This window comes from Crotalus tigris, unplaced genomic scaffold (assembly GCF_016545835.1).
Source record: "Crotalus tigris isolate CLP2741 ecotype Arizona unplaced genomic scaffold, ASM1654583v1 scf7180000019519.529667, whole genome shotgun sequence".
NCBI lineage: Eukaryota > Metazoa > Chordata > Lepidosauria > Squamata > Viperidae > Crotalus > Crotalus tigris.
Genome location: NW_024097577.1, coordinates 142,292 through 286,470, shown reverse-complemented (window position 1 = coordinate 286,470; position 144,179 = coordinate 142,292). Strand labels below are relative to the sequence as shown.

At 36.1% G+C, this 144,179-nt stretch overlaps 1 protein-coding gene and 1 long non-coding RNA gene across 8 annotated transcripts; both read right to left on the bottom strand.

Annotated features, from left to right (window-relative positions):
- Window positions 1–3,726: 3,726 nt before the first annotated feature.
- Window positions 3,727–8,614, bottom strand: LOC120316926. The gene is made up of 3 exons (XM_039363090.1): window positions 8,605–8,614; window positions 7,394–8,235; window positions 3,727–3,781 (listed from the first exon to the last, which is right to left on the bottom strand). The coding sequence occupies exons 1-3, from the start codon at window positions 8,612–8,614 to the stop codon at window positions 3,758–3,760; spliced, it is 876 nt and encodes a 291-aa protein (XP_039219024.1). The 3' UTR covers window positions 3,727–3,757.
- Window positions 8,615–33,077: 24,463 nt separating this feature from the next.
- On the bottom strand, window positions 33,078–139,827 carry LOC120316924. 7 transcript variants are annotated; one of them, XR_005559091.1, is made up of 10 exons: window positions 138,494–139,827; window positions 129,581–129,689; window positions 101,281–101,418; window positions 100,394–100,546; window positions 72,476–72,684; window positions 45,360–45,442; window positions 44,268–44,356; window positions 40,591–40,740; window positions 40,291–40,483; window positions 33,078–34,718 (listed from the first exon to the last, which is right to left on the bottom strand). It is a non-coding gene; the product is annotated as an uncharacterized LOC120316924 (long non-coding RNA). The 7 variants fall into 7 exon arrangements; XR_005559094.1 differs by lacking the exon at window positions 72,476–72,684 and adding an exon at window positions 42,859–42,948; XR_005559090.1 differs by lacking the exon at window positions 72,476–72,684 and adding an exon at window positions 121,865–121,941 and having other exon boundaries at window positions 138,494–139,822.
- Window positions 139,828–144,179: the final 4,352 nt, after the last annotated feature.

Genomic DNA, 144,179 nt, shown 5'->3' with positions numbered 1-144,179 from the left:
TTTTTTATTCAGCAGCTGGTTTTTAAATTATGTTGTTTATTGTTCCTAATAGCTGAAAGCCATCAATATGAGTATTTTTTTTTAATAAATGCTGGTTGATATATATTTTTCTTTAAATATGCAATACCATGTCATAATATTATTTAGACCTTACATTAATCTGGAATAACTTTTCCTCATTCCTGCAGGTATGTTTTACCAATGTCCATTTGGCAGTATAATTAGTGTTAATGCCAGTGTGATAGTAAATGCCACTAAAGTTTATTAAAGCAAATTATGGAAGGCAAAAGCAAGAGTTATATAAATGGTATTATATGTCATACATCAACATTATTTGGCATGAATGTTAATTGTCCAGGATTGATGTTGTTAGGTTTTTTAAAAGCAATGACACTGAAAATAAATTACAAACATTACTAATACTTTGAGGGAATGGGCAGTGCCCTATAATATAGAAAATATTTTTACATTTATGATTAGCACTATTAATTGTTACTGATGAAGTAACTTCCTTCTATATAATTTGCCTGTTTTCATAAACATCAATAAATATTCTGTCAGCAATTTTGATTTTTTTAAAAGATGCCTTTGAGGTTGCAAAAATCTTTTTGAAGTAAATGAACATTTTAGAAATTTAGGGTAAACAATATTTTTTTTTTAAAAAAAGGGCAATGTACAATTTTATAATCTACTAGGAGCTAAGTGTTTTTAACCATTCCTGTTATATAATGCAACTAATCAAACTCGATCAACAAGTCAATTGCTATTTTAGATGAATCTCTGTTAGCTGGAAATGGAACCTCTTAACATCCAATCGTTATATCCTAGCCATGGAAGAAACAGGACTTGGTGTCATTAAATTCATTGGTCTGAAGAAATTTAATGTACCTATATGTTGAATTGTAAGTATTGTTTGTTCCAGCCAACTAGGCATTAAAAAAAAACCAAAGTTCATTGGTTTGAAACTTTCTAGCTTATCTCTTTTGCATTATGCTAAAACATATCTAAGATATAGGATTCACATTGGTCTAACCACCCTTAAGAGTGTTTACAGATTCTGAGTAGGAGGTTGTAGGATCATATCCTTGTTAGTCTATTGTGCCAAAAAATCAAGAGTCTGGTAAGCAGGGTTTAAATTGGGAAGGAAGGAGAGAAGAAGGCAAGTTGGTTATGCAAATGCATGTTATATGTACCAGTACCACATAGTCACTCCTTCACTGAGACAATTTATCCAAATTCAGATATAACATTCCATTCACAAAGACAAATCTTTCAGAATCTTCCAGTTCTATTAACTTTTGAAAAATTCTTTTGTAGCATTGTTATTCTTTATATTTGGAGTACAGCTAGATGCCAAGGTTATTATTTTGTCTTCTTTCTATAATTTTAAAATTAAGATCTACCTTGTTTTATCTTTGAATTGATCCATTACTTTCCAAGATGTTGACTTAACATACAATATTACTCCATTTTCCATTTTAAGCAGATATAATAAGCAAAAAAGGACATTTTGATGCAATATGCCAACACTAAGCCTCACATTTCACAAGCCATCCAATAGGTAATTGTGAAGCTGGATCTCACCATCTTACCCCACTGTACAGCAACATCTGGCACCTTTTCCCAAAATCAAAGGAATATTTTTGTGGGCATCAGTTTGATTCAGGTAAAGAGATGGAAAAATATGATCATGCCCTGGTTGAAGAGACAAGCTGTGGAGTACTTTTGTTGATGTCCTTAGGAAGCTTGTATAGTGTTGGCAAAAGTGTGCAGTAAATTGTGGCAGAGTATGTTGAGAAGTGAATATAGGTAACAAAAGAGCTCATTTCAAGAATTATTTTCCACTTTCATTTACTGAAATATCTAACTAAAGTTTTGGAGGTTGAAGTATTATTGTTCATTCCACCTTCATGTATTCTGCATAAACTAAAGCACCCTATCCATTTTAACAGAATACGAATTTATTCCATACAGTTAATTTTAATGTTATGATATAGCTAATATCTAAAGCAGTGGTTCTCAACCTGTGGGTCGGGACCCCATTTGGGGTCGAACGACCATTTCACAGGGGTCGCCAAACAAGGCTGTCCGCCATTTTTTCCCCCTTTTCTTTGGCCACGCCCCTGGCACCCGGTGATTTATAAGTGGTTGGGGGTCACCACAACATGGGGAAGTGTATTATGGGGTCGCGGCATTAGAAAGGTTGAGAACCACTGATCTAAAGGAGTTTCCCCTCTCAATATTTTTATCTATATTTCAAAATACATCTCAAGCATTTTGACTTATATTATGGGCTATCAATAAAAATGTAACTCAATGAAATGCTTATTTAAAGTAATACATCATCCAGTTTATATTTTGGCAGTGCTTGATTCAAATAACAATGGTTATTAATAATGCAATCATTTTCACTGTGTTCAGAATACCCAAAAGATTGCAAGCAATTAAAGAATTTTCAATATGCATGTAGTGCTTTCTCTAAAATAAGATGATTTACTGAGGGTGCCATGACTTCAACTCAGTCATTAAATGAGTTGACTCTTGCAGAAACAGCTGTTGCTTTAATACTCACAACAGGCTTACTAGGAAGCAAGACCAAACACACTAAATTTGGATACTGAGCATTACATTCTCAAAAGAGATTGAACATGTCAACATCTCCAGAAATTTATTTCATCTGTTCATTTTTTACATGTCTATACTCTTAAAATAAACTTATGGACACCTTAAAATATACTTTATATCTACCTGTCATCACTAGAAGGATCCCAAAGCAGAAATACAAAGATAGTCCAACTTAATTCAATGTTTATATCTTGAATAAGGGTTGGAAAAATGGAAGTTCATTCACCAATAGATTAACCTGGGGAAATATCATTTTTTTGTTGTTTTTCAGCAGAATGGGATGAAATTATTGTTATGAAGTATGGTGTTATGAGAGTGATGTATGAGTTTCTGAGCATAATGCAAGAGGGTCTCAATGTGTCCCTTATGATAGAGATGATTATGAGGTCTGAGGAAATCAGCTTTCCTTTGCCACAAATAAATCAGTCATTGGGTTTTTCAGCTACTAAAACAACTCATAAAACATTGCACAACCACTCAGGGTGAAATACTAGGTGGCACTAAGGTAGAACTAAGGTAAAACTAAGGATGTTTTTCAATCGGGATCTTTCCATTTCCAAGACACTGTGAATGGGATGTGTAATGCTGACCTAATCACAATAATTACTGTCACTGAAACAAGACTCCACCTGCTTCCTATCCTCCCAATGGTAATAAGATAAATGACCCCCCTCCTGACCCCAAACCCATTTTTGGCACAACTGGCATTCTTAGCCCAATACAGCTGCAGTAAAGCAACTGAAAAATGAAGCTGCATGGAAGCTCCTGCCTGGAATGGAATAAGTTCAGATTTAGTAAATGGAAATTATCACCATAATATTGCCTGAGCTTTGGAAGATATGCATCATTAATAAAAATTCACACTACAAGTCTTTCTTCATAAGAAGAGTTTTAAAGGTACAAATGCACTGCTATTGTTCAAGAAAAAGCCAGTTTGGTGTTATTAAAGGTGGTTAAAAATATCAAGCTAGAAGGGGCGTTGTCTTACCTGAACGCCTTTTCTCAGCATGAAGATGTAGCATCCACCGATTGGGTAATCAAAGCCCTCCTGCTCAGATTTAGACTAAGACCAAACTTTAGCCATGCCTCCCTTGGGCTCTCCTTTCCCAGTTTTGTCGAGGCGAAGCATTCATTAGGTCCGACACAGTAGCTCCTCCTGAAAAAAATCTGCCTAGACTAAGTGTTAAGGGTGGGTGTGGATGCTACATCTTCATGCTGAGAAAAGGCGTTCAGGTAAGACAACGCCCCTTCTCCAGCATGATAGATGTAGCATCCACCGATTGGGACATACCAAAGCCACCCGTGTCCCTGTCGGGAGGGAAGTCTAGGCTTGTGGCTCATGGGTAGAGACTACCTGCTGCAGAACCCTTCTGCCGAAGGATGCGTCTGAGGCAGCGAATTTATCAAGCTTGTAATGCCTTATAAATGAAGAGGGGGAAGCCCAGGTGGCTGCCCTGCAAATTTCCTCAATCGAGGCCTGAGTGGACCAGGCCGCAGATGTAGCAGCGCTACGTGTAGAATGAGCAGTGATGTGAGGAGGAACAGGAAGAGACTGAGTCCTGTAAGCGTGAGAGATGCAGGCCCTAATCCATCTACCAATGGTCGAGGATGATACTTTCAGACCCATGGAAGAAGGTTGGAAAGACACAAACAAGGCCTCCGATCTATGAAATGCAGCGGTTCGCTTCACATAGTGATGCAAAGCCCTGCGTACATCTAATGTATGCCACAATCTTTCAAGACGGTGAGAAGGTCGCGGACAAAAGTCCGGAAGAATCAGATCTTGATACCTGTGGAAGCTAGTATTGACTTTCGGAATGAAAGAAGGGTCCAATTTTAGGATCACTCTGTCATCCAGAAAAACACAAAGATCCTCCCTGATCGAGAGTGCAGCAAGTTCCGAGATGCGTCTCGCTGAGGTGATGGCTATCAAAAAGGCTACTTTCAATGAAAGGAAGTGTAGTGAACAAGATCTGATGGGTTCAAATGGTGAACTGGTAAGAACCTGCAGAACCCTTGGCAGGTCCCATGTGGGATATCTGTGTACTACAGGGGGACCTGTATTAACGGCTCCCTTAAGGAAGGCCGTAACAGCTGGATGATGAGATAGCTGTACCTGATCCTCACAAATGAGGACCGTGGATAATGCTGCGATCTGCCTACGGATGGTATTGTGAGACAGTCCCCTGTTTAGTCCATCTAAAAGGTAGTCCAATAATATCGGAATGGTGGTAGCCAGTGGGTTGATCCTCCTGGTGTTACACCATGCACAGAAACGTTTCCACGTGGCATCGTAGATCCTGTTAGTGGAGGGACGTCTGGAGGCTTGAATTATAGCAATCACTCCAGTCGAATAGGACTGTCTAATTAAGCTCTCCCTTTCAAGTGCCAAGCGGCTAGTTGAAGCCACTGCGGGTCCGGATGTTGGAGCTGACCCTGACTGAGGGAGATGCGATCTGCTGGAATCTTCCAAGGTGGGGAGATCGATAGGTCCACGAGATCTACAAACCAAGGACACCTTGGCCAATGTGGGACTAGCAAGATTAATTCTGCCCCCTCTAATAGGAGTTTCCTGATGACAGCTGGAATCAGGGGAAGTGGAGGGAAGGCATACAGAAGTCCCTTGGGCCATCTGCTGTGTAGCGCATCCGTTCCCTCCGCCCCCTGTGACGGAAACCGCGTGAAATACCTGGGAAGCTGAGCATTTGCTGGCGAAGCAAACAGGTCTACCTGAGGCTGCCCGAACCTCTCCGATATTTCCCTGAAGAGGTTCGGTTCCAATCGCCACTCCGAGTGGTCTATCGTCGCCCTGCTTAGAGAATCTGCCTGACGATTCTCCTCCCCGGAAATGTGTTCTGCTCTGATGGATTTCAGATGGGATTCTGCCCACAGACCCAATGCTAGGGCCTCCTGCATGAGGGACCAAGATTTGGTCCCTCCCTGTCTGTTGATATGAGCCTTGGCTGCGACATTGTCCGTCATTACCAGGACATGATTCCCCTTCACTATGTTGGAGAACTGGCAAAGAGCCAGGTGTATTGCCCTGAGTTCTAGCCAATTTATATTGTGCGTGAGGTCGTGCTTGGACCATTGACCCTGAGCCATATGTGTCTGCCTGTGTGCTCCCCAACCGAACAGACTGGCGTCCGTGGTCAGGATAAGTCTGTGAGGCTCCTTGAAGAATGTCCCCTTGTGTATGGCTGGTGACCCCCACCATCTGAGTGACTGTAGAGTGTGGTACGGAACTCTCACCTTCCGTGTGGAGGCACTCATGTTCCGCTTCTGGAAGGGAAGCAGGAACCATTGTAGATGTCTGGAATGAAGACTGGCCCACGGCACTATTCCTAGGCAAGAAATCATCTTCCCCAACAGCTGTGACAACTGGACAAGGGGAACTACCTTCTCTCTCTGGATCCTGCAAACTAAGGATCTGATACCGTCCCTGCATTCCTGGGAGAGGTAGACCTTGCATAGGTCTGAATCTATCACCGCCCCTAGATGCAAGATCCGAGTGGTAGGGGTGGTGTGGCTCTTCTTGAAATTTACTGAGAAGCCGTGTCTCTGAAGTGTCTCTATTGTAGTCTGTAGATCTAGTTGAGCAGTGTGGAATGAACTGGACTGAATGATTATATCGTCCAGGTAACATTGTACTCTTACCGGTATTAATCTGAGATGTACCGCTAATACTGCCAGTATCTTTGTGAATACCCGTGGTGCCGAGGATAGACCAAAGGGAAGTGCCCTGTACTGATAATGTCTGTTTGCATGGCAGAAACGGAGGAATCTGCGGTGATGTGGTCTGATAGGAACATGAAGGTAGGCTTCTGTCAGGTCTATGGAGGAGAGGTAATCTCCCTTCCTGACACTTGCTAGAATGGACTTGAGGGACTGCATTTTGAACTTCCTGTAGATTAGGAAGCGGTTGAGTCCCTTTAGATCTAATATCGCTCTCCATCCCCCTGAGGGCTTGGGAACCACGAAGAGAATGGAGTAGAACCCTTTTCCTTTTTGTTCCGGAGGAACTGATTCTATGGCTCTTATTTCTAATAAGTGTGATATTGCTGTGTCCACTAGTTCAGCCTTGTGTGCGTGTCTTGAGGCGGGGCACTGAAGGAAACGGTCTGGTGGTATGGACTTTAGTTCTAGGGCTAAACCGAATCTTATGGTCTCTCTCACCCAGGTATCGTTTGTGGTGACCTCCCAAGTGTCGCTGAACAGGGTTAAGCGTCCGCCTATGGGAGGGTCCAATCTGGTGTCACTTAGACCTTCGGAATGGACGGCCTCCCGCCCCCCTGAAGGGACACTTGGTCTGGAACTGACCCCTGGCTCCTGAATTCTGGCGGTCCTGTTGGCGATCCTGTCTGGGGGAGAAGGATCGGGAACCTCTGGGCCAATCCCAGGACTGCCCTGATCGAAAGGGCTGCCTCCATCCCCAAGAACTTCCGGCCCTGAAGGACTGCCTGCAAAATTCTTGTTGAGGTCTCCTTTCCATCTTCTTGGATGGATGAGCTAAGGCTTTTCTCTTATCCTTGCCTTCAACCAGGTACGGCTCTAGGATTTGGCCAAATAAATTCTTGCCACTGTAGGTGTCTGTAGCAAGACGCCATCTTGACTTTAGGTCAGCCCTCCACTGTTTGAGCCACATGAATCTGCGGGACGCAACTGTGGCTGCAATAGATCTGGCCGAAAATTTGGTGGAGTTGAGGGAAGCATCTGACATGTATTCCGCCGCTGTTACTAGTTTACCTAGAGTATGATGTGCGCGTACCTGGTCTGGAGGAATTAATGCCTGTAGTTCCCGGAGCCACATGATAGAAGTTCTCGCGAAAAAGGACGAGGACGAAGACGCCCTGATGGCCCAGGCAGAGGCCTGGTGAGCCCTGCGGAGAGAAAACTCAAAACGTTTATCTTCCGCCTTGAGATGTTCGGCCATGTCTCCAGGAACAGTGGATGTGGAGAACAAAGATGTTAATGGAGCGTCCACTGTGGGAACCTCTAGAAGGGAAGAGAATGCAGAAGATACATTATACAATCTCTTTTCTGTGCTGTTAGGAGAGGGTAGGGTGGCCAGTGAGGTCCACTCTTTTTCCACCGTCTCGTGGAAAACAGCTGGACAAGGAACTTGTTTTTCCTCTACCACCTTTCTAACAAACAAAGGGTTTGACTCTTGTGCAGCCGAGGTAGATGCCTTGGGTTCCTGCTCCGAGACCAGGTTGGCTGTTGTGCAGGCTTTTAACAAAAGAGATTTGAATAGGTTTGGATCAAAAAGCCCCGATGTTGGGGTTGGATCCTGATTTACCTCCTCATCCTCAGACATAGGTCCTTCAGTTGTCACCAGGTCAACAGATTCAGTCTCCCCAAACTGAGATGAAGTCTCAGATATACCTGAACCCGCTGACTGGGGATGTCCAGTGCGGTCTGCGGGCAAGGGTGGAGAAGGTGAAACCTGTGAGGGACCAGCTGCTAAGGAAGAAGACATGAATTGATTGAAGGCCTGGTGCATAAAGCTCTGAAACTGTTGAGCCCATAAGGATCGCTCAGCTGAAGGCACACCAGCACCGGTGGTCTCAGGAGTATGCGTACTAATGTTAGCAGGAGAAATGGAAGGCCCTGGCAGAGGGGATATAGGGATATGTTGTCTAGGGGCAGATAGACTGACCTGTTCAGTTCCCCCTTGAGGAGACCCTGCCCTGGGGGCTTGATAAGACGGCACCAGTGAGGGCTCATAAGGTGAGCTGGCCAGAGAAGCAGGGGGAACCAATTCAGCTTCTCTGGACCTGAGCCTTTGTGCTTTGGAGAACTCTTGCTCCAGTGCCTGGTGTCTCCTCGAGGCCTCTCGCTCAGCAGTCTTGGAGGGTTCTTTGGTTGATAAATGCTTGGTTTTAGCTTTTTTCTTCCCCCCTGTATTTGAATCAGAGGATCTGCATTTTGCTTGAATGGGGGGAATATCAGAACCCTGCAAAGCCTGAGGAGACTCACCATCTGCCATTGTGCCCAGGCTTTCCAGGTAGGAGAAGCCCTGGGGTGGGGGTAACTACGCAGATCAAGTTGTCCGGGAGGGAAGCTTCCCACGCCCTAAGACAACCACAATGGCAAACAGCCAGAACAGCTGTCTAAAACTGTCTGCTGGGCCCTGCCGGCACAGCGCCGGGAGCTAAACAGAACAGGTCAGGAACCCCACAATTTAAGATAATAGGTGTTATTATTGTTATTATTATTTTTATTTTATTTTATCTTATTTTATTTTACTTTTGTAATCAATCTCTGAGAAGCAATGCGTCGAAAAAACAACAGCTAAACCCCCAAGAGGACCCAACGCAGTGAGTCACTAATGCTAGGCCTGAATTGGAGGCAAACAGCAACCTTAAAATGGCGACCACGCCCAGCACCAAATTCAAAATGGCGGCCGCAGGTCTTCTTTGTGCCTAAAAATGGCCTCTCCTCTTAGTCAGAGCTGTAAGACAGCTTCTCCAGCCTCGTCCTTGAAGTCCCCGTTCAGGCAGGCAAAAAGACGGAGGGAACCTTACACACACTTCCCCCCTTACAGCTATAAGGCACCACAAACTACTTGCGATTCTGCAGCCTGGGGGAGTCTCTGTGCGATCCTGGATAGAGCCTCGTGGCCACGAGGCAAGAGAGAAACTCTGGTAATCGGCTGAATTCTCCAGAAACGCTGGCAATAAAAATTGTTATCAAACACAAGGGAAGCCTCCCTCGGTGTGCTGAACAGATACTCTGAGCTGAAAACTGCCTCAGCTGCAAAGCTCCGACGATCCACGAGGCCAATTAGGCCCTCTGGAAAGCAACTCTCCAAGGTTGCTAATTCACTATCCTTTACTAAAAAAAACAAAAATTATGTAAAGAGTACACTACAGGAAGCTATATTAACAATCCTAATGCTACACTATTTAAACTAACAATTGCTGAGGAGCTAACAAAAATGTGTCCTCTCTGAGCATAGACTAAGACAAAACTGGGAAAGGAGAGCCCAAGGGAGGCGTGGCTAAAGTTTGGTCTTAGTCTAAATCTGAGCAGGAGGGCTTTGATTACCCAATCGGTGGATGCTACATCTATCATGCTGGAGAATTGTGGATTCCAATCTCCTGACTTAGGCATAAAGCAAGGCTGAGTGGCTTTGAGTATGTCTGGTCAAACAGCCTTGAATAGTGTTTTCTGAAAAATATATCATATACAGTACATGAGTGTGTGGATATGTGCATATGTTTTAGTCTCCAGGCTCTTAATCATCTTAGTCGCTCTTCTCTGTACTCTTTCTAGAGTCGTTTTTACATTGTGGCGATCAAAATTGAATGCAGTATTCCAAGTGTGGTCTTACCAAGGCATTATTAAGTGATATTAACATTTCATGTGATCTTAATACTATCCCTCTGTTAATGCAGCCTAGGACTGCTTCTTCCTATCCCTTAATTATAGATATTTCTATATCATGGATTATTCACAAAATCAACAATTTGGAATTGTCTTAAAGTGATGCTTAAATTTTAATTCCTTTTAAATTGTGAGAGGAAAATTGTTCACATGTGTAGGATTCAAAGAGAATATATATTTCAAATGGTAATCCAGTGAATAGTGAATAGATATGTTTAATTTAAAATTATTGCTCAGAAAGTATACTTCATCTCTAGATCAGGAAATCAAAAGATATTTTCTACATAGAAGAAAAGTGTGCATGTATGTAAGTAAACTTGTAAAATGATGAAATTAATCTCATACCATGATGTTGCAGAAGATTGAGAAATAAAATTAAAATCTCTGAAGAGATACATGACTGAGTTCTAATTTCAGAATTACCCAAATTGGATTTAAAAGGACGGAAAAGCCAATATTGTACAAGAAACAGGGATTAAAACCATAATGCTTAAAAGGAAAGGAAATCCATCATATCAAAAAGAAACAGGAGATGAGAAAATAGCCAGTAGTTAACTTGTATAGCACAAGAACTGGATCCAAACAGTTGCTTACACAGGTGCTGTATTAAATTCTCTCTATCTTAAATAACTTATTTTGAAACTGAGATGGCCTTTAGAGGGGAAAAAAAATACCCTGGACAAATCTCTTAATATGGAATATAATCTCAACTTCCTTTGTTTTCAGGAAAGTTTATGCAGAAATATTCTTTTTTCCCAACATGGCTCCTTCAGATGCCTTGAATAACAGTTCATATATATTTATTTAAAAGATTTATATGGCCACCCATCTTAAGCAACTCTGGGCAGTTTTCAAGAACCATAAAACCAATAAATAAAACAATCAAAGAAACAATAAAATAATAAAGAATCCCACACCATAATCATCCCCCTTGGAATACCCCATAGCAGTCTCAGCCTCTTTCCATGCCTTCTATGCATCCAGTCCCAGAGCCTCAGTAAAAAGCCAGATCTTAATGGCTTCTAAAAAAACTAGAGAGGTAATTGGCCATAGCCATTGACCATACTGATTCCCAGAAATGGGAAGAGCAATCCCATACATCTGAAAGGCATCACTGTACTAGAAGTGGTATAACAAATGAAAAGTTGCTCAATGGACTTCTTTTCTAGGGCTTTGACAAAGAACTGCCTTAGTACTATCAGTTCAGTAGCATTCAATTAGCATGAAATGATGTCCCAGATTCTATGGGAATTTCTCTTTTGCCTTGTATCATGTGTCCCTTTTGTGCACTCCAAGGTCTTTTTGCTTGTAATATCCTATGATTTGAATCTGGTAATTTATAAGATGCTAATGGATTGATGATTATTTTTATAAGCACTGAAATTGAATAAAGTGACCTACGGTTCTCTCTTGCAGTTCTATTATCCTTTTAATGTCAGTGTTGCTTTGGTCGCAATGAGTTGTATAATGACTGGTGCAGCATTCTCAGTTCTTTGATTGATCTACAAGGTGGTAACAATTTCTCATTTTCTGAGCAACAAATAGACAGCAGAATTTGAGAAAAAAAATAGCACAATAGAAAGGATTTCAAGGACATAAATGCTTAATTTGAAAGAGAAAAGTCTTAAATATAAATAATGTTTGTCAACTTGGCATTTAAATTTCTCTTTGCCAGTGCTCTGCTAGAAGGAAAGTATTTCTGTAGAATTAATGACAGGTCATTATTTTTAAAAAATTTTAAATGTCTCTTGAGCACTTCTAAGTAGCAAGTTAGGCTATACTTTCACAAAGTATCATTACACAGATGATAAATAATTGCGAATTGCTGAATTATTTTTTTTACTGAAATTACCTTTGCTTACCAAATTTGAACTTTGTTCACCACTGCAAAGACTGCAATGAAAATGCTGTTAAAAATAGCCCTTGCTTATACTATTGGACTTATAGCTGTATCTCATATTGAGGCATAAATTTACATTCCTAACTGAAGGTTAATCCTACCATTATACCTATGCCTTTTGTCATAGGGTTTCAGCTGAGATCCAATTACTTTGACTTCACTGTTTGTACAGCTCATTCTTTGTATTGTTTCACACTGTGGAAAAAATAATGCAGCTTTAAAGAGATGTTATGCTTGTTCCCCCATGCATTGTGAAGTATCAGTTTGGATTATTTTCAAAGTGCTGCCTAACTCTAATATCTATACTCATTTGCAATGAGAAGCATAAGCATTAATCTCTTTCAGTATTAAAATAAACAATCAAACAAAGTTTCTGGTATTTTTGGACATTTCAGAGAAAGATTAATAATAATTGGTTGCCATTTCCTTGGTGTTAGAAATGAAGTGCAGGAACATTAACTTACATGATCCAGACTTGTTTCCTAATTTGCTATACTTGGGTCTTAAATCCACAAGACTGAAAATATGAATATAAATAACATTGCATTTTAAAAATGTTTATATTCTTTGATTATGCATATCCCAGCATTTGTCATCGATCAAGAATGGTGAAGCTTACATCCATGGGGTTGATCAAAATAATTATGAGTCAGTAAATATTTGCAATGATATATTGTTAACTTGTGCTGTTTGTCTTGTCTTGTCTTTTTGTCTTTTCCTTTCCTTTTCCATTTGATGCAGTGACAAGGAAGAGATTGTTTTAGCTATTTGACTTTTAACTTAACATGGGAGAAGCACATGGAATTGATGAAGACTAAAGCAGAAATGTTTGTGGACATATCTGGACATATGAGCTAATAAACAAAAACTAGAGTCATAAATTTTATTGAGTCATGTGCATTATTTTTCTCTTAGAGATCCTTCAAATTCAAATTAATATTTTTGAATCATGGTTTATAGCATGATATATGAATATAGGCAGAGATAAAGAAAAGCAAGAAGGAAAAGAAAAGTCTCCACACACACAACTATGTATCTATTCTCCTTTCCATTATTTGAAATGTCTACTCCAGGGGTAGGCAACCTTGGCTCTTTTATGACTCGTGGACTTCAACTCCCAGAATTCCTGAGCCAGCCATGCTGAGGGAAAAGGGAGAGGTTTCCAAGCTGAGCCATGCTGGCTCAGGAATTCTGGGAGTTGGTCCACGAGTCATAAAAGAGCCAAGGTTGCCTGCCCCTGGTCTACCCACTAGATAAGATCTTGATGGCTCTAACATTTGCATTTCAGTTTTAGAAATAATCTTAACGTTTGGAACTTTCTTTGCTCTTGTTATATACACATGTAGTAAATGTACCATGTTGGGGAATAGATTGGACTTTTAGGTTATCCCAAGATCACATTACGTAGGCTGAATAGTTAGATGTAGCTTTGTCTTCATTGTCTGTTTTTACCAGATCAGGATTCTACAATTATATGCAGAGTTTACACTACAACTGCTTTTCATTATATGATGTTCAATGTATTCCAAAGATGCATCAGTGTCAAAATGATGAAAACCAATCACCTCCAAATCCAGCAGGAATCTTCTCCCCTAGGCCATTAAGTTGTCTACATAAATACTAAGCATCAAGTCATTTGCTTCTCCCATTGACAACAGTGGACCATAGAAAATTGAAGTTAAAGATTGTGATTAGTCTTCCGGATATTATAGGCACAAACATATATCCATTCAAGCATTCAATTTTTTAAGAAAATGCCAGCAATCAAATACTAAAAACATTTTAGTTAGAAATGTTCATATGGCTCAATTCTCCCACCATTATTGAGTGATGTAAATAAAAAACATTAGGAAATCATATTTAAGCCACAGTTACTTATTTATATGTGTTTATGTTTGTGTTAACATTGTAAAGAACTATGTAGACATAACAATAACAACAACAACAACCATCAGTGTGGCACTACCTTGATATGGTTCTGGCTTTGTGTGTTTTGAGGAAGATGAGAATTATGCCACAGGTTCAATCATACTGGACAGGTCTCATCAGAGGAGTTAGACAAAGAGTTTCTCTCCCATAAAAATATGGCAAAATGTAAATTTCAGAAAGTCATACTGGCTTGGATGTCCTGGTTAACAAAGTTCATGCTAGATGTTGGAGTTCCTGGATATTTGGTGAAAAATGGACAACAGGACTCAGGTTGAGCAACCAGGGCGAGCAACTGCAGAACTACTGGAAGTAAAGGTATTTATCTATCACAAATATAAAGTGATTGAAAATAAAGAACTAATGATCTGTTGTTACAGATCAAATCCAAAAAGAAGAGAATATTTGAAATGAATGTACCAGTTCTGAAAAGAACATCCAGAATCAGAAATAACAAAACAGAGGCTAGCAGATCAATATTGATTTATAATACAAAATAAAGTATTCACAGAAGCAGAATTGGAAGAATTGCAAAAGTTTACCCAAGGCAAAGAAATTAAAGCTTTGCCAGAAGTTACTCTGAATGTAGGGGCAAATCAGAGGAATTGGCAGTAGAAGAATCTAGCAGAGATATAAAACTGTTTTCATTTGGAAACCAGGCACCTCTGCCTCAGGAAAAACAAAGCCCTCTGTTTAAAGAAATAAAAGAATTGAAACAAAGAATAACTGAGCATCTAAAACAGCACAAGAACATAAGAATAAGGCTGACTGCATTGAAGCTTGTTCCAAAGAAACAGCTAATAAAAGCATTAAAAGATGCAAATACTGTAATATCAAGCATAAGCATCAACTCACTGCAAGAAACAAACCAACTAATGTTCAGCACAACTGCATTTATAACTGAATACCTGGGATGAAAAATCAATAGAGAAGGAACAAAACCAAACACAAAAATGGAAGATTAGACTGGAAAATAAGATCAGCAAGTTGAGATCAGATGCAAGCAAGTTAGAACAAATGAAAGAAAAGAAGCTGAAGAACAAGAAGACCAAAGAATATCTTACCAAGAAATACCACTTAGAAACAAGGAAGATCAAGGAAACACTAGAAATAATAAAGCAGCAAATAATAGCTATAACGAAGAAGATCAGCGGATACAAAGCTCGAATTGCAAATTATAGGCAGAATCTCCAATTTCAATCTAATCAGAAACATTTCTACCAATCTATTAATGGAGAAACTGCAGTGAATCAGTTAGTACCTAACAAGGAAGAAACAGTGCAGGTCTGGGTATAGATATGGGATAACCCAAAGAAATATAACAAGGATGCAGCTTGGTTAAAAGAGGTAGATCAGAATAAATAAGAAGTTGAAATGAAAAAAAAAATAGTAATAACAGCAGAAATGATAGAGAAAAGAGCAAGGAAGATCAAGAATTGATCAGCACCAGGTGTAGATGAACTGCAAGGTCTTTGGTTGAAACATCTAACTGGTCTATACCCACTGATTGCCAAGCAGCTTAACAACATACTACAAGGAGGTGAAATTGAAGAGTGGCTAACATCTGGGAAAACCTACCTGATAATGAAAGATCCTGCAAAAGGAGCAGCACCACTCAAATACAGGTCAATTATTTGCTTACCAACAACTTTTAAATTGCTAACTATGTGGTAGATGATGCAGTACAATAGCATCTCGTTGAAAACAATCTCTTTCCACCTGAGCAGAAAGAAAACTGTCCCAATAGCAGAGGAACAAAAGATCAACTCCTAATTGACAAAATGATGTTGCAGAAACTGCAAGAGAAGGAAGACCAATCTGAATGTAACATGAATTGACTACAAAAAGGCATTTGATTCTGTGCCACATGACTGGATAATCAAGTGCCTAGAAATAACAGGAGTCAGTAGAAACATCAGAAGCTTTGTACTAAGATCGATGGCACAATGGAAGACACAGTTGCAGGTCAATGGTGAGAGACTGGGAGAGGTTAATATGAAGAGAGGGATATATCAAGGAGATTCACTATCACCACTACAATCAACAGTACTGAATAACTCAGGCCATAACTATCAAACATCAAAAATATTTGCCAGACTATCGCTCCTCCTTTACATGAATGATCTAAAGTTATATCTGAAATAGAATCGCTGCTCAACACTGTCAGTATATATAGCCAAGATAGTGCAGTGGACTTTGGATTGGACAAATGTGCCATATTCACTATCAAACAAGGAAAAATAGTGAAAACTGAAAGAATCAAGATACCCCATGAAAATAACATTAAGAGTTTGGATGAAGATGGTTACTACAAATACCTGGGTATCCTTCAAGCTGACAATATCAAGCACACTGAAGTCAAGAAAAAGATTAGGGGTGAATATATTAAGACAGTGAAGATCTTAAAGTTCAAACAAGTCCAACTTGTTGCAACTACATCAGATGGTTGAAGAAGAAAAAAGGGCTTTGGAAGAATATCTGAAGGACAATGAAGAAGATGCACTGAAGTTAGTATGGCAGTAAGGCTTACTGACTACTGGAGAGACCAAATGGCCTACAAGAAAGATGAAATGAAGAATAGAATGGAGACATGGAAAGACAAATCACTACATGGCCAGTACATTAAAAAAAATAGCAGAGAAAGCATATAATAAAAAGATATGACAATGGCTAAGAGCAGGAAAGTTGAAGAAAGAGACCGAGAGATTAATTCTGTTCTGCACAAGACCAAGCCTTAAGGACAAATGCATACACAGCCAGAATTGAGAAGACAGTAACAGACAGTAAGTGCCACCTAGGCAAAGAAGCTGAGGAAACAGTGGACCACCTGGTAAGCTGCTGCAATAAGATTGCACAGGCTCACTACACGGAGTGGCATGATTAAATAGCAACAATGGTGCATTTTAAGATCTGTAAGAAATATCATTTGCCTGCAAGCAAAAACTGGTGGGACCATAAAACAATGAAAGTAATAGAAAATGAAGAAGTTAAACTGCTCTGGGACTTTTGAATTCAAACAGACAGGCATCTACCACAAAACACCTTGGATTTAACAATTGCTGATAAGAAAGACAAAATCTAGATAGTAGTAGTAGTAGTAGTAGTAGTAGTAGTAGTAGTAGTAGTAGTAATAATAATAATAAAGTTGGAAAGGACCTTGGAGGTCATCTAGTCCAACCCCCTGCTCAGGCAGGAAACCCTATAGCATTTCGAACAAATGCCTGTCCAGTCTCTTCTTAAAAACTTCCAGTGTTGGAGCATTCACCGCTTCTGGAGGCAGGTTGTTCCATTGGTTAATTGTCAGGAATTTTCTCCTTAGTTCTAGGTTGCTTCTCTCCTTGATTAGTTTCCATCTGTTGCTTCTTGTCCTGCCTTCAGGCGCTTTGGAAAATATCTTGGCTCCCTCTTCTTTGTGGCAGCCCGAGATAGTGGAACACTGCTATTATGTCCCCCTTTGTCCTTCTCTTCATTAAACTAGACATACCCAATTCCAGCAGCCATTCCTTATATGCTTTAGCCTCCAGTCCCCTAATCATCTTTGTTGCTCTTCTCTGCACTCTTTCTAGAGTCTCAACATCTCTTTTACATCGCAGTGACCAAAACTGGATGCAGTATTCCAAGTGTGGCCTTACCAAGGCATTGTAAAGTGGTATTAACACTTCACGTGATTTTGATTCTATCCCTCTGTTAATGCAGCCTAGCACTGTGTTGGCCTTTTTGGCAACTGCAGCACACTACTGGCTCATATTTAAGTGATTGTCCACTAGGACTCTAAGGTCCCTCTCACAGTTACTACTATTGAGCAAGGTACCCCCTATACCACAGGTCGGCAACCTGTGGCTCCACAGCTGCATGCTTCTCTTTGAGCTTTCCCCTGTGGCTCCCAAACTCCCCTGCCATTTGCAGAGAGAGGCACTTGCGCTTCCCTGCTACTCTCTCTGTCTCTTTCTGTCTCTGTCTCTGTCTCTGTCTCTGTCTCTCTCTCTCTCTCTCTCTCTCTCTCTCTCTCTCTCTGTGTGTGTGTGTGTGTGTGTGTGTGTAAAAGAGAGTAGAATCATGACAAATTGAAACGTTTTGGGGGTGGGTCTCCTCCCTTTGCTGGTCTCTGCAGGAAGCAGGAAGCAGAAGGGCAGGAGAGAGCTAGCTAGCCCAGCTATGCTGACTCAGGAATTCTGGGAGTTGAAGTCCATGAGTCATAAAAGAGCCAAAGTTGCCTACCCCTGAGCTTGTTGGAGAACAGCATGAAGCCAGCTTGCCAGGTGAGCAGAAAATCGGAGAGAGGGAGAGGGGGGAGAAAGAGAGAGAGGAAAGAAAGAGAGAGAGAAAGAAAGAGTGGGGGAAGCGGACTGGCAGACCAAAGGCAGAAAGAGAGAGAGGAAGAAACAGCTATGATCACACATTGCTCCTAGAGCCAAAAGCCGAAAACACCAACCTGAAGATGACGAATGGGACTTTATCGAAACATCACCAAGACACTTCCAATTTTACGGAGGAGAAAACCTGAATAACCAAAGGCCTACATACAAACACCCGCGAAAACCTCAGAAAACAAATATCGTACCTCTACAGGGAGGAAATCCACCATCTGACCAGGACCTATGAAAAACTTGAAGTCCAAAGAGCTTCCATTTTATGTGACCTTGCATTCCTATGCAACTGCCGGGATCAAAATTTAATCCCCACATGCTTCCAATTGAAATTCCACTCCATCTCTGCAGCCACCAAACGCATCCTGAAAAGGACAGAATTGGCTCTAATCAGAAATGAACTTCACACAAAAAGATTCCTCCTAGACCGAATCAACAAAGATCTCCTCACACTTCACCTCAAACTCAGCAACAAGATCCACCCTGCACTTTGGGACAAATCCAAACAACTCGCCATCTGGAGAGCCAAAACACAGACCACCCTCAAGATAGACATACACACCAACAAACTCCGAAGACTACAAGAACGCCAGAAACAAATCCCTCCTCCCTCACAGCCACACATGAAACAAACAGTGCATAACATCTCAGATAGGATCCTCACCAAAGCTGAAACCAATGTTCTTTCCAAAGGATTCAACTCTGCAGTCGCTCCTAAACACATCCCCACAGAAACCATTATATGTGGAGTTGAAACCAGCCTGACCAAAATCAACCCCGATGACACTAACAGAATCAGACTCGAAATCACCAGCATCCTCTGCACCAGGAAGCCACCCAAAAGCAACTTACTCGAAGAGGAACAGACAGCACTACTTAACCTGAAAGAAGACACCAGCATAATAATCTATCAGCAGACAAGGGCAACGCCACAGTGGTTATGAACACATCTGACTACCAAACCAAATTAACCAACCTACTCCAAGACTCCACATACAAACCCCTAAACACAGATCCCACCACCTACCTGGAAAAAACCACCAGATCCAAAATAAAAGCCTCCCCCATTAGCGAAGAGATCCAGCAAAGAATCATTCCCAGAGAGAAATCCCCAGATGTCCTAGGCTCTATGGTCTCCCCAAGATACACAAAGAAGGAACCCCACTTAGACCCATAGTCAGCTCCATAGGCTTACCTCTACAAAACCTAGCCAAATTTCTCGCCAAACAACTACAGCCCCATGCAGAATCCATCACCTCACACATAAAAAACTCATTCCAGTTCATAGAGATCATAAAGAAACAAAACTTACAACTCAACGACCTACTTGTGAGCTCCGATGTCATATCCTCTTCACCCAAGTGCCAATCAAAGAAGCCTTGACAGCTATCCAAAACAAATATAATCCCCCCCCAATCACATCCTAGATCTGACCAACCACTGCCTATCCAACACATACTTCATCCATAATGGACAAAAGTACAAACAAATAGAAGGAGCACCCATGGGATCAACCCTCTCACCTGTCATTGCAAACCTCTACATGGAATACTTTGAAACCCAAGCTCTAGAAAAATCTGATCACAAACCCAAACTCTGGCTCAGATACGTAGACAACACCTTCATAATCTGGCCACATGGGAAAGAAAAACTGGACAACTTCCTCACACACCTCAACAGCCTACATCCCAAAATACATTTCACCATGGAAACAGAAGCTAATAACCAACTTCCCTTCCTGGATGTCTTAGTCTACAAGAAATCCAATGGCTCCCTAGGACACACCATCTACCAGAAGAAAACACACACAAACCGCTATCTGCACACTCTCTCACATCACCACCCAGCACAGATCAACTCCGTAGCCAAGACACTCATCTCCAGAACAAAACACTTAGCTGATGAACAACACCTAAAACCCAAACTACACACTCTCACTAATGTACTAACATCCAATGGATTCCAAAGAAATAAAATTACCAACCTAATCCAAAAAGAAACCCCCACTAAAATCCAAGACAGAGAACAAGAAAATGGCAAAGCCTTCCTCCCATACATAAAAAGCACCACAGACAGAATCAGCAAGATCCTCCACAAATACAACATCAAGACAGCATTCTGCACAAACAGAAAAATATCCACCATCCTAAGAAACCCCAAAGACAAAATTGAGTTAGAAAATCAAGGAGTATATGAAATCCCATGCATCGCTTGTCCCACCACATACATCGGACAAACCAACAGAAGAATAAGTGCATGCATTGAAGAACACAAAAACTCAGTCAAAAAAGAGGAACCAACTTCTTCCCTGGTCCAACACCTTAAAGCCACAGGACATGAAATTGATTTTAAAAAGACCAGAACTATTGCCAAAACTGAACACTTTAATAACAGAATAATCAGAGACGCTATCGAGATAGAAAAATGCCCACACAGCATGAATAAACGAGATGATACCTCCCGCCTACCAGCCATTTGGAAACCCGCCCTTATTTACAAACAAGCCTCTAACACAAAGAATGACACCAGACCCACACTCATGAAAACCACACAGGATGTCACCACCACACATCCACGCAAAAAACAAACCCAAACCTATACCGATGATGAGGCACAACCACAAACCAGACCACAGCTGCATCATTAGCCACTTTAAACAATGAGGAGCAATGAGCGCCTCCACTTGTTTATTGGACTCGTGTCCTTCCTGGTTGGTCTCGGCTGCCAAGGAGGTGACACGAGGCTGGCTCCAGGTGTTGATCAACGCTTCGTTGAGGGAGGGGTCTTTCCCGCAATCCTTGAAGGAGGCGGTTGTGAGGCCCCTGGACCTACCCTGGACCCGGCTGACTTAAATAACTTCCGTCCAGTCTCCAATCTCCCCTTTGTGGGGAAGGTTGTAGAGAGAGTGGTGGTGCTCCAGCTCCGACGGTCTCTGGATGAAGTGGATTATCTAGACCCTTTTCAATCTGGCTTCAGGCCCGACTTCAGCACAGAAACTGCTTTGGTCGCCCTGATGGATGATCTCTGGCAGGCCCAAGACAGGGGTTATTCCTCTGTCTTGGTGCTACTTGACCTCTCAGCGGCTTTTGATACCATCGATCATGGTATCCTTTTGCGACAGCTTGAAGGGGTGGGAGGCACCGTTTTACGGTGGTTCTCCTCCTACCTCTCTGGCCGGTCGCAATCGGTATTGGTGGGAGGGCAGAGGTCAACCCCGAGGCCCCTTGAATGCGGTGTGCCACAGGGGTCGGTCCTGTCCCCCCTCCTATTTAACATTTATATGAAGCCGCTGGGTGAGATCATCAGACAGCACGGGGTGAGGTTTCATCAGTATGCTGATGATACCCAGTTATATATCTCCTCCCCTAGCTCTCTCAGTGAAGCGGCCGATGTGATGAGCCATTGCCTCGAAGCCATGAGGGTCTGGATGGGGGTTAACAGACTCAGGCTCAATCCTGACAAGACCGAGTGGCTTTGGATGTTGCCTCCCAAGGAGGCAACCATGTCGACTGTCCAGTGTTAACTCTTGCGGGGGAAAATATACCCCCTTCGGAGCGGGTTCGCAACTTGGGTGTCCTCCTTGATCCACAGCTGAATTTGGAACATCATTTGACGGCTGTGGCTGGGAGGACTTTTGCATAAGTTCATCTGTTGCACCAGTTGCGACCCTACCTGGACCGGGAGGCTCTCCTTAAAGTCACTCATGCCCTCATCACCTCACGTCTGGATTACTGCAACACGCTCTACATGGGGCTACCCTTGAAAAGTATTCGGAGACTACAGTTGGTCCAGAATGCAGCCGCGCGAGTGATAGTGGGTGCTCCTCGATACACCCACGTTACACCTATCCTCCATGAGCTGCACTGGTTGCCTATTGGTCTCCGGGCCCAATTCAAGGTGTTGGTTATTACCTTTAAAGCCCTATATGGCTCAGGGCCAGGCTATTTGCGAGACCGCCTACTACCTCATAGTTCCCTTCATCCGGTTAGATCCCACAGGCTGGGCCTCCTTCAGGTCCCGTCGGCCAAGCAGTGCCATTTGGCGGGGCCGCGGAGGAGGGCTTTCTCTGTGATGGTGCCCACCTCTTGGAACCAGCTCCCCCCAGAGATTAGGACCGCTCCCACCCTGTTGGTTTTCCGTAAGCTGCTTAAGATCTGGCTTTTCCGGCAGGCCTGGGGTTTATAAAATCTGACCCCTGGATGACTGTTCTTGTGCTGTTCATTTTGTTATGTTTTATGTGTTTTTATTGTTAGCCGCCCAGAGTCCTCCGGGAGTGGGGCGGCTTATAAATTTTAAAAATAAATAAATAAACCCCTCCAATCCATACATGAAGCAAACTGACACCCACCATGAAGATGAGGCATGACTACGAACTCTAAGCCAAACAACAGCAATGCAGCTCACCATATTATATTCCCTGCAACTCAGACTAACCTGAGCACAACAAAGCCCCCACCCAAACAGAACACTCCCCCATCCAATCAGAGCACAGCCAACCCCCCTTCCAATCAGCGCACAGCCAAGCTCCTAACCAATCAGAACACACCTCCACCCAATCAGAACACAGCCAAGCTCTCACCCAATCAGTTCATACCCCCACTGGCAATTAAAAGGAAGAAACAGCTACAATCACACATTGCTCCTGGAAGCATGAAGCCGAAGACACCAGCCTGAAGATGACGAATGAGACTTCGTCGAAACGTCGCCAAGACACTTCCAATTTACCCCTGCCCTATACTATACCTGTGTATTTGGCTTTTCTTGCCTAAATGTAGAACCTTGCTTTTTTCACCATTGAATTTCATTTTATTAGATAGCGCCCAGTGTTCAAGTCTGTCCAGATCCTTCTGTATCTTAAGCCTGTCTTCTGGAGTGTTAGCTGTTCCTGCCAGCTTGGTGTCATCTGCAAATTTGATGAGTTCCCCATCTATCCCCTCATCCAAATCATTGATGAAGATGTCGAAGAGCACTGGGCCCAGAACAGAGCCCTGGGGCACCCCACTACACACTTCCCTCCATATAGATGCAGTTCCATTGAGGACCACTCACTGAGTACGGCCGGTCAGCCAGCTATGGATCCATCTGGTGGTGATTCTGTCTACCCCACATTTTTATATCTTGTCAAGTAGTAGGTTGTGATCTACTTTATCAAATGCCTTACTGAAGTCCAAGTAAATTATATCCACACTTGGTCAAAGAATGCAATAAGATTTGTCTGGCATGATCTATTTTTGACAAACCCATGTTGGTTTTTAGTAATGACTTTGTTTGCCTCTAGGTGTTCGCTGATTCTTGTTTGATTATCTTTTCCAGGATCTTCCCAGGTATTGAGGTCAGGCTGATAGGTCTGTAATTTCCTGGATCCATTTTTTTTCCTTTTTTGAGGATGGGAACTACATCAGCTCTTTTCCAGTCCTCTGGTAGTTCCCCTGTGTTCCAGGATCTTTGAAAAATATAGTTCAGTGGCTCCGATATCACATCTGCCAGTTCCTTGAGAACTCTGGGGTGTAATCCATCTGGTCCTGGCGATTTGAACTCATCTAGGCTGGACAGGTGCTCCCTAACCATTTTCTTGCCTATCTTAACTTGTGTTTCTGTTTTGTTTTTTATGGCACTATTTTTGATAGGTTGGTCTGTTTTTTCCCTTTGTGTAAAGATAGATGCAAAAAATGAGTCAAATAGTTCTGCTTTCTCCCTGTTGCTTGTCACCTTCTTGCCACTTCCACCCACTAATGGACCCATCATTTCCTTCACTTTTTTCTTGTTTTTTTACATGTTGAAAGAAGCTTTTTTTGTTATTTTTGACTTTGGTCGCAAGCCTTAGTTCATTTTGAGCCTTGGCTTTCTTCACTTCATCTTTGCAGGCTCGGGCTATTTGCTGATATTCTGACTTAGTTATGTTCCCCTCTTTCCACTTTCTATACTTGTCCTTTTTATCTTTCAATTTGTCAGAGAGTTCTTTATGCAGCCATGCTGGTTTCTTTTGAGAGCTGTTGTTTTTCCTCTTTGTTGGTATTGTGCTAGACTGTGCTTTTATTATCTCATTTTTCAAAATTTCCCAAGCTTCTTGAGTTGTTTTCCCCTTGAGGATTCTCATCCATGGAATCCTTCCCAAGCCCTCTCTAAGTTTATTGAAATTAGCTCTCTTGAAGTCCAAGACTCTAGTTTGACTGTGTTCTATTGTTTCTGCTTCCATAATGTTGAATTCCAATATTGCATTGCACTTCCTCCCAGGGTTCCTATGGCTTCAACACCTTCTATCATTTCATCTCTTAGGTTAAGATTTAAGAATGCAATTCAGTGTGTTTATAATCCCAGAAGGTCAGCAGTTTCTAAACATATATAGTTTCACTCAGTAGTAGATAACTCTATGCTTTGTTCCCAGCTGTTTTTTACTGTTTCTAGGCATCTTGCCAAATTCTGGGTCAGTGCTGCTATAGTTTTCTCTAATCCTCTACTAGATGTCACTGCTCATTTTTTAACTTTTTAAAACAAAAAGTTATTTTTGTTCATACATACATATACACACACACACACACACACACACACACACATATATATATATATATATATATATATATATTCTGAGGTTTGTATTTAGGTCCTTGGTTATTCGGGTTTTCTCCTGCGTAAAACTGGAAGTGTCTTGGCGACGTTTCGACAAATGGGACTTCGGCGAAACGTTGCTATGACACTTCCAATTTTACGTGGGAGAAAACCTGAATAACCAAAGCCCCCCAATTGCCTCACCCTTCTATAGACGGAAGCGGAGAACTAAACCCTTATGGGGAATAAACATTATCACAGTTTGGATAAATTTGAAAGCTAAGAAAATTGTTAAAATTCTATACCTGAAAAAGCATTGATGACATTATATGTGTGTGTGTGTGTATGTATATATATATATATATATATATATATATATATATATATATATATATATATATATATATATATATATATATACCGTATTTTCCGGTGTATTAGATGACTTTCTAAACCCTGAAAATCTTCTCAAAAGTCAGGGGTCGTCTTATACACAGGAATATATAGGTAGCTGTTCTCTGAATTTAAAACCAATCTGCCCCCTAGTGGCCAGCCCTATTTTTTTTACAGAAATAAGCACTAACAGGTCAAAGCTTTCTAGCAGCAAAGGAATGGAGCTCCTATTGTGCTCATCTATAAACAGAAATTCAATATTGTACTGTATTTTCTGGTGTATAAGATGACTTTCTAAACCCTGAAAATCTTCTCAAAAGTTGGGGGTCGTCTTATACGCCAACTTGCCTTATACACCGGAATATACGGTGTATGTATATATATATATATATATATATATATATATATATATATATATATATATATATATCAATGCTTTTTCAGGTATAGAGTTTTAACAATTTTCTTAGCTTTCAAATTTATCCAAACTGTGGTAATGTTTATTCCCCATAAGGGTTTAGTTCTCCGCTTCCGTCTATAAAAGGGTGAGGCAATTGGGGGGCTTTTTGCTTCTTGAGGATCTTTTCCAGAAAATTAGGCATTAAATAGGAGAGAGTAGATCAAATTCTTCAACCAGTTTCAAGCACACTGTTCACTGTTGTGCTGGTTAGTGCCTTTGGACTTTGGCTGCAAGTAGCTTGGACTGGTCTGTGAGGTGTGGCCAGCCTTTCTCCTGTTGGGTTAGAAGGCTTTCCTCAAATCGAATGAAATGACCACCATCATTCCAGAGTTGTTGTGGCACCCTTCTTTCTTTGTCACCTCTCCGTGGCAACTTAGACCCATTTAGGGTCCCCTGGCTTTTTGGCTTTTAGTAATGACTTTGTTTGCCTCTAGGTGTTCGCTGATTCTTGTTTGATTATCTTTTCCAGGATCTTCCCAGGTATTGAGGTCAGGCTGATAGGTCTGTAATTTCCTGGGTCCATTTTTTTTTCCTTTTTTGAAGATGGGAACTACATCAGCTCTTTTCCACTTCTCTAGTAGTTCCCCAGGTGCTCCAGGATCTTTGAAAAATATAGTTCAGTGGTTCTGAGATCACATCTGCCAGTTCCTTGAGAACCTTGGGGTGTAATCCATCTGTTCCTGGTGATTTGAACTTGTCTAGGCTGGACAGGTGCTCACTTACCGTTTTCTTGCCTATCTTAACTTGTGTTTCTATTCTGTTTTTTATGGCACTATTTTTGATAGGTTGGACTATTTATTCCCTTTATGTAAAGACAGATGCAAAAAAAGAGTTAAATAGTTTTGCTTTCCTCCCTGTTGCTTGCCACTTTCACCCACTACTGGAGCAATCATTTTCTTCACTTTTTTCTTGTTTTTTATATGTTGAAAGAAGCTCTTTTTTTGTTATTTTTGACTTTGGTCGCAAGCCTTAGTTCATTTTGAGCCTTGGCTTTCCTCACTTCATCTTTGCAGGCTTGGGCTATTTGCTGATATTCTTACTTAGTTATGTGCCCCTCTTTCCACTTTCTATACTTGTCCTTTTTATCTTTCAATTTGTCAGAGGGTTCTTTATGCAGCCATGCTGGTTTCTTTTGAGAGCTGCTTTTTTTCCTCTTTGTTGGTATTGTGCTAGACTGAGCTTTTATTATCTCATTTTTCAAAAATTCCCAAGCTTCTTGAGTTGTTTTCCCCTTGAGGATTCTCATCCATGGAATCCTTCCCAAGCCCTCTCTAAGTCTATTGAAATTAACTCTCTTGAAGTCCAAGACTCTAGTTTGACTGTGTTCTATTGTTTCTGCTTCCATAATGTTGAATTCCAATATTGCATTGCACTTCCTCCCAGGGTTCCTATGGCTTCAACACCTTCTATCATTTCATCTCTGTTAGTGAGAATTAGATCCAAAGTGGCTAGTCCCCTAGTTCCCTTCTCTACTTTTTGGGAGACAAAGTTGTCTGCTAGGTTTGCCAGGAACCTGTTTAATCTTCCACTTGGTGCAGAGTTTGTCTCCCAATTGATATCAGGGTAGTTAAAGTCCCCCATTACTATTGTGATGTGCTTCCTACATTCCTTAGTTAGCTGACTAGCAAAAAGTTCATCTATTTCCTCTGTTTGGTTGGGTGGCCTGTAGTATACACCTATGGCAATATCATTTCCCCCCCTTTTATATTGACCCAAATGCATCAAGACAGTTTTTATCATTATTGTGCTCTATTTCTGTAGAGATGTAGTTATTTCTTATATAGAGAGCAACTCCACCTCCTCTTTTATTTGGTCTGTTTCTTTTAAATAATTTAAATCCCTCTAGCTGTGTGTTCCATGTGTGGGTTTCATCCCACACTTGATGGGATGTAATGGCAACAATATCATATCTGCCCTCATTAACCTGAATTTCTAGTTCACTCTGTTTGCTGTTCATACTCTGTGCATTGGTGTATAGACATTTGAGTCCTTTATGACTGGCCCTGTGTTTACTTTCTACATAACCTGTGTGGTGCCTGAGTTCCCCTATTGTCTTACCACCTATTTGGTTAGTGCACTTTGTGTGGCACTCACTATTAGAGGCTTGATTCTGCTTGACAGCAAGGTTGGTATTCTTGTCCACACACACATCTATGTTACATGCACTGATAGCCTTATAATTTTTAGATTGCCGGGGACAGGATTGTTCTGTATCAATTAACTCACTATCCCTGCTGTTTAGTTTAAAATTTCCTCCAGAAAATCTGTGAATTTATAGCCAAGTAACTCAGTCCCTTTCTTTGATGGATACAAACCATCTCTTTTGTACATCTTTTTATTGGACCAGCTGCAGACATCGTGACTAATATATCCAAAGCCTTCCCCTTTACACCACTCCTTTAGCCACATATTGAATTGTGCTATGCACTGGCCTTTTCCATTTTGCTCCTTATACACTGGTAAAACCTCTGAAAAAGTTAGCCTACAGCCTATTTTGCTAAGTTCCTGCCCCAAGCTCTGGAAATCATTCTGCACAGAGAGTACATCTTTTGGGGACAGATCGTTAGTGCCAAGATATATAATAGCCTCCACATCACAGTCCTTGTGGCATTCTTGATTATTTTAGAAATACGCTTCTTGTCCCTACTGGCAGTAGCACCTGGGAGACATCTGACCTCTTTTGAAACCTCTGTGTCCTTTCCTAAATTTACATCCCTTATAATTGAATCATGAACCAGAAGGTGGCTTCTCTTTTTGGATGCCTTTCTGTTCTTGCATGACTGATGTGTAATACCTGATTCACACTTCTCCCTGTCGAAATCTAGTTCTTCATCTTGGTCCACAATCCCCTGCTTATTTGAGTTATCTTCACAAATACCTTTACCTGTCTCCTTAATGTCCCTATTAAGGTCAGCAAGGGCACTGTAACTGTTGTGCAGAGACACAGCGAAAGCTTTGTGTTTATGGGTCACAGCTCTCACCCTGCCAGATCCCATGGTTGTCCACACTGCCCTTCTCCTGCAGGATCTTCGTGGTAGAGGGGGCTGATAGCATAGAGGCTTAATAAAATAGAGGGGCTGAATTGGACACCTAATTTCTGCCTGAAGAGCATAGATTACAGACCCTAGATAAGTACTCTGTCCTTGTAGACTAGTGATTTGTTTACAGATAGGACAGTTTCCAAGTTTGAAAAGGGTACTGTGAAAGACAGTTGTAAAGCAAGTGTTGCACTGAACTAAGCCAGACATTCTTAGATACAAGGAATCTCAGATGCACTTGCCCTGAATGTACTGCTGCTGTTTATAATTTTTAATTATATAATCCGTTAGGCACGTGGGCCACTACTTTCCTGGTGGAGTCTCCCAAGACTTACAGCTCTAACAGCAGTTGAATGCAGTGTAGCACATCCCAGCAGCTCTAGCAGCAGTTGAAATGGAGTTCGAATATAGTATAAATACAATGGAGATCCAATCAGGGCCTAGCTACTTTCCTGGTGGAGTCTCCCAAGACTTACAGCTCTAGCAGCAGTTCAATGCAGTATAGCACGTCCCAGCAGCTCTAGCAGCTGCTACTGGATATGGCAGTGCCTGGAGATAGCAGAATAGAAGAGAAAGAACTGGAGAACATAACAAAATACAAAGACCTCCAAATAGAAATAGAACAACTATGGCAGAGGCAAGCAAGGGTAGTACCAATAGTAATAGGCACTTTGGGTGCAATCCCAAAACAACCGGAGCACCAATTGAACAGCATTGGCACTGAGAAATTCGCCATCAGTTAATTGCAAACAAAGGTTTTACTGGCAATAGCTTCCATCCTTCCATCTGTAACACCATCAAACATCCAGATCTGCCTATCTCAGGTCCTTGGTAAGGACTCAATAGGTAGACAAAAGTGCCAAACTCAGTCTGACTGTGTGATGATTAAAAATAATAATACCTTTAAAACTTTGATTTGGAAGTAGGTCTACCAATGATAACTAAACATGTAGTAAATTTCATAATATGAGAGTTAAACAATGACACTAATCTTACTGTAATAAGTATGTGTCATAATAGCAATCAGTTCATGGTTCCTTTTTTGCATAATATTGATGTAAAAATAAAAAAAGAGAAATTTGGATACCTGAGAGAGGCTTCAGTCTTTAATAGAAGCAGGATTCCCTAGTTTACTGCAGCATTTCCAACTTCATGCCTTTTATGTTTGTGGAGACTATAATTCCCTATTTTTCCATAGCAGGGTTGGGTTTTAAAGTTCCTGAGATTGAAATTTGGGGGCTTCTGGGGAAAATGGCAGACTGAAAATGTTAATGGGAGAAAAGAAAGCATGAAATCATGAAGTTCCCTGCAAAGCAAGATTTGAGGGCTAGATCTCTACCCATCATTGACTAGAAAAAGTTCCAGAAGAAGAAAAACATTGAAACATTGTGCGTTCTACATCTAACCACCTGGACCAATCCAAATGGATACCCTCATTGGTGATACTGAAAGCTGCTATGAAATCAAAAAAGGCCAGGATACACACACACACACACACACACACACACACACACACACACACACACATACACACACACACAATGCCATGTCAGTGATGATTCAGACCTGAAACCTGAAAGGAATCAATATAATCCCTATATAACTAATGTAACTTTGTAACTAAGGCCTCAGTCTAGGTGTGCAACAGATACTCAGATACTTCTCTAAGCACCCTCTGAAACTGAGTATGCATAGGAATGGACAAGCAAAGAAGTTCACCCTGAAGGAGAAGCAGATAAGGAACATTTCAGAGTGATCTGGCCTTGACTTCATACCCATATCACATTGTCATTTCTCCAAAACAAAACCCAGACTCAATATGTGACTCCTATTGTATTAAGTCTTCAATCATCAGGTCCACAGTTGCTAAGGCAGTAATGAACTTCCAAGCTGCTTCAGACTCTGCAACCAAGAAGGCAGAATGAAATCTCCCAGGATCCAATCTGGGAAATTTCACTGTCAACCCAGCCACAAAGTTAAGCAACTCAAGCAAGAACATTGCTACAAAGAAGGAAATAATAGCAATCCCATCTATTCCGTACAGCTCAATTTCACAAACAAGGTCTTTCATCAAGCATATTTAGAAACATCAAGATATTGACCACTCCCACATACTTGCTCTGGGCCACAGCTCACATAGACTTCAAATCCAGGTGGGAACATTTCTGAAAGAAGACCCCCACCACCCATCCATGCCCACCTGTATTTTAATACATTCCAGAATGGTTCTGTCATCCATGCCAAAATTGTGGATGATGAATTTTCTGGTACTAAGTAGCAACAGTCTGAGACCATGATTGCTAAAAAGCCCTAATTTCAGGAAGGTGGAATGAAAATAGCTCACTTAATAAGCCTTCTCCAAGACAATACTTAACCTACTTCTGTTAGTCACTATGATATTGTGGAGTCTTTAATGCACTCTGACATTGGTTTTTTGCTTGCAGACATTTCAATACCCAGCTAAGTAACATTATCAGTACTACTGACTGTGGGCTGTTCCCTGTTTATATATGATAGTTGCCCTGCCAATCTTGGTGGAATGTGGTTTTCTCCTTCATAGTTCCTACCCAAAAAGTTGGCTCACTAAAAAAGAAAAAGTTATCTATCTTGTGAACATTTGCTTCCATACTTATATCTGAAAGTGGCAAAGCAGGAATATTATTCACTACTTTTTAGGCCACAATAGGGTAGTGGAAGTATAGAATTTGAAATTATGTGAAGTCCTTTACAATCTCTCTAAAAATGCCAGTAAATAGCAATTTAAATGTAACAGGAAAAATGAATTAACTGTAACCGTATAAACTAGGTGCTTCTTAAGGATTCCTTTATTAATTTCCCAGAAAGTGTAAAATGAAATATTATTGCACATATTCATAATGTATGTAAGTTCATGGCTTGACAGCTCCTTGGTATAGGACTTTTCTTTAATCAGTTTTCTTTTTGTGTGGAATCTCCTGAAGTAGGTTTGGCAGCAATGAGAAACAATATCTTATAGTAGAGGTAATCTGTCAAATTGCATTGACTCTTTGCCATCTATTGAACCCCAATTGCTTTCTTTCAGTCTTTCAAACGATCTTTTTACAATCACAGAAGCAACCCTGATAGTGAAGTATTTGTGAAGTTTAAAGAAAGCAAAGATCAAATGTACATCCAAGTCACTTCACAATCCAAACTAGTGTGAGTGACTGAAATGTTATTCCAATGTTTAGTCATATACTTTGAAAAGCAAGTTGAGAGGACATGTGCAATAGTTAGTTCATGACAATAGTAAATATCAGATTAATAATTTTTATCTCTAGACACAAACTAGTCAAACAGTGATAGCTCTTCTGGAAATCTTTCCACCTTCAATATAATTCCTGAAACTATGTACAGGTTTTCACAAAAAAATTCAACTATAATAAAAATAAATCCAGTTTGGTCTAGTGGTTAAGATGAAGATTAGGCTTAGGGTTGGGCTAAAAAACAGGAAACCATGATTTCAATTCCTGTCTTAGCCATGAAAGCTAGCTATGTGATTTTGGTCAGTCACTCTCTCTCAGCCCAACTCACCTCAACAGGGTTATGGGGAAAATAGGACAAAGGTATGTTGGATATTTTGCCACCTTGTTATTAATAAAATACAAATTAAATAAATAAATACATCGTTTTCTCTTTTTTCCTCATATTCTTCTTCTTTAATTCTTTTTCCCCCAAACTGGAAACAATCTCTGACTGGATATTCCACTTTTATTTTAAGGATCAGATATACTAGAGGTTTTTTGAATAAAGGTCTTCATAAAAGTGAACATACCTACTTGAATGTTTAAAAATAGGATTGAAGTGAGAATATATCAGAAGGGTGATGCAGAAGGGAGAAGGGTATGATTTAAGGAACAACTGCTCTACCACCTCATCTAATGAGGTCCCTAAATCAGCTTTTGCTCTAACTGTCGCCTCTTGCAATGACTGCTTCAACTGGAAGAACCAACTTTAGTGGCCCTGGCACTTTCTTGGCATCACTGCTGGTTGCCTTCTTCTTCTCAATTTCCCACCTCCTGTTTATGAAGGCATAAAAGGAAGGGGAATATATTACATTTGCCTATTAATTTTTTTTTATATCTCATACACCTTTTTTTATATCTCATGCACACTGCATTTCAATAAATGTATCTGAATATAAAATAATCCTAGTCCCTTGAATAGGATAAACATCTGTGACTTGGAGAAAGCACAATATTAATGTCAAATTAATGACTAGGTAAATCATTTTGCACTTGGGCTCATCATCTTCTGGCTGAGAGACGTCAGGAGAAAGTCAGAGGAATGGTTTTCTACAGACGGCTTTAATATCACCTGTCTCGCAAAGTTCTGCTTATATAATTAAGCTTAATAATAATAATACACTGTCTGTATTTAATACAAAGATTATTTATTGTAAATAATACACTGGCTGGATTTAATAAAATATATTTATTTCAAAGTTATATTACAGATTTAAAGATAATGGGAGAAAATAGTTTACAATCCAAAAGTGAATAGTAGCTATATTTATTAAATACATAAGAGAGCAGACAGTATTTTAGGGAAGAGATTTTAGAAAGCTGAAAAGCAATCTGAGTTTTAAAATCTGGCTCATGAGAGAGAGATCTAGGCTTTGAACATTATGTATTTTTTTCAATCACAAGTAGTACATATTAAATATGTTTTCTTAATTGAAATAATATCTATAGTATCTATTTATAACAGCTTATAATAATTGTGGTTATTTGGGCATTCTTCATAGTTTTAAAACAACTTTTTTCAAAGTATATTATCTCATAATAGCTTGGGCAAATTATAAATGCTTTTATATCTTGAATATAGATAGGGTTGACTGCTTTGAATTTGTATTTATTTCTTCAAAAAGAACATTCTCCCCACTTTCTCAGTTCTTCAAGGTCATTGCACAGCTAAGTTCCAGGGTCATAAATTATTGTAGTTCACTATGATAGCAAATAACAAGTAAACAGTGCTATAAAGCACGGTTCCTCATTACACTGCTATTCTCAGAACTGAGTGTACTATGTTATTTCACTTACTGGTGTTCCTGGCTTACACTTATGTAGTTTAAACAAACAATATGCAGGATACGTTATACTCATGATGCAATGTTGAAATGTAAGCCTCTTCAACTGATTTCCTTTCCATGGCATGGACATCATTAGAGCACATCAAGAGAGTATCTCCCGATAAAATATCATAGCTGCAAATTCTGTTCTATTCCACACAGAAGGAATTTTAACTGATAAACTGTATGCACAGATGTAATAATGGGAAAAGAAGAAATGAAAATGACTCTTATTTCAGAAGAGTCTGTATTAAAATGTAATAGTAATATACTATTATTAATATTAATATATAATAATCTATCGTTCTTAGCTGTGACAGGGTAATGTCAACCAGACATTTGCCAAGTATTCAGTACAAGGCATAGTGGAAACTAGTCATCTGTGCTGCTTTATACCTGGTTCTCAATGCCTCATTGAGAAGAAATATTCAGAACAAAGAATTTTAGGCTGAAAGAGGATTAAAGGAATATCACTGCCTAGTTTGTCATTCTAGAACACACTGACCTTAGCAGGGAGTGTGGGAGGAACCTGTTAGCAGAAGGAGTGGCAGACTGCTGCTGGCTGGTAGATAAACAGGTAAACAAATGAGCTTGGTTTTGGAGCAATGCCCTGTCCTTCCGCATCATCATCTAATGATCAGATCAATCAATCTAATGCAAGGCCTGTCCTGATTCCTCCCATCATTCTATGCAAATATAAAAAGTAATAAATTAGCAGATGGCCACAAAATTTCTGTGGTAGTGATTTTCTGTTAGGCATTCCAGGAATAACTTTGATGGCGTATAAGTTGCATGGCATCTTTATCTTCAGGTTAATTACACAACTTCAATAATGAAAGGCAACATGGTGAAGTAAAGATGTGTCCTTGAATATTGTGCAGCGTGACTCTAATACTGACAAAAGTAGACAGTTCATCTGAAATTTGATACCTCGTTCACTTAACTGGAACAATTCCTTCTCAGGTTTTGTTGAGAGTCAGTGGACCTAAATTAAAAAGAGAGAAAAGAAGAAAAAAGAGCTTGATAATATCCACAAGTAAGCTGAGAGGGAGAAGCTTCTATTATTTCTTCATACAAATACTCGCATTCCTCTATGCTAAAATCTTGCTATTCCTCTGAATCATACTTTAGCTGTCGAAACATAAAGGATAATGGCTGCTTAATTTCCACTATTGTGTAACTGGAATAGAGACAACTGCTTACAAAGTCACTGTTGCCTTCACAGCAAGTGACGGCATTAGGGTACTTTAGTTCTAAAAGACTTTCAGCCACACTTCTAAACAGTTTTACGATTATTGTGAATTATGTCTCTTTTCCTCATTTCTCATACCCATTAATGACAATAGCAGTATATTATTCATATGTTTCGCTTCAGGAATTGTTCTAGTTTAATTCAAGTTAAACTGTACATATTACTGCATTTAGAAATATAATGTATTTAAATTGAAAAAACTGTGTATTTCATTAAATATATATTCACATTAACAAAACTTATTTAAAATTAAAAAAGGAAATTGTTGGGAGAAGCACTTAATGGGCTCTAGTATTCTTTCCTCATAAGCCATTTTTGCAATGAAAATTATGGCCCTAAAGCTACAGTACATTTATTCAGAAGAGAAATGGTGAAGAATACCCAAAATACTTTCTTTTCTATGAGAACTAGCACCCTAGGAATTGGATTTGCATTAGGAAAAGATTACTATCATCCAATAAAGAAGAATATTTGTTGCTCAGAGTGGAAATGAGGGGTCCTTGGTGCTCTCTGAGCTTGATTCTTTTCTTGAAGACTTTTCATTACATTATTAGCACAGATTTTATTTATTTATTTATGAGACTTATATACCGCTTTAAGTGCAAGCACTCTCTAAGCGGTGTACACCAGTAAGCAATGTATATATATATTTATATTGCCCCCAACAATCTGGGTCCTCATTTTACCTACCTCGGAAGGATGGAAGGCTGAGTCAGATGTTATTAACATCTCATTACTATTATCAATATAATCAATATATAATCAATATATAACCCTCATTACTATCATCATCATCACACACACACACACACACATACCAACACATACATGTACCAAGCTCCTGTAATACAGCAGCACACTGGATCACCTCTATGCAAATGTAAATATATACATTTATACAGGTTCCCATTTTAAATATCCTAATTAAGGAGTCAGTCTCATTGAAATCAAAGTGATATGTACCTTTCAGAAAAAAATTAGGTTTTATATTAATAATTACAGAATTTGATTCTAAATTGTTTTGTGTTATGCAATAGGAAATATGGGAAATATATTTCAATTCAGGATACTGCATCATAAAAACTATCAACTATGGAAAGACATGTGGAAATAAAATTGCTGAGTTTTTTAATTTGGGGAAATAATAGGAGACAGAGATGTTTTTAAAATTCAGTTCTATAGCTTCTGTAGATATAAAAAGTAGATGTAAAAAAAGTGGGGAGGTGGGTTCCATACTTGCAACAAGACAGATTACTGTATCTAAATGTATCCTAGTCAGCACAAAGAAAGAGACTCACATATACAATGATGATATTGTTTGCATTGAGCATTCGATAAGGAACATGTAAGATATCCTCTTTTAATAATCCGTCCAAGCATGATTTCAGCAATGTTGGAGAAATTATGGAATGGTTATTTCAAATGCCACTCAAATCATGCTTCAAAAAAGTGCAAGCACAATGAAGTGGCTGCACTTTACTTCCTATGCAATTGTTCTATTGCTCCCAAACCACTGCTTCCCTGAATACATATAACGTCAGAAAGAGTAGAGTATGAATTTTGGGGGAAACCATGTCATACACCATGCTGGAATTGTTGCTTCAGTTCAGGATCATTTCCGGAGAATGGGAGTAAAGAAACCTGGACCTGATAAATACCATTAATGGTTTATTTGATCAATAGAATACATAATTAAGTGTTTCATGCACAGTGTTCACTTTAATAACCAAAATTAAATATGTATTAAAATATAAAACTTTGATGCTGACTTAAAAATGAATTATTTTGTTACAAACTATTTCCCTATCTTTCCAACTCTAAGAATGAAGCAATGAAAAAACAATGCAAACATAAAATGCAACAAAACAAATACTCCATTTTCCAAAAATCATTAGCAGCTCTAGTCCTATAATGATTCTATTCTGATGGCTCATCTTAGTTGATGATTTTTCACAATGTATTTCATGGCTTCCATCCCTACATGAGACTTTATTACTATCACATAGGAATAAAAAGCCATAAAACACTAGAGTGAATTTATCTTGATCAGATGCCATACTGATTTTCTTCACATGATTTCACAATCATTTCCAAACTAACTGAGAATTTCATGCTACATTATTCAACATTTGAAAACTATATTGCAGTTGTTTAAAAAGTGCTCTGTCACAAATTAACAGCAATTTAGGCTTCAGAGAGATTGCTAACTGAACAGACAGGGGGACAGTCACCACACACAACCATTGAATTCACCGATAGACAGGACACCACAAAAATAGCACTAGAACAGACATATAAAAGACAAAACAACTACAAACGTATCCTTGGAATCTTTTAAGCATCCTCAACTCTTTCCTGTTTAGTTTCCTTAAATGGGCACTGCAAACAACTCAAACATTTGTGTCAGAGGATGCTACTCAGACAACAGTTTTATAGATATACTAAAGAAGCTTTTCCTCATGTAGTGCTCTCCAGATGTCTTTTATCTATGCCTTCCAAATTGCCAGTCAGTATAACCAATGATCTTGCTGGCTCAAAATTCACACACTTAGAATCAAAAAAGCTAAACTAAAACACTTCTGATTTACACAGAGGTGGTAATGCTGAGATGAAAATATATTACTTTCAAACATACCACATGGCACCTTCATCTTTAACCAAATCCATGAAAATTCTACAACCTATCTAACCTGCTGGACAATAAAGAAATAAAGCTTTTGTTTTCAAAATCAAGCTATGACTACATAAATTCTGAAATAAAGTACTCCAAAGAATTAATTACTATGTGTTTTTCCTGCTAACAGGCTAATGACATAGGTCTCTATGTTCACTGAAAAGAAAAGATCTTACATTCAATATCTTTGGAAATATTTTTCTTTCTACCTTTCTATATAGCATGTGCTAAAGAATATCCAAAATGCTTCAAGAAGTCTGTAATACTTTAAATAAAATAACTGATAATAACCTTAGCAAAATAATTATCTTGTTAATTGTTGTTAATAATTGCAATGGAAAATCTACTCTATTTTATTGTTTTCTTACTCTTCTCTGGCTGCCTATCAAATCTATTTCTTGTCTAACACCATGTGGTTAATACAAGTGAAAACAGGAAATTCATAAATGAAAGGTAGTGCATAAATAAATTAAATTATCATGCATAAAACATGTAAATGATTTAAAAACTGCATATGAAACTTTATTTTCATTCAACTGCATTTTGGCAGGACAAATAGTCACTGATTCGATCCAGATTAATGTGCTCCCAAAAATTATCAATATGTTTTAAATATGGAGAAAGAGTTCATCTTTCTGTATAGTTTTTTATTTTGTTAGAGATGCTAACAACAAACTACAAACTTACTGAACAGACTTACTGCACTAAATGCTAGATACTAGATGCTCTCCAAGGTTCCTGCCATTCCTGCTATTTTATAATTCTATGATGTTTTAAACACAGAAGTTCTTCAGCAATTGCTGAATTACTAATCCAGGAGAGTAATGGTATTAGATATAAGAAACTATAGGCCCATAATTAATTCATCCTTGTTTTATAGGATAAAGGTAAAAAAGATGTCTTACGCTAGGGGGCAGTGCTCATCTCCGTTTCTTAGCCGAGAGAGCCAATGTTGTCCAAAGATGCTTCTGTGGTCATGTGGCCAACATGACTATAAGGCACATGGAACGCTGTTACCTTCCCGCCAAAATGGTACTTATTTATCTATTTGCATTTACATGCTTTCAAATTGCTAGGGGGTAGGAGCTGGATGAGGAAAACTTACCGTATTCCTGATAAATGTTCTTCATCCATTATTTATGATATTGAATTATATTATATTTGTTCTTTTAATGTTCTAAAATATTATTTTATTTCATTTTAGCATCTTACGTAGTTTATGGAAGTTAACCCACTGCTAGATCTATGTCAGTGATATTATTTTTAAAAAATATCAATCTTATTTATAATCCAGTGTCATGAGATTCATAAAAAATGTCAGGAAACAATCTAATTCAAGTATTTCTAAATTCATGGACCAATAAGAGAGATTTAAGCTCATTTTATACATTTTCATGGAACTCAGCAGGAAAAAGAACTGCCCAGTATTTTCATTCCAGCTTGGGCTTCCTTCTTCTAAAGATTAATCATAGGTTGGCATGGTGATATTACATGGCTTAGATAGATTCAAGAAGCTTCTTTTCTTTTTCTTTTTTTAATTTTGGCAAGAGAAAGAAAAGAGATGACTTTTTTTGGTTTTGTACTTCAGTTCAGCCAAACAAAGTTCCTATCTAAAAATTGGATTTCAGCCAATTCAATTGTTTTATTCTTGGGGTTGATTTGAGAAATATAGTCCCTGGGTTAAAATTTTATTTTAATACTTTTACGCTGCAATGTCAGCCTTTTTTTAAGGGTAGGAATGAAATTATTTCTCTCAACTGCAGCCTGAAATGAAAAAGGAGGACACAAAGACCTATAAGACACTAACCATAAAGAAGCAGCTTTGTTTGGGATGGGATGGGATGGGATGGGATGGGATGGGATGGAATGGAATAGAATAGAATAGAATAGAATAGAATAGAATAGAATAGAATAGAATAGAATAGAATAGAATAGAAGCAGAGCTTTATTGTCACTTTGAATCGGCATACATTAAAATGAAATGAAAAATGAAGTTTTTTTATTTATTTATTAGAAAAAGGCTGAATATTTCACACACAAAAAATTTCCAAATAGGATATCAAAAAGCTTGTTCTGATTATATGAACAAAAATAAAGCATGTGTGGGGAAAAAAATCAGTGAAATTTTCTGGCTTCACTGAAAACTGATTTAATTTATTGCCAGTGATGTCATTTACATGCGCTTACTATTACATGAATTAAAGATTAAAATTCAGTCTCAAAGCTCAACTTATATACACTTGCGTATTTCACTAGTTTTAGGGAAACTTGAAACTAGAATATAACTCTAAGCCTCCTTGTGAAAAATGTAGTCTGTAAATGACAGAAACATTACCACAAAGAAGCAAAGACATGTACAAAGACACATACACATATTCACACAGGCACACACATTTATTAAGTCTCTCACTCTGAAAGCCTTCTGAGGGCTACTTGTGCACATCTGCATATTAAATTAGTTGCCATAAAACAGCATAAGGATGATATCTTCCTGTCAACACAGTGACAAATGTTCTGACAGCCTTTTAGTCTTGAAATATGCTGGTATAAATATGCTTAAATTCTTAGCTCCTAAAAGAGAAAGCTATTAGGCAGATTTCAATACCACAAGTAATGACTAAGAATATTCACCTTGTGAGACCATTTCTGAACCAGGTCTTTGGCACTTTACAGAAATATCCAAAGTATCTATGTGCCTTTTTTCATTTTCTGCTTTGTGGGTAATTCTCTCATCGTATTCAAGCCTGGCAATTTCCTCAAAGGTTCCTTTTAGGTGTGGCAGAGTCTGGAGTGGATCTTTTGTTTCAGGAATATATTGCTGGAACTGTCAGAGAGGAAAAAAAAATCTGTGATAAAGTGAACTTTCTAAGTTTGTATATAAATAATATTTAAACCATTATATACTGCTGATGGATGAAACATCCTGTTTACCTTGGAAATAATAGTCTTTTCTTCTTCAAATCATCATTCAGACCTGAATGTCATCCAGAAGTGATTTCTGCCTTCTTCAACTTATCCAGCATCTGAGGCCATGAGATAACTCTCATGGCACTGGCTTTTACTGACTCCATTATTAGCCTCCTAGTGAGCGAGACAGAATACAATGAATGTAATAACCATACTTCACACAACAGGCCCTCTCTCGCTTTTAAATTGAAAATCCCCTTATTACAAAACAAGGGATGTTTTTTTTTTCTTTTACCTTTAGGTAGGTCTGCCACATTGATAGGATTTTACAAAAACACAGCTGCTTTTTAAGCTAGAGAGAAATTGCATCTGCTAGACAGTAGTTCTTCTTAGCCTGAATTGTATTGTTTTCTAAGTAGTTGGTAAGGGATTGTATCCCCCCTAATGCATGTTCTGTTCTCTGCTTGTGTATTGGTGTGTGAGAAAAAATAAAACATCCACATATTTTGAATGCAGCACATCAATGATTTGCCTATCACTGTGTTTTACATAGAAATGAATGTTGAAATTGAGAAAATATCAGAAACTGCAAGTAATGAATAATCCTTCAAAAATTTTGAGATTTTATATCTTTCTTTCTCTCTATATGTGTAAATTATAAACACTACAGGGACACTTCAAATGATGAATGCATTTCTTACCTGGAACATATATTATTTAATGATCATAATGAATACAAGACCTGGAGCAAAATCAGTCTGCTTATTACAGCAACATCCTAAAATATTTTCTGAACAAATTCAAACTATTTTTTGTCTTTCTGTTTGTTATAAGGTAAGTTATTTGCTACAATGGGTTTATTGCCTGCATCTTTTTCAGTGCATCACTATAAAGAGATACAAGGCAAAAGACAGTAAGATGTAATACTGCAACTATAGATATTACTTAGAAAACGCTTGCGTTTTTTTAAAGAAAATTATCAGAATATTATTTATAAACAGTATGCTTCTTTAGGTTCTGTCTGCTAATATAAGGTGGCATCTCTAACTTTCTATCTGAAGGTATGTATTCATTGTAGTAACAATGCTAATATGATGCTGCAGTAGGATGCTAGTTTATTTTTCTGACTGCAAAATGTTTGTAGCAGAGTGTATCATAAATACTAATCCCATACTGAGTTTCTTGATCACATCATACTTGGAGAGATGGCAAAAATGTCTGACTTTACATATTTGCAAATTGTACAAAATCTGATGCCATGCCTGAAAGAATGACATTGTTTTCTATTGAGGTGGCAAAAAAATAGAATTTATTTTTTACACTAAAAGCTGTGGCTTGGTTAGCATATTGTGTGAAACTAGTCGTTTTGATTTGCAATCCTGGTGTCAAGCCCCTGGCTTGCCATGAGCCAGGAGATGGGGAGCATGCAGCCAGCAGCCGACCAACGTCTGTGTGGGGGCCTTGAGCACCGCCTGACTCCCGACAGTCAGCTGGGAGTCGGGACAGCATTCAGAGGTCGGCGTGGAATCGGCGGGGCCATTACACACCACCTGGTCCCCAACAACCAACTGAGAGTCGGGTCAGCGTGTGCACGTCAGCTGGGGATTGGTGGAAGCGCCGTGCGCCGCCCAACTCCCGAAGATCAGCTGGGAGCCAGCCCAGCCTCCGCATATCGGCTCGGCTCCTGGGAGTCAGCTGGGAGTCGGCCCGGCTCCCTGCCAGCAGCTCGGGGTAGGCTTGGCCACCTGATGCTGCGGGTGCCTCCTCCAATGTACTGGACGCCAGAAACATTCCCACCACCGGCTGGACATTTGGACTAAGCAAGCCGGACGAGGGGGAGATTATATCTCACCTTGGCTGCCTCTCCCTCCTGCTGGGCGCAGGGGGGAGGAGGCAGAGCGCAGCCTGGTTGCCTGAGAGAACAGCTGGAATGGCAGAGGCTACATGGGTTCATCTGGAGGGGGGGAATGCGGACATTGAACTGCACCTTTTATCCATATGGACCAGATGCTGGCTTGCTGATTGGGGTGGGGTTGGTGGGAGGGGCACATCTATGTAAAGCACTGGGAGCAGTTCACTCCCAGTGCTGATTTTTTCTTTGCATTAAAGTTTGCTGGTCACCTGTTCCTTTTGTGTCTGGAGTTTGTCGGCAGCAGCAAAGGACAGTTGACACCTGGTTTATAAGGTTATAAAATGAATCTATTTAAATGTAGCTTAGTCAATAAAACATGATTTAAGTTGTTTTGTTCTGTAGAGCAATGGCTCAGAAATTAAAAACAGTAAGCTTATCACCTGGAAAGCTGACAGCCCAAGATTCAAGACTTGAGCGCCATGCGATGGGGTGAACTCCTGTCCTCGCCCCAGCTCTTGCCCACCTAGAGTCTGAAAGCATGCAAATGAAAGTAGATAAATGGGTACTATTTTGGTTGGGAAGGTAACAGTGTTCCATGTGCATCAGCTTATAGTCATGCTGACCATATGACCACAGAAGTGTATTCAGACAACGCTGGCTCCCTAGAGTCAGAAACAACTGGACAGGGGAAATCTTTACCTAAGTTGTATTGCACTGTAGTATAGTAACAACTTCTTGGCATTTTAAAGAGGAAGATATACATTATGGCATAACTGGTTTTTGTTTCTGTGAAAATCTTTCTATTTATTTAAAATATATCTAAGTTCCAAGATATATACAGACTCCAGACACTGGGTTATGACTTCATCATGTCTGTCAAGATGTATACTGATGATATCTGACTCCAAACTGATGGCTGATCTCACCCAGCAGTTTCATGTAGAAGTTAAGAAGGAAAAAAAGCATGGAATCCTGCAGTACTCCACAAGTAAGGAGCCACAGCTGCAATTTCTCCCCACTGTCAACACTAATTGAAACTGGCCACAGATTAAGACCACCATCACAAAGTGGGACCTCCTACTTCCAACCTCTGAAACTGGTCCAAAAGGTTTCTGTGGCTGACAGTATTAAAAGCAACTGAAAAAATGAACATCCGGTTAAATGTATTTATTATAGTACCATCTAATCCCAGCTTCACTACAGATCATAAACAAGCAAGGCCAATGCTGTCTCCATCCTAAATCCTGGCCTGAAACCCAGATAATTTTTTTTTAACTAAGATAATCTATTTCATAAGGGGATTGGAACTATAGCCTGACTACCTTCTTTATAATCTTCCATAAGGGAAAGCTACTGTTTGGACAATAATTGTTCAGAATCATTGGGCACAGGAATGGTTCTTGAGGAGAAGAAATATCATAGTGTCTCTGAAAATCACAAGAACCACTTTCTCACTTAAGGAATCCAACACCACCAACAGACCCAATCATAGGTCATCCCCAGGTGACTTTTGTTATCCAGGAGGATGATCGAACAGGCACGACCCTGGCCAACAGGCTGGAGAGACCTAGCTACTTCCTTAGAACTCACAAATAAGATCTTGCTTCAGGCCTCTTATTTAGACCTGTACAATCAGAATCCAATTCTAGACAAATCTGAGTAACTTAGTCTCACAAATAGTAAGAATATTCTTCACAGAAATCTGCAGAAGATCCTACTACCTGTCTCTTCCCAACAGGATTTGGATTACTTTTAATAATGCCACAACTGTTAGCAGGTACAATATGGGCATAATATCAAACAACAGTAACATTATCACTATGATATAATACCTAATATAAGTTCTTACTTGTATTCAGTTGGATTAACTTTTCATCTTCCTTCAGTGTCTCTTCCTACACTTCATCTCCCAGAGGTTTCAGAGGTCCAAAATGCCTGCTGTGATTGATACACAGGGAACAATCTGTATGGGTCAATCCAATTAAATGTCATCTCTACATTCAAGGTTTTATCTAAGACTTCAGCTGAAATGTCCACTGGATCCTTAGGGATAACTCAATATTTCCTTTGGAATGCAGATGGGTCCATCATTTGCTTGGGATGGGCCCTTAGGATAGTACTAAACAAGAATCAATTGAAAACTGATCTGTCCACAGCAAAGGATTGTTACAAAGGTTCTCCAAAACCAGATTGTTTCTCAATTGTCTTGGAAATAAAACTGATCTAATCTTGAACCTCCCAGTATGCATTGAGCCCACAATGACTTGGGACAGGTCCATAATTGCCATGGAGGCCATAAATCATAATACTTTTATGATACAGATTTGTTATTATCATTTGAAAATTGTCACAGGTTGGCTTGGTAGAAGGGGGAAGGTATAAATTTGACAATTTTATAAAAAAAGAAGAAATATCACCATGTATTTTATCTATAGATCACTGTACTACTGATCCACTGTAATTGGATAAAACACTTCCTGTTTGATTTTTGAAAAAATTTAACATTCAATAGGAAGTCTTAAAGGTTATTTATACAAGAAAAGTTAGCTTTCTTTGCAGGGCAAGACAAGAATAACTTCAATTTACACGGTGACATTTGCATCTTCAGTACCTAATTTCAAAATGTGAATATTAATAGCATTGACTATTGGAAAAGTGAGGGGAAATGCTATATCTTACCTGATAAGATCATACTTATCTTATTAATATGACAAACATGAAGTTGTACAATGAATTAAGATATAAGCCCACCATTGGGAACATAATGTCTTTCTGAATTCTTCAGTTTGGATCCAGTTTCCTATCACATGCACTTTATGTAAAAACTATACAGCTTAATGAAGATCCCATTTGCATTAAACACTGCAAATGTATTGGTATCCCACCACACAACTGGCAAGCATACAGACATTAGGCTCTGAATATCAATCATCTCTCTTACCAGCAAGAATTTTAAACCACATGCCTGGGAAGACCACTTCTTTTTCTGAATCAAGCTCTCTTGATCAATGGGTTCAGTGGTAACTGCATATGAACATAATAAATGAAAGAGGTCATGCCATAACAGAAGTGATGGCTTATTATTTTAATAGGCTACAACTGTTGAACAAATCCTCTATCACATTTGCATACTGATCTCAGCAACTAGACAACCTTGGTATTAGTGAGGCTAAACTTATTTTGCATTGACCTATCTCTGTATAATCCATATATAACAGAGTTTCAGCCTACCAATAATCCATTTTCCTTGTCATAAATTCAGTTATACTGGTACTGTTTCTTTGTTATGCATTTTTCATGATTTACAGTTTAATGAACTACTGAATAAAATTTACATTTTAAGAAAATCCTGGATTTCCTCATTTCCAATCCTTTGAGAACAGGTGTTATACTGGCAACAATATACAAAACTATATCTGACTTGGGTTTTGATTTCATAGCGAGGACACAATGAGGTTAGAATTACAAATGTTATGAATGAAGAGATACACTGAATTTAAATCTTTGAAATGCTTGACAGGATTGTAGCCATATTTATGACCAATATATTATTGGTGCTTCAATTTCAAAGATAGGGATGAAAGAGTTTCCTGTTTTGCTTTTGTTTGATTTATTTTGCAACTACAAAATCCGCAACATTCTTTCTGAAACTGTTTAAAATATTCCACAAGATAACAGAAATATCTACATTTATTTTTCTGCATTTTTTCCATAATAAAATGCATTTGGCATTTGGCAGGAAAAAATAAATAAATCTCAGGATCTTATACATTCAGAAACATGCGGAAGAGGCTTTCATCCTGCAGTGGATAGATAATGGCTAAAATGATGATGATGAAAACGTATTTACCTATATAATGTGCACATTTTATCTGCATTCCATATAACATATACATTTTCATGTTTATTATGTTCTGTGTTTAAAAATTCAAAAAGGGAATATTTGGCAACGAATTTGCATTTTGGTTTCTCATGCAAAGCCCCCAAAATAATTCCTTCAAAACAATTTGTATCTTATCCATTCCCAGACTAATTGATTTGATTGAAAATAAAACAGTGCTAATGAGATGTGTCATTAACTATGAGAAATAGATTTTCTTCTAAATAGTTTCACAAAACAAAAATTAATACAAAATAAAGTACTATGAATAATTTCATATATTCTGTATGTTTGATACTTACATTGAAACTGCTTCTAGTTTCTTAGAAGTGCATTTTTCTCATTAAAACCTCCCCAGTGCTTTTGAATATTTAAGAATATTCAAATATGAAGGTTCTGGCATTCCTTTCATATTAGATCAGGGGTGTCAAACTGCCGGCCCATGGGCCGGACATGTCATCCAGAAGCCACGCCCACCCCATTGCCGGCAGTGGCAAAACTGGCCCGATACATTGCGTGACGTCAAGTGACGTTGTGCGTTTGACATGTCTGTATTAGATGAAGTACATATGCAGATACATGACTTTTTTCCCCAAAAGATATAAACATAGATTCCAAGAGTCCAGATTAAGTTTTAGTTGTGGACAACTGGAAGCTACAGATTAGATATACAATATGTGTCAATCTACCTCAGAGGATTAAAGAAAGTTTGTGTCAGCACTGAACTGAGTAAGTGCATCCAAAGGAGCATTGGTTATGTACATGGTTGAATACCTAAAGGGTTATTTTTTTCACTGATCTCTTTTCCTACACTGAGATGAAAAAATATTTACTAAATAGGATACAAAGAACTTTATTGTCTTTTAAGTCTAGAATGAAATTCTGTAGTAATTTATTTAGTAAATTGTATTTAATTGCATTTTTTTTTACTAACTGAAGCTACAAAAAGAAGAAATTAAACTAACATCCATTTGTGTATGTCACTTTGACGGTTCACTTACCCACTGAACCATTGTATCAATCACATTTGAACTCCCAAAATAGTAATTAAATAAAAATAAATCTAACATGCATATCTTTAAACTCCTCTTTTCCCCCTCTTCCCATTCTTAATATTCTGGAATGTGTAATAGCAGAGCTACAGAATGAAAGGAATTTTATAAAATGAAGTAAAGCATAAATCATGCAGGCTGGTGAAAGCTATGATATAAGATGAAGATGAAATCTAAAAGTATTTACATTCAACAAGCCTCCCCCACCCCCAAACAAAAGCATACCAGCTTAATTTCCCATGCTAAAATCACTTTTAGGAGAGTGGAATAAATAGTGGAAGTTTCATAGTTGCAGCTTTAAGACCAGCAAAATCTATGCGAGGCATAAAAAAAGAAAAACAGAGACACACCAAAATTAAATGCATGGATTACAGCATGAAAAAGGCACCAAGACTATGATAAGAAAAAGAACAGATTTCCAGTGAGTTAAATTTGAGGCCTTCCAGCAGGAGAAAAAGAAGATTAAACTGTATTACCTCTAGTCACTGAGAAGTTCCCCAGACAGTTTGGATGTAATTTGCAAAGATCAGGGGCAAAAAAAAAAAAAAAACCCAACCTTCTCTGTATTATGGCTATATGGTTTAAGGGTGTGCATTCTGAGGTTGCAGCTCTAATCACTTTTATTGACTTGCTATTGAAAGATAGAGATGAGATATGGCAGATAGATGAAATACCTCACACCATATTTTTCAGATATTTCATGATTAATATTGTGAATATTAACGATTGTTTTAAAATATAAATGACATATACTCAATGATGTAAATTTAATATTAAGATATAAGTAAAATAAGTGCATAACTGTTTCTCTGTATGTAATTTTAAAATAAATGGGATGGACTTATGAATTTTTAAAATAAAAACATGGCCTTCTCTGATTCATTTATGTATGTCACTATTTTTAACCCAGCTATTTTCATTAATATATTCTATGTAATAAGTATACTTGACCTTTTTAAAGGAAAAGTATTTTAATTTATATATGATTCTAGTTCAATAAATCCAGTGACATATATTCAATACAGAAGTGTTATATTTACATGTAATTCAAACAAAGTAAGATTTAGTACACATAAATTGCATTACCCACATAACCCTTGATGAAGATTAATTAATATAAGATTTTCTTTCACTAAGAAGTCATTTGTCTTGCAGTTGTAACACAAAATCAGTATTCACTGTTTAATTGTTCCAATATATTTTTAATAGATTTTATAAAGTTAGGTTCTGACTTCATTGGCTGCACTGTTATGAAATGTGACTAAAAGTTCACTAACCATATTTGAATATGGAAAAGATTTCCGTATTCTTTTAGATTTCAGCTTTCCCTTAGATCAATAAAATATCAACAATGAAAAAGAAGAATTAGAGGCTTGTTTTCAAAACAATATATTGTATATATGTGTACATGTAATCATATTCATTTTATAATACTGAAAATTTAAATAAGTGTCTCATCAGGTTGTCTAACAAACTATCTCATTATGCACGAGGGCAATTCGGAAATAAACCTCCATTTGATTATCAATGACAGACACTTGCAGATACAGAACTTTTATTATACACATTAGAAAACTACAACATTACATTACTTTTTGACATAATTGCCATTCAAATTGAGGCATTTGTCATAACGTCTTACAAGGTTTGAAATTCCTTTGTAGTAGTCATTCAGCACCAAATCTGGGATATGGGGGGGATGATCAAAAACATCCTAATGGAACTGCTTCAAAAGTTCTTGGGTGTGTCTAGTGGTGTGCAGGTGAGCATTATCGTGAACCAACACCACACTAGTGGTCCCATGGTGAAGATACCAAAGGAGTACTGCTAGTTCATGAGTATGATTCGACCATCAATTCAGAAGTCTACTGTGAAATGCTACAAAAACTCAGACGAGACAGCCATAACAAGCATCGGGGCATGCTGACTTCCGGTATGATGTTATTTCACAATAAGTGAACCAACAAGTACCTCAATTTGAATGGTGATTATGTCAAAAAGTAATGTTGTAATTTTCTAATGTGTATAAAACCTCTGTATCTGCGAGTGTCTGTCAATGATAACCAAACAGAGGTTTATTTCCGAATTGCCCTCTATATGTTGCATAGAATCCAGTAAAATTTTATGTAGCATTTCATCGGCCATGATATGTCTCTGTTTTCAGATAATATACACAATACAGTTTATCAGGAATACGTTTGATAGCATATGATGGATCCATCACATGATTCACCAGGAACTACTGCTGCTTATTTAAAATTTGGTGTTGTCAGATCACCTGTCAGCAACATTAATCTGATGCTATCCAAAGGCTGAGGATATGTTCACATATCTGAGAAGATATGTGAACCATACAATAAATCTTACCTAAGCCAATGATATCTCTTAGTAAGCTTTACAGAGCTACAAGAAGGAGTAACCACAGGCAAATATGGACATGACTGTTGTGTCATACTTTAATTTAAAACTTATCTTTCCTTTGAATATGCAATGCAGTTTACATAAGGGTGTCCCCTCTTAATCAGCATAACAGCAAATCTTGTGTGGGGCAGACTGAGTTGGAAATTGGAATAGAATAACCCAGGTCATCCATGAGCTCTGTAGTTCAACATGAATCTCCTTTATCTAAATCCAGCACTTTAATTACTGTGTCAAAATGCTCCAATTGTTTTAATACCTTTCTTTGCTACTGCAGTCTACATCAGGAAAAATAGCAAATCATAATATCTAAATCTTCTAGAAATACCAGGAATAGTATACTAATGTATCCTAACATACTTGCTATTTAAGAGTCAGATGATGAATGCCAGATTCTCTTCCTTCTTTCCCCCCCCCCCAAATAATTTCAATAAAAGAATGAACTTTTCAGGCTGCAGAACCCTAGATAGGAAACAGCTTCCTGTGACAAGTCAGTGTCAGTCTGCTATTCCTCAAGGCTATTAGCCACATTTTAGCATTTCACAAAAAAATGTAGTGGGGTACAGCTGAGAAGTATTAAATATGGATAGATGAGACCTTTAGTATAGGATAGTTGTTGGTTAGAAAGGGGGCTGCTTTTTAATGAGAAGCTTACAGTGAAGGTGGCTGGAAAGTTAGGGAAAAGGAAAGAAGGAAAAGAAAAGAGAAAAAGCAAACCTAAAGAACAGTCCATTAAGGGTGGTGGTTAAGGTAGTTGCTGTGGCAGAAGAAGCTAGGATCTGGAAAGCAACTGAGTGAAATCAATGAGTGGCTGGGATAAGTCTGGCAAAAAGAAAAAAAAGTCCATGCATTCTCCCAGAGGAAAATCCCCCCAGAGGAGGCTGGGAGAAGGAAGAAGGCTGAAAGAGCAGAATGGTGTCCTATCAACAGAAGATGAGGGACGCTGTGCCTACTGAGAGCCACTCACCTTGTTGAGAAAAGTAAAGCAAGTGACTTTGGGGAAAGAGAAAGGAGGGAGAAGGAGGAGATATAATAAATGTCTTTAGATTGAAGCTGTAAGGCAATAAACAAGAAAGTGTTAACAGACATAAATAATAAAGGAGAGCAAGAGAAGTACAGCTTAGTGCTCAGGCAGAGAACCCTGTATAGTTTGTACATAAATATGTAATAAAGCCCTTTTTGTAATAAAAGCCTTCCGAGCTATCATCATCCCTTATAAAACAACCTAAGACACTTAACCAAGAGGCTTCTGTTACTCCCTTAATATCTCTCAGGCACTAAGGGAAAACCTTTTTTATTCAACCAAACATTTTGATATTTTCATGATGCATATTTACTATTTTTATTTCTGTTTTTTTATAGCTGGAAAATTGGAAGCTGCTTTCTAGCAAGGTGACTTGTACCATAAAACACTACTCTGATGCTAATTTTCTGATGTAGGCAGAAATAAATTATCAATATTCTAAACTGATAGCTTTCTCCTTTCCCCCTCTTCCATTCTTTCTGTGAGGGAGAGAGAATAAAAGAGGGCAAGCAAAAAAGGATAAAATTAACAGGGACAGGGAAACATAGGTCTGGCCATTCTTTTTCCTCCATTTAAATCATAGTTTACAAAAAAATTATATTATGCATTGATTCAGCTACATAAGGGCCCTGTTTCCTTCTTTAACAAAAGAAAAGAAAAAGTGAATGACTATGCAAAATGAGATGGCTACTTTGAAAATTAATATAAATGACTGAAAGAATCTAGATAACCACTAGACAACAGCAAGGTTTCCTGTATCTTTCTTGCCATATATAATGGCCTCCAATTTTCTGTGGCCTTATTTTAATAACTAAAAAATAAATTGAGTAGTGGTTGTTTTAAAATAGAAAAAAAGTAGGAAAAAATCCTTCTTTGTAGGAAATAAATAATCCATAAACTCCAGGAACATTATTTAGCCTGCCTTTGAAATAAACACTAATCCAGGCCTTTCAATTATTTAATATTGTGCATATTATTTTTGTTTACTCTTTCCATTGCATATTTTGTAAACCACTGAGTATCATCAAAGAAGTGAGTATCACATAAATTTAATAAATAAATATATACTTTTAAATAATTACCTTTAAATAAATAGAAAAAATAAACCTTCTTTTAAAAAGATATATAATAAAGTAACAAGAACATCTTTTTAAAATACAAACTGCATCATTCTTTAGAGAGGGCTATTTAATTGCATCAAGATAGAAATTTAACCATTTGCTCTTTGCTATAATATTGAAAAAAAATTATCTTCTAAATGTAGCAATTACATTTCATATACTTTCAGGGATAAATTGCTATCTTACAGCACTTGAATATCTTGGCTGAGCTTAATCCTTTATGGGTGTTTTTTAAATATCACTGCCTATATATGTTATGAATTCTGTTATAATAAAGGGACAGAGTGAAAATGAGAATAAGAATACACATTGTATTAACAAAAGTGAAAGTATTCATATTCGATCTGCTTGCTAATGCAATATATTATATAAACTCAAGAAGAACCAGGTCTTCTGAAATAAAGGAACACAGCGGGGATCAAGAAGTTTTTAACAATGTATAATAGTGTGCTTTGAGGCAAGAAAAAGGTCAGGTATTAATGGTTAGTACCTGAATAAAGTGGACTGCAAACAATGTTGGAGGATATGTTGACATTTTCTATAGAAAGTCTTCCTAACAGGTGAATTGGCTATCTTTTTCCAGGATTGGGTTACGCTTTGTTCCACAAGTACTTGAAATATTCCATGGCAGAGGGAGGGGTCTTTTGTTTCTGTTTGGAAGTTATTTTAAAACTGCATTACAGCTGAATTAGTGCTTTTGACATACCAGGCCAGCTTTTTTAGTCTTAGCATATTAACACCTGATCAACTGGATAATAAATTGTTGAACTGTAATTAAAATGATGATTGAATATAATATGAGGAGATTCTGCAGTGATATGCATTACCATCAAGAATATTTCCATATTTAATTATCAGCAAAAATCTTCATTAAATAATACAGAAATCTATTTAATGGTATAGTTTATGGATTGAAATAAAAAAACAAAATAGTCATTATTGGGGGCTATGAAAAAAAATATCTAATTCACAAAATTGCATGTTTATGTATGTTAGCATCAATTTTCCAACTAAAAAACCAGTTATATTTGAAGCCTGTTAATAAAAAGTCTTACAAAACAGTTGCATAAATTTTTCATTTTACCAAATCTTTTGTGATTTAGATACAGTATGGTTTTTAAGAACCATACTTGGTGACATTTTCTGTGCCACCAAATTTATTAACATTTAATTTATCTTAAAACAAAAAATATAATTAGTTGCCATTCCCCAATTACAATTGCTGTATTAACGTTTCATTTGAAAGATTGATGCTTGCAAATCTACGCCACAATATAGATTTTTCAAGTAAACCATCCACAGTTTTTGAGAAGAATGAAACTAATACATCTTTCATTAAATATTTTTCATGACTTTTTGCTCTATACCTTCAATATTCAATTAAATACAATCCAAACAGCAAATGCTAGAAGACTGGAATTGCCAGAATTTATTATTCCATAGGAAAATATAGGAGATTTAGGCAAAGATCACAGTTATTTATATCTGTTTATTCATCGATTGTCTGACTGACCAACCTATCTATTTTTAAGCAATTAAAAATAAAACTTCAGAGAAAGGACTGACAAAGCTATACAAACCTATACCAGCAAAGGAGTGATAAAAAGGAAGAATATTAACAATATTTCCCAATCCACACAACCTGATTACCCCACATTTAATTTCTTTATTTCACTTAAAATATAATCAACTGCTTGGAAACTATATCCAAGTATCTGTTAAGACTAAGAACAAAATGTCAGTTAACATGGTTTTAATGCTTATGGATGAATTTTACATAACATAATAATACTTTTGCAATGGATGTTTACTTTTAAATTACACCTTTTAATATTTTTAGTGGCATCACTGTTGTAAATATGAGTTGATTGTGAATACACAAAAAGCACAGAAATTTCTTCAGTTTATAAAAAGAGAAAGGTAAATGGCAGCATATAAATAAATAAACTGTATAGGCTTTTTTCTTCAGAGTACCAATTCAGGATAATCTGATGGTAAAATATAAAATTTTAAAATGTAGCAAATCAGACTATGAAATCTTTGAAATTAAATAATCCAAGGTATTTGCAGTATATTTATATCTGAGAAGGTGCATCTAGATGCCAAATTTCTCAGTGATCATATTTCTTTTGTCACAGATCTCCAAATCTATTGGACTATCAAAAAGCTATATTCTGAATTACCACATACTATCAATTATTACAACTTTATTTTTTTAAAGTGCTATTTAAGTTTTACATTTATTTTCATTACTTCATTAGTATTACTGACTGATATACCATGTGAATGGTTTTGTTGTTGTGCAAAGAAGCTATATAATCAATTTGAATTTTCCAATAAAACTGCCATTAATATGTACACATGTATGTATGCATGCATGCATGTGTGGATGTTTGTGTCTGTGTATATAAAGATTTCAGAAGATCAGGGACTATTGCTTTCACTTTATTTTACATTATGTAAAGAAATGAGATTGTGAACCTATAGACCAAACTATTATTCCTGAAAATTCAAAGAAACTATCCAGCCATTATATGTACAGAATGAAAGTTGCATGCATGCTCAATTAAGGATTCCTAATTATTGCTATTTATTTAAACAATAAAGTAGATAATACCAAATCTAACTGGGCTCTTCATCAATTAAGAAATCAAAAATATTTTATTGATAAACTTTCTACATCCATCCAAGACTCCAAATATTTTGGATAAAGTCAATGATATACTTGTTCCTTAAATTTCTATTTCTACTTTTCACAAATTATATTAAAGTACTAAAGATAAAATTCAAGGACACAGAACCTAATATTATTTTATTGTACTTTACAGAAACATAAAAGACAATATCAGGGTTTCTTTTTCTTTTTACGACCCTATAGTCTCTTAATTCAAGATAAAGTGCTGCTATAAAATAACTATTGTTATCTTTCAGCAGCATCATAAAAGATGCACCATAAGACTTCCAAACTCATAGATAAACCTACAGAAAAGAGGAAATGATGAGAGAACAAATTATATTGGATTTGGCACTCATTGACTATGATCAGGCTAAAACCAATTAACCTGGAAGTGGCAGAATTTGCAGTTACTGTATGTAGTTGCATACTTCACTACTACATTAATTAGCTACAACCAAGTTTGTATACATTTATGTTTCTTTTTTTAAAAAAAAAATTGGTTTGTTTTCTAAATACACAACTTAAATAGTGACCAAAGACTTCAGTGTAGATTTACTTGGTCAAAACCTATTGCATTAATCCAATCTTCTCCAACTATACATAGTATTTGCTTTATGCTGGAAATTGGGATCAGAATTTCTGTCGCTAAGCAATGTGGTCATAAAGTGCGATGTCACATAACCGCATCACTTAGCGACGGCAATCCTGACAGTCCCGGTTACTGTCATTAAGCAAGGAATTTGAGTCATTAAGCAAGGATCTCCTGTGACTGCAATTTGCAACTTGCTGGCAGACTCCAACAAGCAGTCAATGGAAAGTTGGGAGGAAGTCACAAATCCTGGGCCGCTGTCAAGCAGGCCAGTGAAGAGGTTGAGTGTAGCTGGAAGAGCGATGTTGTAACGTGCCGCAAGCATGGCCAAGGATGTGCTGGTGGCTGCTATGGTGTGGCACAAGTGCAGTCAAGTGGGGAGTGCCTGCTGCTGAATGTGAAAGGGCATGCAAGTAGCAGCTGCAGCATGAGCATAGCCAGGTAAGGGGTTGACTGTTGCAATGAATGGGAGGGCATGCACTATGGATTGTAAGTAGGGCAGAAGAGGCACATGCTTTGAAGAAGGAAATTCATACTCATAGCTGAGCTCCTTGGGAGAAAAAGCAGCAGGATTGACTTTAGGACTAATTTGCAACCTTCCCTGCTGGCCTCCTCTTTGACTTTGTTCATGGGAAGGTTGCAAATAGAAACCATTTGACCACAGGATGCTGCAACCATTGTAAGTACAATCTGGTTGCCAGGCACCTAGATCACTGCAGAATGCTGGGCAGCAAGAACTTCAAGGACTGGTTTTAGGCACCATTTGTTCAACACCAGTGTAACTTTGAACAGCTACTGAATGAGTGGTCATTAACAAAAAAACTACCTTTAGATGTGCTGTACCTTTTATCCTACTGGCTGTGTTAACTGGGAGTGATATCAATATACCTGAGGACACCAGCTTGGGGGTGATTAAGTAACTATTCACTTGCAGAGTTTATTTCCACCATTATTGTCCCATAATGCCAGTACATTACTTTCTAATCCTTTGTACTTGTTACTTCGTTCAGTTCAAGCAAAAATACTCAGGATAATCTCAATTTCATATACTAACATTTCGTAATGGTCTGGGGGTCTCCCCTGGATAGAATACAGCAGTTGCTTTGGGCTGTAGGCTTTTTAAAAAAAACAACAAAAAAGAGAGCAAAAGCAAAGAATTAATTTCTGATTCCTAGTTGTTATGACTGATTATATGCCATTACAGTGCTGTGAATGACCATATAGACAGACATTCTCCAGATTGATCTGTTCCATACTGGCTGTCCAGAACTTCCAGTGTTGCATTTATTGTCACTGTAATTGACTCTATCCATATTTCTGCCAGTTGTCCTCTTTTTTTTTTCCTTTTTCTTCCAGTTTTCCTAGCAAAATCTTTTCAAGGGAGCTGGCATTTTTGCCATATGTGTGCAAAATATAATAATTTCAGCCTGATTATTTGTGCTTCAAACTTCTGGATTGCTTTATTCTATGATAAATTTATTTCATGACTTGGCTAATCATGATATTTCGAGAACATCTAACAAGAGACTTTAAAAGCATCACACCTCTTTCTAACCAGCTTCTTCAAGTTTTGCTTCCTTAGGGCGTCAAAGGAAAACTACATAATTCTGATCTGTCTAGGTATCTCTTCCATTGCATCTTCTGCTATCTTATTACTAAGTGTTACAGGTAGTCCCTGAGCTAGCACAAGCTGTTTAATGACTGTTTGCAGAAATCAAATGCACCCAAAAGTGTACTTACGCCAAGTGTTCAAAATGTGGTCTCTGATTCAAATGTCTTGGATTCAGTCACTCCTGAAGCAGCAGCCATTTTGATTCTTCTGATCTCCCTTTGGGACCTGGAAGTCACCTGTGATTATGACAGACAATTTCTGAGATCCATATGGTTTTTTTCCCCTAGGGATCGGGGACTTTGAGGCCAGTGCACTTTTCTTTTCTTGTCATTGCTGCCCAGGGGAGGACTAGGGGAATGAAACTCATTGCTATCCTTGTTGCTTCTTTCATTGCTGTTGTCTTGAGGACTGGACATTATTGCCTTTGCAATTGCCTTTGTAAGTATTTTTAAATTTTCTTTTTCATTATATTGTGTTTGTTTGTAAGTATTTTACAAACTACCATGCTTATTTGTAAGTACTTTACAAATTACTGTGCTTGTTTGTAGGTTCTTTTCAAAGATAAAAGGGTTTTTTTGTTTCATTACTGTATTCTTTGCCTTGCATTTATTGGAATTGCTTGAAGAAATATTCACCAGCATCTATAGAAAGCAGATTCAGTACTGTAAAGTTCCTTTGCATTCTATTGTATTGTGTTTGTTGCTTTTTGCTTTGAGGATTGGTGTGTACTATTGTAAATTGCTTGTAGAACACCTGATTGGTGGGGAGAGTGGTTCCCTCCAGAGGCTCCACAGTGGGACTCCCTGCAAATTCACACACTCTCACCACACTCCTATTTAAGTCTGGACACCTGCCTGGAGGCACTGTGGTTTGGAAGCAGAAGGCTGCCTCGCCTTGGCAGAACAGCTGATGGCTGAGTGACAGCAGTTGCCTCCAGAAGCTTAACAGAGATTTTTGAGTCTTTCAGTTCATTTAACAATCACGGAGGTCATTTAATGAACTGAAGCAAATAGCAAACCTAATCTTTGTTCACTTAAACAAGTGGTTGATTCACTGAATAAGCATGCTAAAAAATTCTATAATGACGAGTCCAATCCATTTTATGACAGTTCTGACTTATGACCTTACTAGACAAGCTCTATTTGGGTGCACCTTGAGGACTATTTATAGTGTACAGCATATTTCTTGGCTGCTGGTTTCTTGACTGCTGATTGTCGATACTAAAGGAAGAATTCACTCACTGCTACCATATCTTGGCTTTGAAAAAAAATAAGCTGACTAGCTTAAATTTTCAAATACTTTCCAAAATTTAAGCAGATGACAGTAATCCATATTGGATTTAACAAAAATGTGTGAAAATTATTGACTCAGCAGTGCAACTCCTGAGTGCTAATGATATCCAAGTACTTTATGAGAAAATTGACTCCAGAAGCATTCCCCAATGGAAAACCTGATTTTTTGAGGCACACACAAATCAGGCCAAAAATCTAATTCCAAACCAGCTTCCTATAAATAATAATCCATCTATGTTGTCCTGACAGCAAACCAATAATAAAGATATAGAAATGAATGCGATTCATGGAGCATTATTTCTAGCTTTATATTTTAACGTTTTCATAATTTATTATAATTCAATTTATTTCTTCTCTGAAAATGTCCAACATTCAATTAGATATAATTGAAATATTTAATAAAGTATTTCTTAGTTTTAATTAAGAAAATTCAGAAAGTAACATAAATCATCTAAATAAAATTATGAAAATGAATGCTATATGTCTGGACAACTAATTCCAATTGTCCTATGAGGATATAAAATAATATGGGAAATAAAATAGAACTTGACAAATGTTAATCTCAGTGTTCTATTCATTATACTAATGGACAACCTGATGATGAAATAATTGCACGATTTTGCTGCCTTGATTATTTCTTGGTATTATTCTTGGCATTATTTGAATTAATTCTGTTTTTATTTTATTATAAATTATTTCATCTTCTTTTTGCAACTAATTAAATATTCTGTAAAATATAAAATAAATATAATACACTAAATGTCATGATTTGACTATTAATTCTAAGAATATTCGGTAAGAATGTACTCATTCCTGTTACGAAAATCCAACCCAATGGCCATGAATGTATATTCTCCTAGAACTATATTTGTTGGATTAGACTGTGTTTTCATTTGTTCAGAACATTGAAGTTCTAGATAGGAATTACTTCTTAAATTGAACATTTTGAAAAAGGTATTTGCCAGTACTGGACAAATTCAGGGGTCAAAAGTGCAATCTGTGGAAGGAGAGCTTCTTTCTGTATATGCCCAATTTGATCTGTCCAAACTTCAATGAAGGATTTTAATAATATTTCATTTGGACAACTATAATTAAAACTAATGGTATAATAATAAATTATTCTAACCATATTTTCTCTTTATTAAGGCAGTATTGCAGAGAAAAAGGGTGTGTGGGTAACATAATGCAAAACTATGACTTGACATGTTCAACTAAATGAAGCCAACAGTATTCACTGGTATCCAATGTAACCAGGACCACTGCTAATAATTACTGTCCTCACTATAATGTACATAGTTCTTCTTTCCCTATTTAGTAATCCAACTGATAGCAACAGCTGAATCTAGATACCCTTATAATACTCATCAATGACTTTAATACATGTGAATGATACTAATATCTGAATATGTTTAGGAAACTAAATTAAATGATTTCATAAATAAGTTTCTTTTGTGCTTACCATGGTATTTCTAAGATTAAAAAATCATGGAATTAGTAGAACATGATTTCATCAGTTTCTTTTATTGTAATCTTGAGTTACACATAGACAACACTAAATCCTTCATACTGTTGAAAGATCTAGAAATATTTTTCAAAATGCCACAAATATTTTCATAATATCATATAATATCATATCAATACCATATAATTTGAGACAAAATGCTTATAAATACTGCAGCTCTGAGAAGTGCATTATGAAGCACAACCAAATATAATTAGGTTCAGAATCAAATGTCTGGCTTTTGTAAGGTAGTATTTATATAGTATGATATCAATATGACACAATTAAGATACTTGAGTTAATTTAATTTAAATAGATTTTTACATCAGAAAGATTGCTTTAAAAAGTGACTGTCTCCCATTTCAGCAACTTTTTGCATGGCTTCAATGAGTTCCCTTCGATATGTAATCAACAAGAAAGATATTTCTCAGATAGAGAACCAGTTTATTGTAATGGTTAAGTCCCCAATCTAGAAACCCAGGATGGTATTATAGTTCCAGTTTAGGCAGGAAGCCAGCTGGGTAAACTTGGGCTAGCCCCTGTCTCTCAGGCCTAGAAAGGAGACGATAGCAAAGCACTTTTGAAATCTTGAAAACAAAAACAACAAAAAAAAAAAACTGGAGGGACATGTCCAGGCAGTCACTAGGAGTTCACACTGACTCAAAGGCAAAACACAAAGAAACAAAAAAAGATACCGTAATTTCAGAATTATTAAAGGTAGTAAAGATACAAGATTTGCAAGTGTAGGAAAACAATTTGTTTAATTTAGCAGAGTATCAAACATACAATGGGCTGTTCTCTATTTTATGCATGAACATGCACGGGGCATACATGCACCGTGTCTACATTATCAATATAAAAGTAGTCACGTTAATACTAAAAATAACTCATAAGAATCCCATCTGCTCTCATGAATTATTTTTAAGAAATCATATTAATATAGACATTTTTGTCTGCATATCATAAAGCCGACATATCCAAGCTTTCATTAAAAAGGCCTTGGGATGTGACTTGAATAACAATGCGTCTCAGTTAATTAGTATTTTCAGTTCAGCATATTCACTTTTAGACATATTGCTGTTTGCACATAGTAATTTAGGTAAACAGATCCCTTCCACAGCTGCATCAATTAACACTGCTAATCAAAACTGAATTCAGGTAATTAGGCACATTTATGCGAAAGTCTGCAATTTGGGAGGAAAGCTAGATTCTATAGTAATAGTTCACAAAGTAGAAATATCTTTTTGCAAATAAAATGTAGAACAAAGGTAATTTAGCCAAAATGTAAATGAACTGCAGATTCAGAAAAAGTATATAAATTATGTATTAACAATTATTTGGCCTATATTCTCAGAAATTTTATGAATTTTAATATAATTATTCACAGTGTTGAGATTCACATAAGAACAAAGATGTTCTTATTAAAAAGTAGAACACTCAAGGTTAATGTACCTACAATAAATAAAATATCCTATTTCATCGAGTCATCCCACGCAGTCAAGTAGGAAGGATGTGTTGTGAATTTAGACTGTCGTGTTCTAGGAAGAAAGACTTTTCTGTTACTGTCCCCACCCTATGGAACATCTTGCCACAGAGCCAAGGCACACACTTTTCTGGCTTTCTGGAAGAGGGTTAAGATGTAACTCTGCTGAACATCTGCAGGGCTTAGGATAGACCAAAACATGCTTCCCCTCAATGCCAGTCCAATACCTTAACAACTATACCACTCCATATTCTTCCCTTATATAATTTTCCCTTAATCAAAATTTATGTTTCCATGCATTAACAAAGAGAGCAATAAGATTCAAGATCTGGAAGGAAATAAAAACCAACCAGTTTTGGAAGATTCTCAGAAGTAAATTGAGTAAAAATACAAAGAAAGACAAAGTCTCCTTTTTCATTATTATTTTACCTTCCTTAAGAAACTAAGAAGTATTACAAAATTGCAATTACACCTTTAACTGTGCAATTGGACCAGCAGCTCAAGTCATTAAGTGAAGCAGTCACTAAATGAAACCTGACTGTGCTTATGATCTTACTTCATTTTCCTTTGCTTTACAGACCTGCAAAGATTGCAAATGTGAGGATTAGTCACAAAGTTACTTTTTTACCATTGTCATAATTGCAAATGGTTGCTAAATGAGGCAGTCACTAAATAAGGACTATCTGCAATGAAAAAGGAAAGCACTGTAGAAGTATTGTGACTGATTTCCTCTTAACTCAACTGCATGGAAACTTATTATAAGCTCTTTTAGACAGACCAGATCAAGAAATCAATTCCTCAGAAAGGTTAAAAGTACTTTTATTTATTTTATTATCTACTATTTGACAATAATAACCAAGTCACATTGTGATTTACTTCCATTCTTTTCTTATACTCCATTGAATTAAAAGGGTACTAACCTGCTGCTTCCAAATATTATCTCATTTCTCCTGATTTAAAAGATATTTTAGCCTCTTTATCTAAGCAACACTTCTTACTTCTTCCATCAAATTGATCTTCCTTATGCTCTACACTTGTGGTACAGTCCAAATGCTACTGAATCTAAATAGCACCCCAATCATACCTTGGATAAATTCACTTCAGAAACGTACATTTGGACAATTATAAAAATTGAAGATAAGACAAAAAAAAAGGCTAGTAGAAGTCATGATGGTTAGATACTTCACTAGATACTATGACTGAAATCATGAGCATAGATTTATAAATATTGCAAGAAAAGCCTGATTAACTGTTGTCCCTTGAATTCAAAGATTGGAAGCGACTGAACAACAACTTACCTCAATCTCTTATAATGAGAGCACACCCATTTACAGTGCAATACTGACTGAATCTTCTTGCCAATGGTTTCAGCAACCATTGTCAACTAGCCAATTTGTCACCTAGCCTTCTTTAAATATTCTTATCAACACTACAAGAAATAAATAATGACCTTATGCTGTATCATTATTATAATCAAAGCTAAGTAGTTCACAATTCCTGCTGACAATTTTATTTATTCCTTAATTATTCCACCTTCCTCTAGGCAGCTCAGGGCAGGTGCATTAGTTTTTGCTTTGCAATAAATAACAAAATAGATTTTATCACCCCAAGCCAGGATAAAGAGTTGGCTGAGACTCCAGCAAGATCACCAAGAAAAACAACCTATTAGAATGAGTACTTGAACTTGTCTCTGAGGTTCTTCCTGACATTCTTGTCATACTTTCTACCAGTGCTTTTTTTGTTAAAAAAAAAAAAAAAAGATGCCAGAACTCACACGTCATACAACCCGCCTTGCCTACCCTACAAGGTTCCATCCAAAAAAGGTGCTGGAACTCTGTTCTGGGCGTTCTATGACAAAAAAAGCCCTGCTTTCTACGTGTCAGGGATGGCACTGTTATTACTGTTATTTTGTTTTGTTATTGTCATAATCTGCATTATTGCATTTAAACCAATGAGGTTACAGAATAAAGTAAATAAAAAATGTATATTTATTTCAACTCAAAGAAGTGATTTTGGTCAGCATACATAGATTAATATCACAGTTAATAGTATATAACATATACTATCATGATTAAAACAATTCCCAAAACAAAAAGCCACATCAGCAGCAGCATTCACCTAACCTCCCAGCCCAAATGTCCAGGACAATAGGGAGAAATGCTAACAGAGTGGGAGCTATCTAGATGTCTGGGGAGGGTGCAGCCATGGAGAAGGCATAGTTTGAAGGCATAGTCTGATGTGCATCTTTAATTATTCCACTTTTATTTATATAAGTATAAACTACCCTAATTCTTAGGTTAAACAACTAACATTTTATACATAATGATGTATTGTAATTGCATGTTTTTCTAATCCTGCTACAACTTTGTGGCAAGCTTGTTAGTAATTCACTTATCTTTTCATCTCATAGAAAAGTAATGTCTTCAATGATAAAATATGCTTAATATTTCCATTCAGGAATACTTATACAGTATCTTGCTGGAAAAAAATACCCCCATGTGTTACAGACATATAGTAGCTTAACTGCTTGGTATTAACGCCTCATAATGTAGGATTAACTCTATTTAACCAAAATTGTAACTAAGGCATGGAATGTTGTATTAAAAATTTTCACATTTCTAACTCCATCGTAATTTTCACTACACGTGAAAATAAATTTAAGGACAGAATTATCTTCAGCCTTTTATGCACAAGATTTTACAATATTTCCACATGATATTATAAAGTTTATATAAGAAAAAGCAGTGCACTTTTTCCTGAGGATACCTAAACTTAAGTAGAGTGATTCTGATATCAATGCACCTCACCAAAGTCATCTACTTACTATGGAAATGAAAAGGGAACAGACTAGTACTAAATATAAATATTTCTATTAAATTATATCATAATAGGAAAACAGCTCTACTTAAGTGTAGCTTATTGGTTTACAATGATCAGCAGGCAAAAATAGGGTATAAGAGATAACAATACAGAATGTCATCAGGGGAGTAAAAAAAAATCAACATGGTCCCACAATTGTGCAATTATAGCCCCATCACTTTTTTGTGTTGCCAGAAAGTGGGAAAGCTTCAATCACATGACTGCAGTGGCCGTTTTGAATTTTTAAACATTTACATCCACACACCCTGGAAAGGTAGAAAATAAGTTCAGCAAAGAAGGAATAACTACTCAAACTTATGGCTAAATATTTAGAAAAAAACACACTAATCAAACAATTTCTGATTTCAACTTTCCATTTATGATTCATTATAATAAAATTTATATAATGGAATGGATAGAGATAAATGGAATGGAATTTTTAGCACACTGAGTTATATTCATGTTTAATTAGTCCAACAATGAGAAAAAAAGCTGGAGTAGGAACCTGTCAGTGACAAATGCCTTTGTCAGATTGTAGCTAGAATTCCACAGGGAAAATTCATGAAAAGTATTATTGATCTTTTAAAGAACAAATGTTTAAAATGACTGTGCTATCCTTGGCAAATTCCTGTTCTTATAATAAATCAATATAAGCTTGAATTGATTTCTTTGTAAACAGCATGTCATTTTTTGTCATTAGCTGCACATAATCTGTATTTATTATTCTTTTACTTTACAAATTCTTATTCTTTTTCTTAAACTGTTCCTCTGAAAATTTTAAAGGAAATATTTTGAGAATATTATCATTTATGCACCTTAATGATGGTATATATCCCCCAATGTTCCTTTACAAACTGAATGGGCTGTTTTCTTTTCTGAATAAACAACCATGATTTACACACTAGAGAAACCTTAGATGTTTCATCCTCCCCTCAGACCTAGAATTCTCCTTTTTTATCTTCTTTTTATAAGTATAAAATTTGACTTTTGGCAATAATAGAACAATAGTTTTTCCAGAAAAGGAAATATTTAAATAAATAATTTATCTGTTTATTTAAATAAATCAAGCAATCTGGCCAATCACATGAATCTTGTCAACCAATCATGAATGTCCAATGGAATTGCACAAAACGTATAGTTCCCTTAAAATGCAAGGCGGCTTCTGTAAAGTAGAACAGAGTGAACATTCCTGCTTCAGATGACCCTGATTTGTGGTGGTAGAACTGAGTCATGCAACAAAATAAAAGCATTATTTAGTCTAAAAATAGTAATTTGTTTGTTTGTTTACAGGGCTTGTCGGCCATGCCAGCCAATATTCCTTTTTTTTCTTATTTGGAAAGCCTAGTGCTATCCAAATTTAGACACTTAAAACACCAACACGATTTCAAGCATTTTAACTTCACTTGAGTTCTGATTTTGGGATAAGATTTGAATGTCAGGCTAAATGATAATTCAATTATGGAATTACCTATCAATATTTTCCTATGATATACCCAGGGCGTTTTTTTGTTATAGAACGTCCAGAACAGAGTTCCGGCACCTTTTTTGGATGGAACCTTGTAGGGTAGGCAAGGCGGGTTGTATGACGTGTGTGAGTTCTGGCACCTTTTTTTTTTTTTTTTTTTTTACAAAAAAAGCACTGGATATACCACACTATAGAAGTTATGAAACAGCTGCCAAACCTTTAGTATACTTTACTAAGGAATTATCTTTTTTCAGGAAATAACAAATTTATGTTCATTTTAGTATTCTTCTGTCCTCCCTTTGAAATTGGCCAGGTCAGGAAACATATTCTACAAATACTATTGGAATTCTATTTTATTACTGTAGTAATACAGTAATAGAATTTTGAAAGCCTAACAGTTCTCCCCCATCTCTTATATGAAAAGAATAAAGCAGGGAAATCTTGAGTTTCTTTCTTCCTCTTTTTCAGACCTAGGCTAATATTTACATCATGTTTATGTATACATTGAGGTTTTTCTCTGTATTAATCTACTCCTTTGCGACATACAATTCTATCAAACCATGGTATTCTCAAAGCTACCTGCAAGGGATAGAATATGGAAATATGTCTTTCAGTGGTTCCAGTTGCATCTAATTATAGGGGATAGAATGATATGAGCCCTTATTTACTGCAATGTGGGGTGCTCTATTACTTTTTCATCTTTCCTATCTTATATAATATCTATATGATATTTATTTGCTTAATTATATCAATTTTTATGGCTGCCCATCTCAAATGTATAATTTTGAATAATTAACAGAAGCTAAAAGCACCACATAAAAGCACATAAGATTAATACATACATAATTTGCATACATAATTACATAACACATACATAATAAGCAGGCAAGGTGAAAACTAAAACAACCACCAAATAAATCAGTACAAGTGTTGTACTTACTCTGTCACATATCTGGATCCCCAAGCTTATAGTGATACAAACTTGCCTTAAAAGCCTTGTGGAAAGCCAGCAGGATTGGGCTAATGCAGGCATAGGCAACCTTGGCTCTTTTATGACTAGTGGACTTCAGCTTCCAGAATTCCTGAGCCAGATGGCTCAGCTTGGAAACCTCTCCCTTCCCCTCAGCATGGCTGGCTCAGGAATTCTGGGAGTTGAAGTCCACGAGTCATAAAAGAGACAAAGTTGCCTACCCCTGGGCTAATGTAATCTACAGGGGATTGTGCTCCAAAAAGTAGGTGCCACAAGAGAAAGACTCTTTTCCTAGGTTTTGCCAAATGACACTAACTGATAGATGGGACCTGTAGTATGGCTCTCCTGAACCTAATGGGACAGGTAGACAAAATCAGCCGTCTGCCAAGAATTACCATTCCTTACCATAATTACCAGCATATTAAACTGAACCCAGAAGTATACTGGCAACCTATGTAGCTTTTTGAGCACAAGTGTATTATGTGCTGATTGAGGAATCACATAACTAACTGCCTAACTGCTGCCCAGGTAAAGCATTCTGCAGTTTGGGAGATAATTAAGGTGTGAGTAACTGTAAGCCCAGCCTCCCACTCCAGAAATAGATGTAAATGGAGTATGATATGAAGTTGTACAACAGCCCTCCTATGATTAACACCTGCTCCTCAAACAGGAGCCATGAGTCCAGAGAACCTGCAAACTGTGCAATACATCTGCTTGGTACTGTAACCCCAGCTAGAAATAAAGGTGGAAAATTCCTGGTGGCTCCTAATATGCAGAGCTACTCAGTCTTGTTCAGGTTAAGTTGAAGCCTGTTCTTCCTATTCAAACTCCCCCAGACTCCATACACTAAAACAGAACCTGCATGCAATCATTTTATTGATCAGGAGCAGAGATATAAAGTTGGGTACCATCAATATACTGAAATTGCTGGGAGACTCTAGCTGTCAATTTGGATTAGATGCCATCTACATGATTAAATGAAAAATGTATCCCTCACGTAAGTTAATAGAACTATACTGCCCCTCAATTCATATGATTTTTTTTCTTTTTACATTCTTATAATCTGCCACTATACATATGTTTCTCATTAGCATTTACTTGTTAATTTAATATTCCTCTTTTCTTTTAGAAAATCAAGGCAATATTTATGCTGCTCTGTCCTCCTAATTTTCATAGCAGCAATTCTATGAGGCAGGTTGGGCACTGATAGAGTAATTGGCTCAAAGTTATCTAGTGGCTGATTAGAACCTGGGTCTACCCTGATGCTAGTCCAACACCTTCAATATTATGCCACATTGGCTGTCAATCATAATATTTTAATCAATGCATAGTACTTTTAGAAAAATGTTATAAAAATGGAAAGTAAATAAACAATGTTGTAAACTTTTAGAAGTCAAGTTTTATAGTACAAATCTATAAGCTGAAGACAGTATGCATGAGAGGATACAAGAGGATAATCATGCTAGGTAGGATATGCAGGAAATTATCAAAGTGCAATGATACTTCCATACAGTTTTGAGTACAATGTATACATGGTTAAAACTGTTAGAGTATATACACAAAGAAATATATAATTTTCTAACTTAGATGTAATTTCTTAAGATTTTTAAAATAAAAAGTGAATATTTGGGAAAAACATGGTTATAAATTAGGAATAGGTAAAAAAAAGCATATCAATAGTCTTACTCATGTTCACTCAGAAATAAGCTTTCAGAATTCAGTGAATTTTATTTCAAGAAAATAAACACAAGCAGTACAGTTTAATTAACCAGGAATCTAATTATTTGGATTAATTGTGGAACCTATGCTCTTCTGCATTTCCACAAGTCATTGGATTCAATATTGCTACTTTTCAGAGCAATAGTTTTGTTCTCATGTTAAAATATGATGCTAATATAAACTTCAAAGAATGCATTTTTCTTACTTCAGTATCCTGATATCAATATCCTGAAATCCCCACCAATGCAATTTAACCACTTTTACAGCAAGTTAGTTTCCTACCTCTGTCATATTTTATGGAATCCTGTAAGAAGATTTTTTTTTCTCCTGAGAGGATATTTTAAGAGTGAATGGAAGGACTAGGTAGAAAATAGCTGCCACTCAGGCTGTTTAACATTTACAGGACAATACCAAGTACTGCTCTACCTTGGCAAAAAGTAGGAATTCAATTTTGATGAAAGAAAGAAATAAATTGGAAAGGGCAGAAGACTGCATATTTATTACTATTTTAATAGCATTAATATGTTTTAAACGATAGAAACTAAGCATTCAGTGAAGTTAACACCGATATTAAAGTTGGCTCACAACTGCTACTTCTAACTTTTAAAATGGGGATTTTTGTTTTGTAATATATATAAAGAGCAGAATTTTCTGTGTTTCATCAATGAAAAAAATACTTGTACAGTTGAACTGGACAGGCCTATTTCATGGATCTATAAATATCTTCCTCCAATTTATTTTACTGACTGAAATGCATCTTCAGCTGAAAGTGGAAGAGTCAGTCTACAGACATTAAAGTTATTGTGATCAAATTATTGTCTTGTTTGAAAAAAAATTAACAATTTTTATACATGATAAAATGAAGTTTCAATTAGTGGAGTTTTTTATCTAGCTTTCTTCTGATTTGTTTCTTATTTTCTATTGTAAGTGCTCTTATACACTGCTTTTCTATCAATCCAAAAACACAAGTTAAACTGTGGCTTACTACAGTACTTAATGTTTCACTCTATTATATAAAAATGCTGTTTTGCTATGAGCAAGAAAAGGTTTATTCTGAAGTGATCCAATTCAACAAACATCTTCTATAATTTTATTTAAAAACTTCCTCCTTGTAGACTTAATGATGAATTTGTTATTCCAAATTACACACAGTAATAAGTCAACATAACGTTTCATTTGTTAGCTGTGTACTAGATTTTTTTTAAAAAAAAAGTAATAAAGAAATAATTAAAGCACTTCAACATTTAAAACTGTACAATGAATAAAGCTGATTAATTCAGGAGCGGTTTATCAGTAATACTTCAGCATGTTGCACAGGTAGTAATTAGAGATTTAGAGATTATGAGAATTTCTATACCAAACACAGAGTATTCCTGAAAAAAAATCTATTGTATACAATGGCAACTTGTTTTAGTTAAACTTGAAATAATTTTGAAATATTTTAATATTTTGAAAAAGCATTAGATTTGAAAAAAAATGTGGAATAATAATAATACAGAAAATACTGGCCTTTTTAAAGTAAAGTACAGCAAAAATCTAGTCAGTGAGTTTCACACACAACATGATCACCTCCTTGTATCTTTAACGTCCTTTTTACTTTAAATTGAAAACTAGGAACATGGACATGAATTCGTGTTCAAGACATTATAAAATCCATCTAAGAATAATTCCAAAGTTAATAAATAATAAGATAGTTCTGACTGATGGTGAACCTTTGATAAATTAAACTAAATATATAAATATTATAATATATAAATATTATAGTGATATTTCTGCAAAACAAAAGATAAAGTCCTTCATATAAGATAATTCTTCCTATTAAAAATGTAAAGTGCTAAAATGTCATATTGTCAATACCTCAAAACCTCAAAATTTTACATCATAATCAAAATTATACAAGTATAATATAAAAATTATTAGACCTCTTCCTAGCCTTTATATATAAATAACAAAAATCAATGCACACATATGAGTATCAGTGAAATCTTATATATGCTTTGTTTGTTTAAGTCCTCTGAATTCAATTGTATTTCTTCATGTAAATATAAAACTACATTTAAACTGAGACATAGTTCTTTTCATGCTACATTTTGATATCATGTAATAGCTTCAGAGACTGATATTAAAATAAAAATATTTTCTTTTTTAGGCTATCAATGACCAATAACACAAGAACATAGACTAACAATAACACTCTTCATTTTACCTATTTTTAATTGTTTCGGCCACAGTTCTGAAATTCCTTTGCAGGTAACTTTTCCCACCGAATTCTAGAAAGTAATTTTGGTGTTTAAAGTAACACAGCTCAGACTGTGCCATAGTCCCTTGTATTATACTATCTTCTTACTGATATAAAGAAGAAAAAATTAAAATATCTTTAAAAACTTTATCATAAACATTTGTTTCTTGTATCTAAAAATTATACTGAGCTCATTTCTTTAGAATTGGGTTTTAATTTCTGGAAGCTTAATCAAAGGTTCATCAAACTTTAATCAAACAAAAATTGCACATTGTGTCATTTGGGGAACATTTATTATATTATTATTACAATGCCAAATAATATATTGCTAATCTGATAATCTCTATATTAGCACATTCGCTGTTAACATATTCCTAAAAGTTATTACTTCCTCTCAAACTATTACAAGGAGTTCACTGCCACTACCCCCAAAATAGTGCTATTAAAAGTCAAAAACATTTGCTGTGACACTATTATTTATTTATTTAAAACATTTATATAGCCTCCCGTCTTATATTGAACCATGTACAGCTCCCTATTAACAATTAAAACAGTATCAATAATAAAAAAAATAATACATAAACGTATTAAAACCATAAACATTAAAAAACCTGACACAAAAGTTAAACTTCCAATATACAATCCCTCATAAAATCCTACTACCCACCTCCCGTTTTAATATTCCTTTTGTAATCCATACAGTTACTAGGTTTTCCAGCTGAATTTTAAAAACACATTAAATTTCAATTACTTGAAATATTATGGGAGTGCTGATTAAAGCAACAATATACTTATTCTAGCTACTTATGTTTTTCCTTCTATTTGAAACTAATCTGTTTTCCCTTATTCTATTTTTATAATTCTTTGTTCCAGACAGAACAAAGTATTGATTTGCTTAAACTAACGCCAAACAATAAAAATGTCAAGGAAGGTTAAAATTATTGTCTAATGATGATATGAAAGAATATTATAAAAAGGCTGAGAAAAGGCAAACTGCTGGCACCACTTTTAATTATTTTCTTTATACATTTGATCAAACAATCTAAAATTATCTAATTGAATTTTACTTAAGATGTTTTTATATTTTAATTTTTAAAATACTGAATGGGCTGTGTTTATATTCAATAGCAACTTCAATTTTTTACTGCAAACAGAGTAAAAAAGGATATAAAAGAATAATTTTCAGATATATTATTTGTTATGAGAACTATCTTCCATCATACCATTACATATTTAGTTAAATTGTATCCTTATAGGTACATGTTCCATTAAATGTATAATTTAATTCTAATAATAATAATTCACAATTATCAGTCAGTCAAATCAAGATTTCTTTTTTCCACATGCTTCATTAAATCTAAGCTGCAGAAATGTATAGAATTTAAATGTTTTCCTATTAATATTTTCCATGTGCTGTTCTATAAGCCAGCTATTGTTTCCTTTGTCTTTTTTTCTACAATTCCACATTCTTTATCTTTCTCTTTGTTATATGTGGTATGGACATACACATCACTGTAAATATTCCCTGTCATATATTGGAATGGCAATATCACAGGTACTCCAGGGACAACCGTGTGAGCAAATAAAGCTTACAAAACACACACACACACACACACACACACACATACACACACACTCCAACAAAGAAAAAACCCAGTGGAGTATTTTTTTTTCACCAGTAAAAAATATAAAGATTTCAGATCAAGTAATGAGATGCCTGGATATTTCCCAAATGATCTGGGGAATTTAGAGTCAGGATTGTAAATCAGATATTGTTAGAAACTTCTATAACCATAGTCAAGTGCCTAAATATACATACCAGAGAACATCCCTCAGCATACTACAAATAGGCACCGACTATATTTTCATGTTTATTTTATGTTACTTTTTTTCCATGACACATTCTAAGAAAATGTGGAAACCCTAGAGAATATGCTTGTAATTAGAGGGAGACAGAATAACCATGGTAACAATTACCACATTTGCAACTGTTTTTTAAAAATAATTTCACAACATAATTAACAATTGTAACTATGCAGATAGTAAACATCAAGAAAGCATCAAATACTAATGGAGTTATATCAAATGACATCTTGAAAAAGAAAGCTAAAATCTGTCTCTATATGGACAATGCAGTTCAGAAACAAAGCACATACCATTATCCATTCAGGTGCTCTACTTCTTATTCTGCCCACATAGTTCTGCAGCTCCATTAGTCCAAAAGTCGACTTTGCCCTGCTTCTGATCTTTATGGGTAACAACAGCATCACACTGTTGGCAATTTTTTTCGATTAAACTTCTCAGACACGGTAGCAACTTTGTTAATTATGATATTAGGCAGCTGGCGGGCACGATCAATCATCCACTATAAGGAAGCCAGACAACGAGACATCTAATCATTGCAACCAGAGCAGATAAATTTTGTTCCTTTCTTATACGTGTCAGAGATTCTATCCCTCCTGACCCCTGAACACTGCCATCGACTGTCAAATTTAGATTCAGCAAGCTCCCAGCTTTTCTTTATCCCTGCCTTAGATCTGAAAGTCCTGGTTATCAGGAAGACAAGCGTCACCAGCTGTCTCAGAGCAGGAAGGCAATCAGGTGAATAGTACTTATTATCTTTCATTGCTTGCTAAGGAATGACAAGATTGATTTGGGACCAACAGCATATCCATATCTCAAAAGCAGACTTCAAGTTCAAATTATGATGCATATGTAAACCTCTACTGAGAGATTTTAAGTCTAACCTTATTAATAAAACATACTTAAAAATTAGGAATTAGACAGAACCTCTTGAACATCTAGACAATTCCCATTAAATTATGACACAAGCTGTTCCATGGACCAAAAAGGTGTTCCAACTTCTATCCAGAGGTTGCCTTTCACAAATGGATTGTCTTAATTGGACCCGTTAAAGTCTTCTCTGTACGTACCTTCTGTCTTAACTAGACTGTGAATTCTTACAAATGCAACAGGCATTACAATTCTATCTGCTACATTCCTAAATGGATGTTATGTGTTAGGTAATATTTTACTATTAATCCTGAAACTGCAAAATATATTGCTTATTTGAAATAGGAAGTAAGATAGATATTGTAAGGTTCTGATGGAAAAATTATCAATAAAAATAAAATATACATTCAGTAAACCAGATGATAATTTTTAAATGTAGTTAAAATATAAAGAACAAACCATAAAAAGACTACATTAGGTTATGTTAAAATAACTAAAAGCAAAACACCTTGAATAAGCAGGATGGTTCTATAGTACAGTACATATTTTTCTTTTTGCTAATTAATATTAGCAGTTAGAGGTGTTATAAATTGACAGTGTGAAGCTCCAATTTAACATGTCAAGATTGCAACAATAATTCACATTTTTAATCAAAATATTTCTCAGTACTATATTTTTTCTTAAATAATTGTAGATTATGAGACAACCCATTTACTCAGAGTTGTCATAAAACTATTAAATTTATTATACTAATCTTGAGAATAATTAGAAGATGGGACAAGAATAAAAGAAGGAATGAAGGCAGAAAGATAAAAGAAATTCATAAAAGAAGTTCTTACATTACAAAGTAGACTAATGTTGACATAGCATACAAGTATAAAATAGCTTGCTTCATCCCTAATTAATTACCTATTGTGAAATTACTAAATATAGGAATATTTATTTAATTTTTAAAAGCATATTAAATAAATTCAGAAAAAGTAAAGGACCATATAAATTAGTATTAATTGAATTGACTTACCCCCATTATGGATAAAACTGTACCCTAACTACACCAAATAACAATGTTTATTCATGTTAAGCCCCAATGAGTTGCTGTATTTTAAGATTATACAAGACAACACTCTGCTTTCAAGAAAACATTGTTCCACGTTTATGCTATTGTAGTATTTTTTTAAATGTATTCACTCATTAATGTTTTGTCATTCATTTCTTCCCAATATTTTAACAAATTCAGTTTACATCACTGTAGTGCACACAGATAGTAGAACATATTTTACAAAAATCATTGCCACATACAGCCTATATAGAATGAAGAACTCACTGAAAACCTTTACTGCTGAAATATATGCATAATCAAATACATATGGGGAAAAATAAATGGTATCCTCAAGAAAGGGAAGATGTTTTTAACAACAGAAATCTTGAAAAAAATTACACACAGAGCCAAAAGGATGGTATTACATTTCCAATATTATGTCTCTATGACCCAAAGATGAAAAGTTAGTGCCTCAGAATTAGCATACAGTTAATTAAATAATGGCTTACTTATTATCTAAAATGTAAATAATCTGTAATTATATATTACATTCTTTCCCAATTTGTAGCCTTCCATACATATTTCAATATAGTTCCCATAATACCCAGCCAGATATTTTATTAATAGTAAACACTTTACACGAAAAGTTCTTGAGATTTTTTTTGTACAAAAAAAGACCTCCATGCATGGATGTCTAAGGGAAGGCCCAGGAAGGACAAATGATATCTGGACATAAGCGTATAAGGGCAAGAGTTGTGTCATGTATATGTCATCATCTTGGTTAAATTTTGCTTTGCTGCAGATAATTGTTCCTCTATGATCTCTACTAGAGATCTGTCAATATTGACTGCAACTTGTCCAGGCTTACAATGTGAAATATTCCTAAATTCTTACTTAGCAGGATAACCTGAGACAATCAAGCTCTCTGTCAAAATATCAGGTTGTAGTGCACTGAGAACATTGCTGTAACAAAAACTGTAGTATTCCCCACATAATACATGCTAGAATAGAATGGAACTAGTAGCTTCCTTTTAAACTTATTGCTGTCATCCTAATCCAGTCCTTTGTTTTCAGAAATCTAAAAATTGCAAGTGCAATTTGTGCATTGATTGCTTGATTTCTGTAAATTCCACAGTATCACAATTCCGTCATCACACAGTGGAACTATGCATTGATCTCTATTAAATGTAGGGTGTAAAGCCTGATAATTAATTGAAAATTCAACTTTCATTTATGATTCATGATCATCATTGTCAAATATTGAGCCAAGTACCATAAGGTTCAGTCCAATACTATTCTACATTTTTAACAATTTGGATTGCAAAATGATACCGGAAAGTTAGATGAATTGTTTGAAAACAACAGAATAACATTTTACAGAAACAAATGGGTAGTTCTGCATTTAGGAAATAGGTATAGTTTGGGGGAATGCTAGACTGGGTTATGATACTTGTAAATAAGATCTTGGAATAACAGTTATTTTCATACTGATAATGAGTTAAATATGTGATATGACTGAAAAAACCAGGTTTCATTAACAAAAATATTATTTCCAAATTATTGGAAATATCTCATAGTGAGTACTAGAAATGAAGTGCTCTGAAAAGAAATAAAAGAAATTAGGAATGCTTTGCTTTGATAAGAAAAGCATGCAAGGATATATGATGATAATACTTTCCAAATATCTAAAAGGGTGTCACAGTTGAAATTCAAGAGCTGTCGCCACTGCAGAATGAAAGAATGAAAGGCACAATAATGGATTTAAGTTATAAAAAAGCAGTGCTATTTCAGTGTTAGAAAAATTCCCAAACAGTAAAACAGTTGAAAAATGGAACCCAATTACTCTGAGAAGTGATCGGTTCCTTCACTTGATTTATTCAAGGAGAAGCTTGATAGTATTGACAGGAAAGCTTTAGTTTAAACTCCAGCACTGAGAAAATTGGATGCAGTGATATAAAAAGCCCCTTCTCACTCTGTGATTCTGTAATTCTTCTAATATGTATTTAGCAAATGACATTCAGTATGCAATACTATATACTTTTAAATACAATGTAAATTGCTTACTACCAGGTAAAGGCAGAGCCTCAAAATTCCACTAGAAAGTCCTATAAGAGAAGAAATAATCTTACAGAGGAACTGAGGGAGAGATTCCATTGGTCTGGAATTCTCAGCTGCATTAATTGCATGGAAATACTGGTTTCCCATTCAATGGGTTTCAATGGGATTGCACATTTGTTCAACATTATAGCCATGTTAGAAATTGTTCACTAATTTAATACATACATAACAAGGATAATTATCCCATATTCATTATTCATGTTACTGAAACAATATATTTAATTATATTGAATTTAGGCTTTTACTCTGAAAATATTATTTTTTTTAAAAAAATGTCCCAGTAATCAATGAATTTATATTTGCAATTTGGAGATGGATGCTTCAAAATATCTAAGGAGTGATACAGTAAATGTCAAATCACTATTTACTATAATATTCATTTACTATAATGAATATTACTAAATACTAATCCTAGACTAAAAAATATTCTGAGACAAATGCCAGTATAAGCTCATTAATCAGTATGCTATCGTACACAACTATACTAGGATCTGAAAAATTTTATCTACCTGTATCAGCACATTTGACATTTAAAACTCATATACATATGTGCATAGACACAGATACATCCACCTGCCCTCTGGTGAAACATGAATGTGCAAACCTGGACAATTACCATGCAGTAACAGTTTTTCTAAGAGCCCATTTGGTATAGAGGTTAAAGTCATCAGGCTAGAAAGCAGGAGAAAGTGAGTTCTAGTCCTGCCTCAGGCACAAAGGCAACTGGGTGACCTTAAGCCTGTCACTTTCTCTCAATCCTAGGAAGAAGGCAATGGCAAACCACTTCTGAAAAAAATTGGTAGGAAAACTGCAGGTATTTATTCAGTCTCCAATTTTCAGACACAACTGAATAGAAGAAAAAAAACCCAACCATATTTCTACTGCAGAAAATTACCAGTTTATTCTGATGATCTGCTTCAGTAAAAATGTGTGAAATATCTGTATCTATCCATTTGCTTTGTTCATAATTTTGAATTTATGGAGTTATATTGCATGTATCAGCTACATTCCTTAATCTATTCTTTTGGCATGAATGGAAAGAGACTTCCACTTGTTTACCAATCCACCACTGGATTGCATTGAAAGCATAGAAAGGAAGTGTTGGAATATAATATCAGGTTCAAGTTCTTTCTTGGCCATCAAAGGTCACTGGTAACTTTAAACCAGTAGCAGTCTCTCTGATCAAATTATCTGTTAGAGTTATTGTAATGGTGAAATCTAGAAGAGGGAAGTTTGAACTTCTTCTTTAAGAAAATAAAGGATGAAAATTTAAGAAACAAATTAAAAACACAGTTTTGGGAGAGTTTTTAGATGTGCTCAAAAGAATTGCCATAAGATTTAACTTTAACTTCATATTCATATAAGTCTTTTACTTTCACATATCAATTTATAAGATTGCAGCAAGAAGGAAGAAAAGTTCTATTGTTGATCATATTTTATAACTTATTCTACTACATGGACCATTCTGCTGCAACTACATTTATATTTTATTCGAAAGCAGAATGATGTGTCCTTGAGCTGAAGTTCTAATGCAAATCTGAAAAGAGACATCTAGAAATTTGCTATAAAATTCTGTTCCCAGCCCTTCAAGAAACCTTCAAAGCTGGATTCTTTCTAACAGATTATAAAACTGTACTACTGCCATTTTTTAAAAAAAAGAAATGTTGGCTTCAGTGCAAATAAAGTACACTATTGCCAATCTTCATATTTATTTGAAGCTGATGACTATCTTACGTCTGTATAAATTACATGGAATAATAGTATCAGTAACTGCAATAAATTCTAATTACAGAAGAAAAAGGTCAGAATAAAGTGAATACAAACACTCAGATAACCAATTCTTTATTATAAACTTTATAATTTAATAAACTGGATACTCCCTACTCCACTAAGCTACAATGCTAAAATTATTAAGAACTTTCTTACATATAAATCTAATTGGTTTAAACACTCCAACAGTGCCCAAAACAAATGTATATGTCTATTGTGCATACATGTACTGAAAAAAGATGCAAATGAAACCAATACATATTTTGGTAATAGTATATCAAATCTGTGCAATTAATTGTATATTTTAAGAAATGTTTCCTGTTCTCACGTAAACGTTTGGTTCCTGTAAAATGTTTATTTGCAACAAACTTACATTTTTTAGTCATCTTGTATATTTTTAAACTGCATACATACCAAATGATTACTGTTGTGAGATAAAGCAGAATAAATAAAATTGATGAATTCATATGAAAAAATAAAGCTAAAATAAAGTGTGAGGAAAGAGAATGCATTAAGATGAAAGATGAAACAGAAGCAATACACTGGAAAGATCAAAGAGCTCCATCAATTCATTCTGAGTGTCAAAACCCAGCTGAGCTTCAGAGCCCTGCACACATAATAAGGAAGGCTGACTAAAATATAAGGATTAAACAGATGAGCAGTCTCCTGTGGATGTACGGCAGAAATCCTGCTGAGCCACTTGTAAAGACACTTTGGAATGGTACACCTGCTATTCTACAGGAAACCTACAGGAAACCCATCTGGAAAGAAAAATAGCTACTCATGCAGTAAAGACCTGCTTTCACAAAAAGTGTCCCAAACGTATATATTTTCTTTTGAAACGAAATGGTAAATTACAGAAAACTTCTGTTTAATGATGCAATATTTTTGTCCCTTAAATCCAATTTCACAATTTTTTAGTAAAAAATAAAAATACAAAAGTATTATCATTGTGCCTTAGGAACTATCCATGTATTAACATTTTTCATCATAGCATACCTGCCAGTATTTCAGTAATAATATCATTGGGTAACTGTATACATTTGACCCATCTCAATTTTGTTGCAATATCCAAGTCAGTCTTTCAGGGTATTATTGCTCTGAACATTCATATTGACTTTAGTCTGTGTGATTGTAAGTTGATTTTTTTTAAAAAAAAAAGCTTTAATCAATAGATGATATGGTATTAGTGATCATGGAAAAATAGAATTTTCTACAAACACACACACACATATTCCTCTGCCAGCGTGCTCCTCTTGATAAGATGTTTATAGGAGGAAGATTCCACTATGTTCAATAGGAATTATCCCTCTAAAACAATGGAAATCATAAGTTAATCATAAACTCTGGATGATTTCAGAGATTGGCTTAGATCTCAATGTATAAAACCACTGAAACTTACAAAACTTTAATCAATGTAATTAAGATGATGGTTTCAGTGAGACTTCTGTAAATCTGAATCAGAATTCCAGGTGTAATTTAGCAGATTGTTTTTCAAGAGATATCTTCACAATATATGCTGTGTTTTTAAAGATGCCTGCCAAATATTAAGGGATTATTTTTTTTAACAACCCTACATTTTAAAAGTCATTTGTTACACAATCCTCTCTCCACACAAATACAATCTTTCAGAAAACTGTAAATATTTATACAGAGATCAAAAATGTCTATTGTTTGCTTTTTTAAAAAAAATAAGAATTTAACAAGCAATAATTCCAAAACCTCTTCACTTATTTCTATTCTTTTTCTCAGGACATCTCTGTATGCTATCCCTTTCCAATTTTTAAAAGAAATAAAATTACACTATATGTATTGACTGGAAGTACAATGTCAAGTGAAACTCAGGAACTAAATTGAATTGGCTAGCATTTATTCTGAACTGTTTTGTTTTAAAACCATGAACTAAGCTGCAACCAATCTTGTGGTTTCTAATGTGCTATTCCTTTGTCCCTAACACTTAGATTGTTTAATAAAGATATACCTGTATTTAGGTGCTACACTGTATTGCAAGCCAGTATATAGTATAGTGTAGTGTAGAGTAGTGTAATGTACTGTAGTAGCGTAGCGTAGCATGGCAATGTAATGTTAATTATAAGAATAGAATAGAAAGAATAGAATAGAGGAGAGGAGAGGAGCGTAGCGTAGCGTAGTGTAGCATAGTAATGTAATGTAATGTAATGTAATGTTATAATATAATAATAATAATAATAATAATAATAATAATAATAATAATAATAGTTGTTATGGTTCTGGCTAATGAAACACTTCAAAGAACTTCCAGGCATTCATTTTCCTAAAAGACATTTACTATGTTATAAAATGTTGGCACGGCATAATGAAGGTATGCTAAGATCTAAATTCTCTTTCCCTGAGCAATTAAATTATCAGCATGTTCCCTCCCTAAATTAGCTGTCATATATCACGTTATCCAATTAGTGTGAAGGTCAAAAGTTCCCTTCCTCTCTCTTTCCCAGGCTTTTCCCTCCTCCCTCTTCTGCTCTGCATTAACTCTAAAAATACCAGACAGTTCTGCATGTTGTCAAAGCAAGAATACACAGTATTTGCAGCGTTGACATCTGGCCCCCCTTACAAGAAGGACAGATCCTGTAATGTAAACAAAAGCATATGTTAATGACTAGTTTTCGGTTTGCTGGGATGTTTCATATGAAACCTTTTGACCAATCTGTCAGCTTTCACTTCACTGGATTTCACCCAGGTGGCTTCAGACAACGGGTATCCCTTCCATTGTACTAGATACTGCAATTTCCCTTTAAAGATTCTAGAGTCAAGAATACGTTTCACTTCATAGTGGGTCTGTCCCACAACTACAAGGGGCCCAAGTGCCTTCTTCGGGGGAGGTCTTAAAGTGGAGCCCCGATAAGGTTTCAACAAGCTGCAATGGAAGACTGGATGAACTCTCCCTAAAAGTCTAGGGAGTTTTAGTTCTACGGTGACTGGATTGATGATCCTTACTATGGGGAAAGGCCCCAAGAATTTTGGTCCCAATTTCTTGCTGGGCAATTGAGGTGTGGATATTTAGTTGACAAATAAACATTCCCAACTTGGAATGTTCTTTGGGGAGCCTTCTTTTTATCTGCCTGCTTTTTATAGGTTTCAAAAGTCTTTTTAAAGCAGTTTTTATGTTTCTCCAAACTTCATCCCACCCCCTCACCCACTGGTCAAGTGTCTGGGAAGCGGAGGGCAACTGAGGATATTCAGATATTGGGCTGAACTCTTTTCCTGTGGCCACTCTGAAAGGCGTGTAGCCGGTGCTGCTGTGCACAGAATTATTGTACGCCACTTCCGCAAAAGGGAGGAGATCAATCCAGTTTGTCTGTTGGTAAGAAACATAGCATCTAAGATATTGCTCCACCATTTTGTTAGCGGCTTCTGCGGCCCCATTGGTGGCCGGATGAAAAGTAGATGATAAACCTTGAGATGATCCAATTAATGTAAGGAAACTTCTCCAAAATTTGGCTGTGAACTGCACCCCCCCGTCCGAAATTATTCGCTTAGGGGTGCCATGCAGCTGGTAGATATGTTTCAGGAACAATTTGGTCAGTCATTGGGTAGATGGGAGTCCTTTGCAGGCGATGAAATGAGCCTGCTTCGAGAACAGGTCTATTACTGTCCAGATGACAGTATTTCCACTAATTTCAGGTAGGTCTACTATAAAGTCCATAGCTATTTCTTCTCATGGTTGAGAAGGGTCTGCCACGGGTTGCAGTAACCCAGGGGTTTTTCCTGGGATTCTTTTCATTGTGGCACATACAGTACAACTTTTTACATAGTTTTCCACATCCCTTTTCAGCCCCGGCCACCAAAATTGCCGGCGGGTGAGGTGTAGGGTTTTCAAATATCCAAAGTGTCCAGCCTGTTTTACATCATGGCTGTGTTTGAGAGCATTAAGATGGAGGGCTTCTGGCAAATATAGTTTCCCCCCTTTGTAAGCCAAGCCATCCCGGCACGTTAGGGAGGTGTGATTATCTTTGAACGATTGGTCGGTGAGGAGCTCTCGTTTTATTTTCTTTACTCCAAGGTCATCAGGATTAGGGACCTTGCGAGGTGTAAGTTGAGCGGCAGTTTGTGGATTGGGGATAATTGCCTCATTAACCTCCTCCCGTTTGCTTTTGTATTGGGGTAACCAGGGTAGCGCATCAGCTAGGAAGTTCTTTCCTCCTGGTATGTACTTTAGAGTGATGTTGAAGCGGTTAAAGTACTGTGCCCACCGTACTTGCTTTGGGGACAATTTGCAGGGAGTTTTCAGTTCTTCTAGATGTTTGTGATCTGTCCATACCTCAAATGGACCTTGCTCCCTTCTGGATAGTGTCGCCAGTTTAATAGTGCCCATCTAATCGTGAAAGCCTCTTTCTCCACTCGCTCTCAGTAAATTTATTAGAGGTGTAGGCGCAGGGTTCCAGGCTCCCACTTTTGTTCTTTTGCAGTAACACAGCTCCAACTGCCACATCACTGGCGTCGGCTTAATCACAAAGGGTTCCCCTGGACAGGTGTGCTTTAGGACCGGTTCAGCAGCAAATAGTTTCTTTAAATTCTCAAAAGCTGTTTGACAGCCCATTGTCCATGCTAGTGGTTGGCCCGGTCATGGCTTCCCTCCTCCTTTGCCTGTTTTGAGTAGTTCTGTAAGGGGTAGGGCAATCTCGGCAAAAGAGTGGATGAATTGACGATAAAAGTTGGCAAAACCCAGAAAGCTCTGGAGCTGTTTGCGAGTCTTTGGGGGCTTGCATTCAATTATAGCTTTCACCTTGGCTGGATCCATTTCAATACCCTTGTTGGAAATTCTGTAGCCAAAATAATCTAATCGGGTTTGGTGAAATTCACATTTCGACAATTTGGCATAAAGCTTGGCATTCAATAGTTTCTTTAACACTTCTCTCACCAGCTTTATGTGATCAGTCATATTCGTGCTGTATATCAGGATATCATCAAGATACACCAAAACCCCTTTGTACAAGTGATCATGTAGGACATCATTAATCAACTGCACAAATACAGCTGGGGCCCCTTGTAGTCCAAATGGCATGATTTTGAACTGATAGCTCCTCGTAGGACAGTCGAAGGCAGTTTTCCACTCGTCTCCCTCTTTTATTCTCACCCGGTAATATGCCTCTCTCAGGTCTAATTTAGTGAAGACACTCCCCTTAGCCAGATGGGTTAATGTCCTTTAGGAGGGGAGAGGGTATTTGTTTTCCACGCTCACAGCGTTGAGACCCTTATAGTCTACGCAGAAACAAAGAGACCCATCTTTTTTCTCTTTGAACAACACAGGGGCTCCCACAGTGGATTTGGCCTGTTCAATGAAACCCCTCACTAGGTTTTTGTTCACGTATCGCTGCATCTCCTCCATTTCGAGGGGGGACATAGCATACATTCTTGGTCATGGGAGTTTGGCTCCCAGCACCAGTTCGATGGAGCAGTCATTGGGTCTGTGAGGGGGTAGGGCATCAAATTCTTTTTCACCAAAAGCCTCCACCAGGTCCAGGTATTCATTGGGATGACTGGTTCACCTGACGGCAGTAAGGCAGCCATGTGCACTTGCTCATTGGGTGGCCTAAGGTGCCCTGCAACATCTGTTAAATCAATGGGGGATTAGGCCCTATAGGTAATCTCGCAGTTCTCATTCCTTTCTCCCACCAGATAAACGGCTTCCATTTGTCTAACCAGGCTAGCCCTAGGATTACCGCCTCAGTCATTTTTGGAGCCACCAGGAAGCGAATAAACTCCCAGTGTGAATCTATTTCTAGGCGTAAAGGCTCAGTTAATTGTGTGACAAGAGTCCCTCCCATCAGGGAGCCATCGGCTTGCTCAAACCTCACAGGTTTGGAAAGCTGTTTTGCCCATATGCCCATTTTCATGGCAAATGGCAGACTAATAATGCAGCGGGTGCATCCAGAATCAATTAGCACGTTTAAGTCCATTTGTGCCCCAGACTTAGGGATTATAAGTTTGGCGGCCAGTGAAAAAGGCAGGATTTGTCGACTCACCATCGGGACATTCTCTCCTTCATCGTTGCTGTCAAAGTAGGGTAGAGCAGGGACGGATCCACCCAGAGTCTCGGCGATCTCCTGCATAGGGGTAATCTGGGCAACAAGTTCCTGCGTGAGCTGGTTGGATTTTTCTCTCATTAGCCGCTGAGCAGGTTTCTTTCTCATTGCTGGTTCCAGTCTGCTCTGCAGTCAGGGGTAGGGGACTGGACAGGTTGCTGCTCAATGTCCCTCTTGTCTACACCGAAAACACTTATTTGATGGGCCTGTAGGTGGCCTGGGTCTCTCAGCCATTGCAGTAATTGAAGGCTTTCATGGGGATGATTGCTGTCCAGGTAGCTCTGGTTCCTGCTCGGGTTCGTGTGGGGGAGGCTTCTTATAGCGGGCAAGCCAAACGTCTAGCTTCACTGCTGCCTGGTACCATTCGTGCAGCTGAGCTGGTATGGCTCGATAGATGCATGCCTGAGAGAGGTGATCGTCTAATCCCTCGGTGAAGTGTTGGATCAGGGCTTGCTCAGGCCACCCCTCTATTCGTCCTGCTGTCTTGCAGAACTCTCGCACGTACTCCAGGGCAGGCCTGCCGGCTTGTTTTATTTTGTGGATCTCTTCTGCTGCTTTGAGGCCAATGGATGGGTCCTCAAATCTTTCTCTCAGTCCTAGGAGAAAAAGGTGGGGATCTTCCAGTTTGGAGGCTTGCTCACTATATAAATTATTCAGCCATTCAGATGCTTCTCCCTTTAGGTTGGACGCAATAACATTGACCATGGTACCTGGGTCCGGATAGAAATAGGCCCAGTGATTCAAGTGAGAACGCACTTGGTTGAGAAAAAAAATCCGCTTCTCTGGGTCCCCATTGAAGATTGCTCTGAAAGGTGGTGCCAATACAGGCTGTTGCAGCCCCCACTGGGGCTATTGGCCCCATCCTGCCTGTTGATCCACCGGCTGCTGAGCTCTCTGCTGCTGGCCAGCATGGGCTGGTGGTGCCCCCTGCTGCTGTAGGCCTCTCATTGTTTGCTGGATGAGTGGGAGTTGTTGCTGAACCTTCCTCATCTGTGGGCCCATTAGCTGTTGCTCTCTTGGCTTCTGCACCACCCCAGGCTGTTGCAAGGCCTCTATTAGCTGTGGTATGCTCAGTTGCTGCTGATCATCTATCTGGGGGGGTGCCAATCTGCCCATTGCTGCAAAGGCCTCATTCTGGGATTCCATCTGTCTTCAGTCCCTGGTTGGGGAATCCAGGGTCTGATCTACGAGGGAGGGGCTGTAGACTTCTCACTGCAGGAATTGATTTCTGCTTTTCACTTCTGGGGTTTGAAATCTTTCCAGTGACTCACCCAAAGTTGGAGTAGCAGGCTATTCGTTAGCTCCATACCAATCTGCTTTTGAAGTCTTTGCTCTTAGCTGGGAGGTCTGCCAGAATTCATCTTCCCATAGCATGCTGTCTGTGGCTTCCCATTCTGGGTTATCAGTAGCTGCAGGGTCTTCAAGCAAACTCCCATTTCTCATGATAGATTTTCTTCCCCTGAATCTTTACCAGCTCCTCTCAAGGTTAGAGGCAGTGGATGGAGTTCAGGACCCCAAGTCATTTGGAAAGGATTTGAGATCTTAGCATGATGTTATGGTTCCAGCTAATGAAACACTTCAAAGAACTTCCAGACATTGATTTTCATAAAAATCATTTACTATGTTATAAAATGTCGGCACGGCTTAACAAAGGTACGCTAAGATCTAAATTCTCTTCCCCTGAGCAATTAAATTATCAGTATGTTCCCTCCCTAAATTAGCTGTCATATATCACGTTATCCAATTAGTGTGAAGGTCAAAGGTTCCCTTCCTCTCTCTTTCCAGGGCTTTTCCCTCCTCCTTCTTCTGCTCTGCATCAACTCTAAAAATACCAGACAGTTCTGCATGTTCTCAAAGCAAGAATATACAGTATTTGCAGCGTTGACAATAATAATATAATATAATATAATATAATATAATATAATATAATATAATATAATATAATATAATATAATATAATATAGAAATGGAGAGGTTAAGGTTTTAACTCTACTCAACCTCAAACCTGACTTTAGTATTTTACAATCCAATCCACCTCACAGGATGCTTGTTATAGGACTGAAACTGGGCCTTATGCACACAGGGAACACCTAGGTCTAGGATATAAATACATTAATAAATAAAACACATAGAAACTAACTTGACTTCTTATCCATAATTCTAAGGTAACTAAACTGTTTAATAAGTTTATGGAACTTAAAACTGGGTAGACACAAATCAAATTGCACTATGTATTTCTTCATTTTATCCCATATTTTCACACTAATGGGACAACAGCTGCTTTTGTTACTCTGTTAGAAAGAGGAAGTGATATCTGCAATCACATATTTTATTCTTTTTTAGCTGACAGAACAATCTCTTTATAGATCTGTATTCAGCTGATACGTTTGATTTCCCTGTTATCTTCTGTCTGCAAATACAAGTCCTTGGATTGTTTACCTTCAATTAGTAATTGGTCCAAGATAAATAAATCTAAAGAGGCTTGTATGAGAGGCCTTCATCTATTACAGATTCAGGTATTTGAATATTCAGTAACCACATGGCCAAATTCTCAATACATCATATAAATCTTAAATAAATGAAGTGGGGAATGGATCATTTTAACAAGCAATCACAATATTAATTGCTGAAAATTACATTCACACAAACTTGATTTATATTTACAAAGCATAAATACAACAAATAGTTAGCAATTTCTAGAATAATTAAACCATATCAAATAGGGTTGCAGAACCTGGCACTGTTAGAGAAATTCATTTTGAAAATGTGATCTTAAACCATTTCAGTAAAAGTGTCATGGTTTCGACAGATGAAACTTTCAAAAGAACTTTGAAAGAAGCATCGTTTACCTTAAAGAATCTTTTTCTGAGTAGCATAACATTGGTAGTGCATAATCAAAGCCAAAAACTGAATTCCCCTCCCCTGAGCACATAGTATCAAAGCACAATTCCCTCCCTCAAGTAACAGTCATAAATCACATTCCCCAATTAGTTTGAAGTGCAGGCTTCATTTCCAGTTCCCCAGCCCGCCAAGTCCTTATTAGCTCTGGTTACAATAACCTTATTTCTCACGCTAGGCTTGGTGTGAACTCTCGTTCACATCCCCCTCCCAGCATCATCTAACTCTAAAAGCAAAAGGTAAAAGATGGCTACATTTCCATCTGTTGTCAATGCAAAAACATCCGATGTTAACAAGCAATCACAGCATTAATTGCCCAAAATTACATTCACACAAACTTGATTTATATTTACAAAGCATAAATACAACAAGTAGTGAGCAATTTTTAAATAATCAAACCATATCAAACAGAGTTGCAGAAGCTGGCACTGTTAGAGAAATTCATTTCAAAAATGTGATCTTAAACCATTTCAGTAAAAGCCCTTTAAACCCCCCAATTTATAATAAAATGTATAAAACTAACTTTATGGGTATTACTGCATTTTATCACAGATGGAGAGAGACTAGAAAATTGGGCAGAATGCTTCATATAATTACATTGATAGTTTTAAAAAATAATTAAGGAATGCATTGCAATTGTATATTTAAAAGTGCATTTAAAATTTTAAATACACTTAAATTTTATCTGGTTCAAGGGGCAAAATACAAAATTAGACACGGTGATTTAATGTGCATCATGTACCTAATTTTTATAAAACAAATGTGTTTGTGCTGGAAATAGTAAGCATTTAAACGAAGAATTTGGGAACAGAGAGAAAACTACTGTACCAGAAGACTAGAAAAGAGCTGATGTGGTGTCAATCAACAAAAGGAAGAAGGAACGAATCCAGGAAATTATAGGCCAATCAGTTTGACATTAATATCTGGGAAAATCATAGAAAAGATAATCAAGCAGCGGATTTATGAGCAAGTAGAAATGAACAAGGTGATTACTAGAAGCCAGTTTGTCAAAAACAGAGCTTATCAGACAAATCTTATTGCCTTCTTTGATAAAGTGATTAAATTAGTGGATTCACGGAAATTCTGTGAACATAATATATTTGGACTTCAGTAAGGCATTTGACAAAAGTAGATCATACCCTATTACTTGATAGGTCAGAGCAATGTGGGTTAGACAGCATCATCGCTAGATGGATTCGCAGCTGGCTGTCCAACCGCAGCCAGCATGTAGCCCTCAATGGACCTACATCTACATGGAGGAAAGTATGCACTGGGATGCCTCAAGGATCTGTCTTGAGGCCAATACTCTTCAACATCTTCATAAATAATCTAGATAAGGGGATAGAAAGGGAACTCATCAAATTTGCAGATGACACCAAGCTGGGGAGAATTTTTAACACTTTGGAAGATAGATTCAACATTCAGAAATATCTTGACAGACTTGGGTAATAGGCCCTATCCAACAAACTGCAGTTCAGTGGTGAGAAAAATAAGATTCTGCACTCAGGCAGGAAAACCACATGCAGAAGTATAGAATAGGTAGTACCTGGTTCAATAGTAGTACCTGTAATAGGGATCTAAGTGTCCTAGTAGACCAGTATGAGCCAATAGTGAACTGCAGCTGCCAAAAAAACAAATACAATCCTAGGCTCCATTAACAGAGGGATAGCACTGAGATCACAAGTAGTGATAGTACTGCTTTCTACCACATTAGTGAGGCCACATTTGGAATACTGCATCTAGTTCTGTTGCTTCAATCCTAGAAAGTGTGCAAAGAAGAGCAACAAATATGATGAAGAGTATGGAGGCTAAATCATACGACAAATGGTTGCTAGGTGCTTATAGCCTAAGGATTAGGGGTGATATGATAGCTGTCTTCCAGTACTTGAGGAGCTGTCAGAGAGGAGGGGGCCAACTTATTCTCCAAAGCACTAGAGGGAGGACAGAAAGTAATAAATGGAAGCTTTTTAAAGAGAGATCCAACACAGAACTAAGGAAAAATTTCCTGACAGTGAGAACAATTTATGAATGGAAGAACTTGCCTCCTGAAGTTGTTTGTGCTCCACCATTGGAGGTTTTCAAAAATAGACTGGACAACTATTTGACCCATATGATATAAGGGTCAAATGATATGATATGATTTAGTTTTTAGAAGACAGAATTAAAGGGCTGGAAGGGACCTCAGAGGTCTTTAGTCCAATCCATTCTCAAGGTAGGAGGGGGTTGGACTAAAGACCTCTGAGGTCCCTTCCAGCCCTTTAATTCTCTCTTCTAAAAACTAAATTCTTCTTAACCAGATTTAAAAAACAGTTCATAGGTCTTTCAAATTCATTGTGTATCACATATCATATACATTTAGCAACTGCCTAAGTTAGTAACATTCACAAATACAATGGTAATATAAATGGTAATAAAAATAATTTTCCATTCAATGATCCTATTTACAACACAAGCCTTCAGTGCAAAACCGATTAAGGTCTTGTCAGTTTCAGGCAGCATTGTCTGCTGCTGGAAGGTTCTAACTAATTAATTCACAGTGTTGAGCTTGTTAACTTTGTACAGACCTGCTGAGCTATGGAGAAAAACAGTTCAGGAAGCGATAGCTTGTTTAAACAATCTCCCTGCTGGGTGAAGTGAGAAAATAATTTTTTAAAAAACCATTTCAGACACAGAATACTATATCAAATAAATTTATCTAAATGAGGTGGCAATAACCAGTGGTCTTCCCTTTCTCTCTGTCATGTGTTCACTTATGGATCTTTTGGTTAACAGACAAGTTGTTGGAAGTGATTGTGGTCACTAAATTAGCAAAGGATGCATTCTGATTTTTAGAATTGTAGTATTTTTGCCTACAGAGCAGAAAATGTAACAGCTGGTTTAGATAATAAATAACAATAAAATTGAATTTAGCAATGAATACTTTGTTTCATTCACTGAAACATTATTTAACTTTAATAACCAATGTAAAATTCTTGTTATCTACATGTCATGATAATGTTTTGTGCTAAGCATGTAGACATTATTCTGTTGATCAAAGAATGTCATTATAAAATTACCTAGTGAATTGATTACCTACATTTCATTTCCCACTAAATTTGAATTTTTGTAAAGGATAATCAAGCATACAATATAATCCAAAGAGAGCTAGCCTTATTTCAGTAGAATTCTAAATAGCACTGGTTTGGTGAAGTGACAATAAGTTTCTTCACTAATTCCCTTTCCCCACAATCTCTTGTAACCATGAATACTTAGCACATATGTTCCATGAATCACATTTGTTGTTTTTCACAAATCAAGCCACATGCATGGCTTATAAACTACTATGATTACCAATTAATATGGTCTGTTATCAAAGGTTGAGAAATGATGCTAGGATTACACTGTTCCTTTTATTCAATATGAAGCCTCTGTTGGATTCTAGCTGCCTCTAATAAGGAAAAAGGTTGTTTTGTTCACAAATAGGCAAATCTAATACCATTTAGACAGCCATTTTAAATTAACTGATAAGGGCCTAGAGGATGGGGAGAAGCAGCATTATTTTGGGTGAACTTGTGTGAAAATGTGGACATGTTCCATCAGCATTCTAAATTTCTGTATTTGGCACACCTGGGCCAGCTCACACTTTGCGTTCAACCTCTGAACAGTCTTCTCCTTCTTGTAGCCTGCTTATCAACTCTTTTGCTTCCATTTTAGAGTAACTGCAATTTGCCATTCTTCAACCTATAGAAGAACTATGGCTGATTTTAATTTGAAATAGGGAATTTTAGCAAGTCCAAAAATGTTATTAATATTTAATATTTATCACCTTGATCTGGCAAAACTTGATAAATTGATTGCTTCTTTGAACTGAGTGATACTGCAATTCTATGAAGAAGGGTTGGAAGAATGCTTGAACTCAGAGGAATTGTAAATTCTTGTAACACTAAAATCACTTGTCCATGTTATGTATGAATGAAGAAAATCTGTAAATTTGTGATAGAGTTTGGTGTAGTGGTGAAGGTGCTAGTCTAAAAACCAGATTGTGAGTTTTAGTACTCTATAAGCATGAAAGCCATAGGGTGACTTTAAGCCAATCATTCTCATTAGCCCAATTCGACAGACGATAGACAGACAGACAGACAGACAGACAGAGAGGCAGGCAGGCAGGCACAGACAGAGGAAAAAATTAAAAAAAAAGTCTTCCACAAAAATTGAGAACAACAAACAGAAATGAGAAGCTATCCATAGATATATGGGGATAAAGGACTAAGATACTGCTCTATAATCATGATATATAGTTTATCTACAATAGTATCTCTATCTTTGTATATATATATATATATCTCCACTTGATTCATCTATGTTACTGCCTTGGAAAGTTCATGCCACATTAAAACAAGCAATTATTTGCGGCATAGCATTTTTAAATTAAAATAAATAGGGTTAAGCAATATCATCTTTAAAATTGTCCTAATTTTTTAGTCCCTAGCAATGTTAAGATACATTTGAATTTACTTCAGTATTCTTGAATGACCATGTTGTAGTTTCCATTGTCTTTCTAATGCTTTATCAGCAGCCCATGAATTAATTAATTTCTTTATTAATCCAAATGATTTTCTTCAATTTTGATATGCCCTCAAACTGTCTCACCAAGATCAACTCCCCCTGTGTTCCATAAAATTGTAATCAATCTCTATTATGGTCATGAAAATGGTATTTGTCACTTTGCTGAGAAAAAAAAATCAATATATCTTCTAGGGCAGAACCAGCATTTAATACATCGAATTGATGCCTGTTAGAGAAATTTAACTTGCCTGCAGTCTGAGGCAAGCTAATAGAAATCTCCCAAAATGGTTGATGTTTGGCAAATGAATATACATGCATGCCTGACAAATTAATATTGGGACATCAAGAATGCACTGTCATTTCATATACTGAAAAGAAAATGGATTTGGACCAGCAAATCCCAACAGAAATCTTTTGTTTTTTTAAATATTAATCTACCAAAACTGCATAAATGGAATTGGCCTGTATTTTTAAAAACTGATTCTCCTCTAACTCATATCTAATGCTTTATTTCTGGAATTATTAAAATAAAAAATGAAGAGATATAAAGAATAGCATAGAAGAATAGTGGCTATGTATTAATATGATCACAATACATAAAACATGATATCATTTATTAAATAATTATTCATCAGAACTTTGATTCTTTTATGCATTCAATTTCTTTGGGCTCATTGTACTCTATATTACTATTTACATTTTAAATGTTCATTTAAAAATATATTGTAAATGTGGGGATTTAGAAATATAAATAAAAATATAGCAATATGAAATAATATGATTATCATTTTCCAGGAACTCATTAAAATTACTATGGAAATTAACATAAACATTATTTTCTCATTTGTTTCCATGAGAACAAAAGATATTTCTAATACATTGCTAACATTTACAAATGGTGAAATCAGCATAATTTTTGTAAAATGGCATATAAGGTCTCCTCTTCTAAGGAACTTATGCTGTATAAATGAGAGTTTCTTGTTTTTACATTAAATGCCAAACTATTTACCAGAATTACATATTATAAAGCATTACATTGTCAACTTTCATGCAATTCCCAGCTTCAGATGAAATATAGATAATTAAAACAAGCCAACATGTTATTAAAGGATTCCTCCAGATATTTAGAAAATATCATCTCTTTTCATCAATATTGTTAGGTTTATATGCATGGAAAAGGCCACTTCTATAATATGCATCACAAGTCCTACCAAGAAATCAACACTGGGAAAACTTACTTTCTTTAAAAAAATACAGTCCCCAGGGCAAATGTTCAGGATATGAGACCTAATAGGGACATTAAATATGAAACTTTTTACTCTAGTATACTATGATACTGAACCCTAAGAGAAACATTCCCATTGACCTTCCTTTAGCTTTCATGAGTATAATTTGTAATTTTCTCATAAGTACATTTCGCATTAAATAAACATGAATTCCATAGAGAAAGAGAAAAAGCAGTCTATTCTTTCAGAGAAGCTACCTGGCAAGAATTTGCTAACATTTATTTGAGATAAATGCAAATGTTTCAGGAAAGTAAATAAGATACTGTTTTATTAAATTTTTGTTAAATATCTTTTTCTAATTTTTTTTAAATGTTATGATTGTCTTCTCTATAATTTTTAATGCCAATATGGGGCTATAAATATAACAGGACTGTTTGATTGTTTCAAAATATGTAGAAGAAATTTGAACTATGTTATTATTTCATTATCCTTCTTTTCTAGTGGCTGCATCTAAGAATCTATATTATTCCAATATTTGTCAACAACCAAACATTAATCCACCTAGGGATGCAATGATTTGGAGTGAGGGCCATTCGCAGCAAGAAGTTTATAACCCTAGAGTTCCTCTGTATATATACTAAGGATACTTGATGTCCAGTTAATTCAGAGTGAGATATTTTGTTTGCTTTTTAATGCTTTACTGTTGTAAGATGAGTGGTAAAAACAAGACATGGCAACAAACACACAAACACACATTTGTAAAAAAATATATACATGAAAAATTCAACTGATATGCATATTTGAATATCTATATAAGAAAAGAGATAATTTACCTGTGAAAAAATAATTTTGTGTTGTAAAATACATGTCATTTTCATATACATAGAATTCAATAGACAACATAAAAATAAATCATGATTGAAAACATCTTGATAATCTTGATTTAATTCCAAATTTGTTAACTGACCTGGATGATCAGTTTATATCATAGATTTCATCCTAGAGCAAAGAACTTGAATTTAAATGGTTACATAAATTAATGAAGAACTCCAAATCCTTGAGTTTCCTTTGGATCATATTTTTGTTATATAACTTATGAAATATTTTTCCTCCCCTATGCAGACAAAACATTTAGGAAAATTTACTTACAGCATCAAACACCAAAGTCAAATCCTTAATCTTTAGATTTGCAAGTTTGAGATATGTTACACTGACACCTGTTGTGGGTTGATCAGTCCAAGTCAGCATAAATCTAATTTAAAATAATTAATTTTTACTTGATTCTAATTAGGTTTAAATTTCATACCTAAATTAATTTTTCTCATTAAAATTGTTATTTCCTACCCACCATTTTGGAGGCTGCTTAGTTTAACTTTTGGAAGAACTTATGGGCTTCAAACTACACCACTGTATTTACTTGCCTATGTCATCACTATTACTTTGCAAAAATTAAGATTAGTTTCTTTGATGCTGAATACAATTATACAATTTTACAATCATTCACTGATCTTACCAACTCACAGTGTAGGTGTTACAAGTAAGTTGAATTTATTTTGAAGTAAATTTATATATAAGATGACAACCTTATGATCTAATAAAGAATCATACCATTTATTTGAATATTGTTCACCATATCTATATATCTATATCTATACCTATATCTATATCGATATCTATATCTATATCATCTATCTATCTATCTATCTATCTATCTATCTATCTATCTATCTACCTATCTACCTACCTACATACATAAATACATACATACATGCATACTGTATATACGCATGCTTATTTTTAGCTGTCTTTATGTCATAGGAGCATCTGTTATATCAGAACAGTCAAGTATAGAATATCCATTTATCAGATAAATTATTCTGTATAAATTATAGAAAAAACAAAAATAGAAGATATAAATAAGTCATAACGAAAATTAAATAGCCACACAGATTTCCCCATGGTGAATTTGAAGTGAATTTGGTGAAATTTGAACTCTTTTTCTGAAGTGTATAAGTTTTTTTATTTAATTATAATATTCCTGCTTATACTCCTTATTCCAATACAAATCTGCCACTTTCAACTGTCCTATGAAATCTGGCATTCCTTCGCTTTACTACCCCATTTTGAAACATCCTTTCAGGATATTTTTTAAAATATTTTTTCCACCCAACATAAAGTATATAAAAATTACAATTGGAACTCCATCTTTCAGCAGGATAGCTTCCTGAAAGTAAACAGAACAGGGCCACAATTGGCTGCATCAGGCTGGTAGCTGTAGAGAAAAAGAAATCCCATAAAGTTTCCCTAATGCATTTCTATGGCAGACATAGTTGGATAGTTACTCAGAATGTTGCCAACTGCTCCATTCTAAGCCTCTGTCACTTCCCCAACCAGAGAAGAGCTATTACAGGTAGTTGTTGGTTAATGATGGTAACTGGGACCAGAATTTCCATTGCTAAGCAACATGGTTATTAAGTGCTATGTAACATGGTTATTAAGTGCTATGTAACATGGTTGCCATTTGCAATCTTCTGTGGGTTTCCCAATTGAGTTTGCTTTTTGGATGCCAACAGTGAAAGTCTCAAATGGCAATCACGTGACTGTGGAACACTACAAGATTGTAATTGCAAACCTGTTGCCGAACTGGATCATGATTGTGTGACCATGAGGATCCTGTGACAGCTGAAACTTCAATTATGAGTCATAATTCCATGGTTTGGTGCCACAGAAACTTTGAGCTGTCACTGAATGAGTGGTCATTAATTGAGGACTACTTTTATTAAGGAGATGGATAGAAAGAAACCATCTAAACTTAAAAGTAACTTAAGGTTACCTTTGAAAGGAAATTAAAATGATGCAAGAAGAATTCCATGATGTGCTGCTGCGTAACAAAGAAATTGGCAGAGAGAAATCACAAGAAAGTTCAGAAGGACCACTGAATCATCAAAGCCTGAGATACAACTGAATAATAAAAGATGGGTGCCTCAGACATCAGAAGCTGGGGGGGACAGGCACTTGTTTGGAATGCTATTTAGAATCCTATGCCTATGTTAATAAAAACAGCATATTAATCAGCTTTTTAAGATAAGAATCGCAGCTATTTTGGAACTTATCTCTTGTACATTATCTTCATTATGTATCAAGCTGGAATAGTTGGAATGTCAGAGATCTTGTTGGTTGAGTTAAGAGCATCAACAATGGCACATCAACTTTGTTTTGTCTGCAAAAGGATTGACGTTTATAATGCAATCAATAGGCCAATCAGTTTGGCAAAGTGACTAGCTCATGGCAGAAGCCAGTCAAGTTTAAAATAACTGCGGCACAGAAAATTAAGCTGAAATCCAAGGACTGAAAAATTGGGCACATTAAATGCCATAGTAACATATCCACTAATTAAACATAGATACACCTGAAACATATAGAGCAGGTGAAAGGAATTTTCCAAGAATTCAGAGGTGAAAGAATAGCACTTCATTATCTCTAACTAGATGTCTTTTAATACAAACTATGCCATTATCTGTTTTTTTAAAAAATTAAGAAATAGTTTCAGAAAATAATCAATGAGGCAGTGGCCAAATCTTTAAGCAACATGCTTTTATTGTTTGTAAATAAGATTACATATAGCCTATTTTTTTCCTGAATATTGGACTATTGGTGAGTGTCAAAGGTTTATTTCTTTGAAGCTATTGAATGTAGTTCATATAACTAAATGAGGAAAATAAAAGACAAAAATACAATAAGGAAAATATATATTTTTAAAAAGATATGAAAACTCATATTCCATTTAATTCATTATTTATTATTAATTTGTTGGGGTAATATTTCATCAAGAAAAAACAAAGATGAAGACTATTGGGGATGTTGCAGTCTATAAAATTCTCCCTTACATAGTCTGAGAGCCTAGAAACTCACTGCTATCATGATTTTATTTTTTTATTTATCTATTTATTAAATTCATTTACCACCCATCTCAACTACAAGTTGATTAATATGGTTGATATGTTTATGAATTATACCTTAATTGGTGCTGTGTAATGAAGTCCAATTCTCACTTGCTAAGAAATAAGAAAATACTTACTTCAGGAATAAATATACAGCAATTTGAGCTGTGGCTTATTAAATTGTTTTCCACAGATGAATGTTTTTCTATCTCCATATTTGCTCATCATTATCTTTAGAGAATATAGTTGAGCAACACATGTCCATGAACTGTATGTAATCTTCAATTTCATTTTTATAGTCCCAGTATGAGTCAACATCTTCCATTCTTTCAAAACATTTGAATATCTGCCACTGTGTCATGGAGAATGAAAAACACTGGCAGGTACCTGCGGCCAAGTTATATGAAGGTCCATCTTTTCCCAGTTATATCTACCCAACCCAGCAGAGTTCAAAGGCAGCGTATGTTATGGGTCCCTTCTTTTAAGTTCTTGTGGGACCAAAAATAAGGGCCTTCTCCGTGATGTTTCCCTCCTGTAGAGTATCATCCTTCTGGAAATAAGATTGGCTCCCACTTTGACATTACTTTAAAGGCCCTGAAGCCTGGTATTCCAGGACACCATGGAATTCATAAAGTGGTCTGTTTGATTATAGTCACCAGGGGATTGGTGGTTTATCAAGTTTTATATTGGGGTTTATTTCTGTAAGCCACACAAAGTCAGCATAAGTGAGTTGGGCAGTTATATAAATTTTCTTAATAAATCAATAATAAAAGAAGTAATTTCATGGGCTAATTCAGAGGTCAATCTGCAGCTATATTATGGTGAGTTTTTAGTTGGTAGAGACAAATGTGAACTGAATAAACAAGAAAATATTGAACTGAGCTCAGTTTGCAGAGAAATTAGTTTGATGATACCTAATGAACTGTCTAATTATCATATTTGGAGCTGAAAGATATTATCTATTGAATCAAGATGGCTAGTAATCATGAATTGTTACTCTTCACTGAAACAAGGTGGAAGATACCTCATGTTTCATTCTGTCTGGTTTCAAATTCCCATCTAAAAATATTCCAAGAATATGTTTAATTCTATGTGATTTCATATTGCTATCTCAAATTATTGCAAGAGCACTTTCTTGAGTTAACATTATTTATTCTCCATTACACATTGCTTAATAAGAAAACATGTCACATCATTAGGGCATCCATATCCTGCACCTTTGACCCATCCCTAACAATATGCAGCTCCTCTACCTCTCTGTCCAGGCCTTAGTACGGAAAATCTGAGGTATAGAAGTCTAAATGCATACGGCTAGATTTTAAAAAATCTAGAACCTTGTTTACTTAAATATAACGTTGTGGTTGAAGTAGAAGTAGAGCTTTATAGTTCGTTTAATCAAACAATTTTCTTTCATGAATTATACATGTGACTATACACAAAATAAAGCAATAATTCTTTAACTTTAAACTATGGCCTTTTATAGTATTACTAAATGTTACTAAATGATCAGATAAATGATTTGATAACATCTAGCCTATATCACAAAACCATGTAAACCATTTTTAGTTGAAAATTATTCAGATTAGAATATCATAACAAATGCTAATAAAATATACTTTGCTAATATAATATGATAGTAACACTGATTTCTATGATAATTTTGTTCATCATGGTAAACTTCGCTAGATGCTGAATAGCAGTACATCTAATCTGCATATCATACATAAAGAGCTGAGAAAAACAAAACAAAGGCGATTCAATCTTATTATAGTATGGTCATCTTACAGTGTTTTCATCTGACCACTCTAATTACCTAAATTGATTTTAATTCATATGCTAAATGCATTCCAAACCAGAAAGTACTGGATACTCTCTATTAGAGTATCGCTGAATCAAGATATGACAGAAGCTTCAAGTATCCCTTTTGACAGCAAATTCAATATTATGATATTAGGATACATGATACTGTTGTTCATATATTCGTTCATATGTGGCATCAAACCTAGAAATTATAGGGTAAGAAAAGATATCTTCTTATGGTTAATGAAAGGTTTGTATTAGAAATGTTGTAAATAGATTGAATCATGAGAAGAGGTGGGATAAAGACAAATAAAACATGTGAGCTCAAGTTAGGGACAACTTTGTTCAAGGTTCCAAATTATCTACAGCAATTAGATATAAAAGGTACATTGAACAGTTCCACATTTTAAAAGTGAAGGAACATGCATAAAAATTGGAATGGTGTTCAATATAAGCAAGCATAATATTATGTATTTGTTATTATTAAAAAAATAAGTTAAATGACTTAGAGTCGTTATAGTGACTATTGTAAACAGCTCAGTTAGAATATCATCTCAATATTTTGTTGTTGTGAAAACAGTAATTTCCGTACTGACAATCATGATAAAGGAATAGAAAACCAAACTTAATTTTGTAATGTCTTTTCTAATGTGCTCTGGCCATTAATAAATGTATAAAATCCCAATCACTATTAGACTTATACAGAGAAAGTTACTGTAAAAGGTATTTGTGTCATTGACAGAACTGGATTTTCTTCACTGAAAGAAAATATATGATGTGATTTACCTCTATAAAGCATTTTTGTATTACTTTAAAGCATTTCAGACAAGTGCTGCAGCACAAAGCTCCTTTCAGCCTTTTTCTCATTGTATACTTCCCATTTAACAAAAACGGTGTTTTCTTTTAAAATCCATATTTTCTCGCAATATTGGAGCATGGCTAAACTGAGGGCAAACAACTTTAGGACTCTACACTGAAATAAATGTTAATTTTATTTTAAAATGAAACCTGAAAACACCTTACTACAGTATATCAACATTATGAAAGGAATTAATGCAGGGTAGGGGGAAAAGAATAGAGGTAGAAAGTTAATAGAACTTTAAAAAATGTAAAAAAAGATATTGAGACTTTAGAAAGAGTTCAGAGAAGAGCAACAAAGATGATTAGGGGACTGGAGGCTAAAGCATATAAGGAACAGCTGCTGGAATTGGGTATGTCTAGTTTAATGAAGAGAAGGACATGGGAGGGGGGACATGATAGCAGTGTTCCAATATCTCAGGGGCTGCCACAAAGAAGAGGGAGTCAAGCTATTTTCCAAAGCGCCTGAAGGCAGGACAAGAAGCAACAGATGGAAACTTATCAAGGAGAGAAGCAACCTAGAACTAAGGAGAAACTTCCTGACAGAACAATTAACCAATGGAACAACCTGCCTCCAGAAGTGGTTAATGCTCCAATACTAGAAGGTTTTAAGAAGAGACTGGACAGCCATTGACCGAAATGGTATAGGATTTCCTGCCTGAGCAAGGGGTTGGACTAGATGACCTCCAAGATCCCTTCCAACTTTACTATTATTATTATTATTATTAAATTAAATATAGCTTTATTCATGCTTCATTGGTACTAAAATAAATATTATAAAAACTATTCTTGCTATTAAAATTTGCTTTGCTTGTTTCAAGTATGTAGACTTACATTTACAGAAATACCATATTAGGGTGAATAGGGCCTGGAAGTAGCATTCAATCAAATAAGGACTTTTCCAAACCTTACATACTACACAAAACTGTATATTATAACAAATCAAATAATCGTTAAGATGCCTGAATTCTTGTTTATGCTGCAAAAAATTAAAAACATCCTAGAAACATCCTACAGATCAAGTATCTTGGCAAATGATAAATTTGATGGGAAAAGATGGCTGCTATGGAATTCTGTAACTTACCTTCTTTAGGAAATCACTGCAGAATGACTGTGAATGTCCTAACTTTTCTCCTCAACCAACTAAAGCTTCTCTTTTATAGAGTCACAAGTTCCAAGTGAAGTGAGCAAACGTATTCCTTTTGAAAACAGGCAGGCTACAGAGTGATGAAGAACCCTGTAATAAATGCAACAGCATCCTCTGCTATCAGTACTACATCTCAAAGACATTCTAAAAATAAATACCTTTGAAGTAACTTGAAAATGAGAAAGGAGAATACTTTTTTCATAATAAAATTAAAGTTGGGAACATTGAAGGGGAACTTTTGGCACAAAGCTGGTTCAATAGTTGAGCCTGTTCAGATATTAAACACTGAACAGAACATTCAACATGATATTTGTTTTGGTTTCCATGTGATGTGACCCTCATTCAGAAACAGCCAAAGGGCAATCTGTAGCCACATAATTACTTTATACCGAAAATCTCATCACAAAATTGCTTGTTTCGGCTAAAAATATACTATATAGAGCAATGGGTATAAATAGGTCCACATTCAAAATGATTTACATAGTAGGTGTAGTTGTTTTGTATAAAGTGAGTATTGGAAACTTTTATTTGGTTTCCTATTAATTTGCCAAGGGTTTATTCCAAATTAATTCAGCACTCATGAACTCTACAATTTTGTCCACTGATACTTTCTTCACAGATGTTTCCTCAAAAAAACATTGAACGGGAAGAGGGAAAGCACTGACTGATTGATTTCTACACCAATCTACCCTCTAGCAATAATAGAAGCTTTCAACAATACAAATATATATGTTTATTTAAAATAATATAATTGAAATATGGCAAAGCAAACATTAAAATAAAATAAATTGACAATTAAATTGACAGAAATAAAATGTTTTTACCTCTTGGTAGTGGGGACAAGAGTAATTTCTTAGAGAATGTATCTACTGATGGAGGGCATCAGTAAGAGCCATTTGCCATGTACTGGATCGACAAACCTCCAGATCTTCCTTTTTTTCAAAAGAATTTCTCTAGTTGATCTGAGGAGACAGGCAGGTTTATTATGGGAAAAGTACGCCAGCAGATAGTTAGGCTCTATATTGACTAGGATTTTAGAGATCAGTATCAAAACTTCCTACTGTTTTGATTTAATCATGATTCCTGTAGTTTGCAGCTTAGCAAGCTATCCACAAATTTCTTTATATATTTGCAGCTGCCAGCAACCTATCCCCAATTTTTACACAAGTGCTATTTTTGGATTCTTTTCAAACATATCCTCAATATGAAACCTGAAATATCTCAAAACAAGGAGTCCAGGGAAATCCAATGGTACACCAGAGATCAACACAGATAGCTAGAGAAAAGAGACTGTTATACAGTGAGCAGATGGTATACCCTCTTCATTATCCCAGTCACCAAAATGTGGCACCCACAAGCATTTACAACTTTTCAAAAGTCAGATTGAACTTCAGATTAGAGAGATGGAATCCATATCACTTCCCATCCTCCAACATTAGCCTAGCTGCAACATGGAGTATTCTAACAGGTCTTTGTAATGCATGCCAGTTCAGCAGAAGCATGTTGTGGGCCCAGTTATTCTGGCTGGTGGGGTCCAGGAGACGGGCCTTCTCTGCCATTGTCCAATGGAATATCTTACTTCCCCGAATGAGGTGGACTCCAACTCTCCTAACTTTTCTTAAGGACCTAAAGTCCTAGCTCTGCCACTCTAGTTAGCTTGGGGTTCCAATAAGGAAACATCACAGTGGAGGTTGTTGATCAATTAACAACAGATCCCACATCCCAGCTCCCAGCCTTCCCATCTTTTAATTGTGCTGCAGTGTTTGACTTTTCGTACTAACTTATTTATGTTTTAATGTAGTTTTTCTCTTTTATGATTGTAAGCCACTCAGAGTTACCTTGAGGTAAATTTTACAAATAAATAAATAAAATAAATAATCATCCGAGATATAATTGTGGATATTATATATTTTGCCAAATAACTGATGCAGTGTTAAAAGGCAGCCCTTTAAGTTGAAGTTTAAATGACTGTGATGAGTTAGATATTCTTGATCAGTTTGTAACCTGAAATTACAGAAAGTCAAGCAAAAAAGCAGACCCTCATTCACTGATTTCAATGTTCTTTTATCAATGCAAACAAGATGGGATACTCCAAGTAGGGCTATCTCCTTTCGGTCACCCCATCAATGGCATGTCCTCCAGCAATACTAGAACTGTCATTCTTTTACCTAGAATGAGGAAGGTGACCCTGATGAAATATGCAAGAACTGTTTCTCGGACAAAAGGAGCTGAAACGTTTTAAAGCCCTGAGAAACAAAATAATATTCAGAAGCAGATCAGGCAGATATCTCCTTGAATTACTGGAGAATAGGAAGGAGGAGGATGTTTAGTGCAATAGAAGATTCTATTATTATAGTCAATCTGAATAAATGTAGTTTTAATCTTCCTGCAGGGTTTTTTTCCTTGTCTAGTCTATCTAGTGAAGCAGCACTTAGGAAGTAGAAGTCTGATCCTATAAAAAGAGAAGCTAGAACAATTCTGCCTTTTTAATCTGCTTTACTGCTGTAATAGTGTTTTTCAACTGGTATCTCTAAAAGTGGTAGGCTGGGCATTTAACTGGAGAAAACTGAGTCTGCTAAAGGTCTTTTGAAGGCATTAGCTGTTTTATGTATTAGCCATTACATAGTGTATTTCTGGTTTAAACAGACATTATTTGCCCACTAAGTCATTTATAGCCAGTTCATGTTTTTTTTTAAAAAAAAAAATCTGAATTTCAGCAACAGGCACTCGGACACGAACCAAGCAGACAAGGAGAGCAACCATAAGGGAGGAAATGACCCCTGAGTTTAAGAACACACGGACTGATGTGGGATAACTAGAAACAATACGGCCAATTGGGGCAGGCAGACCGGTAACTCGCTCCATGAGCAGAATGCAAAAATGGCTGGCTTTATAAGCAAGCTCCCAAAACACCGGCATTTTACTCTGATGTATATACACGTATATACACATACATACATACATACATACACGTGTGAATATCAGTCTAGGCCAGGAAGTCCAATCTTGGCAACTTTAAGTTTTATAGTGTTCTATTTCCAAAATTCCCTGCCATCATGGGAAATTCTTGTATTTTAAATGATTTTGTAGTTGTGTTTGTTGGTCTGAGATCATAAATAATAATAAATATTTATTGGTGATAAAACAAATAGTAGGAGAGAATAGAAGACAGGTTGATAAGAAGCAGCCCAGAACAATAGTAGAAACTGATAATTATTCTAAAGAATTTGGATGATTGTGAGGAATCCAAACACTACTAGCTGTAAGTTACTAGCTAACTATAAATTCAGCTAGTGGGTCATTTTAACCCTGTTTCCAAATCTGCCTTGCTATTTCTTATAGGCTCAGATTTTTTTAAAGTTTTTTTTTTAGTTGTGTTATGCTTGGCAACAGAAATTTCACTACCAATTTATATAACTTCTGGATTATCTATATAGAAGTCCATGATCCTTGGAAGGATATTAATTTCTGCAAATGATTTCCAGCTAAGCCATTTTTTGTACCTTCCAGGACTTGGATTGACAACCAAAATTCTGAAAATCAACATTATAATTCCCTGCTTCTTTTTAAAAGAAATGTGTGCATCAAGGCTTTCTAAAGTTTAGCATAGCTTTCTTTTAAAAAGATTTCTGAAAGATTTCATCTCACCTAAATTAAAATGAACTCTCCCAATCCCTTCCTGAATAACAAAAATAAAATTTGGAAAATAAAAATAATGAAAGTAAAAAATGTGCAGTACTGAATTCAAAAATGGGTACCCAATGCAATATTACTGCAAGTCTTCCTGACCAAAAGATATTTCTAAGAAATCTGGTCTTATCTGATTTGCACAGCAAAAAAAGGGGGGGAGTCAATCAAATAAACATAACTAAATAAACAGCTTTATCTGGAGGAAAGGGAAGAATCTGTATACAGTAATGTACAAGATCTACAGTAGATTCTGCTTTGGTCTTTTCCTGAGTTATGTAAATATAACTTGTTTCAAGTTGTTGTTAACTACACTACAGGGAAATGTAACTGCTCATGCAACCAGGACTGTGAAACAGCAACAATATCTTTAGGTATCATGTTCGTAGTTTCTAAATAGTCAAACATAGTCCCTCAAGGGATAAATTTTCTCAGTAAATATACAGAAAAAAGAAAAAGAAAAAAAATAAGCAGAACTGAAAATATGTTGTGACTTTTGACAACAACACAGAAGATGAAGTACAGAAATAGTTTGATAAGAATGCAACAAATGTTAGCTGCTATTTGCCCATAAAGAGGACTTCTGTCAATAACAAAAAAGGAGTACAAATATAGTAACAGCAAATTCCACTGAAATCACTGGGATCAGAATTATCTCACCTCAGTGAGAAAGGAAGCATACAAGATAAGTAAGTAAGTAAGTAAGTAAGTAAGTAAGTAAGTAAGTACGTATATACATACATACATACATAATACATAATACAGAAAACAAATACATACATACATACATAATCAGTAACGGATTAGCACAAAACTCTTCTACCACTTCACTTGAAAATCATGCATCGTTGGTCCTTTCTATGTGATAGTAGCAATCAGGTCTAACACATTTGGTTCTTATGACAAAAATGCATTATATAAGTATACAAAAAAATATACTTGATGCTTACTGATTAAATGAATGTGATTTTTTTATTTGTATCACTTTTAAACCTTATTTTACTTATATTTCTAAGAGTTTGTTCTGTTCTAATCTTAATTTCTATTGTTACATTTCAACTTTTAATTTTAAATATCTTTTTCTCTGTATCATTATCAACATCTTTCTCCATCTGAACTTGAATGATGATGTTGGCAATCATCATTCAACATCTAGCCCAACAGAAAATTTTGGAATTGGCAAATCTGTATGCTTTAATTATACATATCTGAGGCCTAGCCAATTCTAAAAACTAAAAATCTCTCAGCCAGTGATTCAAGGATCAATGCATTGAGAAGTGGTGTTTATTGCAAGAATTGAAAACAATCACTTAAGAGGAAATCCATCAATTACCAAAGTGGTATATAAGCTTTATTAATGAAAGAATAGTTCAGTTCTTGAACCTTTTTTCCTACCTGAGGTACCTAAGAAACTGAGACTTCTTACTTTTGGATGGGAAGGGCAGGTGATGCCTGTCCCTTGTTACTGTAGTAAACCATTCTGATCTGAGGCTGTTTGTTTCTTATCGTACTAAATCTAGTCCTCACACCACATTCATTCATTTGGTCTTATTCCCTGTAGATTTAGTCTACAAATTCATGGAATCATTCATATGGTATTTACTTGTATCTTACCATATTTTAGAAACATGGAATCTAAAAGAAAATTGTTAAAATATGTGCAATGCTGTTAAACTAGTCACTTTCAGAATAGACAAAAATTTAACTCTGCAAGCATGAACCTTCCAGACTTGGGGTGTGTGTGTGTGTGCAGTGAGATGTAAAACAAAATTCAAAGAGGGGACAGATCTTCTACTAAAATGTTCACAATAATTACAATACTTATTTATAAGTTAATTATTTCACTCCAAATATTCTTGGCAGTGTATACATTAAGCCAAGATACAAAATAACTATACAAAATCCCCACTCTTTTTATTTTATCTTATTTGTTCCACTTTTTAAACAGTTTCAAGCAATTCTAAGCAGCTTATAAAAAGATTAAAAACATCATCGTAAGAAAAGGATCTGCAATCAATATGACAAACAATATAGCTACTTTTATTCTTTCACTATATTCTGAAACGGAGGCTCCTATGCATTTACTAACTGCATAGCAATAAGCAGCTTATGTTTACGTTGCTCTTTTATCATACCAGAAGTGCAACCTATAGGAGAATGTAATTTGATATTTCCCCTGCAACTGTCATGGTTCAAAAGAACCCATCAAGATTCAGCTTTTACCAAATGCTTACCAGCCATTTGATTTCTGATTGACATAACATGGAATTAGATAAACCAACAGTCAATCTAAACACTTAGGCTAGGGTTAGGTAGATATTCATAAACAGAATCCAGATGCAGATAAGGACAAGCTATTGTTGCTTACTTACATCACTGTATTTGGCAACAAGATGTTCAGAGTTCCACCCGCATCTTCTTTTCTATTGATTATAGATTTGACACTGTTCAACTGCAAGCAACAAGGACACTACTGTGCAGTATCTGTAATTTCAGGCTATGCTACTTCTTATCTATAAGCAACCTGTCAGGAGGGCATTCTACATTGCAGCCATCTGCTCTATCAATTGTTTGGCTGAAGTTCATTTTAATCAGCATAAACAGGATGTGATCATTTCTAATATCCCTGTGGCACAATTGAAGATCATCTATTTTGTGAGAAGCTGATTGTGCTGGCTTCCCCTTCTGCAGAGTAATCAAACTATAGTTAAGGATGCTATGAAGAGTCATTAAATGGGAAAGGAGTTAAAATAGAATACTATACTATAACATAAATGCCAGAAATGCATTTACTTTATATTTGTTTCACAATAATATACAAACTGGTATTTTGCTATTATGATTATTATTCTTTGAAATTCAGAGTTTATTTTGCAAGCAATAACAAAATATATATTATGTAAATATATCCAAAAATGTATATATAGGAAAATATTACAGGAGATACATTTTGTTATGAAAATTATTTGCAAAATTAAAATGCACACATGGTCATTAAACAAATAATTATACTGAGGACTACCTGTGTATTTGCTATTTTCTTTTTTCCTTCTTTTCTATTTCTATTTCTTTCCTATTAGGTTTCTTTTTCTTACACTATTTTTTAAATTACATTATTTTTATATTAGTCTTTCTCATATGTATAATGATTCATTTTTTTAAAAAAAAGAGTGAGGTGGCATAAGTCATTAAAATATTACTGACAGGTTTTCATTATTTTGTTTTTGTTTAAAATTTCTTTTTCAAACTATACAAAGGTATTGGAAACAGAAATAGATGAAATTCCTGTATTTTTCAAGTCATTATTTTGAAATTAAATCACAATTCAATCCATCATCAGCAACTGAAAAATAAATACTTTTATATGCAGTTCCATTTCTAATACTTAATTCTTATAAAATATTTTGGTCACAATGTTAAAAACAAATTAGACTAAAAATACTCAGCAGTGTTATACTTTTACAGTTAATTAACCCTCCAAAGGTTGTAATGTTACATTACAATTTACTACAATTTAGAATTCTGTAACAATGTTTCAAGATTAAGATGTTGTTTTTTCTATTCTAATTAATATTACTTTAGTATCTTAACTCTATACATTGATATGCTTTGTTCACAAACTGAGTATTACTGGTGACTTTAACAGGGAGCCTATCTTATGATATCTTCTCTTAGGATTTAACTGAAAAATGAAAAGCCAGAGAGGTTACAGTCCCCTGGAAAGATGTATAACAAAAGGAAGCATATTTATACATTTCTCATCTGCAAGAACATCAACCTGCACCCATGAGTATTTTGTCTAAATGTTCTTCTCTTTCAACAGAAAAGCTTTTGGGATGTAAAATGCAGGAGAAATTCTCTGCATTAGTTTTTAAGATGGAAATAAACCCATAGGAGAAAATGTAAAACTCCAATAAGTAGGAACTGTAGTTGGAGAAAGAAACATGACTAACCTGTGCTATGCTGATGATACTATAGTGATAGCTGAAAATGCAAATAATCTGGAAGCTCCAATAATGCAAAATTAATGAACATAGTAAAATATATGCCTAGGATTAAATGTAAATAAGACCACACTAATGACAACAGGTACAAAAATGAGTCCTGAACTGATCATGAAGATAATGATGTAGTGGAAAGCTTCTGCTTTTTAGGATTGACTATCAATCCAAACAAGCAAGGAAAAATATGCCATAGAGTAGCACTTGATAGAGTAACAATGAATGTTAAGGATTTTCAGAATCATGTAGACTACAATTTTCCTTGTGACCATTCCAAAAAAAGTTAGTTTTTGAAGAAGCGAGATTGTAAGCACCTGCCTCAACTAGGTCTCCCAAGACAGCAGAACTCTTGAAACAGGCATTGTCTCAAAATGAACTTTTATTGAGAGTTAGTGATGGCAAGAGAGCAAAGCAAGGTTTAAAGATTTGGTGCAGAAAGGATTACATCAAAAAGGCAATTCAAAACTCCTTCCCCTAGTGTCCAACCATCTAGTTGAAATCCAGCCAATCAACAGGTGCCACCATGTTATCAGAAGCTGGAGAGTTAGTGCCCATCTCAAAGTCTTTCTCAGTTTCATTTCCCAACAGTCCCAGGCTCTGGTGTCTGGAGATAAAACAGATTTTTTCAGGTTGCATTCCTCTTGCTCAGAGGGAGGATATCTCGTACAGAGCAGAGCAAAGCAAATAATAATCTCCATGCAATCACTCTCTCCCAACAGCATGGCAAGCCCTGAAAATACATAGGCAAAAGCAAGAAAGGGGAAAATGGAAGGAATAAGGCAAATACATTTGAGGGGCTCTGACAGAGATAAAAAGAGTATTGTTTTTGAACTTGAACATTTGAATCTGAACTTTTGAACTCTGGTTGGGGAAGACTCCTAAGAATAGTATGGGTAGCCTGGAAAACAAAGACATAGATCAAAGAAGAAATCGTTGTAGAGTTCTCACTTCAGGCACAAATTACTTGAGTAAAATATCATTTTAAATAAAGCCAAAATTCAGAAAGGGGAAAGGTAACTAAACTCTAAAATGAAATAAATCTATTCACAGATGCTGAAATATTTTTCTTTTAAATTTTATTTTCCTTTCATTAAACTGTTGTTACCCTTACAAATTATGTATCTTCATATCAATTATAGTGATCTCTGTTCTTAACTTTCTCTCATCATAGAGTTGTATATATGACATTTCTTGCAGTAACATTAAATAGTGGCATTCCCTATTGCAAAAGTCATTAACAGTCCAAGCCAGAGTGCCACAACAAAGAAAGACCTTTTAATTGTGAGACGCCAATGAGTGCAGCCTTAAAGATCTGAACAGGTATATGCTGGGAATGAATATATTATTTCTGTATTTCAGGCTGCATCATATTTCAGAGAGCAATATGCAACAAAGCTTTGCTTTGTCCCAAGAATCCATATTAAACATGAACCTTTGTTTTATTTAAGAATAATTTTTAGAGATCAAAATAACTCTTTTTCCATCCTTCTGCTCCCACCTTCAAACTTCCCTTTTCTTTTCAATTTTTACAGGATGTTGAAAAAGCACCAACTAGAAAGATAATAGATGACTGCAAACTCTCAGCAGAAAAAGGAAGAAGTCAGTAGAAATACATGCTCATAGCAATTGAAGAATTCATTAAGGCATTAGAGCATCCAAACTTCCCATATGAAGAAATATGATGAAGAACCAGTCACAAGGATGAGCCAAGATATAAGGCATGGTATTGCATTCTAAGTTTTTTTTAAAAAGGGAGATGTATACTCTTTTTTATAGAAGAGAGAAATGAAATGAATGTTAAATTCCTTGGGTTTTCAACTACTCCTATCTCTGACAAACTGATAGATCACCAGTGTTTTGGAATAAATGCTGAAAAGTTAACATTTGCAATTTCAATAGATCAGGAAGAACTTAAAAGTTCTTTTCACTTGCCTGCTCCTTCTTTCTCCTCCTTTCTCTTTTGTCCACCCTCACATTAGGATATAATATTTTGTAGCCACTTCCTAAGTTTCAAATAAAAGGAACACTATTGGATCATTCTGTAGCATCAAATGATCTTTATAAAACAAACTGAGATTCTTAAGCCACATGCAAATAATTCAAGCACCAAAACAAATAAAATATAATTAACTGAATATGTGGCATGATTATACAAATGAAATGAACCGATAAGTCTGTAAATAAAAGGCAGTAACAAAGGGACAAGAGACCTAGACAATGGGCAAAAGACTACCATTCCTTCTGTGGCAATGATAAATCCAGTGGGTGAGAAAGCAATGGCTCCAATTAATGGACAAAAGATCATTAGCCCCTCTGTAATCAGAGGTTTCCTAGAGAGAGAAAATTGATAGTCCCTCCTAAATCCGTGTGGGGCATAACAATTTCATCTAATCCATGCTGCAGTATGAAAGCAACAGTATCTTGGTTAGTATCAGGATTAGAGATTCTAGAAAATGCTTGATTGGGGTAAAACTGAGTTCTCATTCCACAAGGATTACTGCCTATAGCACAAGCATGATTAAGGCAGGTTATCTAGAATACATCTTCCCTATTTTACTAAAAAACATTATGTGATAATTCTGACTGACCAAAGCCATAAATGGGCAGGCTAGACTAATAGCACAGGCCTGTTGGCCACCTAATGCTGGGAAAGATTGAGGGCAATAGAAGAAGGGGACGACAGAGAATGAGATGGCTGGATGGAGTCACTGAAGCAGTAGGTGTGAACTTAAATGGACTCCAGAAGATGGTAGAGGACAGGAAGACCTGGAGGAACATTGTCCATGGGGTCGCGATGGGTCGGACACGACTTCGCAATTAACAACAACAAATATAGAAATTTATGACTTGATATATTAGGAGACTAAAAAATAAAGTGTATGAATGAATGAAATGAAATAAATAAAAATACAGACATATTGTCTAAAGATGAAACCATGCAAAATAATATATCTGAATAAAAGATTATATGGCATCTGTTAGGATGTTGTAAGTCAAAGACTACCTATACAGTGAATGTTGTTGATATAAACTTGATTTATATTTCCTCTTCTTCTAATCTTGTATTTCAATCTCAATTTCTTTAATTTATTTCCTCTCATGGTTTGCAAAACATAGCTTTACCCCATGTAATAATGGAATGGATAGGTATACAATTTTTCTAAAAGATTGGAAAGGCATGCTGTAAGAAAAAGATCTTTGGTATGATCAATCTCTTGGTCACACAATGCACTTAAATATAGTTTTCTATCTGTGGTTTGTAAAATAAATCACCATTACTTGAGTTGAAACATATTAAGATGCATTAGTTGTTTTCAAATCAAACTGCTAGTTTCACATGGCTTTCTAAGCCAAAACCAAACTATAGTTTAATTTACTGTGTGACTTTAGCCATTGAAAAATCACCAGATATGTATTGATAATTATCTTAAGAACTATCAATAACATAACATTTTTCCAATAGATTAATATTACTTTAATAACATTTTGAGCCATTAAAACATTTGATTAGAGGAGCCAAATTCAAATTTACAAAGCTGGAAAACTGACCTTCAGTTTCTCAGACTAATCACATACATGTTACCATGGGCTTTTATGGTTTATATACAATAAGGAAATGAAAATTAAATGAATTTAATATATTCCAGATTTTCTCTCTCTCTCTCTCTCTCTCTCTCTCTCTCTCTCTCTCTCTCTCTCTCTCTCTCTGTGTGTGTGTGTGTGTGTGTGTGTGTGTGTGTCCTATGTATTTGCTTCAGGTTTGTACTGTATTTGATCAATTTTAAACTTCTAGTAGTCAGTAGGTACAATGAGAAACAATTTTGTGTGTAGAAAATACTATATGCCTGAAAGTGCTTCAGTTTTATAAGTTCAGAGATTTCCCATTTCCTCAAGGGACGACCGCTGAGCCAAAGATTTTGCATTTTGATCTTAGATTCTCCTAGCAGATGTTTAAAAATGCATGTAACTAGACAGCTCCCTTTTGGCTACACATCAGAGAAGGCTTGAAAAACCTAATTTATTCTTTCAAAGGTCAGCTGTAAAAGACACCCAAAACTGGTTTCATATCCTTTGGGAAATACTGTACTGTAGAATAAAAAGTCTATCTGCATTTCAGTAATTTTATCCATTTTCTTTTATCCAACAAGCAGACAATATCTTCACAAGCAAATATTGTATATATACAGTACTCTGAACCCATTTATGTTACAATAATACCATAAATAACATACAAAATACAAAATGACCAATTATATTTTATCTTATTAATAGTCATATACTAAAAGTCATAAATCCCAAACAAAATGTTAAACAAGATAACTCAATGCTCCCAATATCTGGTGTAAAATAGCCACTCTAAGCTGTTGGATACAAGATGGGTGGCAAATAAATTTCATAAATAAACAAACAAACCAATAAATAAATATTGAAATATACTATACTGTGATTCAAGCTTCAAGTTTTACCTTGTGCTAACTTCAGAAATATTTTATTATTAAGAATTGTGATTAGGGCTTTTTTTGTCATAGAACACACTGGAACAGAGTTCCGGCACCTTTTTTCAACGGATTTTCCAGAGTTGCATTCTTTTCCCATTGTTTCCCTTCCTATCCTTGTTTGTTTTTGAAAATGCCCCACTGTCAGTACGATATGAGTGGGGTCCCTTTCAGCACTGTCTGCCTTCTTTAGGAGGAGCCATGAGGCGCCGGAGCACCACAACCAGAGTGTGTTGGCTGAGTGTGGAAGCCAATGGTGGCGGTGGGAGATACATAAACATAGAGGCCATCTTTCACGAGACAGTGAGTCTTTTGCCTTCCCTTACAGAAGGTTGTGTGTGTGTGTGTGTGTGTGTGGTTAAAAAGAGGCGTGAGAGGAAAGAAAGGCAGCTGGCATGGAAGTTTGCCCGACAGCGAAATTTTGCTGTTTCAGTTCCTTGGGTAATTCAAAAGCTAGGATGTCTACGAAAATCTCTTTTTAGTATTTTATACTCTATATTCAACTGCAGAGGGGAAGAATAAGAATAAAGCCAATGTCTTGTGATTTGGAGGTATTATTATTAATAATAATATATATTAATTATGTATTGGTCAGATGTAAAGATAGACCTACAGTATGAGATTTAATCAGATCTGTTTATTAAATTGGGTTTAACTTAAAGGTAAATTAAAAGTAATCTGTTCACTGACAAAGTTTCAACTTTAATTTGTTTGAAGTCAATATCCATATTAAACTGCAAATGTAAATTTTTCCAGCTTGTTTGACAACTTCTTAAAAATAATTCAATCTTTTACAAGCAACCAAATTTTGTTTTATTGGGCCAATTTCTTTCCCCATAGAAAGCTGACATTTCCATTCATTAAACTAAATGGGTATGCCAGTGGTAAATGTCTCAAAAGATTAATAAAATGCCTTCTTGTAATTTAAAGCCACACAGTGCATGGTAACATTAATAGTATTAACTTACCTTGAACAAAATTCTAGTCTTTTAGATACACTAAAAATTGAAGGGTTTTTTTTTCAACTACAAAGGCAGGTTGTATGACGCATGTGAATTCCGGCACCTTTAGATAGATAGATAGATAGATAGATAGATAGATAGATAGATAGATAGATAGATAGATAGATAGATAGACAATGACACAATCCTCGATCTCCAGGAAGGTTATAAACTAGTTATTTATTGTTAAAACAGTTTTTAAAACAATAAAAAACAGTTATATACAAGGTTAAAATAACTTAGCTTTCGCTGGTCCTCTGCCAGCGTCCTCAGAGTGGGGCTTGGGGGTGGGGAAATTCGTTTTATTCTCCTGCCGATCTAACTGCCTGCTCATTGTCCGCGTGATGGGGCCACTCTTCCTGATTGCCTATAACTGCCTTAACTGTTCCGCTGTCTCTTCCTTGCACTCCAATTTTGCATTTTTCTGCTCTGTTACCCTTGTGCCGCCTCCTCCTCTCTGCGCTGTTATTACCAACACACCCTCCAATCCCTCCTCTCTACTCAATGTAAGTTGTCCCCTCTGATCCGGCATCACACGAGTCCTGCCACGGAGTTCCTCCTTTTTATTATCCATGTTAGATTGCTGGTCTGCCTGCCATTTTTGCATTCCATTGCCAGTTCCTATGCCATCTCCCTCCTCCAATTTTTCTCCTCTCCTGACTTGCCAATCGTCCAATTTCTCACCTGTCCTGGCCTGCCTACTTGTATACCATCCCTGCCTACTATCACCCTATTATCACAATAAATAACTAGTTTATAACCTGCCTGGAGATCGAGGATTGCATCATTGAAAACAAATATGCCCGGGATTCGTATTTTTACAACCATTAAGAATATATATACATTCTTCAATTCTTCAATTTTTAATGTAATTTATATATATATATATATATATATATATATATATATATATATATATATATGGCACTGATTGTAACTATTAATTACTGTGACTCATTAATTTTTAAGATTTTCTGAGAAACTTTGTGACTGAAGAATGAGAATGCTTTAAATAATTAGCAATCATAAGTACATTTTTCCATAGGGAAAAATAAATAAATCATCATAAAGTATTCTATGCTATTTTTCAAATTTAGTATGTGGATGATTATGTACATGCAAATTTAAAATGTGAAAATCTGGGCATATATTCCAGATAATATATGAATAATAATAAAACTGTACACTAATCCAATCTATTCGTTATTCTACCAAAACAACAGCAGTCAAGAACAATACATTATGAATATAACTTGATATGTCAATGCAGAATTACTATTTTATTTCGTCCTTTCCTTAACATATGGGAATATTTGCTTGGGAAACTAGAAACCTATTGTATCATGAACGCCTCCAAATTCTAAATAGGAATTTGATTTCTTTCTTGTACAATTAGTGCCAGCTATGATATTCAATTATCTCAGTTTGAGATTCCTTACATCCTTCTCACAACTCTTTTTAAATACATGTATGCATGCATTCCCTAATTCATACATCCTTATTTCAGAATTCAATCTTGCAAGATGATTGGCATATAAATTTGCATCATGACATCCATTTCACCACTTTCCCCCTTTGCCTCCTGCCAAACATTCACAAGGGCATCTCAAACTTGTGAGCATCGTATAGTTTTGCTAAATAAGACATCATGGAAACTACTTTTTATTCAGTTAAACTAGATACCTGTCTAATCCAATACTATCCGTGCTGATCGGCACTGACAGTTTCAAGGCTTCTAAAAAGAAATCTTTCTCTAGTCCTACCAGAGAGAGTTTGATTCTAGTACCTTCTGTAGGCAAATGTACAATATTACTAAATATTGAATGAACCCTGAGTATCTGGATGTTTCTTAAAAATGTTTTTATTATTTGTAGATTTTTTTTCCCAAACAAGCACATCCTGTAATGATAACAGCAACAGCAACAACAACAACAATAACAATAGAGTAGGAAGGGACCTTGTTCCAACCCCCTGTTCAGGCAGGAAACCCTATACCATTTCAGACAGTCTCTTCTTAAAAACTTCCAGTGTTGGAACATTCACAAGTTCTGGAGGCAGGTTGTTCCACTGATCAATTGTTCTAAGTGTCAAGAAATTTCTCCTTAGTTCTAGGTTGCTTCTCTCTTTGATTAATTTCCATCCATTGCTTCTTGTTCTGCCTTCAGGTAGACAATTACTATGTATATAAATTAATTTGAGTCAAATCATAAAATCCATTTTCAGAGCCAGACCCAGAATACTTCCCATGTGCTAATAGAGATAAGTTTCACGGTATGAATTCTTAATGTAATCAAAGTAAGCACCATCCATACATATATCAGTATATATAGTTTCTGAAATTGTGCCAAAGTTATTTATTTCCGGCTATTGTTCTCAAGTCTGGAATGGATAAGGATTGTGGAAACATGCTGGATTATTAGACTGTACAAGTATAACACTAATACCATCTTGGTCCCTGATACTGTATTCATATATACAATTACCCTCTACAACTGTACAAAGGAAAAAGCCATATTGATATATTTAAACCCTTGGTATACACCAGGCACACTGATCAGCTGTTTGGCAGCTAGCAGAGCAGTGGCAGCACTGATGCTGGCAGCCATGGTGAGGTTTGAGGATATTTGGCAATGCTAATTTCTGGGTGGCAGCAGCTAATTGATTACTTTTTAAGAAACAATGGCAGGCCACACAAGGCTCCTTGGTGGACTGTATGTCTGTATTTGTGCAGACCTAATAATTATATTAGGATATAAAAGAAAAGTGAAAGTCAGGTCCTGCTATCAAAATAATGGACTGCTTTTACTGCTTTTTATACTTTCACTCATATCTTTTTTAAAAACATAATTAAGTCTGAACACAACAATACTGGGAAAGAGAGATGCTCATTGAAAATAGGCATGTCTTGGTCAATGAAGATCTTAAATTAAATTCTTAGTATTTCTGTTAGTCAATGTTAACAATAATGACAAATGAGCCCACCCGTTATATGTTAACTGTATTCCTAAAAGCTAAATCAAAATTTATTTAGGCCAGTATCTTATGTCATATGATGCCCAGGATGAAATGTTGCATATATTCCTTTGCTTACTCCGCAAATGGTGAGGAGCTTCAAAGAAAGGAAATACAATACTAAAACACTATTTTAAGACATCCTGAAAGTTAGAGAACTTTGCTGAAAATAATCATTTTAATTCATTCAAATGCAAAGTTATGTAGTTAGGAGACAAAAGAAATTCTTGGATTTTGTATAGAAAAGTGAACTGTTTGTTGGTGATACAATAACATTTCATTCAAATATTCATTCAAATGCATGTTGTTGCAATGTCTTAAAATCATTATATTCTAGGAAAAAACCACTCAATATTTATTACTATAATTAATATTTCATTTATTTATTTGAATTGAATATTTTAATACTTTAATGTTATGTTCTTTTGAACTACATATCTATGGAAATTAAACAAATTGTTCACAGATATAGACTATATATTTAGAATAGAATAGAATAGAATAGAATAGAATAGAATAGAATAGAATAGAATAGAATAGAATATGGAAGGGACCTTGGAGGTCTTCTAGTCTAGCTCCCTGCTTAAGCAGGAGAACCTATACTGTCTCAGACAGGTGAATGTCCAGTCTCCTCTTGAAAATCTCCAGTGATGGAGCACCCACGATATCTGGGGATAAGTAGTTACACTGGTTGATTGTCCTCACTCTCAAGAAGTTTCTCCTTAATTCCAGGTTGCTTCTCTCTTTGATCAGTTTTCAACCAGTTTCTCATCCTTCCCTGTGGTGCTTTGGTGAACAACCTGGCCCCCTCTGCCTTGTGGAGCCCCTCAGATACTGGAACCCTGGTATCATGTGTCCTTTATTTCTTCTTTTCTTTAGACTAGCCAAACCCAAGTCCTATAGCCGTTCTTTGTATGTTTTAGTCCCCAGGCCTTTGATCATCTTAGTAGCTCTTCTCTGAATTTTTTCCAAACTCTCAACATCTTTTTTTGTGATATGGTGACCAAAATTGGCTGCAGTATTCCAGGTTTGGTCTTACTAGGGTTTTATAAAGCGGTAATAATACTTTGCATGATCTTGATTTTATGCCTCTGTTTATACAACCCAGGATCGTATTAGCTTTTTTGGTTGCTACTACATGCTGCTAGATCATAGTCAAGTAATCGTCCACTAGGACTCCAAGGTCCCTCTCACAGTTGCTGTTTTTAAGCCATGTATCACCCAATCTGTATTTGTATCTTTGGTTTTTTCTGCCTAAATGTAAGACTCATTTTGTTGGATAGGGCCCATTGTTCAACTTTGTCAAGATCTTTTTGAATCCTGAGTTTGTTTTCTGGGATGTTGGCTACAGATATAATCAAATATAGTCATTCTTTATTGAAACTCTGTAAAACTATACATGAGTCTTATACATACAGCATATATACACAATACTTTTTATTTTCTGTTTTGTTTTGTTTGTTCTGTGTAATTAACTGATTAAAGACAAAATCAAAGAAAAAAGAAACGGGAAGCACCTAAGAGAGTGAGGATACATCCAAGACTTGCACAATTCCAAACTCTGAATAATTTGAACACTTTGGGCATACATTAGAGGACTGTTTCTTATTTGTCACAATTGGGAGGGAATGATAAGGATAGAGGGAGAAACCCCTGAAGAGGAAGGAAGGAAGGAAGGAAGGAAGGAAGGAAGGAAGGAAGGAAGGAAGGAAGGAAGGAAGGAAGGAAGGAAGCTAGCTTTATCTTCTGCATCAACAAGGAATAGTCCTCATAAGAGGTTTTTTAAAGAAAACCATCAGTCCATATGAACTTCAAAATTTATTGAGCTGGGTCAAGGGCTTTGTGTGTGGAAAAGGGAGAACAAAAAATATGAAGCTGTGTCAGGGAGGTGTCCAACAAAACTAGCAGAGGAGGCTTAGTATTCAGTAGCAGAAAAGGACATGGCAGACCTGCAACAGATTAACCACAGTAAGCAGACTGTTGACAACCAAAGCCTGTAGAGCACAGAATGTCACAGAAGAAGAGTAAGACCTCTTGTCATCTCAAAAGACTTAAAGGTCATCTGCAAAAATACTGTATCAAATTACAATATGGCAGATTCCAGTTAAATATTAAAAATAATTTCTAACAATACATGAATTTGGCCATGAAACTAATTACCTTGAGTAGTGAGCTGCCCTCCCATTAAATGTATTCAAGCAAAGGCTGATGACAGCTATTTATCATTGATGTTTTAATTTAGAATTCAGTTCTAATCAATGGCCTAATAATCCTTTCTGAGTTTTTTTTATAGTACTTCCATCTTTAGAAGAGAATATATGTGGTTCATGGTTGAACAGTAGAATCCTTGCTGTTCTCTGAGCTTGGTTGTTTGCTTGCAGATGTTTTGTTACTCAAGTAGCAGCATTTTTGTGCCCCTGAACACTGAAACATTGAGCACTGAAGATGTTACCTTGTCAGGTAATAAAACATCTGCAAGAAAAAACCAAGCGCAGAGAACAGAACTACTATCTTTCATATTATTTTGAATGGGCTCCATGTCAGGTTATGAACTCACTTCAGAAATAATTTTAAGATATTGCAAGAATCTGGTTTCTATTTGGTTTACCTTCTTAAAATGTGTCTATATAGATAAAAAAGATGAAATCCACAAAGTGAAAATATACTGTTATGCATTGTATAAACCAAAAGTATTCATAAGCACATATTCATATTATGTACTGGTTTATATTTGGTTTACCCACATAAAATATATTTACATAGATAAAAAAGATAAAATCCATAAAGTGAAAATGTTATGCACTATGTAAAGCAAAATTATTAATAAGCACATGTTCATATTATGAACATATGAAGGGCTTGTGAATCAAAGACAGAAAACTCTTTTTCACTGCCACACTCCTGAAATGTGTCAGCTCTGATATTTGAGAATTTATAAATAGAGAAATGGATTTGAATGTATTTTGGTTACAAAGGTTGATGAAAACTCATAAAAACTATAACAAGCCCACAGAAATGTGAATGAAGCAATTAGCTACATAGGAACATGCAGTGCTTTTTTTCTTTAAAAAAAAAAAAAAAAGGTGCCGGAACTCACAGACATCATACAATCCGCCTTGCCTACCCTACAAGGTTCCAATCAAAAAAAGTGCTGGAACTCTGTTCTGGGCGTTCTATGAAAAAAAAAGTCCTGGGAACATGTATGCTCGAAGGAAATAAGACTGAGAAAAAAAATAGCTGTTTCAAAATGCTGAGATGAGAGATGATAAGTACGATAATGCAAGTCTCACCTCTTGGTTGCTCAAAAAGAGTAGTTTGATGTTTTCTAAACTCTAAAATCATAAAAGTTATATGCAATTGAAAGTCATAGTCAAAGGCCTTCGAAAATGGAAGGTAGCAATCTGATCTAGTCTCAACAGTAAATATATTTATCTGGAACTAGGTAAAATAATATTAATTGTAGGAAATGACAAAAAAGAAAGGATATAAATTTATATTTCATAATACATGAATAAGTATTTTGCCTTTAGCGGTGACCAACCAGGTGTTTGCAAGAAATCTAAAAAGAAGGAATGACTATTGACCTATACATTATTTGCTTAAAACTGAACATATATTTTTGTTAAAAAGGAAAAATGTCTTGTCATTTTCAAAAGGCTATTTCAAAAGGTGACAGACTTCTATTTAAGTAATAAACATATCAGTTCCAAAAGATTTCCGAAGTTCAGTGTAAAAGTTTATATATACGTTCACTAAAAACCATCATAGTATTTTTTAAACTTTAATTATAAAAACTAGTTTGACAGGAACTCCCAAATCTAAATATTTAGAGATAAGAGGGGCTCTGAAGTGAAACCACACTGTAAAGCAGCTGATATGGTTGACTAGCCATCCCTAGCATATGACCATACCATCAGGAATATGCTTGTAGTTTAATTGAATGTGGGCAACTGGTATGTGAAATACAAAAAAAAAAAATATTCTAGATATACGCACCTTACTCTGAGGACAATGGAAGAATTGTCTGTATCTGTGTATGGGAGGGTGCTTGTGGGTGTGTGCATATGTCATTATTTTTTTTCTTTGCCACACGCAGTGACTTATTACTTGTCCTGTAAGAATAGCCTATATTCTTATAGCCTATAAGAATAGTTCAGAACTAGTCATACTGTTTTTTTTTGTTGGGGGGGGAGGAGAGAGAGCTCTCACAGTACATATGCTATTCATTTGAACATATAGACACTTTGGGGGGGTAGCTTTATAGATTTAACTCAAAGTGCTGAACTTGATCTTCACAATCCAAACTTTCTCAGGCCCTGCATATGGGAGAGGCTATAAAGTTAAGATATCACCCTCTTTTGTTAATTGCTGGCTTGCTATTCATGCATATATATTTTCATTAGAATAAATTTTAATTACTACAGATTTGCCATAAGTGATTTTAGAACTGTAAAAATCAATTTATTTGTTGTTCTTCTCATTTTGGAATTGAAATCACTTTTTGTTTTAGGACAGGTACTATTGATCATATTTGGATATTTTAATGCTTTAAGTTGTATTGGTGCCTCTAAAATCATAATATGAAGTATAGTAAATGTTAACTCAATGCAATCCTATAGCTTAAACACAACTTGATAGTGACTGGTCTATCAGAATTTGTCAAGCCCTTTAACAGACACAGCTCACTTTGTATCACAACTATTAAACTGATATCCCTACATCTGAAGAGGAGAAAATTCTCCAATATTCTTTCTTTTACTGCTAAAAGTATACAAAACTATACTTTGTATAATTTAATTATACTACGTTTTAGAAAATAGAAGCACTTGTGAGCAATGTTAACAGCACCAGCATGTTTGATTATTTCCATATGTTGTTGCTACTACTTTTTTGATAACTTTTCAAAAAAGGAAACTGAACAGGTAAAAAAATAAGTCCAAAATATTTTCAAGATAAACTTAGCATCCAGTAGTTAAATATGTAAGTTTCTCAGTTATTCTTTGACATCTTCAGCTTCTGTTGCTATAGAAACTATCACACCCAGCATTCAGGACAGTCCTGGGGTTTGTCACTGATTCTTATTTCAAAGTCTCTGACCAGGGACTCTAGGAATTATGCTGGCTTATCAAAACAGCTGCTTTCCAAACATAATGCTGTGGGAAATTGATTTTTTTTTTCAGACCTAATGTTTACCTCTTATTGTGTCCTTACCTCTCATCTCAGGCAGGGCAGCACTTGCTTCATCTCATTTGGTGGCTCATATTCATCTTGTATGTAAATTCTCATGACTATCAGAAATTGCACAGAAATTATCAAGTCATTCAAGAGCTCAGTTGTTAATGTGTTGGTTCACTCCCCACATGGATCAGCTGAGTAAAGACCCTTGAGACTGGTCTTATAGGCCATATACTTTAACCAATACCAGCTTGACCAATTAGATCAAGAAAGGAGAACCTGCTATTGATCCCATAGTTTTGAGCAGTTCAGGGGTCTGATGCAAGATGGTTGGGAACGATCAGAAAGAAATGTACATAACCAAGGATGGGGAGAGGGAACTGATGGGAAGAAATAAAGAGTAGGAAAATTAGCCATATCAGAATATTTTATTCCTAATGTCAACATCATTAAATACAAGTCTACTGCTTATAACATGTTCGTGTATACTGGAGACTTTATTATCTTCACTTATCACAACCCTAAAAAAGTCTCTGAAACTCCTCTTCTTTGGAAAAAGAACTTTCTTAACAGTCAGTATATGTGTTAGAAGGAAAATTATTTGCTATGAAATACAAAATTGTTTTGTAGATATTACTGAGTAATTCTTAATGTAAAGAAAATAATGTAAATTCTTTCAGAAGATGAGGAGGAAAGATGAGGTCTGATAGTAAGAAGTGTTCTTACAAAATCAAACACAAATTTCTATTTTAAAAAAAATGTCCTAGAAACTAAATACGTGACAATATATTTTAGGAACTTAAAATATTTTTAATAAAAATACAAAATTAAAAATAAAGAAAAGGTTCACCTAAAATATGCAACACTAACAATAATATCAAATATCTGGTACAGTCAAAACATAAAATGACATCAAAGAGCTGGATATATTTATTTACCACCAATATATACTACTTTATTCTAATGTAACTCCCAACAGTTTACAAATTAAACTTTAAAATAATGAAGTTGTAAAACATATTCTCTTGATATTATTATATTAACAACAAAAGCTGACACTCAACCTAAATCTAATGATGACAAATACCCATAATAATAATAATAATAATAATAATAATAATAATAATAATAATAATAATAATAAGCACCTGCAACAAAACACCCCAGACTTAACAATTGTCGATAAGAAAGACAAAAAAGTCTGGATAGTGGACGTGGCAGTGCCTGGAGACAACAGAATAGAAGAGAAAGAACTGGAGAAGATAACAAAATACAAAGACCTACAAATAGAAATAGAAAGACTGTGGCAAAAGCAAGCAAGGGTAGTACCAATAGTCATAGGCTCCTTGGGTGCAATCCCAAAACAACTGGAGCACCACTTGAACACCATTGGCATTGACAAATTCGCTATTAGTCAATTGCAAAAGGCAGCCTTATTAGGAACTGCTTCCATCCTGCGACGATATCTGTAATACCATCAAACATCCATATCTGCCTATCCCAGGTCCTGGGTAAGGACTCGATAGGTAGACAAAATGCCAAATCCAGTCTGAACATCTGGCTGACTGTGCGATGATCATAATAATAATAATAATAATAATAATAATAATAATAATAATAATAATAAAAAGTTGGAACGGACCTTGGAGGTCATCTAGTCCAACCCCCTGCTCAGGCAGGTAACCCTATATCTTCCTGACAGTTAGAACAATTAACCAGTGGAACAACCTGCCTCCAGAAGTGGTGAATGCTCCAACACTGGAAGTTTTTAAGAAGAGTCTGGACAGCTATTTGTCTGAAATGGTATAGGGTTTCCTGCCTGAGCAGGGGGTTGGACTAGATGATCTCCAAGGTCCGTTCCAACTTTATTATTATTATGACCTCCAAGGTCCCTTCCAACTTTATTATCATCATTATCATCATCATCATCATTATTATTATTATCATTATTATGGATCATTGTACAGTCAGCCAGATGTTCAGACTGGATTTGGCATTTTGTCTACCTATCGAGTCCTTACCCAGGGCCTGGGATAGGCAGATGTGGATGTTTGATGGTATTACAGATATTGTTGCAGGATGGAAGCAGTTCCTAGTAAGGCTACTTTTGCAATTGATTAATAGCGAATTTGTCAATGCCAATGGTGTTCAAGTGATGCTCCAGTTGTTTTGGCATTGCACCCAAGGAGCCTATTACTATTGGTACTACCCTTGCTTGCTTTTGCCACAGTCTTTCTATTTCTATTTGTAGGTCTTTGTATTTTGTTATCTTCTCCAGTTCTTTCTCTTCTATTCTGCTATCTCCAGGCACTGCCACGTCCACTATCTAGACTTTTTTGTCTTTCTTATCGACAATTGTTAAGTCTGGGGTGTTATGTTGCAGGTGCTTGTCTGTTTGAATTCTAAAGTCCCAGAGCAGTTTAATTTTATCATTTTCTATGACTTTTTCTATTTTATGATCCAACCAGTTTTTGCTTACAGGCAAATGATATTTCTTGCAGATCTTCCAATGCACTGTTGTTGTTGTTGTTGTTGTTGTTGTTGTTGTTATTATTATTATTATTATTTTGGACAAATGACTGTCCAGTTTCTTCTTAAAAACTTCCAGTGTTGAAGCAGGTTGTTCCACTGGTTAATTGTTCTAACTGTCAGGAAGTTTCTCCTTAGTTCTAGGTTTCTTCTCTCCTTGATTAGTTTCCATCCGTTGCTTCTTGTCCTGCCTTCAGGCACTTTGGAAAATAGCTTGACTCCCTCTTCTTTGTGGCAGCCCCTGAGATATTGGAACACTGCTATCATGTCCCCCCTCGTCCTTCTCTTCATTAAACTAGACATACCCAATTCCATCAACCTTTCCTTATATGTTTTAACCTCCAGTCCCATTATGCTGTTCCTGAAAGCCCACAAAGTGGGCATGTACCAAGCTTCTGTGGGCAAGGTATTACAAATAAAAAAGACAGCAGTGGGGAAACATGACTTTCTCTGCCCCATTAACTATTTGAATGCAAAGAGGCCTTCCTAGTATAAGTTAATGGGATGGGTCAGTTCTACTTGAAGCAATCATTCCTGGAAATACCTGAGAGACAAGCATGCTATCCATTATAACAGAGATTCCCAAACGTTCCTGGTTTCCTTAACATCTCAGCGACTTTTTCATTGCTAGGGCATCCTGGGGCATCACAGTCAACTCTAATATTTCTATTTATTCAATACTAAAATATTCTGCGGCACTCCTATGAGTTTGCTGTGGGTGTCAGAATACCATAGCACAGTTTAGGAGCCATGGCTTTGTAAGTTAAAAACAACTCTTGGAATTGCATTCAGAAACTTTTCCAAAATCTAAATTCAACAACTTCATTCAGAATCAGTATAGGAGCTGACTGACAGTTAGGCATTTTCGGATAGCATCCCAGCCTTGCAAGAGTTCAATTTCAGCTTCTTCCATTCAGCACCCCCCCCACACACACAAATCTTTAAAAATGTGGTCAAATTCTCCAATGCATATTAGGTTTATCTGGGTGTGGAATTATATCAATAGCATATGTTAACATCTCATCCTAAATTAATGGATGATTTCTCCTAATAGTTTCATATAAATATTGAACAGCTAAGGTTAATCAAAATCTGCAGCATCCCACTCTCTCTCATCACTGATTAAATCTCTCACCTAGGAAAAAACGGAAGCACTGAAAAATAGTGCCTCTTATCTGTAACCCTAAAGGTGACCCATAATAAGGAATGTAATTTGAACATATGCCACAATTCTGATTTTTTCAAGTAGAAACATAGTATTTCATTCATTTGAATGAAAAATCTGTTTTTCCAGACATCAATATGACCAACTTGTATAAAGATAATGTTTGCTGTGATAGCAAATATTTTCCACTTTTTTCAGCTACCCTTTTTAATGTTGTCCTTAAGGTCTACTAATGGTTGATTTTGTTAATTTCTAAGGCAAGGGTCCCCAACCCCCAGTCCATGGACCAGTACCAGGCCGTGGCATGCCAGCAACTGGTCCGCACAAACAAGCAAAGCCCCATCCGCGGGATGCAGGCAGCACATAAAACCACACGCTCTCCGGTTCGTGGAAAAACTTTTCTCCATGCAACCGGTCCCTGGTGCCCAAAAGGTTGGGGACCTCTGTTCTAAGGCACTATCTTATAGTTACCAAATTTGAGACCCAACTTTACACCTCTTCTAGGAAACATTACATTAAGAATTAATCAGGTTAAAATTGTGTCATGACAGAAAGCTATGGAATAAGCTACATTAATTGCAATTTAGTTTCTTACTAATACTTTATTTGTTGTTGTTGTTGTTAATTGCGAAGTCATGTCCGACCCATTGCGATCCCATGGATAACGTTCCTCCAGGTCTTCCTGTCCTCTACCATCTTCTGGAGTCCATTTAAGTTCACACCTACTGCTTCAGTGACTCCATCCAGCCATCTCATTCTCTGTCGTTCCATTCTTCTATTGCCCTCAATCTTTCCCAGCATTAGGCGCTTTTCCAGTGAGTCCTTCCTTCTCATTAGGTGGCCAAAGTATTTGAGTTTCAACTTCAGGATCTGGCCTTCTCAAGAGCAGTCGGGGTTGATCTCTTCTAGGACTGACCGGTTTGAACGCCTTGCAGTCCAAGGGACTCGCAGGAGTCTTCTCAAGCACCATAGTTCAAAGGCCTCAATTCTTTTGCGCTCAGCCTTTCTTATGGTCCAACTTTCACAGCCATACATTGCAACTGGAAAAACCATGGCCTGGACTATACGCACTTTTGTTGGCAGGGTGATGTCTCTGCTTTTTAGTATGCTGTCTAGATTTGCCATAGCTTTCCTCCCCAGGAGCAAGCGTCTTTTAATTTCTTGGCTGCAGTCCCCATCTGAGGTGTTCTTTGAGCCCAGAAAAATAAAATCTGTCACTAAATACTTTATACTACTAGCAAAATATTAATGGTAGTTATGGAGTAGACCAGTGGTTCTCAACCTTTCTAATGTCGCGACCCCATAATACAGTTCCCCATGTTGTGGTGACCCCCAACCACTTATACATCACCGGGTGCCAGGGGCATGGCAAAAAGAAAAGGGGGAAAAAATGGCGGACAGCCTTGTTTGGCGACCCCCGTGAAATGGTCGTTCGACCCCAAATGGGGTCCCGACCCACAGGTTGAGAACCACTGGAGTAGACTAAGCAACGACTTGAGTTATCTCCTGTAACTTAACATATTTTGCTAAAACGTTGAGATCTTCTCTCTTCTGTCATCACTTAGCTGTTCATCTCCCAGTACATGTTTAAGGACTATGATCTTCTGCATAATTAGCTTCGCCACATCTAATATGTAACTGATGTTTGGGTTAAATACTACCGTTAGTAATCAACTGGCAAAATGCCTGTAACTGAATTTTCAACATTCATGCAAGTACTAATTGTATGAATGCTACTACATCAAATTTGCCTCTAAACAATCAAATAATATAAGGTTTAGAGGTTGCCTGTGAGATCAACTATACCAATCCCTGGCTAGTGCAAAAATTCACTATTACAGCATCTTTAACAGTTGGCCATTTATACTCTGTTTAAATATTTCAAGTAAATGAGAATCTACAATTTCACAGAGCAATTTGTTCCATTGTTAAATAACTATTACTGTTAGAAATTTGTTTCTGATGTCCAATCAAAATTTCTTTATCACTTAAACCCACTGTAACTTATCCTACCATCTGGAGCAACTTTGAACTTCTTCGTGACAATGTTTAATAGCTAATATATATACTTCTTTTTTCCTGCTAAGCCTATCCAACATCTTCAATAATTTGTTGTATTTTTTCTTTTGAGGCCCCTTATCATCTTCGCTATTTTTCTTTGCATGTTTGTCCATGTTCTTCCTAAAATATGGCCCAGAACTGGACACAATATTATAAGTATACCAAAATAGCACAGAACAGAAAGGAATATTTATTGTCCTGATTTTGCATTTGTATATATTTTAACATAATTTTTGCTCAAAAGAGGTATCAGATTCTTGATTTTCAAAGAAAATACAATGCATTATTTTCTGAGAAAGAACATTTTAGTAATAATAATAATAATAATAATAGTAAAGTTGGAAGGGACCTTGGAGGTCATCTAGTCCAACCCCCTGCTCGGGCAGGAAACCCTACACCATTTCGGACAAATGGCTGTCCAGTCTCTTCTTAAAAACTTCCAGTGTTGGAGCATTTACTGCTTTTGGAGGCAAGCTGTTCCACTGATTAATTGTTCTCACTGTCAGGAAGTTTCTCCTTAGTTCTAGGTTGCTTCTCTCCTTGATTAGTTTCCACCCGTTGCTTCTTGTCCTGCCTTCAGGTGCTTTGGAAAATAGCTTAATTCCCTCTTCTTTATGGCAGCCCCTGAGATATTGGAATACTGCTATCATGTCCCCCCTTGCCTTCTCTTCGTTAAACTAGACATACCCAATTCTAGCAACCGTTCCTTATATGTTTTAGCCTCCAGTCCCCTAATCATCTTTGTTGCTCTTCTCTGTACTCTTTCTAGAGTCTCAACATCTTTTTTACATCGTGGTAACCAAAACTGGATGCAGTATTCCAAGTGTGGCCTTACCAAGGCATTGAAGAGTGGTATTAATACTTCACGTGATCTTGATTCTATCCCTCTGTTAATGCAGCCTAGCACTGTGTTGGCCTTTTTGGCAGCTGCAGCACACTGCTGGCTCATATTTAAGTGATTGTCTACTAGGACTCCGAGGTCCCTCTCACAGTTAATACTATTGAGCATGGTGCCACCTATGCTGTACTTGTGCATTTGGTTTTTCTTGACTAAATGTAGAACATTGCTTTTTTCACCATTGAATTTCATTTTGTTAGTTAGTGCCCAGTGTTCAAGTCTGTCCAGATCCTTCTGTATCTGAAGCCTGTCTTCTGGAGTGTTGGCTATTCCTGCCAGCTTGGTGTCGTCTGCAAATTTGATGAGTTCCCCATCTATTTCTGATCTTACAGATAATATATGTAAGCATAACAGACATAAGAATCTAACTAAATCATTCACCCCTATCTACTCCTGCTGTGATGTTAATTTACTTATTAATATTTCAGACTACATCTTTGACTCCATGATGGGAAAATCTTGGTTACAGAATGGAACAACTATATGTTCTTCCCTTCTCTTCTCTTGAGCAGCCACTACAGTTACTACTGGCAAGCAAGAGCCTAGTAGTCATATTGTAAATCTTCATGCCAAAGAAGCACTAACCCTAAAGAGAAGTTTACATTTGATGTGACCCAAATATTACAACACATCTGTACTCACTTGCACCTACAGTTAATGTTTTATTACAAGAATTAGAGAATTAGAAGTTTCTCTTCTAAATCTGTAAATTAGATAAGGGGATATGGGAGACATGTTAGAATGAACCAAGCCTATGAAAATTAGAAATGTGTTTTAATTATCCTTGTTAACTTCTAAACTAGATTAACATCTAGAGCTAGTTTGGAGTAGTGGTTAAGATGCTGACCTAGAAACCAGGAGATTGTGAGTTCTAGTCCTGCTTTAGGAATGAAAGTCAGCTGGCCTGTCATTCTCTCAGCCTAACCCACCTCACAGGGTTGGTGGGGGGAGGGAAGGAGGAAGGGGGAATATTACATATGTTGGCTGTCTTGAGTTGTTTATAAAAATAATAAATATAGGATAAAAATAAATAAACACTGACAGAACTAAATAAAAACTTACATAAAACTTTCACAAGAAGATTATAGAGAAAACATACCAGAATATTCAATCTTGTTCTTTATATTCTCATCTCAGTCCAGGGTTCTCATTCATATAATATTTTTACTGTACATTTAGTTGGAAGACGTCCTGTTACATCTTTTGAACTGCAAAAAAAAAAAAGATTCTGAACTGATTAACTTTAAAATAAGGATAGGTCTTGACAATATATGATAGTTTATAGGATCAAGGCCCAATAATCTGAAAGAAAGACTTTGGCTGTTCTGTTTGTGACTTTCTTATATAATAAGTGTCTTTTAAAGACAAAATAGGACTGTAGTTTGTTGAACATATTTACAATATTCTATGTCAGAGGTCCCCAACCTTTTGGGCACCAGGGACCGATTGCATGGAGAAAAGTTTTTCCATGGACCGGAGAGTACATGGGTTTGTGTGCAGCCTGCATCTACGGATGGGGCTTTCCTTGTTTGTGCGGACCGGTTGCTGGCATGCCATGGCCGGGTACAGGTCCATGGACCGGGGGTTGGGGACCTCTGTTCTATGTAACTAAAGAGCTGATCATAATATATCGTTTCTAATTGTAACGACAGTATATATTCAACCAGGATAGTTATAGATCCTTTTCATAGTGTTATTTATTTTATTTAAAAGATTTATACAGCTGCCCACCTTGTGACACACAAATCTGGAAGGCTAACAATGATACAAGTAGTCCTCGAATTATGATCACAATTGAGTCCAAAATTTCTGATGATAAACAAGACATTTGTTAAGTGAGTTTTGCCCCATTTTACAACCTTTCTTGCCACAGTTGTTAAGTGAATCACTACAGTTGTTAATTAAGTGAATCTGGCTTCCCCATTGACTTTGCTTGTCAGAAGGTGATGAAAGGTAATCACATGACCCTGGGACACTGCAGCCATCATAAATGTAAGTCAGTTGCCAAGTGTGTAAATTTTGATCATGACTCCATGGGAATGCTACAATGGTTGTAAGTGTGAAAAATAGTCATATGTCACTTTTTTCAGTGCCACTGTAACTTTAAACAGTCACTAAATGAATTTTTGAGTTGAGGATTACCTGTGCTATAATAACAATAACACAAAGTAATAAACTCTACTGTTCAAAAAAAATAAAGAAAACACGGGTTCTCAATCCATAACTATAGCAAATGGTCTCTATAATCCCTGACTCCAACCTTATTCTTCTAGGGAATGGGAAGAAAGTCATATCTTTCCTATCAATACAGGCAAACAGGGTGAAAGGGTGGAAACAACAAATAGATTGCTTGTTTGGCTCTCCAATTATACTCAACATCAAAACATCAGTTTGCTAACAAAGGGTCCTGACTTGATAGCTATGTTTACATATTTAATCTTGGTTGTTATCATTTTCTGGATTTACACACTTGACTGAACCATAAATTAACCAATAGCTTAGGTTCATGTGAGGCTAGGCAACAAAAATAACAAAGATATAAAAAGAACCCTAAACGTCTGTGTGTGTGTGTGTGAATGAATGAAATAGGAGAGGAAAAACCACACAAAATACTAGAAGAAAGTTGTCATAAAAAATAATTTTGCTAAAAACCTAATTGTACAATGCATAAAAAGGTAATATAATATGGTAGATTCAAAATTGTATTGACAATGGATAATGAATATTAAATGGAAAAAATGTACATTGTGTATCAAGAAGGAATATTATTACTAATATTTGATTAGGAACAAATAATTAATTTTAGGAACTAGGTAGAAAAATATAAATTCATAAAGACTTCAAAAAGGGGAACTTAAGTTCAAATAGTTCTTCAAAATAAGGAAATATTATCTATAGTCAGGTAATATAAGGTGACCAACCGTCCTCCTTTTGGGAGGACAGTCCTCCTTTTTTGAGTTCTGTCCTCCCTCAAAAAGTGTCCTTCTAAATGTCCTCCTTTTCCATATACCGTCCTCCTTTTGGGAGGACAGTCCTCCTTTTGTGAGTTCTGTCCTCCCTCGAAAATGTCCTCCTAAATGTCCTCTTTTTCTATATTTGAAGACTTATCTGCAGGGCTTTCTTTTCCTCATAGAACGCTCAGAAGGCGTTCCGGAACCATTTTTTGATTTTTTTTTCAACTTTTGCCTGAGCTGTGCTACTCCCCCATTGGCTTTCAAAAGCCAATAGGAATTGCTGCTGAGTGCGCCAAAACACCCAGGCGGCAAACTTTGCACGTGCAAGTTGCAGGAACTTTGCACCCCTCACTGCTACCCAACTACACCATCTCCTACTTAGTTCTGCATATAGCTGGAGGAGAATGGAGCGGTAAGTTTCTCTTGATCTTCCCTGTTCGGTTCTACACAGGGATGCACAGGGTAGGCAGTGGTGCTGGGGGGTGGCTGGGGAGTGGCTGCAGGGCCAGAGCCAGCACGGCTGGTGCTTTGCGAGCTGCGGGGCCGGCTCTACGGGGATGCGCAGGGTGGGCAGTGGTACTGGGGGGCGGCTGGAAGGGCAGCTGCAGGGCCAGAGCCGGGGCAGCTGGTGCTTTGCCTTTGCGAGCCACGGGGCCAGTTCTACGGGGATGTGCAGGGTGGGCGGTGGTGCTGGGGGACAGCTGGAGTGGGTGGCTGCAGGGCCGGAGCCGGCACGGCTGATGCTTTGCCTTTGCAAGCTGCGTGGCCAGCTCTACGGGGATGTGCAGGGTGGGCGGTGGTGCTGGGGGGCGGCTGGGGGGATGGCTGCAGGACCAGAGCCGGCACGGCTGGTGCTTTGCCTTTGCGAGCCGTGGGGCCGGCTCTACGGGAATGCGCAAGGTGGGCGGTGGTGCTGGGGGGCAGCTGCAGGGCCAGAGCTGGCTCGGCTGGTGCTTTGCGAGCCGTGGGGCCGGCTCTCCATGGCAGGGCAGCGGTTCTGGCGGGGCGGCTATGGGCGGGGGCGTGGTGGGCAGTTGACCTTCCATGGGCTGCGCCAGTTGCTGGTCTACGCAGTGCTGACCTGCGCTGTCACCACCTCACCCTGCGCACCTACATGGCCATCCTGGAGCACCTGGCTCACAACACCTGCCTCCGCCGCCCACCCCCGCGCAATCCAGCCGTGTAGATTTTTGGACAAGTGAGAAATCGACATTGAATGTTGATACTCTAGCTGCAGCACTTGCGTAAAATTCAATATGAAGGATATTTCTGTTCAGATATTTCCAATATATTGTTAGAAGATGATACATTGACAAAAAATATTCATTCAATGGAAAAGTACTCATTTAAATAATTAATAGGCATGTAAGCATAATTACAATATAAAATGTTATTGTTACAAATGGTTTTTATTATGCATTTATCGTATTATAGTGTATTCTGTATTATTGTTGCAATAAATACAATGTTTCTTTTATTTACAATATTTTTTTCTTCAATTTATTCGTGTCCTCCTTTTTGTTGTAAAAAAGTTGGTCACCTTAGGTAATAATATTATGTATTTCAATTTAATAAGCTTCAAAGGATATGTGCAGAACTTCAGTGCTTTGATCTTCATGAAGAATTGATAATATTTCCCATGATTCCCCTTCTAGATCTTGTTTTAATGAAAGTCATTGGGTATCTGGTAGTCAGAGGAATACTCTAAATTGAAACATTAATAACAGTATGCCAAAGGGCAATACAAGAAGACCACTACATTCTACGAGTTTGCTCTCCACTGCAAATATTTCTGTACAGTGCAATTTAGATATACAGTAAGGTATGCAAAAGGAAATCATAGGCTGAGTATTTTTCTGGCCAAGAGGAAGAAAGTAAGAATTTCAAACTGGAAACAATTTGCAGAAATGATTATATAGAAAAGCACTTTTCTAGCGTCCAACACAAAATAGGACATCCAGTTAAGGCCTAGGCTTTGTTTTATGGATGGGGCTGAAAGGGAAGAAATCAACAGCAGAAGGATTTGGAGGAAATCTGTGTTGGGTAGTTGTGAAGCAATAATTGTCTTCACATAAATAACTTGCAATAACATTGCATTAGACATAACACAATGCTCATTTGCATTAATGGACAATAATTCAAAACACTAAGATTTGTAATGTGACAGTACAGTACATAATTACTTTTATACAGTGCTTTTTTTCTAAAAAAAAAAAAAGGTGCCGGAACTCACACATGTCATACAACCTGCCTTGCCTACCCTACAAGGTTCCATCCAAAAAAGGTGCTTTTATATAAAAATGATGAGAGACAACTATTCTGTTTTCTTGCCTGTGTTCTAGCCTGAATCTTTTCTTTATGGAGCCTTACTCATTCCAGAAGAAATGAGCAAAAGTGCAGTAAAACTACTAAGAGGAACAGGAAGAAATGTCATACTTCGTGGCTTCTCAAGTCAGAATAGTTAAATATTTAATATTTAATGGGCATTACCATGCTCTATGTTTTAACCTGGCAGCCAATTGCAAAGAACTGTTATATGCACACTCAGAATACAAAGTCACGACCATATAAACAGAAAAAATCCAAAGAAATACAGAACTGAAAAGTTCAAAGAAATCAAAAATTGAACTCATTAATAAAATCATGTAATTTGTGCCAATACAAAAGGAGCCAGAATAGCTTCACTGAGGAAAAAGAGAAGATAGTATCAACATGCTTGGGAGAACCTGAAATTTAAAAATACTCTTTGAAAACAAACCTAAAGTAATAGCTGGAGAAGAAAAGAAGGATGGGAAAAAACAGAACAATCAAAACAATGGGAAAGAGGATTGCCCTGCTTAAAATGAATGTCAGATTGGAAGTGTGAACAAAAACACTTCTGTTAAGAAAGTGAATGAATACAGTATTTCTGTTGTATCTTCTTTGGCTATGTATCAGAGAGAATGAGGGAGGTAGCATTCTGAACATCAAGTTACATGTTTACATATAAATCTGACTTCAGAGATTTGAGATGTAGTATTTATAACATTTCTAAAGCACAGACGTGGGATGCTGGCAATGTTGTATTAAACAAATTAACAAGATATAATGTTTAATATGCTTTCATTTAATGAAGGAGCTTTAACACACTCCTACTCAATTGACTCTCCACATGTTTCACAAATACACATATGCCTAATATTATACTTCAGAAACAGAAGGCAGTATAAGCCTACATAGATGAAAAGATAATGGGAAATGTAAGACTTAGTTCACAAATTACAGAAAGTCAAAACATAAGAATAATTAGTGGTATATACATTTGTAGTGCAACTGATGAAATCCAATATAAAGGTGACAGCTGAAATGCTTAAACAGCATCTTCTGTTGCTACATTAATTAATGGTGCTGTATCTGGCACCAGTTAATAGAGAATTCTATCACTTAATATTTTTAAGTAAACATACAAAAGATGAAAATGTACATATATCATCAAGAAGAGGGACAATACATATTTAAAAACAGCATTATGTACTTCAGTTAATTATGAAGTATTTCCTCTTGGTTTCTGATATCAGGAAATAACTGCCTATTATCTAGCCACTGGTTTACGCAAGTAGGAATAAATGATCTATTTTGAATTTGTTTAGTTTATCTTTTTTTCAACTTGCTTCTCTTTCTTTGTCATCCCTTTCTGATAGAAATATACAGTCTTATGCATTTTTGTTTTAAAATACATATATTTGTCAATGCAGCTTTGTAAGCAATTTCCCTAATGCAGCATATGTATGTGTTGCATGTGCATGTTTTTTTATGCATGCCTGTTGTTAGTACATACATTTTGTACATATATTTTCATTTGCAAGTTCACACATTTATACATTTATAATGTTGTTTTACCTCATGCATTGGTTTCAGAAGGGCAAATCAAATATGTACCATTTTGCATATTTAGAAATGACTGTGATTAGGAATTTCTTGGATATCCCGTCTTTCTTCATGATGACAATCTTTCAACCAAAAATTCTATTAAACTCTTAATTTACAACTATTTCATTGTGAATATATTTGAAGGTAACTATCTGCCAAATAAATGTCATTAATACATGATAGAATGGTGTGCTTTTTTGGGGTAAGTTTATAGTTTAGTTGTAATCAGACTTTGAACAAAGTGCAATTTATACTCTCTTGAGCTTTTCTTTCGCTGGAGGGATTCTTTTCTTTGTTTTGATTAGGCTAAATTTCTTCACTTCAAGCTTCATATATCATATTTCTACCTATATAAACCTTAACAAACCCATTATTTCTTCAATTCATCTAATACTGAATAATATTCTAAAAGATCCAACTTCTAAAATCTGTTAATCTGAAGACTAATGCATGCCATTTATTAACTACATTTGTCTTCTTCTATATTGAACATTTTGAAGTCTTCATCTACTGATCTTCTTCTTCTTTATAATCTAAAATCTCAAACACCTTCAATAATATTTTCAATTTTACATGATATACAATAGAATTAAGTATCATATCATGGTTATAAGTGCTTTAAACAAAACATTCCTTAAATCATAAAACATTATTCAACAGGACAGCTCTTATTACAATATTAAAAGACTACTTATTTTGGTCTCCCAATTGATGCCCAATTGGGGGACAGCAATCAGTTTTGAAAACCATTAGCTAATACCTTGCATCTAGACATAGAGTGGATCCCTAAATTCAATGGGACTAATCATGCACTTCTTCCTGTCAAAGAAAATAAATATATTCTTTAACAATATTACTTTGTGTACTTGCTAATTAAATCAAATTTTTACTGGACCATGCTGCATCTACATTTACAATTTTAGCCAATTGTTTTAAGGTAAAAGTTAAGCATTAATGTGTTTTTCAGGCATCTGAAACTCCCAAATCATTTTCTTTGCTAGCCTGAGATCATTATTACATTAGCCTGGCATACAAAACCCAAACAACAAGTCAAACCAGTAATTTTCATCTAAGGGGGGGGGGGGAAGCCCTGCTGTATTTTCTCAATAAGCAGTTTGTACTGGGGGAAAAAAACATATAAAAAACTAAATCTTTCTGAAAGAGATTTTCTAATATGCAAGAGACATTAAATAGGGTGAACATTTTTGTAAGAACAAAATCTGATGGTATTCAATGAACTAGTATAAAACAGTGAGCCTCTATCAGAAGAATACTTCTATTTACATCTCTTTTATACAGTGATAATAAAATAGCAGACAAACACTATGTGGGGGATGTTATGGAATACATATACAAAATTGACCCAATACACATCTGGCTGGAGAATGGAACGCTAGGCATTTGTTTTAGTTTACATGCTGTCTCATCATCAAATATCAGAAACGAAACACCGATGAAAGAGAAAGTAAATGCCAATTTCCTCCTTCTGCAGCCAAGTTTTCAGTGGCTCTTTAAAATAGATAGTTGTTTGCTGAGAGTGGCTTGTTCCATACCATTAACCCAGAACAAAATGTATAGTAGGACAGCAGTGTTTACTTCTAATAAATGATTAATACATGCCACATTTATCACTTGGAAACAAAGACATTTAGTCACAATTTTAGACATAAATCAAGGTAAATGGAATTAATGTAAAAAAGGGTTGCCTTAGTCCCTAAAATGGCAGAGAGGTCAGACTGGCCATAGCAACCCAAAACAGTCTTTTAAACATTTAGAAAGACTTAAGCAATCACTAAAAAGAGCTGCAATCTTTCTTTAATTTTATGGGGTGTGAAAATAAAAATTAAAAAGATTATATCCTCCTAAACCCATCACAACAGATTCAAAAGGAAAAAGTATTTTCTTGTCCTTGCATCACATTGAATAAATATCATGCATTCCAGCTGAAATGAATGTTTCAAAGCAAATCGAATCTCAACATTATTTTTCCATGAAGAAGCATAATTACATAACACAAAAGATCTCAAAATTAAACTTAAAATGGGTGATTGAATATAATGCATGTCTCTCGCAGATCATAATACAAACTGGTTTCAAATTGACTCCTTTGCTTTATTTTACAACCAATACAAGATAATAACTTGTTCTATACCACAGCTAGTATTTTGCTGAATCTGTTAGGACTTTTAAAAGGAATATTCGCTGTAGCTAGTCCTAGCTGTATTTTTAACTAACAGACAATAATTTGTGTCTTTTATTTCATCATTATAAATAACAAAAGGTATATATTGGACTTTTAAAGCTGTTTTGTGTTTCACTGTGTAATTCAATTTATTTTGCTAACTTTCTTAGCCATCTTTTTAAGATATAACTTAAAATTTATGATCCAAACTGCTTTTTCCTCAATTGTTATGGATTTCTCTGAATTACATATTTAGGAAATTGCTTACAATAATCCATTACAGATCTATGATGTAGGAAGAATCACTGTATTATTTATTTATGCAGTTCAAAAAAAAACCTGCCTAGTTCTGTTATGCACTACAATGTGTTTTGTTAACATTTCATTGTGCTAATATTTTAAATAGTTGCTATTTTTCTATGCTTTTCTAATGCATACTTCCAATTAATATAAAGTACTCAGAAAAAGAATATTTAAGTTTAAACTTCACACCTGCGTGAAAAATATCCCTGAGATCATGACATCCTCTGCTGCAGCCCTTATATATTATATTATTTGAACTCGGCAGGGAAGTTCATTAATTTTTAAAAAGTCTTTGACCTCAGGACAGGCAAGGGTGTAAAAAAGTAAAAATTGGGGCGAATAGCCAGGGCGAAAGGAACATTTTTTCACTCTGAACCCTAATGAACAAGTAAGCACTCTCTGCTCCAAGGACCATACCCTCCCTTCTGAAAAAAGAAAGGGGAAAAAAGAAAGAAAACAATCCATTCTGGCTGCCGAACCAGAAAGCCACTCGAATTCGAAGAGTTCTCCGAAAAAGCGGGGCAAGTCAGTTTCTGCATAGACAACATATGCCTACGATCCGGGCTTTGCAAAGAGCTTCACCCTGAAAATAAGGTAAGCATAGGATAAAACCCTACTCTTCAAGAACCCGAAAAGTCTGAGAGAAATAAAGATTCTCCCTTACCCCAACTTGAAAGCCGAACGAAGCTCCTTCGTTGTTGTCATCTCCCGAGCCCCCCTCTTCACACCATGGCGACGGGTGCTGCACTGGGCTCGGTTATAGCGGTGACACTTAAGCTGCCTGCTCAGACCAGCGGGGGGGGGGGAGGAGGCGTGAGCGCGCGCGCGCCTGTCTGGAAGAGGCGAGAAGCGGCATGTGCTGCTTCTTCTGCGGCGATAGTGTCTGACTGAAGTACCAAGTGGAAAGGCTGCCCGCCGAGTTCTAGACCGAGAACCTCACGTTCAGGCCAAGTCAAGGCTGGCTAGAAACGATTAAAGATCAGTCGGCCCCTCCTCATGCAAGCGCCGGGATTCCTTCTCGCCTTCCTCGCTTCCGCTCCACGGGAAAGTGGAGCTCTCATTATGCATTCTCCCGGAGAGAAAGCCTCAGCATAGGCAAAGCTTTCCCCAGATTGCTTGGTCCCTGCTCAGTGGTCCATGTTGAATACAGGTACCTATTGTTCCCCGGACTGAGCTGCAACCAGCCTCCCAGTCTCTAGCAGATCTCAACAACCACTGAGCCTGAATTTATTTTTTAACCCTCCATAATCCTCTGTACCTCTGTTGGGGGTAAATGCAATGTTTGCTCCATGGCTAGGTATGTTTTTTCCTTCACAAGAAACCAAGAAATCGTATTTGTCTGTGTGCGCGCATACACGTGTATTCTTAAAAAAAACAACACACAATTGCATAATGAAAATTATTATGTTCAAGAAAAAAGGCGGTACTTTGAGGAACTGAATTATACCTCCTGTGAAAAATGTCTAAATAATTTATGTGTATGTTGGCTGATCTTTAGCCTTCAAACTATTTCTTATTGCTGAGTTTAGTCTAATTATATTCCAAATGATATCTGTATACAAGTAAGAATTTTTCATAATAATAGCTCTAACTTTAATTTTTCATTACAGTATGAACTGTATTCATTGTATTTCTAAATGAATATTTCATCAAGAAAAAATATTTATTCCCCAACAGATTGAACCCACTGTAATTTATTTATAAATGGTGCCCCTCAGCTTTGGAATTTATAAGCTACAAGTAATTCTCCTTCCAAATAAAAGTAAAAGAATGAATAGCAAAGACAAAATGAGAGGAAATTAAAATGAAGATTTACACTTTTTAAAACTCACAGGATAGAGTCCTAGCACTGCACATTCAAAATCTTCAGAGAAAGTTTGAGATCAGATTGGTATTCTGTTGTATATATTCACTTTTGTTTTAACATATCCTTTAAAGAAAGCAGTGGAATTTGAGTAGGACTTTGAGAGTATGACTTGAGCAGTGTTTTATTCTTACATGGAAAGGATCACAATGGATTGTTGTTAATAAAAGGAAGTCATATGTGCTCTTTCCTAAGTGAACCTATTACATGAGATGTTCTATAATATATCTTCAGTTTTAAAAGATAAAATGTTCCACAGTAAAGATAAACAATATAATTCAAAACAATGAATCTTGGCCAAGCCATTTTAATGCAGATTTTTAAAGAAAAGAACAATAGATATTTTAAGAAAATAATGTCATCTATAAATTTCCAATGCATATTTTATGATAAAATTAAAAAGTATAAAAGATACTCTAAAATAAACATACTCAAACTTTTCATAGTTGAAAAAAATCTATTTCATAGATACCCTGTTGCTTCTTCAAGTAGCTCAAACTGGCAGGGTCAGCCTGTTAAAAAAATTATTATATAATTTCTCAAATATGTGAATCAGTGTTTCTCAGATGAATCCATTTGTCGTATTACCCCAAACTTGTTTTAATAGGTTTATCCAGTATCATCACTATGCAAATGCTGTTTTGCAAATAATAAAATAGCACTGAGAAACTTGAATAAAGATATAGCTTTATAGCACCACGATGACTCAAGTCTATCCGTTCCAAGTAGTGTGCAGTGATATTTCTTAGTATTCTTAGTATCTGCCCATCCAAACTACTAGAAGAAAGTAGAATATTTCTCAACTTCCTTGCCTAGATGAGTTATGACTTTTCCTTAATATATACTCTTCTTGTTCTACAGCTAATATATTTCACCTTCTCCTAAAGCTTTCATTCAGTGCATCCAATAATATAAACAAAATCACCTACTCTTTATTTGCCATACTATAAATCAGAAGCAAATCCCAGATTAGTCATTTAAACACATTCTGAACACAAGTACTATAGCAATATGAACTGTAAAGAGAATTGAAAACATGTCATAAGATGACAAGCATCATTATTTTCATATAGCTGAATACTTATATCTCACTATATATATTTTAAGACTTAGTGCTTTAGCTATGATTCCCAAAATCCTTACCTGACAGCTTAAATACCCCTTATATAAGTGGACTATACCAAGATTAGAACCACAGCACAAGCAATGTAACTGCTTAACTTTTCTAATTGTGAGTGGGTGGATTTGCTTCTCAAAGAGATTCGGAGAGATTATACCACCCAAATATATTATTTGAGAATTATATGAAACCACTCTTTAAATCAAAAGGAAACTAGATTTGCTTCATAGATTTTACTAAAAAATTCCCTTTTGGTAAAAATAGAATAAAAAGGTTTGCAAGAATAGTTAGTATACTATTCTCTATTCTGAAAAAGTAGGGTTAAAAACTTTTTAAAAGCCAAGAGATGTTTAATTTAACTCCACACATGTTGGAATACCCTGTCCTTAAAGTATCTCTGATATATGACTGTCCCCATTTTTTATCTTTTTGACAATCCCTTCTCATGATGGCCTAATCAAGACCTCCCTTGACTCTGTGAACTAGTAGTACATCACTACAGTATCACAAAGAATATTACTCAAAAGACCAGGGGTTTTTGATCTAGATCTGTTAACATTTCTCCAAAAAAAGCCATGTGTTTTAATTTGCATGTTCTCCGTATGTCATTAAACAAAAATTATGATATAACTATACTTTTGGCATGAAATACTCTAATGTTTCTGAATGTTTTTCAGAAAAAATATTCTCAATTTAAGATAGAAAGAAAAACAAACATAAATTGCTATAGTAAGAGTTCTTAAAATTCTCTAGGATTCATTTTGTTTTCTGGTTTTGCCAAATGATTTGGTTTACACAAAAAACTAAGGTAGAATGGAGGGATCAGTTGGTATACGCAGATGATATTTAAGGTTGCAGCTATAGCATTCCCTTTAACTCACTCATTAGTGTTATGTATGATGTTTTGTTTATAGTTATACAATTTTAATGTATTAGCAAGAAATAATTTAGATCTAGAAATATGTATATATATATATATATATATATATATATATATATATATATATATATATATATATCTTTCTTTCTCTGTGTGTGGGTTTATAGGGATGTCAAGCATCCCCAGAAAATACTCAGTTTATATCAGCTTTATTTAATAGTTGCTTTATAAATCTTGAAGCATATTTTCTATCACACATTTCATCTTTATGTATTTAAAAGAGTAGCTTTCCTACTATAGGATTTAAAGAAATTTAACACTGAATGAAGAGTTCCTTGACAAGAACGATGATAATTCGGTTAGCTCTTAGATATAAATTATTTTAAATACCAACTTGTATTCCATGCTATTGGTACAGTTCTGAAATCAGTATGTATTTCATAAGGACCTAAGCAAGTTTGCTGTTCATTGGTTTGCAGCCTACATCAGTTAGATGGAGGTAAAGCTACTGACCAAAATATCCAGCGTAAGAAAAATATGACAAAAGATCAATATTCAGTTATGAAGTTAGTTGTACAGTAGATAACAATTGCTAGTTTGGAATCCCACAACCACTGGGTGTTATAATCTTTTGGATGCTAGTGAAATAACTCTAATATTACAGATTCTGGAAAAAGATAACAAGCCAGTTTGCCCAAAGTCCGATTTTATATAATTTATTAAACTTATAAGCCTCAAATTACTGCAACAAATTACCTTTTGAGAATTGTTTTTATAGAAATAGAGTTATGCAGTAGGCAGTGGCACAAATTACAGCAGTAATACTTGTAAACCTTATTTATTAGTGTTATTTGCACAATAATTTGAAAAAATTACTGACAGCTTTTGTTTATCAAATATTCCTGCAATATTGACCTTCTTGTAACATTATAAAGATACGTTGAAAAATAAACTTCCAGTTGGTAGTTCATTAGCTCCAGTGAGAATTCTGCTTATTACTTTGAAAACTCATTAGAAATCTCACAGGTGGGGGTAGAGTTTTCAGCCGCCCACCATGGGTGGGAAGAGTTTTCAGCCACCCACCTTGCTCTAGGCACAAATGTACATTTCAAGTGTGTTTAGATATAAATATATATTGCTGAAAAGAAAAAGATGTTTTATAATGTTTTGTCTGCAATTTTAATACTGTACATATTTGTTTGTTTCCCCTGTTTTCTGTTCTTAGCTAGAAGCAAAAGCTGAAAACCTTTGTCAGAAAAATAACAAAATAAAAGATAACATACTTAAACAAAATAAATAAATAAAAAGATTAATTCACAAAAAAATGTGTGGTTTATACCCTTCGATTTCCTCAAAGTTGTCTGTTAGTTCATTCACACCTACCTTGTAATCTTCGTTCAGTTAGACTTACTGATTGGAAAGGCCATGAGTAGAATATCTTCACTGTAGAGAAATTCAGACATCCAAGATCTTGCTCTTGTACCATCCGCCTGCCCTTTATAGTTAGTATTGTCATCATGTTCTGATAAACATGAATTATAAATGAAGCAAGATCCTTACCATTTAAAACATAAGCTTTATTGGCTTTCCCCCAACATACTACACCCCTTTAGGAAGCTCTTAAAAGTCATTTAATTTCCTTTCAAAAAGTCAAATTTCTTCATAGATAGATTACCATAGATTACCATGGTGTTCATGAAAGAACAAAACCAATATGACAGACCAACTCATTTTTAGATTTCTATTTATGGCTCAGAGATTTGCTTCTACATTTTCAAACTGATGCATTGCCGATTTCATATCACTAGGCTTGAGAAATATCCACATTTCTTAGGAATACTGGTCCAGTTAAAAATCATAACCAACTTTAGTTATTAGATGATTTGAGCAAGCCATCCTTTCTTCTAATTTTATATTCCAAATTGAAGTTTTAATTTTCCAAATAATAACACTGTTTTAATTAGACTTCTATAATGATACGCTTAAAGTGCATAATAATTCTTTTCCTAAAATAATAACGAGTTCTCTATCATATGTTTAGACTTGACACAATCCCTTCATGTGGACATAAAATCCACTTCAACAATCTGCAAGTCCACCTTTACACTTGCCCCTGCAATTTCCTGAATTTCTAATAATCATTAACAAATTAAATCAAATAAACCTGAATTTTCCATTGCACAATATTTATAAATGCATATCTATAATTTTTAAAGCTCAGAGTTATCCTGTTTGATTGAAAACACAAAATAAAAGGCATATTTAAATGGCAATACTACCATAGTTTTCTTACAGCCTGAGTTTGCAGTTGTATTCTAGAGAACAGGAAACTGATCAGATATATTACTGCCTTCTGGCTTTACTAAGTACTTCAGCAGCAAGGACTGAAAAAAAAAAAAAATGCACTAAATGCCAGCACTGCTTAGCCTTTCCTGGGCCAGGGATGCTGCATTACTTCAATGCGTAGCAGTCTTCTGAAACTCATC

Coding starts and splice junctions, on each gene's coding strand:
- LOC120316926 (XM_039363090.1), bottom strand. Junction 3,782..7,393: donor CATTAATTCCTCCAGACCAG/GTACGCGCACAT, acceptor GATTTTTTTCAG/GAGGAGCTACTGTGTCGGAC.